This window comes from Leptodactylus fuscus, chromosome 1 (assembly GCF_031893055.1).
Source record: "Leptodactylus fuscus isolate aLepFus1 chromosome 1, aLepFus1.hap2, whole genome shotgun sequence".
In the NCBI taxonomy this organism is placed as follows: Eukaryota; Metazoa; Chordata; class Amphibia; order Anura; family Leptodactylidae; genus Leptodactylus; species Leptodactylus fuscus.
This window is the reverse complement of record NC_134265.1, coordinates 292887211-293031389: the sequence shown is the minus strand read 5'-3', so window position 1 is coordinate 293031389 and position 144179 is coordinate 292887211. Positions and strand designations below refer to the sequence as shown.

At 41.4% G+C, this 144179-nt stretch overlaps 1 protein-coding gene across 2 annotated transcripts; it reads right to left on the bottom strand.

The window, feature by feature from the left end:
• Window positions 1–45293: 45293 nt before the first annotated feature.
• LOC142183083 (tolloid-like protein 1) lies at window positions 45294–139958 on the bottom strand. Of its 2 annotated transcripts, XM_075258001.1 has the most exons (23): window positions 139542–139958; window positions 137619–138129; window positions 98532–98642; window positions 87906–87986; window positions 87612–87764; window positions 85334–85451; window positions 80990–81168; window positions 80714–80819; window positions 78528–78652; window positions 77412–77527; window positions 76235–76337; window positions 75092–75208; window positions 74175–74320; window positions 70765–70960; window positions 68123–68248; window positions 67471–67631; window positions 63641–63821; window positions 61077–61199; window positions 56080–56205; window positions 54108–54235; window positions 50963–51176; window positions 47878–48128; window positions 45294–45908 (listed from the first exon to the last, which is right to left on the bottom strand). In XM_075258001.1, exons 2-23 carry the CDS (start codon window positions 137770–137772, stop codon window positions 45777–45779), a joined length of 3147 nt encoding a protein of 1048 aa, XP_075114102.1. In that variant the 5' UTR covers window positions 137773–138129; window positions 139542–139958; the 3' UTR covers window positions 45294–45776. The 2 variants fall into 2 exon arrangements, with proteins under 2 accessions (XP_075114102.1, XP_075114095.1); XM_075257994.1 differs by lacking the exon at window positions 61077–61199 and having other exon boundaries at window positions 45295–45908.
• Window positions 139959–144179: the final 4221 nt, after the last annotated feature.

Here is a 144179-nt window from a genome sequence, read left to right as displayed (position 1 = left end):
CTTCATGGCATCTTGCATTCAACTAATACCAAAGCACTAATGCCAATGCTGTTTCCAATTTAACGGTGGAAGGCGTGACACATCACGACCGCAGATACTGTATCTTCATTTGCATGGGTGTCCAAATACTTACTGGTAGACAGTGTAGTCTATGAGGTCTGTAGGTTTCTTAGCTAACCGCTTTTTAATGCGTTTCCTTTTGGTGGGTCCCCAAGCGGACTCCCAGAATGGAATACTGAACGTAAATGTGAACCAGGCCTTAGTTGTTCAATCAAAGAGCATTTTTTTTTTCTCATTTTGTATTCTGGTCCTGAACCATGAAAGCTACATTGTGATTGGTTGCTTTTAGGCCTCTTTCAATAATTTTTCCCCATTATTGCAAAGCTTATGTAAAAATAACTGAGCTATAATACACAGCTGTACATCCATGGGAAGGCACACAACATCTAATGCTATTTCTGGGAGGCATAGAGCTGTCACCTAAAAAAAGGCATAAAGAGTCACAGATGAAATTCTGATTGGCTGATAACTTGTTCAACTACAGATTCATTGAATAATAGTGATTAGATGTTTCCCCACTTAAACCAATTTACCTATCTCCATCTCCACTAATGTATTTTTTACAAATGTTAAATGACTGTAAAACAAACTGCTGTGTTTCTATCTTTGCCCATCAGAATGGACATAGAGCTATGTGAATAGACCCATTGTTATACATGGGTGCTATAATAGATGGATTAAAAGGATTATTCACATCCTGTCCAGGGACTTAATGAACAGTTGTTTTTCAATGACACTGGTCTTTGCAAAATTGGCAAAGTCGTGTGAATAAGCCCTAAGGCTGGATTTCTCTTTGAACTAGCATTCAAAAGCAGAGAGGCTGAGTCTCAGTAGAAGGAAAGTAACAATTCTGTAAAGCTGACTTAAAATAATGGGTATGTATAGCCAAACATCTAATAGCCCAAAGATCTTTATTCAAATAGAGTTGTCTACTTTGTTTCAAAAATATCTCATCCATAGTGTAATAATGCATACTTCCTATAATCTCATATTTCATGAATTCACTTTGAAAGATACATACATAGATGAAGCATCAAGGTGCCTTAAAAATATCACCAATATAAAAAACAACCATACACAAAATCAATGAGCATGTGTGCAATGATAAACTGGCCAAAACAGGAGAGGTAGTGGGGGATTTGAGGAGGTAACTAAGTAGCTCAAGAATTTGTGAAGGGGTTTGCATTCTTGGATAATTTGTCTGTTTGTGTTGGCTACAAGCTATTCAGCTGGGATGGGCTGCAGCTCAATGGGGAAGGTGCAGCTTTGCTGGGGAGAAGATAGCTTCAAGGTTGGAGGCATGTTTATAGCAGGGACTTACCCCTCGTTCACATTTATGTTTGGTAATCCATTCGGGTAATCCGCATGGGGACCCCCGAACGGACTACCAAACGCATTTGCAAGCGCTGTGCAGTAAAAGCACACGGACCCCATAGACTATAATGGGGTTTGCCACACACTGCCCGCACGAGCCATGCGGACAGGAAAGAAGATTGTGAAGTACTTTCCTCTCCGCATGTTCGCTGCGGAGAGCTCGCAGCAAGCACACAGACCCAATTATAGTATATGGGGGTCCGTGTGCTTTTACTGCACAGCGCTTGCAAATGCGTTCGGTAGTCCATTCAGGGAGTCCCCTTGTGGACTCCCCAAACGGATTACTAAATGCAGATGTGAATGAGGGGTTAGGTTTAGGGACTATACGATATTGAAAGTACAGATGGTATAGATAGTGAGAGGGATAAGCAAGCACACTGGGAGAGGAGTGGAGGGATGAGTTAGAACACTTAATAAGAGAGTGCAAATTACCAGGAACCTCAACAACAAGATTGGGGAGAGCTTACAATCTATGAGATATCGTTCACATACCTTATCAATGAAAGTGAATGGTATGTTAGCGTATTGACAATTGGTTAATTATTCTTCCAGGAACATTTCATAGCTCATCACTAAGTGATGTCGTTATTTGTGAAAATAAAACCGTACTACGGTGCTGTTGAACTTTGATAAGAGGCAGCGGGAAAATCTTCTGATGCACTACATCTCTTTTTAATTAAGCCTTCAATCATTGTGAATTACTGTGTGTTCATGGTATTTAGTTATTGGCAGCTCAAATAGTCCTTGTATGAAATCTAGACTATAAACTATCCTCATCACCAAGGGAAACAGACGGAATGTATGACAGACCTGTTATGTTTTTAAAATGAAATTGTATCTTTGTTACAAAAAAAAAAAAATATTGACCCATAACTATTTAGAATAATGTAATAATGTATAAGGGCTAGTTGACAAGGGGCCAAAGGGGCGGATTTTGACAGCGGAATCCACGTCATAATCCGCCCCTTTACAATGGTGGTCTATGGAGACCACTAGCATTCTTTTTTTCCGCTATAGGCAACTGCAGAAAAAAAGAAGCGAGCTGCCCTTTCTTCAGGCGGATTCCGCGGCTTGCTGAGCCGCGGCTTCTGCCTGGCAGCCGCAACCTCCGGCGTCGGCCCATTCATTTAAGCCAACTCCAGGGTGGGGGAAGCCACGACCACGACATCATAACAGGTGGGTTTTGACCATATTTTGACTTTGCTCCCCGAGTCAAAATATGGTCAAAATCTGCCCCACCGCCCCCCATGTGAACGAGCCCTAAGTGATTTCATTTCTGGAAATAAAACTATTTAAGTAAAGGAAGCTCTAGTAATAAAGTTTATTACTGAAATTACTAAGCTACAAATCTAAAGAGCTAGGTGCTAAGACTGGGCTTGCATCTGGTAAATGAAGACCATTGTTTGTAATTTATGTCCCAATCAGTGGCTTAACTAGGAATGACAGGGCCCCAAGGCGAACATTTGACTTGTGCCCCTCCAAGCCCCCTGACCCCCACCCCACACAAACCGCATTCCTGCACAGTGCTATGCCTCATAGTGGCCCCTGCACACAGACTGTTGCCCTGTTGTGGACCACCCAAGAACACTTATTATACTCTGTGGTCTTTTCAGACCCCAGAGTATAACGATCGGAGACTCAGGGGAGGATACAAACATAAAAAACACTTACTTACTTACTTCTCCCTGGCTCCGGTGCACTCCCTGCAGATCTCTTCAATATTGCACCAGACGTCACCTGATCCAGGCCGGCGTCGCGGCCTGGTCCCATCTGTGACATCACCAAACTGGCCCAAAGCCTGCCGAAACCCAGGACAGGTAAATGACAGTGTTTTTTATGTTCCCGCACCTTCCATGGCCCAGCGATCATTATATTCTGGGGTCTGAAAACACCACAGAGTATAATGATAGCAGTGTTTGTGGGGTTTGGGGCCTACTCCCTTACCGATCTCCGCTCCTGTTCACAGCCGCCTTCGCAGAAGGGGAAGTGCAGGTGGCTGTGAGCAGGAACGAGGATCGGTAAGTAAACATGCTGGGATTACTGCAGCAGGTAACGGCCTGTTACAAAAAAACAAAAAAAAAAAAACAGGCGGGCCCCCTAATTTCCCAGGCCCTGTGACAGCCGCTACCGCTGCTACCCTGTTAGTTATGCCCCATACCAGTCTTAGTAAATGTGTCTAGTAAACTGGTCTTTGCTGAGTGGGACCTCCTTCCATGTTTTGTTATGGGTCCCTGTGGAAATGAAGCCTCTTTAGTCTGTTTCCTATTATTATATTATTATACAAGACCCCCTGTCTCTCCTGTGTTCAGTCGCTTTTGTGGACTCTTCAGTCTTCTTTCAGGTCAGATGTTGTGTGTACGCTTACAATGTTATTGCCCCCCATCAGGAAGACTGAACCCCATAAATATTGTAATGTAACCTTGGACAGGAGATGATATTATGGTATCACAATGACTAGAGTTATGAGTGATCTGCTTGCTCATTGTATATGGCACACCCTATTGTCCCCTGTCCTACAGAAGCTGTCGCCAAATATATATATATATATATATATATATATATATATATATATATATATATATAAGAGAGGATACACTTTATTACTGTATATGCAGATATTTTGAATATACTGGAATATTGAGTGACCGCCATTACTATCATCATGGTCATTATCTAAGGAGTAATTCAGACACAAGACAAAAACTACAAACACAATACAGATATGGTTAAAAAAAAAAATACTGAATAGGCAGCATTGTAATTAAATATTACTGGCCCTTTAAATTATAAAAGGTCATAGTGACTGAGAGGTCAGGCCTGGTGGAGACCACAGAATTCGCTGCAATCCACCCTTGTCCTGAGATGAAAGTCACTGACCCAATGACCCAGAGGAACTCAAAACAACCCCCCCAGAGGGTTATACCTCAGGGGGGAAAAAATTCCTTCCTGACCTCAGATATGGCGATCGGATATCTCCCTGGATCATATCTCACCTGCTGTATGCATGCATATATGTTTTATGTATATTTATAAAACATATATGCATGCTGTATGTATGTATATATGTATGTATGTATAAGCTCAGGAGAGCTAAACCTGTAATATAAGAGACAAACGCAAACTAAAAACTCCCTCAAAGCCCTCATTGGCCATTTTATATAAAAGAGTGAAAGAGCAGGTCATCCGACATAATCCAGTGAATTAAACCTGTAAAAAATAAAATAAAATAAAAAACTAAAGTAGGCCATACGTATGAGATAGCTGACGTCTGAACAACAGTGACTTAAATTGAGGCACAATGTCTTGTACACGTATTGTCAAATTAAACCACACCTCCTTTTCAACAAGCCTTGCCTACATGTTGTAGGAGGCGCACAGTTATAAAGTATTGTGCCTCATACAACGCAAAACATAGAAAATAAGGTCTAAGCATGTACGCCAGCTTTGTGGCACAAATGACGCCGGAATTCTGGTGAATATTTCTTAGTCTGCCCTACTGTGTGAACAAGGTCTCAGCACTGAGTGAAGATCTACATACCTGAACTGACCGTCCTCTTCAAGCTGTCAAGCTCATGTGACACAAGGCTCAAGTTGTGAACTGTGTGCCGCAACCCGGTGGAGGAGACCGGAGGATGGGAGTATAAGTGGCATAGGCTATGCCACCTGCAAGGCCGAGCACACTCCTCATACACCCCAATCCCACTCTAGGGCCGGACATAGTCAAAGGGGGTCCTGCAGCACAACTGAATGGTGGTGGTAGTAGTAGTATTTCCCCCGGGGCACTTCTAGTTTGGAGAGGGGACTTCTGAACTCCATCACACCGACTCAGAGAGGAGAAATGCCCTCAGGACTCCAGGTTGCAGTGAAAACAGGTAACAGTTTATTAACAATCCCCTAAACAGAGGGATAACAGCAGCTTGATGATAGGGGTTGTAGTTCACTGTCCAAACCTCAGCCTTGGTCACAGAATACTGCCCAGGGATACTGAGATGCTTGAAGGTAATCCTTCACTACTACTCCTCTTATACCACTCCTAGCCAAGGATGTTGGGGCTAATAGCAGAACAGGGAACTCTGACAGAGATCTGGGTACCTGAATACTAGGCCTGAATAGGTTCCTCCTGTCAGAGTCCTCCGTATTTCCTCCTGGCATGGCAGGCAAAAGTCTAGGCAAGCTTCTCCCTCAATGCAGGACTGTCACTGGATGAGCCTGTGGCAGAAAGAAATACTCTTTGGAGCTGTAATGGCCAACTGTTGGCCCAGAAACCAGCTAGGCTGTAGGAAAGCTCTGCACACTCCCAATGCTAACTCTCAACTGACTCTAGACCAGGGGTCCTCAAACTTATTAAACAGGGGGCCAGTTCACTGTCCCTCAGACCATTGGAGGGCCAAAATAGAGTTTAAAAAAACTGAACAAATTCCTCCCCATATAGTATTAAATGCTCCACAGCAGCCCCTCTCCACACAGTATTAAATGCTCCACAGTAGCTCCCTCCCCATACAGTATTAAATGCTCCACAGTAGCCCCCTCCCTACACGGTATTAAATGCTCATTATCACCTGCTTAGACTACTTCAACACCCTTCTCCATGGCCTCACTGAAAATACTCTTGCCCCCCTCCAGTCCACCTTAAACTGTGCTCACTTACTACAACTCTTCCCCCATTCTTTATCAGCTGCTCCCTTTTGAAAACCCCTTCACTGGTTACCAGTTGCTCAGCGAATAGAGTTCACAATGCTAACGCCGACATACAAAGCCATCCACAATCTGTCCCCTCCATACAGTGGCGGATCCAGGGTTTGCGGGGCCCTGGGCAATTGACTTTGGCGGGGCCCTACGCGCAGCGCGCCGCAGCAAAATAGGCCCCGCCCACTTTTATGTTGACTCCGCCCATTCTCATTCATTTTTCATGTGATTCCACACAGTATAATCCTCCTACAGTCACCCGTAAATTATATGTCCCCCCTCCATCTCTCCCCATTTTCATATACACCCTTCATCTACCCCTAGTTTCATGTCCCCCCCCTCTATCTCTGTCCCCAGTTTCATGCCATTCTCCCCCTTTATCTGCCCACAGTTTCATGTTCCCCCCCGTCTCTGCCCCAGTGTCATGCCGTTCTCCCCCCTTCATCTGCCCCAATGTCATGCCATTCTCACCCCCTTCATCTGCCCCAGTGTCATGCCATCCCCCCTTCATCTGCCCCAGTGTGATGCCATTCTCCCCCCTTCATCTGCCTCAGTGTCATGCTGTTCTCCCCCCTCCACCTGCCCCAGTGTCATGCCATTCTCCCCCTCCATCTGCCCCAGTGTCATGCCGTTCTCCCCCTCCATCTGCCCCAGTGTCATGCTGTCCCCATCTCCATCTGCCCCAGTGTCATGCCGTTCTCCCCCCTCCATCTGCCCCAGTGTCATGCCGTTCTCCCCCCCTCCATCTGCCCCAGTGTCATGCCGTTCTCCCCCCCTCCATCTGCCCCAGTGTCATGCCCTTCTCCCCCCTCCATCTGCCCCAGTTTCATGCCGTTCTCCCCCCCTCCATCTGCCCCAGTGTCATGCCGTTCTCCCCCCTCCATCTGCCCCAGTGTCATGCTGTCCCCCCCCTCCATCTGCCCCAGTGTCATGCCGTTCTCCCCCCTCCATCTGCCCCACTGTCATGCCGTTCTCCTCCCCTCCATCTGCCCCAGTGTCATGCCGTTCTCCCCCCCCTCCATCTGCTCCAGTGTCATGCCGTTCTCCCCCCCTCCATCTGCCCCAGTGTCATGCTGTTCTCCCCCCCTCCATCTGCCCCAGTGCCATGCCGTTCTCCCCCCCCCCCTCCCCTTCATTTGCCCCCCAGTTTCTTTGGGCCCCCTCCATCTTTGTCCCCAGTTTCATGCCGTTCTCTCCCCACCCCCTTCATCTTCCCCAGTGTCATGCCGTTCCCCCCCTCCCCTTCATTTGCCCCCCAGTTTCATGGGCCCCCTTCATTATGTTCCACCTTAATATTTAATACAAAACAAATACTTACACTCACCTTCTATCACTCACCTTCCATCGTTCCCCCGACGCTCCTCTCTCTCACTTCTGTCACATACGCGATGCAGGAGCTGTGAGATCAGCTCCTGCTTAGCTGCGGCCCGGCTTGCGTGTGTAAGCGTGATGTGATGACGTCATCGCGCCTACACACGCAAGCCGGGCCGGAGCTTTAAAGCAGGAGCTGAACTCACAGCTCCCGCTTTAATCGCGTATGTATTCAGCTCATCAGCGGACGGACGCCGATGAGCTGAAATCGTGACAGGCAAGTGCCGGGGGGCCCCCAGAGGCTCTGTGGGCCCCGGCACTTGCCCGACTGCCGAGCTGACCGGGACCATTTTATTAGGGCCGGGCCGCGGGGCCCCGCTAAGTGCAGGGCCCCGGGCGGTTGCCCGGCTCGCCCGGCCCTGGATCCGCCTCTGCCTCCATATGTCTCAATCTGTCCCCTCCATATATCTCTGACCTAATCTCCCACTACCTGCCCACATGTAACCTCAGATCCCCCAAAGATCTCCTACTCCACTCTGTTCTTATCTTTTTTTTTTTTTTTTTTTTTTTTTTTATAATATTTTTATTGAAAATTTTACATTAATACAAACGATTACATCAAGATAACAATTGCATGGGGTATGAACTTCTGAAAACAGCACAAGAAAAGCTAAATAATGAATTCTGAATGTGTGAGTATCACATATAGTAACGGGTGTCAATCTTAATATCCATAAAGTCAAGGGTTCAAATACAGCCTATATTAATTATCGAGCAAGGGGAGGGTACATCTTGAAAATCAGGTGTTCCAGGAGGAGGATAAATGGATGTTGGGAGTGGGGGAAGAAGGAAAAGAGGGAAATAGGATAAGGGGGGGGGGGGGAAAGGAAAGTGGAGGAGTAAGTAAGGAAGAGGCAGAAATGTTGGGGAGAGAGAAGTGTGGTCATGGGGCAAAATATAGAAGGGAAAAATAAAAAAAGACAAGTTCAGTCTTGGTATCAGATACAGTGGTACACTTATACACATGGAAATAGGATGCAAGGCGTATCCTAAGTAAGAGGGAAAATTATGGGGAGATTTTAGGAGAAATGTCTAAACCGCGAGCCGGCATTATAGGGAATCAACGTAGAAGAGGAATAATAATGCTAATTAAGTTTGAGGGCTCTCCAAGGTGACCAGGTTTTTAAAAACCTATCATGTTCTTATCTGTTCTTCACACAACCATCTCCAAGATTTCTCCTGTGCATCCCCCATACTCTGCAACTCCTTACCAATACACATAAAACTGACCCCCACTGTCACAAGCTTCAAGAAGACCCTGAAGATTCACCTATTCAGGAAGGTGCAACCTCCAATAACACTACCGTCACCACATCACCATCTGAACAGTCTCTCCCCTAACCTTCTGTCTCTATCCCTCTTCCCTCATAGATTGTAGATTGTGGCCCTCTATCCCACTATGTCAGTTGGTCACTGTTAATATTATATTTGTTTTGTCTACTTTGTGTACCGTATGTAAACCCTCAAATGTAAAGCACCATGGAATTAATGGTGCTATATAAATAAATAAAAATAATAATAATATTAAATGCTCCTCAGTGGTTTCCTCTACAGACTTTCTGCTTCAATTATATTTAAAGGGAAACCACTGTCATTTCCATAGGTACTACTAAAAGGCTTCGATTTCTAAGCTGGTTTTTGAAATTGCTTCGTTTCCGCTGCAAGTATTTTACTGCAATGTATGGAGTGTAAAACGCTGCATTTTTTGCCACGGTGTTGAAGCCACAGCCAATTTAAATGTGTCATGCTTTATGTATCACGATATATCATGGCAATTACATGTTATGCTGTGATATAGTTCTATATTGGTGCCGTCAATGTTGCTTATCTATAATGTGATCATGTACATGAAGATTTGTGGTTCAGAGCTCTGCTGCATTGTAGACACCACATGACTTCACCAACATTCCATGATGTCACAATTGGTATAGAATGTGTACAGTTCTCAACCTGAGCCATCTTGTGTCACTTGAGCTTAACAGTTTGAAGAGGACAGACGTGCAGGTAAGTAGCTCTTCACATTGTGTAATTGTTGGTGGAGGGGGTGAAGTTCAGGATTGTACCACCAATACTGCCAAAATCTCAGCCAGAACCCCTGTACAATGTGATTCTTGCTTGAGATTGTCAGAAAAGACAATTCTTAGAAATGTTCTTCAACCTAATTCTATGAACATGTGCACACCAGGGGAATGGGTTTTTACTAGAGATGAGCGATTAGTGAAATATTCGATATTCGTTTCAAGTAGCTCCTCAATATTCGACCGAATATTGAATACCATTATAGTCTATGGGGAAAAAAATGTTCGTTTCAGGGGAAACCACAATTCGACTAAGGAGAGTCACCAAGTCCACTATGACACCCCAGGAAATGATGCCAACACATCTTCAATTGCAACTGGGACAGCAGGGGAAGCATGCCTTGGGGCATCTAACAAGCCCAAGTCACAGTTTTACCCCACCATCACAGCCTATCAACTTCACACTTTCCACACTCAAAAAAAAAACCCACTATGACAGTGTAAAAATACCTGGAAACCTTCTTTCCTCCCCAATTGGATGGACAGAAACCCAAATTTAAAGCTAAAGAAACATTAACAAGCACCCCTTTAAATCACGTTGCCCATGACAACCACAGATGGAATAGGCAATGGGAAATCCAAAAGCCTCCACCCTAAACTGTCATTGTTCATGTGTGTGATGTGGTGAGACCTTCAAAAATTCACTTTTCTGGCCCTTAACGTGAGCTCTTCCAATTAAGTTAGAGGCCCTTAAGCTGAGCTACCAGCAGAGATTGAGGCCCTTCAGGTAACTTTAGCCTTTTACCTGCAGAGTTTTAGGCCCTTTAACTTAGTTCAGCCTTGCAATAGCAGAGATTTCTTGGTCCTTTGGGTGAGTTGAGCCTGTAAACAGCAGAGATTTAGTTTTTTGCCCTTAGAGTGAGTAGAGCCTTTAAACAGCAGTGTTTTTGGCCCTTGGAGTGAGTAGAATCTTGTATCGGCAGTGTCACCTGAGGTATGCAAAAGCACATTTGGACAAGCCAGCTTCATTTTGGAAGAAGGTCCTGTGGACTGATGAAACAAAGATTGAGTTGTTTGGTCATACAAAAAGGCGTTACGCATGGCGTCCAAAAAAAACAGCATTCCAAGAAAAACACATGCTACCCACTGTAAAATTTGGTGGAGGTTCCATCATGCTTTGGGGCTGTGTGGCCAATGCCAGCACCGGGAATCTTGTTACAGTTGAGGGTCACATGGATTCCACTCAGTATCAGCAGATTCTTGAGAATGTTCAAGAATCAGTGACGAAGTTGAAGTTACGCCGGGGATGGATATTTCAGCAAGACAATGATCCAAAACACTGCTCCAAATCGACTCAGGCATTCATGCAGAGGAACAATTACAATGTTCTGGAATGGCCATCCCAGTCCCCAGACCTGAATATCATTGAACATCTGTGGGATGATTTGAAGCGGGCTGTCCATGCTCGGCCACCATTAAACTTAACTGAACTTGAATTGTTTTGTTAAGAGGAATGGTCCAAAATATCTTCATCCAGGATCCAGGAACTGATTAAAAGCTACAGGAAGCGACTAGAGGCAAAAGGAGGATCTACTAAATATTAATTAGAGATGAGCGAACACTAAAATGTTCGAGGTTCGAAATTCGATTCGAACAGCCGCTCACTGTTCGAGTGTTCGAATGGGTTTCGAACCCCATTATAGTCTATGGGGAACATAAACTCGTTAAGGGGGAAACCCAAATTCGTGTCTGGAGGGTCACCAAGTCCACTATGACACCCCAGGAAATGATACCAACACCCTGGAATGACACTGGGACAGCAGGGGAAGCATGTCTGGGGGCATAAAAGTCACTTTATTTCATGGAAATCCCTGTCAGTTTGCGATTTTCGCAAGCTAACTTTTCCCCATAGAAATGCATTGGCCAGTGCTGATTGGCCAGAGTACGGAACTCGACCAATCAGCGCTGGCTCTGCTGGAGGAGGCGGAGTCTAAGATAGCTCCACACCAGTCTCCATTCAGGTCCGACCTTAGACTCCGCCTCCTCCGGCAGAGCCAGCGCTGATTGGCCGAAGGCTGGCCAATGCATTCCTATGCGAATGCAGACTTAGCAGTGCTGAGTCAGTTTTGCTCAACTACACATCTGATGCACACTCGGCACTGCTACATCAGATGTAGCAATCTGATGTAGCAGAGCCGAGGGTGCACTAGAACCCCTGTGCAAACTCAGTTCACGCTAATAGAATGCATTGGCCAGCGCTGATTGGCCAATGCATTCTATTAGCCCGATGAAGTAGAGCTGAATGTGTGTGCTAAGCACACACATTCAGCACTGCTTCATCAAGCCAATACAATGCATTAGCCAGTGCTGATTGGCCAGAGTACGGAATTCGGCCAATCAGCGCTGGCTCTGCTGGAGGAGGCGGAGTCTAAGATCGCTCCACACCAGTCTCCATTCAGGTCCGACCTTAGACTCCGCCTCCTCCGGCAGAGCCAGCGCTGATTGGCCGAAGGCTGGCCAATGCATTCCTATGCGAATGCAGACTTAGCAGTGCTGAGTCAGTTTTGCTCAACTACACATCTGATGCACACTCGGCACTGCTACATCAGATGTAGCAATCTGATGTAGCAGAGCCGAGGGTGCACTAGAACCCCTGTGCAAACTCAGTTCACGCTAATAGAATGCATTGGCCAGCGCTGATTGGCCAATGCATTCTATTAGCCCGATGAAGTAGAGCTGAATGTGTGTGCTAAGCACACACATTCAGCACTGCTTCATCAAGCCAATACAATGCATTAGCCAGTGCTGATTGGCCAGAGTACGGAATTCGGCCAATCAGCGCTGGCTCTGCTGGAGGAGGCGGAGTCTAAGGTCGGACCTGAATGGAGACTGGTGTGGAGCGATCTTAGACTCCGCCTCCTCCAGCAGAGCCAGCGCTGATTGGCCGAATTCCGTACTCTGGCCAATCAGCACTGGCTAATGCATTGTATTGGCTTGATGAAGCAGTGCTGAATGTGTGTGCTTAGCACACACATTCAGCTCTACTTCATCGGGCTAATAGAATGCATTGGCCAGCGCTGATTGGCCGAATTCCGTACTCTGGCCAATCAGCACTGGCTAATGCATTGTATTGGCTTGATGAAGCAGTGCTGAATGTGTGTGCTTAGCACACACATTCAGCTCTACTTCATCGGGCTAATAGAATGCATTGGCCAGCGCTGATTGGCCGAATTCCGTACTCTGGCCAATCAGCACTGGCTAATGCATTGTATTGGCTTGATGAAGCAGTGCTGAATGTGTGTGCTTAGCACACACATTCAGCTCTACTTCATCGGGCTAATAGAATGCATTGGCCAATCAGCGCTGGCCAATGCATTCTATTAGCGTGAACTGAGTTTGCACAGGGGTTCTAGTGCACCCTCGGCTCTGCTACATCAGATTGCTACATCTGATGTAGCAGTGCCGAGTGTGCATCAGATGTGTAGTTGAGCAAAACTGACTCAGCACTGCTAAGTCTCTGCATTCGCATAGGAATGCATTGGCCAGCCTTCGGCCAATCAGCGCTGGCTCTGCCGAAGGAGGCGGAGTCTAAGGTCGGACCTGAATGGAGACTGGTGTGGAGCGATCTTAGACTCCGCCTCCTCCAGCAGAGCCAGCGCTGATTGGTCGAGTTCCGTACTCTGGCCAATCAGCGCTGGCCAATGCATTCTATTAGCCCGATGAAGTAGAGCTGAATGTGTGTGCTTAGCACACACATTCAGCTCTACTTCATCAGGCTAATAGAATACATTGGCCAATCAGCGCTGGCCAATGCATTCTATTAGCTTGATGAAGCAGAGTGTGCACAAGGGTTCAAGCGCACCCTCGGCTCTGATGTAGCAGAGCTGAGGGTGCACAAGGGTTCAAGTGCACCCTCGGCTCTCCTACATCAGAGCCGAGGGTGCGCTTGAACCCTTGTGCAGCCTCGGCTCTGCTACATCAGAGCCGAGGGTGCGCTTGAACCCTTGTGCACACTCTGCTTCATCAAGCTAATAGAATGCATTGGCCAGCGCTGATTGGCCAGAGTACGGAATTCGGCCAATCAGCGCTGGCCAATGCATCCCTATGGGAAAAAGTTTATCTCACAAAAATCACAATTACACACCCGATAGAGCCCCAAAAAGTTATTTTTAATAACATTCCCCCCTAAATAAAGGTTATCCCTAGCTATCCCTGCCTGTACAGCTATCCCTGTCTCATAGTCACAAAGTTCACATTCTCATATGACCCGGATTTGAAATCCACTATTCGTCTAAAATGGAGGTCACCTGATTTCGGCAGCCAATGACTTTTTCCAATTTTTTTCAATGCCCCCGGTGTCGTAGTTCCTGTCCCACCTCCCCTGCGCTGTTATTGGTGCAAAAAAGGCGCCAGGGAAGGTGGGAGGGGAATCGAATTTTGGCGCACTTTACCACGTGGTGTTCGATTCGATTCGAACATGGCGAACACCCTGATATCCGATCGAACATGTGTTCGATAGAACACTGTTCGCTCATCTCTAATATTAATGTCACTTTTATGTTGAGGTGCCCATACTTTTGCACCGGTCAAATTTTGGTTTAATGCATATTGCACATTTTCTGTTAGTAAAATAAACCTCATTTCAATCCTGAACTATTACTGTGTCCATCAGTTATTAGACATATCAAACTGAAATGGCTGTTGTAAACACCAAAATATTTAGAACTATAAATGATTAAGATTAATAGGGGTGCCCAAACTTATTTGTCACGGGGTGACTAATGCTATACAGTCTCAGAACACTTCTCACTGACAAGTGTGTGATGTGATAATAGCAGTGGTAAAAGGAGATGTTTCTGTAATGAAAAATTCTATTGTAGTAATTCTTTTTGACCACAAGATGCCGCTGTGTTAGGTAAAGGAAAAACCAGGAAGTGACGAGTTCAGGAAGTGGACTGCTGTAGTGGGGGAGAAGAAGCTGGCTGTGAGCAGTGAGAGATCTGAGGGACAATCCATTGCCATCCGCTGCCCTGCAACGCTTGTTTCAGGCCAGGGCCAGCTCTGGAGAAGCCCGAACCTGTTGCTGGTTCCCATGTCAGGAGAGTTGGAGACGATTGCTGTGCAGACGCCGCGGAGCGGATGACAAGAAGGACCAGCCCTTGTGACACCGTGTTCCAGTTGCCTGGAGGCAAAGAAATTCCTGTTTCCTTCGGAAAGTCCATCTGACTGTTCGCCCCCTTGCTAACCCGGGTAAGCGGAGCTCCGATTCACCTTTCATAAGGGTGAATAGTGTATACACGCAGTAAATAGTTTTTTTTTTTTGGCGCCAAAAACCTAGCATAGACTGGTTCCGGCCATTTTGCTTTAAAGCGAGTTCTATCCAAACGGAGATACAGCACGTGTTGTCCTGCTATTCAAAAGAGACACTATATCCTGGATTATAGTACCAGAAGTATGTCATAAGAGGAGTTATTTGTTTCACTAAGACTTGTGCAGCTAAGCACCAACTTCTGATAAAACAAAACCGGTTGCTGAAGTCTTCCCTGCAGGGTTGGGGTAGTGTGTTGAAATGTGGATATTGGGGAGTGGGTAAGTTAAATAGTAAACTGTGATATTGTTAACCCCAGTGTGACACCGCAGGTGATCTTCCTCTGCATACTTACATTGTTTTGTTAGCTTGGTATTAATAGGTAAATTGCAGCTGCTATATATATGTAGCCGCTAGTTAAAGGCATAGTTCACTAGTTCTGACATATTAGGTCACGGTGCAGTGTCACTCAGGGGTCTCAGCCCTCGGCTGAGTGTCTTGTAATTATTGATTTCATCAGGCCTGTTAGCCTGGAGTTCACCCCAAAAGGGTATAGAGTAAAATTTATATTTCTTACTTCGTGTCTGGTGTGGTTGTGCCTGTCCGTGGAACCGCTGTATCCTAAAAGTTCCTGCAAGAGCCCCGGTAGCCAGTCGGCTGCCGTGTCTTTCCCTTCCTCCTCCCCCCTTACATTTTTGGCGTAGTCGGCAGGATACGGTGCCACCATGGACATGGACAACGCATCTGGGGACGCGCCCTTGGTGGACGCGGACCGTGTGCCTAATGGCGGGGTGGCTGTAGGTGCTGTCCTCCCGCCTGTTGCACCTACCCTTGCACCGACAGCCCCAGTCAGGTGTTTACCAGCAGGTGCCATCTTAAACCAACTGACTAAATTTGACGGACATAACATGTTGCTGACCGATTGGACTGAACGACTGAGGAGTGCGATTAAACTGTGTAATCTAGCCCCCGAACTCCAACCGGAGGTAGCGATAAATGCTCTGGAAGGGAATGCCCGACGGACAATCACATTACTGCCAGAGTCCCAGAGGAGTACGGTGACAGACATAGTAAACAGGTTGGAGAAGGTTTACGGGAACCGTGCCCCGTCAGTTGATTTACTTGCCCGGTTTGTTAATCGGAGACAGAGGGAGGGGGAGACCGTCCCTGAGTATGCTAATGAACTACAGGGGTTGTTAGCTGATGTCCGGAGGGCCGAATCCCACGCCCAGCGTGCCCCTGAGGAAGATGACGAGCTGTTGAGGGACTATTTTATTCGGGGATTATGTTTGAGTACGGTGAGGCGGGAACTACAGAACCGCGTGCTGGCGGACAAGACCCTGACCTTTGTCCAGATTCTGGAGGAGACCATCGCCAGGACTCAAATGGAGGAGCCAGAGGTGGGTCAGGTCGCCATGCAGAGAGCTGGAAGGGTGATGACCAATGCTGTAGGGGGTGAGACAGAGGCCCAGATGAGAGAAATGCAGCGTACTATAGATGCGCTAACTCAACAATTGAGCCAGGTGCAGAGTAGGGTACAGACTCCTGCTGCTGGGAACCCGTTACCAACTCCCTCAGACGGGCCCCCATGTCAATGCTCAGCAAGACCCCCCATGTGGCAAACAGAGGAACCACAGGGAAGGCCATCTCCATCACGGCCGTGGTATCGCTCTCCTCCTGACCCCCAACTGCGACAAAGGCCACCACCTCGGGAGTGGGACTATAGCAATGTTCAATGTTGGCAATGTCAAGAGTTCGGGCATATCTCAAGGAACTGCCCAGGACCGAGAAGGGCCAGGCCCAGCAACTCACCGCCGTTAAACGGGAGACCTCCGCGATAAGAGGGCGCACCGCGGGGGTATCAGGGGGCCCAAGTGCTCCAAAAAGCCCACATGATTTGATCGCAAAAAGCCCCGTGCTGGAAGTGAGTTTTGAGGGAAAGAAGGTCCCCTACCTAGTGGATACGGGTTCTGAAGTGACAACAATGCCCTTAGACTATTTTGAACGGCATCATGGCCACCTTATGCGACCAAACACCGGAATGGTTATCCGACTGAGAGCGGCAGATAATGGAACTATCCCTGTACATGGGGTAGTCTGGATGCGGCTTCGGGCCTGTGGCCAAGAATTAGGAGTCAAGGGAGTTATCCTTGTCAAGTCTACCTACTTGCCGGAGGTCCCGGTGATTCTAGGCATGAATGTGTTGCGAGACCTGAACCACGTGCTTTTCACCAAGAAAGGACCGGAGTACTGGAAGCGGACTACGGCACATAGGCCAACACAGCAAGTTTTCCGGCAAATTGTCCAGACTTGCCGAATCCAGAAGGGACTCCCTGAAAACCACCGGCTGGGGGCGGTGTATACCCCGAATGGTGCGCCCGTAAAAATACCTCCCCGGCAGGAACGGACATTGATGTTGCCTGTGGGGACCAATCTGAATGTGGACGGATTGGATGTCGAGCTGGAACCGGTAGAGCGGTGTGAAGAGATAACTGGTGTGATGTTTGGGCGAGTGGTGGCCACAGTCCGAAACGGGCGAGTGCCGGTGCGGTGCGTGAATCTACAGGATCATGAAGTGACCCTACCAAGGAGAGTCAAGGTCGCCAGAGTCTTCCTACACCAGGGTGAGACAGCCCGGAGAAGACCCTTTACTCTTAGGGAAGAGAGAGGGGACGTTTGGACCTTGGCGGTACAGATGGATCAACCTGAAAAACCCACGCCCGAGTGGAATGGGAGGAAGATCCTGGAAATGATGGGAATAAACCGTCCCTCTTTGAGTCCAGACCAAGTACGGCTAGTGGAAGAGACCCTATGGGAGTTCCAAGCTGCATTTTCTAGGCATGACGAAGACTTTGGCTGTACGTCTGCTATCGAGCACCGAATACCGACCGGGAACACGGCCCCAATCCGTGAAAGGTATCGACAGATCCCACCAAACATGTACCAAGAAGTGAAGGAGATGTTACATCAAATGTTGGATAATGGCGTGGTACAACCAAGTCAGAGTCCGTGGGCTGCCCCGGTGGTGCTGGTCCGAAAAAAAGACGGCACCTTACGCTTCTGTGTCGACTACCGGAAGCTGAACGCAAAGACAGTGAGAGACTCTTATCCCTTGCCGCGGATCGAGGAATCCTTATCCGCATTGGGAAAGGCGAAATACTTCTCATCCCTAGACCTGGCGAGCGGATACTGGCAAGTGCCAATGGCAGCAGAAGACAGACAGAAAACAGCGTTCATCTTGCCGATGGGCTTGTATGAGTTCAGAAGGATGCCCTTTGGATTGTCCAATGCCCCCGGCACGTTCCAAAGACTCATGGAGTATTGTCTTGGTGACCTAAACTTTGAGTCAGTGCTCATCTATCTGGACGATATTGTGGTCTTCGGATCGTCCTTCGAACAACATCTTCAGAGGCTGAGACAAGTCCTGAAGCGCCTGATGGAGCATGGGCTCAAGGTCAAGCCCAAGAAGTGCCAGCTGTTCCAGACACAGATTGAGTACCTGGGGCATATTGTCTCTGCTGAGGGGGTGCAACCGGCAAGCAGCAAGGTGGAAGCGGTACAACGCTGGCCTGTCCCAAGAACCCTCAGGGAACTTCGCGCATTCTTGGGCCTAGCTGGATATTACCGGCGCTTCATAAGAAATTTTTCAAAGAAGGCAGGACCGCTGAACGAATTGCTGAGGGGGACCTCCCGGGGGCCAAAGAACCAGCCCATTCCATGGGGAGAGAAACAACAACAGGCGTTCGAGGAGTTGAAGGAAGCCCTGACGAGTGCACCAATACTCGCCTATGCGCAGTTTGACAAGCCCTTCATGTTATACACAGATGGGAGTCTCCATGGCCTAGGTGCGGTGCTCGCCCAAGAACAAGATGGCCGTGAGAGGGTCATAGCCTATGGAAGCCGGTCCCTGAGGGAGACAGAGAGGAACTTTGACAACTATAGTTCATTCAAGCTGGAACTACTGGCCCTAGTGTGGGCCATGACGGAGAAATTCTCAGAATACTTGACAGGAGCGGAAGTGACTGTTATGACCGACAACAATCCCTTGGCGCACCTAGACAATGCAAAGTTGGGTGCTTTGGAGCAGCGATGGATGGCCAGGTTGTCCAGGTACAAGTACAAGATCAAGTACCGATCCGGTAGAGAAAATGCAAATGCGGATGCCCTGTCTCGAGTGACGCCGGATGACTCCGGGCGAGATAAGGATGGAGAGTTGGAAGACTCAGAGGTTCCCCACTTGGGTAGAATACCCTTGTTTGTGATACTGGCACGGACAAGTGGGGTGGTGACAGACCGACCAGTGTTGCTTGGGAAAACCCATGGAGATTGGGTATATGCTCAGAATGATGACGTGACCCTAAGAAAGATCAAGCAGTGGGTGATGGCAAAGGAGTGGCCTACCCCGATGGAGCGCAAACGCTTGCCACCTATGGGGGCAAGAGTAATGTAACAGTGGGATAGACTGAAGTGTGAGAATGGGTTACTGTACCGTAAAGTATATTTAGAGACTGAGTTGGAGGTGAGATGGCAACTAGTAATACCAAGTACCAGTGCCAGGGAAGTTGCCCGTGAGGCTCATGTGAGAGGGGCCCACTTTGGTCCTGATAAAACGTTCAAGTGGCTCCAGCGATTTGTCTATTGTCCTGGTCTTGAGCAGACAGTGCAGGACGTGTGCCAAGCCTGCAGGGCCTGTGAGCTCGCTAAACCCCCAGAACAAAGGGCCCCCACTCAGACGATTAGGACCACTGCGCCGTTGGAGGTGCTGATGATTGATTATGTCCTGATAGGACACTCCAACAGCGGACATCAGTACTGTTTGGTAATGACCGATCACTTTACCAAGTTTGCAGTAGCAGTAGCTACGAAAGATCAGACTGCCGAATCTGCCGCCAGGGCTGTGTGTAAGCACTTCATCCAAGTGTATGGGTGCCCCACTCGTATTCACTCAGATCAGGGGGCATGTTTTCAGGGGCGGCTCATGTCGGAGTTGTATCGGGTGTATGGTATCCACAGATCCCGGACGACTCCTTATCACCCAGAGGGGAATGGGGCCTGTGAGCGATTCAATCGCACCCTCCTTCAGATGTTGCGAACGTTGGAGAAAGATCAAAAAGCTCGGTGGCCAGAGAGCTTAGCTGAGTTGCTCTGGGCCTATAATAATCGGGTCCATAGTACCACCGGCTACACGCCATACCTGATGCTGTTTGGGCATCCCGGACGGGAGATTGAAGAATTGAACTTGACAAATCCTGAGAGAGAGGGCGCTCGCTCGCCCGATGACTGGGTAGAACTACACCGTCGAAAACTGCAGACCATACACCGATTGGTGATTGACAAAACCCGACTGTCCAGTCACCCAGACAAGACCCCGGTTCAACATGAACCCTTCCAACCTGGGGACAGGGTGTTAGTAAGGGCCAAGAGACCCTCGGGAAAGTTGGATGATCGGTGGGAGGCAATGCCATATCGAGTAAAACGAAGGGTCATCCCTGACGGACCAGTGTATGAGATAGAGCCTGAAAGGGGTGAAGGAGTTACCCGGACTCTTCACCGTAATATGCTCAGACCTTGTAATTCAGAGACTCCCACAACGGAGACTGAGGTGCATCGGTTGAATCCGACAGCCCCAACCTTCACACCTGCTGCACAGATTGATCCCGATGAGTGGTGGGATGTACCAGTTCCCATGTCTGAAACGGTTCCAGCCGTGGTGATCTTACCTCCACGGGAGGGGACGACACTAATGGCTGCTCCTGTACAGGAACCTGAGCCGACCTGTGGGAATGAAGTGACTGATGCCCCGACTTTACGCAGAACGCCAAGGTCTAATGCTGGGGTTCCCCCACAGCGATACGCCCAGGATGAGTTTGTCTGGGGAGGTCTGTCGAGGACGCCGACCTCTAGTGGGGTGGTGTGTCACGGGGTGACTAATGCTATACAGTCTCAGAACACTTCTCACTGACAAGTGTGTGATGTGATAATAGCAGTGGTAAAAGGAGATGTTTCTGTAATGAAAAATTCTATTGTAGTAATTCTTTTTGACCACAAGATGCCGCTGTGTTAGGTAAAGGAAAAACCAGGAAGTGACGAGTTCAGGAAGTGGACTGCTGTAGTGGGGGAGAAGAAGCTGGCTGTGAGCAGTGAGAGATCTGAGGGACAATCCATTGCCATCCGCTGCCCTGCAACGCTTGTTTCAGGCCAGGGCCAGCTCTGGAGAAGCCCGAACCTGTTGCTGGTTCCCATGTCAGGAGAGTTGGAGACGATTGCTGTGCAGACGCCGCGGAGCGGATGACAAGAAGGACCAGCCCTTGTGACACCGTGTTCCAGTTGCCTGGAGGCAAAGAAATTCCTGTTTCCTTCGGAAAGTCCATCTGACTGTTCGCCCCCTTGCTAACCCGGGTAAGCGGAGCTCCGATTCACCTTTCATAAGGGTGAATAGTGTATACACGCAGTAAATAGTTTTTTTTTTTTGGCGCCAAAAACCTAGCATAGACTGGTTCCGGCCATTTTGCTTTAAAGCGAGTTCTATCCAAACGGAGATACAGCACGTGTTGTCCTGCTATTCAAAAGAGACACTATATCCTGAATTATAGTACCAGAAGTATGTCATAAGAGGAGTTATTTGTTTCACTAAGACTTGTGCAGCTAAGCACCAACTTCTGATAAAACAAAACCGGTTGCTGAAGTCTTCCCTGCAGGGTTGGGGTAGTGTGTTGAAATGTGGATATTGGGGAGTGGGTAAGTTAAATAGTAAACTGTGATATTGTTAACCCCAGTGTGACACCGCAGGTGATCTTCCTCTGCATACTTACATTGTTTTGTTAGCTTGGTATTAATAGGTAAATTGCAGCTGCTATATATATGTAGCCGCTAGTTAAAGGCATAGTTCACTAGTTCTGACATATTAGGTCACGGTGCAGTGTCACTCAGGGGTCTCAGCCCTCGGCTGAGTGTCTTGTAATTATTGATTTCATCAGGCCTGTTAGCCTGGAGTTCACCCCAAAAGGGTATAGAGTAAAATTTATATTTCTTACTTCGTGTCTGGTGTGGTTGTGCCTGTCCGTGGAACCGCTGTATCCTAAAAGTTCCTGCAAGAGCCCCGGTAGCCAGTCGGCTGCCGTGTCTTTCCCTTCCTCCTCCCCCCTTACATATTCATAGGACTGTACATGATCTGTTTTCCCTTAGTCCCAACATCAGCACAATACAGGGTATTTTCTGCTCCTGTGTGCTTGTAGGACAGGCAGAATTTTAATCAGCCAAATTTCACATCTCGCACAATTCGGCGAGATGGCAAGTAATCCCCTAGGGAGGGTTTCTTCGCTGTACTGAGCTTAACACCACTTGCCCACAGGCAGTGGCTTCTGTAGCACGCATACATATTCTGTAATGCTTAACAAACATAGGCTCTGAGGACCAGGAAGCTGCAGCACAGATTTGGTCTAGGGGCAAAGCCCTCTTCTCGGCCCACAAGATTGTGACTTACCTCGTAGAATGTGCTTTCAGGAGGAGGCAGACCTTGGGATGAAAATAAGATCTTAATAGCCTCCTTAACCCTTCTAGATATAGTGGGTTTAGAAGCTTTAATGCCCTTTTGCCTTCCTATAAAGTTCATGGAGAGATTTTCTCATCTCCTAAAAGAGCGAGTACATTCTAAATAGATTCTCAGGCATCTAGATAGGTTCAGAGTGTGAAATCTGATTTCTTTGGGCGAAGAAGGAGACGGGTAGAACACAGGAAATGACACCAACTGGCCAATGTCGGAAATGGAAGGCAATTTGGGCCTATCCAGGAAGAAACCTGAGTTGGACTCTATCCTTGAAGAATGCGCTGTAAGGTTCTTCAGAGGAAAATGCCTGTAGATCTCCTTCCCTCTTGGCAGATGAAATATCCAGGACAAATGCTGTTTTAAAGTTTAGAAATTTCAATTCCGTGTCTTCTAGAGGCTCAAATGGTGGTTTGCAAAGTGCCGACAGGACCGTACTGAGGTCCCATTGGTAGACAGGAGCAGCAACTGCTGGTCTCAACCTCATGGAGCCTTTTATAAAAGCAGTTACCAAAAAGTGTTGAGATAAACGCCTCCCCATATTGGCAGACAAAGTGGCTACATGTACCTTCAGGATAGCAGCAGAGAGACCTTTGTCTAGCCCGTCCTGAAGAAAATCCAGGATCACCTCCACTGAGGGATTGGAGGAGTTCACATCATGTTCCCGACACCAGGAATTAAATATATTACCGATCCTGCGGTAATTTTTGTTGTCGATTCTGCACAGATACATGTAAGAGTCTTCAGGAAGGCTCTTGACAGTCCTCTATTCCTTAATACGGACTGGTCAACCTCCAGGCCGTCAGGTTGAATCTCCTCAGATCCTGGCAGCTCAGCTCTCCTTGGGTAACCATGTTCTTGGAGGGGGGAAGCCTCCAGTATATGACTTGATTTTTCCTCATGACCTGGGCAAACCAAGTCCTTTTTGGCCAGAACGGAATTATGGCAATATCCAAGACTTGGTCCTGTGCTATTTTCATCAATAACCTGGGTATGATGGGAATTGGAGGGAATATGTATATCAGCCTGAACCTCCATGGGATGGACAGGGCGTCCACTGCCAAGGGATTGTCCTCCTGATACAGTGAGCAGAACATTTCCATCTTTGCGTTGAGTCAGGTTGCCATAAGATCGACCTCTGGGAGACCCCATCTTTGGACGATCTGTTGAAACACGTTTGGATTGAGAGACCATTCTCCTGATACGGTAATACCCCGACTCAACTGATCCGCTACTATGTTCAGGGAGTCCTTGATGTGAACAGCGGATAAGTGGGTCAGATTCTTCTCTGCCCACATAAAAATTAGACTCACCTCTCTCAGAAGGGCTGGAGACCTGGTACCTCCTTGCTTGTTGATATATATCACTGTGGTCATGGTGTCCAAGTGGAATCTGACCACTTTCCCCTTGAGGAGTGGGGAGAAGTGACACAATGCAAGGTACACCGCCCAGAGCTGCTTCAGGTTGCAAGTTCCCTCCTCCGGTCTTTTCCAACGTCCTTGAATGGTTTTCTCCTCCAGATGGGCTCCCCATCCCCAATGGGATGCATCTGTAGTCAACAGGGTCCACCATGGTTGGACCGAGGACCTTCCGTCTTTCAGGTTTATCCACCATCTAAGGGAAAGACGGGTACTGGGAGAAAAGCAGATTCTCTTGTGTAGTCCTTATGGAGATCTGTTCCAGGCGCTCAACACTTCCATCTGGAGGAGACACAAATGCCATAAAGCCCAAAGGACCGCTCTGGCCGAGGATGGCATCAGGCCAAGGACTCTCATGGTGGTCCGGATGGTAACTCACTGGGTCCTGAAGCGGACGGCCATCTCTATCTTTAATTTCCTTAGGCTAGTGAGAGAGATCTGCATGTTTTGTGAATCCAAGATAAACCCCAGAAATTTCTTCTGGATAGATGGCACTATCTCTGATTTCTCCCAATTGATTAGCCATCCTAACCTTTGTAGAAAGGAAATGGCAACTTGAAGATGACATTGGAGTACCGGGATAGACTGAGCTTTTATGAGCCAGTCATTGAGATAGGGAACTATGAACAGACCTTGTAGTCTGAGGGCGGAGGCGACGGGTGCGACCACCTTGGTGAAGACGTAGGGGGCTGAAGAGATGCCAAAGGGGAGTGCAGCGAACTGAAAGTGCTCTCTGTGGCCAGACATCTGGGTAGAAATCCTGAGATATCTTCTGTGTGGATGATAGATGGGGACGTGGAGTTAAGCATCCTTTAGATCCAGTGTTATCATTACTTCGCCCTGCTGGAGTAAGGTCGTTATGGAGTCTACAGATTCCATCCAGAATGGCTTTTTTCTTCTAAAACGGTTGAGGAAACTTAAACTATTATCATCCTCCAGTCTCCCAAAGGTTTTGGAACCAGGAAGACTGGAGAGTAGACCCCTAGACCCAGCTCTGAAGAGGGAACCCTTTCTAGGGTCCCTTTTGAGATGTACTCCATGACAGATGTCTCCAAGATGTTCTGTTGGAACAAAACGGACGCGGAGAGGCTGGTCGAATTCTATGGCATAACCATGCTCTACTACCCACAAGATCCAGGGATCTTCTATCAGATGTTGCTACATGGTGATAAAGAGGGAGAGGCGACCTCCCACTGGGCCTTTGGCCACAGAGAGCGGTTCACCTTCAAAAGTTTGGCCTCTTCTTTGGTTCTTCTCTGGAGAGACCGTGCCCAGAGCCTCTGGAGCGATATCTGGCCCGGTCTAGTTGGGATGCGTCGATGGAAAACATATTCTTGAAGACCCTTGAAGCGATGAGAGCTTTCTCAAGAAATTTCCATTCTTGCTCCATGACCTTAGTCAGAGCAGCATCCGCTTGGAAGGCCCTTTGCCCCCAGTGGTGGATGCGGAGGATTTCCCTTCAACATCCTGGTCCCTCGACCGGATGGACTTCAGCAGCCTGGGTGTTTTATCACAGTGGAATATAGGTCTGCTGTAACTGGTGGACTGTTCATCATCAGATGGACAAGAGTCTTCCTCGACATGCAATCTTTCCATGGAGGGCAAAGATAAGGAGCGCCTATCAGTGTGCTGCCATTTCGAGAGCTGAGCAATGGAACTCCGGATATCCCTTATAGAATCCTCCTAAACAAAAAAGAGAGGATGATTACCAGAAGTGAGAAAAAGCTTTCCACTTTTATTCTGGATCCATACTCACCATAAACTCCTTTACCCAAACCACTACTTCTCTTGAGGAGGGTTCCTCTGGAGGAGGCCTCTATAGGACCGGCAACGTGACCAATCATAGCCTATGAAACATAGAATTTTAGTATCCCACACTGGGGGATAATACTATGTGAGTATATATATCTATATATACCCATACCATCCGGCAGTGGAGTATCACATTCCATGCAAGAAAAGTGTCTCCTTTTGGAGAAAGTCTTTCTCTTCCATGATCGCCCGGAGGAGTAGTGGAAGATGACATAGCAGGTCAGGCAATCCAGCAGTAACCGCAACAAACCTCACCTATGAGGCAAAAAACTGGGTAATACAAAGGAGTATAACTAAGCTTAAGTATATAAAAGGCCTTACAGGAGTCTAGCAGAGCTTGTTTGAAGACCATAATAACAACAAGGAACGTCAAAGGGCGTTTACTTAGCAATCACCTAGTAATCTAGTGAGCCCAACTAGCACTACCAGGAAGGCAAGAAGACCCCGCTGCAGACTTCCTTTAATGTCTTAGGTCAAAAGGGGTGGGGCTTATGATGAAAGCTTCAAGCAATGCCATTAGCAAAAAATTGCCTCCAACCCACAAACCCCACAAGTATGTACCCCTATGATGCTCAGCCCCCCCCCCCCAAAGTCCCCCGCTACCTGGAACGACCAGGTAAACCTCCGGGCGCAATTTCACAAAACTGGAAGTGCAGGCAGCACCGGAAGTGTGCGGCCAGCACTGCTGTCCCTTCAGGAACTTAGGCCTAGAAGCCGAGTTCCGGGGACGCCCGCAACCGCTGATGTCGACGTCGGTGCAGCCCCTGCCAGACTGAAGATAGCACAGAAATGGCCAGAAACAATGGTGGCCATGAAAAATCACGCTCAGGTAAGGGCACTAGACCCAGGCCAGGCCAATTAGGCCGAGCTAGTCCGCAAAAGGCCACAGGGCCTCACAAGGCAATCGCCACCGTACAGAGAGAAGGGGGGTGGAGGGGTTGGTGGGCGGGGGGATGAAAAAGAAAAAAATAAGGGAAAAATTCAGGACCAGGTAAAACCAAGTCCTGACCCTCAAGGAGGAAACAGAGTCCTCTCCACCTATCCAACACACAGGACAGATAAAAACATGCGGGGGGAAGGTCTCAGTGCCCTCTTATAGGGTCATAGCCATGCTTATGCAAATTTGGCTGATTAAAATTCCGCCTGTCCTACCAGCACACAGGGGCAGAAAACACCCCGTATTGTGTTGCTGTGGGATGACAGGAAATCCTATCCTACTGATATTATAAATATTAAAATTTGTGTGTTTGGATGTTTGTGTGTTTGCATGTTTCTGTGTTTGTTATTCAATCACGCAAAAATGGCTGAATGGATTTGAATGAAATTTGGCACATAGATAGACTATAACATCGATTAAAACATAGGCTACTTTTTATCCTGGTAAATGACATGGATTCATGACTGTTATGAATTTATGTTCACATACTATATTACACTGCTCTTGCAGCAGCCTTATCGCAGCCAGGTCTGTTATCTCAGTATGCAAACACACGCTAACCCTCAGGGATTCTGTACATGCATTTGCATATTATCTGATCAGCTTCAGGCAACATGTTGACACACTGGATGGGAAAACACCTTTAATCCAAATTGGCAGTTTGCTACTTTTAAATCTAATTTGTTGCAAAATTCTAAAACAACAGCTATGAACGTAGACAGAAATCAACAGAGTTCTCCTCAAGTGGAGCTGACGGGGATCATCAGGACCAACAACACGCTCATAATATGGCGTCCCAGTGAGCTGCTAAGATGCTAGAACAATCACGGGCATAGCGCAAGCAATAAATTTACCGACAGTCCAGCTTGACAGCTGCTGAAACACCGGAGCAGGTGGATCATCAATGCCAAAAACACGCTCATTATATGGCGTCCCAGTGAGCTTCTGAGATTCGGGAACAATCATAGGTACAGCGCAAGCAATGAGTTCAGCGGCAAACCAGCTTAACAGCTGCCGAAACGTTGGAGGAGGCAAACCACCGACGGCACCAATTTTCTGAATATAGGCGGATTATTGACGCCAACAATCCGCAGACGAAGTAGCTAGTAGAATTATATCACAGCATAACATGTAATTGCCTTGATATATCGTGATAGATACAGTATATCATGACACACAATTTGATTGGCAGCGGCTTCAACACCGTGGCAAAAAACGCAGTGTTTTATAGTCCATACATTGCAGAAACATAAGTGCAGCGGAAACGTTGCGCTTTCGAAAACAAGCTTGGAAATCGCAGCCTGTCAATAGTACCTATGGAAACCTCGGTGGTTTCCCTGTAGGTATAATTGAAGAAGAAAGTCTGTAGAGGAAACCACTGAGGACTTTCTGTGAAAAGCACTGCGGGAAAAACTATGATGCATTTCTGCAGCAGCCCACCACGTGGGGCCTTAGCCTTAAAGGGCCCTTTGGCATTAATACATATCACCAACTGCTCTATGTACTAAAGGAGACACAAGATTCCAGACTGGTCACCCCCTGTTCCAACATGACCAAAAGGTGCTGGTAACAGAGAACTATAGCATTTTGTAAACAGATTTATGTTACAGAAAGCTTTATGCTACACATTATCTGGAAAACTACCACAAAAAGAACCAAATATGAAGGGCTTATCCTAACTGGACTATCTCTATGTCAAAATACCCTGTTAGGCTATAAGGACACATCTTTGTGAATTTTGGAAGGGTAAAACCTATTCCTCAGGTGTGCACATGTTCATAGAATTTGGTTGAAGAACATTTCTAAGAATTGTTTTTTCTGACAATCTCAAACAAGAATCACATTGTACAGGGGTTCTGGCTGAGATTTTGGCAGAATTGGAGGTACAATGCTGAACTTCACCCCTCCACCAACATCTACACACGTCTGTCCTGTTCAAACTGTTAAGCTCAAGTAACACAAGATGGCTCAGGTTGAGAACTGTACACACTCTATACCAACTGTGACATCATAGAATGTTGGTGATGTCATGTGGTGTCTACAATGCAACAGAGCTCTGAACCATAAACCTTCATCTACATGATCAAATTATAGATATGAAAATGTGACCACACTAATATGGATGATTATGTAGATAACATGATCACATTATAGATAATGTGACCCTGCAACTGTGACCACACCAATATAGAACTATATCACAGTATAACATGTATTGCATGATAAATCATGATACATATAGCATGTTACATATTATGATTGGCTGTGGCTTCAACACCGTGGCACTCCATACATTGCAGAAAAATATGGACTCCACGCTGTGTAGTGAATAGGATCATTTTTAGAATCCGATTTTCGATCATTAAAAAATCCCATTGATATACATTAGGATCGGAATTGGGATCCGGATTGGGTTCGGATGGAAAATGATCGGAAATCGGATTTTAAAAACGATCCTGAAATCTCAAGATCGGCTCAAACCTATCTGTTACACTTGGTACTGTTATGAAAAAGCTTCATTAGACCCTCGTATCTATATACTAGACTTGTCCCCCAGCACTTATGTACTGATGCTTATACACTTATTGTGTTACACCAGGGGTGCCCAATACGTCGATCGCGATCTACCGGTCGATCGCGATGGATGTATGGGTCGATTGCGGGATGCAGTGAGGCATCCCCGCTGTCTGCTTCTGCACAGAAGGAAGTTCACAGTCTGGAATTCTTGACTGCTTCCCTTAACCACAAGGTGTAAGGCTTTGATCCTGTCCATCTGTTTCACTGGGACAACTACTTCACCCAGTGAGGTCTCTGGTGGTTATCATCCCCCCTCCCCCCCCCCTACTTTCATGTTGTCTCCCCCTTGTCCTTTGTGCTATCTGTGACATTTTTATTTTTTCTTTAACAATTGCCTTACATGTTTACTTGCTTTTTGTTGGCACTTGTTAGACTGTTGCACCCTATATTTTGCGTCACTTTTATGTTGTAATTTGTCCTTATTTGTGAAATTTTATAAAGATAACAGTTTTAAAAAATTTATTTTATAGAAGTATTATCTTATCAGTGATCAGGTTGTACACAGTGCTTCAATTGGAAAAATTACATTTTTAGGGGGAATTCTGGAATAATGTTTCCCCCCTCCTCCAGGAAAACCCCGCTCCCCCACTGCAACCCCACCCCCTGCAGACACACGCATTCCTGCACACACTATTATGCCCAATATTGGCAATATTGTCATAAATTATGCCCGATAGTGGCCCTTAAACATAGTATTATATGCCTCAAAATGCGCCTCGAACACAGTATTATATGCCCCAAATGGCCCTTGAACACAGTATTATATGCCTCCAAGTGCCCCTCGAACACAGTATTATATGCCCCAAATGGCCCTTGAACACAGTATTATATGCCTCCAAGTGCCCCTCGAACACAGTATTATATGCCCCAAATGGCCCTTGAACACAGTATTATATGCCCCAAATGGCCCTTGAACACAGTATTATATGCCTCCAAGTGCCCCTCGAACACAGTATTATATGCCCCAAATGGCCCTACAGTATTATATGCCCCAAATGGCCCTTGAACACAGTATTATATGCCCCAAGTGGCCCTTGAACACAGTATTATATGCCCCAAATGGCCCTTGAACACAGTATTATATGCCCCAATTGGCCCTTGAACACAGGATTATATGTCCCAAGTGGCCCTTGAACACAGTAATATATGCCCCAAGTGGCCCTTGAACACAGTATTATATGCCCCAAGTGGCCCTTGAACACAGTATTATATGCCTCCAAGTGCCCCTCAAACACAGTATTATATGCCGCAAATGGCCCTTGAACACAGTATTATATGCCTCCAAGTGCCCCTTGAACACAGTATTATATGCCCCAAGTGGCCCTTGAACACAGTATTATATGCCCCAAGTGGCCCTTGAACACAGTATTATATGCCCCAAGTGGCCCTTGAACACAGTATTATATGCCTCCAAGTGCCCCTCAAACACAGTATTATATGCCCCAAATGGCCCTTGAACACAGTATTATATGCCTCCAAGTGCCCCTCGAACACAATATTATATGCCCCAAGTGGCCCTTGAACACAGTATTATATGCCCCATTGTAGACGCAAATGAACAAATATTAGGATGATCCTGCCTCTTTTCTCCTCTCCATTTTTCACTACAAACTTTAAAAAGGCATCCACAAATTGATAGGCTTCCTATTGGTCATGGCCTGATCCATCATACCCAGGTTGTGGAAGTCCTCTTCGCCCCCAACCCTAGCACTCTAGATCCTGCACATTCAATACATAAAAGACATAGTGGCTGAAGTGAGACTGGATGATAGTGCTCACCAAAGAGTTTTTCATCTAACCCTCCCCACATGTGCATCTATACCCCCAACCATACACACTCTGGTATTTGTATTCCTTGTGTCCTCTCCCACTCCCCATGTTCCGTCTTCACCATCCCTCCTCCCCTCCCGCCTCACTCTAGTTATGAAAACTATTTTCATTGATTTTGATTCTACTGTGTGTTCTGAAAAATTTCAAATAAAACTTTTAATGAAAAGGAAAATAAAAGTCAGTAAATTTTACAGTGATATTAATATTTACATAGTAAGACTGTAGTATGTTATAGTATGTTCTTAGTCAGTAGAAGACTTTGGTGTAATCTGTATTGAATACTTTGAGTACCCTCTAGTGTTGAATTGTGGTTTTGCAGTCCAGTTTTTCCATTTTCAATGCAAGCTATGAATTCAGAATAACCTATAACACTTAGGTGTGACAAAGACCTAAAGGTCTGTGTTATGCCTACTAGAGATGAGCGAACAGTGAAATGTTCGAAGTTCGATTCGAGTAGCCGCTCAATACTCGACTGTTCGATCAAGTTTGCTAATCTATCGTTGTACTCCAGTCCACCCATTCCCCTAATCATTTTGGTTGCCCGTCTTTGCACTTTTTCAAGTTCACTTATGTCTTTTTTGTATATCAGGCCCAAAATTGCGCACAATATTCTAAGTGTGGCCGTACCAGTGATTTGTATGGAGGCGTAACTATGTCCTTGTCATGAGAATCTAGACCTGTTTTGATGCATCCCATAATTTTATTTGCCTTGGCAGCAGCTGCCTGACACTGGTCACTGAAGGTAAGCTTGCTGTCCACCAAAATCCCTAAGTCTTTTTCATTGGCAGTCTTACCCAGTAATTTACTATTAAGTACATAGTCATACATTTTATTACATCGACCAAAGTGCATAACCTTACATATATCTACCTTAAACTTCATTTGCCAAGTCTCCGCCCATGCTTCCAGCTTCCTTAGATCCCCTTGTAATATTCTACTGTCAAATCTGAAGTCACAATTGCTGATGCATTGCTACTGGATTTATGTTGAAATACTAATTTTCCTTTAAAACTAAAGACTATCAGCTTTGGAATAAAGAATGTATTATAAGATGGCGACGATTCTTATGTTTTGCTAAATTCTTTAGATTGTAACCAGGACTACAACTTGCTGTGCGTCACGCACCAGAACCAATCATATGAAGAATTTTCATGTTATATTATGCATTAAGCCTTTCTTTTCCTTTCCTGTATAACTATGTGTGACGTGAAATAAACTGGGTTCAGTGCTGCTAGCCGAGGATAAGAGAGCATAAGCTGAGAAGTTTTGAAGCAGTTCGAGTCTGATTCATTTCTTAAAGCGACGGTGCACACACATGCTCTCACTAATTTGGATCTGACTGATTGACCCGTGCTGTCGAATTCGACCCTGACACTACTATCCTCCTCATTATTAATTACCCTACAAAGTTTAGTATCATCTGCAAATATGGACACCCTGCTTTGTAAACCCTCTACCAGGTCATTAATAAAGATATTAAACAGGAGAAAACCCAAAACTGACCCTTGCTGCCTCCCCACTGGTGACTGTGACCCAGTCTGAATATATACCATTAACAAGTACCCTGTTTCCTATCAGTGAGCCAGTTGCTAACCCAAATGCATATGTTTTCCCCCAGTCCCAGCATTCTCATTTTGCATACCAACCATTTATGCGGAACAGTATCAAAAGCCTTTGAAAAGTCCAGTTACACCACGTCTACTGCATTACCCATGTCTGGATACACCACTAGAGATGAGCGAACACTAAAATGTTCGAGGTTCGAAATTCGATTCGAACAGCCGCTCACTGTTCGAGTGTTCGAATGGGTTTCGAACCCCATTATAGTCTATGGGGAACATATACTCGTTAAGGGGGAAACCCAAATCCGTGTCTGGAGGGTCACCAAGTCCACTATGACACCCCAGGAAATGATACCAACACCCTGGAATGACACTGGGACAGCAGGGGAAGCATGTCTGGGGGCATAAAAGTCACTTTATTTCATGGAGATCCCTGTCAGCTTGCGATTTTCGCAAGCTAACTTTTCCCCATAGGAATGCATTGGCCAGCGCTGATTGGCCAGAGTACGGAATTCGACCAATCAGCGCTAGCTCTGCTGGAGGAGGCGGAGTCTAAGATCGCTCCACACCAGTCTCCATTCAGGTCCGACCTTAGACTCCGCCTCCTCCGGCAGAGCCAGCGCTGATTGGCCGAAGGCTGGCCAAGGCAGAGCCATCTGATGTAGCAGAGCCGAGTGTGCATAAGGGTTCTAGTGCACCCTCGGCTCTGCTACATCTGATGTAGCAGAGCCGAGTGTGCACACTCGGCTCTGCTATATCAGATGGGCTGACCGGCACACGGTGTAGTTGAGCAGAACTGGCTCAGCACTGCTAAGTCTCTGCATTCCCATAGGAATGCATTGGCCAGCCTTCGGCCAATCTGCGCTGGCTCTGCCAGAGGAGGCGGAGTCTAAGGTTGGACCTGAATGGAGACTGGTGTGGAGCGATCTTAGACTCCGCCTCCTCCAGCAGAGCCAGCGCTGATTGGTCGAATTCCGTACTCTGGCCAATCAGCGCTGTCCAATGCATTCCAATGGGAAAAAGTTTATGTCGCAAAAATCACAATTACACACCCGATAGAGCCCCAAAAAGTTATTTTTAATAACATTCCTACCTAAATAAAGGTTATCCCTAGCTATCCCTGCCTGTACAGCTATCCCTTTCTCTAAGTCACAAAGTTCACAGTCTCATATGACCCGGATTTGAAATCCACTATTCGTCTAAAATGGAGGTCACCTGATTTCGGCAGCCAATGACTTTTTCCGATTTTTTTTCGATGCCTCCGGTGTCGTAGTTCCTGTCCCACCTCCCCTGCGCTGTTATTGGTGCAAAAAAAGCGCCAGGGAAGGTGGGAGGGGAATCAAAATTTTTTGGAGTTTGCCACGTGATGTTCGATTCGAATCAAACACATCGAACAGCCTGATATCCGATCGAACATGTGTTCGATAGAACACTGTTCGCTCATCTCTATACACCACGTCTACTGCATTACCCATGTCCAGGTACATCACGTCTACTGCATTACCCATGTCCAGTCTTGAACTGACCTCCTCATAGAAGCTGATCAGATTAGTCTGACAGGACCGATTCCTCATAGACCCATGCTGATTTGGTGTTATAAGATTATTTACATTGAGATACTCCAGGATAGCATGTCTTAGAAAGCCCTCAAATATCTTTCCCACCACAGAAGTTAAACTTACTGGCCTATAGTTTCCAGGTTCACTTTTACACCCCTTTTTGAAAATTGTCACCACATTTGCTATGCGCCAGTCCTGTGGAACAGACCCAGTCATTACTGAATCTTTAAATATTAGATACAAGGGTCTATCTATGACCGTGCTTAATTCCCTCAGAACTCGGGGGGTTTATTCCATCTGGACCGGGCGATTTCTCTATTTTAGTGTTTTGCAGGTGGCGCTGTACTTCTTCCTGGGTTAAGCAGGTGACATCTAATTGAGAGTTAACATTACCCCTAATCATGTTGCTGGCCAATGGATTTTCTTGTGTAAACACTGTAGAGAAGGCATTTAATACTTGTGCTTTTTCCTCATCCTCCTCCACCATTACACCCAGATTATTTTTTAGAGTGCCCACATTGTCAGTTTTTATTCTCTTATTATTTATGTAATTGAATAATAATTTTGAATTACTTTTACTTTCCTTGGCAATTTTTCTCTCAGCCTCAATCTTCGCCTCCTTTATTTGTCTTTTCCACAATTTATTTTTCTCTTTATAGTTTGTTAATGCTGTGTCGCTACTCTCTTGTTTTAGTACTTTAAATGCTTCCATACAGAGTACAACATTCGGCCAATCAACGCTGGTTCTGCCAGAGGCTAATCTGTGAGGAGGCAGAGTCTAATATCGGACCAGAATGGAGACTGCTGTGGACCGATCTTAGACTCCGCCTCCTCCGGAAGAACCAGCGTTGATTGGCCGAATACTGTACTCTGTATGGCATTCGGGCCAATCAACGCTGGTCAATGCATTCCTATGCCGAGATGTAGCAGTGCTGGCCATGCACTCAGCTCGACTACACCGGAGATGCAGCCGAGCTGAGCGCATGGCCAGCACTGCTACACCGGAGATGTGAACCCTGCTGCATCAGAGATGTAGCAGAGCTGAGTGTGCGCTGAACCCTGCTGCACTCTCAGCTCTGTTGCATCAGAGATGCGCTGAACCCTGCAGCACACTCAGCTCTGCTGCATCAGAGATGCGCTGAACCCTGCTGCACACTCAGCTCTGCGGCATCAGAGATGTAGCAGGACTGAGTGTGCGCTCAACTCTGATGCACACTCAACTGTGCTGCATCAGAAATGCACTGAACCCTGTTGCACACTCAGCTTTGCTGCATCTCAGCAGAGCTGAGTGTGCAGCAGGGTTCAGTGCACACTCAGCTCTGCTTCATCTCTAGTGTAGCAGTGCTGAGCGCACGGCCAGCACTGCTACATCTTGGCATCAGAGATGAAGCAGAGCTGAGTGTGCGCTGAACCCTGCTGCACACTCAGCTTTGCTGCATCTCAGCAGAGCTGAGTGTGCAGCAGGGTTCAGTGCACACTCAGCTCTGCTTCATCTCTAGTGTAGCAGTGCTGTGCGCACGGCCAGCACTGCTACATCTCGGCATAGGAATGCATTGACCAGCGTTGATTGGCCGAATGCCATACAGAGTACAACATTCGGCCAATCAATGCTGGCTCTGCTGGAGGAGGCAGAGTCTAAGATTGGTCCACAGCAGTCTCCATTCTGGTCCGATCTTAGACTCTGCCTCCTCACAGACAAGCCTCCGGCAGAACCAGCATTGATTGGCCGAATGCTGTACTCTCTATGGCATTTGGCCAATCAACGCTGGCCAATGCATTCCTATGGAAAAAAGTCAGCTCGCACATATCGCAAGCTGACAGGGATTCCGACCAGATAGAGCTCCAAAGAGCTGTGTGAGTGACATTCCCACCTAATCTATCATCTAGGACTGTCTCACAATCACATAGTTCACAGTCTCATATGAACCAGATATTAAATCCACTATTCGTATAAATTGGAGGTCACCTGATTTAGCCAGCCTTTTTCTGATTTTTTTCGATGCCTCCGTTATCGTAGTTCCTGTCCCAGGGAAAGTGGGAGGGGAATCGAATTTTTAGTGAGTTTCCCACCTGGTGTTTGACTCGAATCGAACAGCCTGATATCCGATCGAACATGTACTCAATCGAACGCTGTTCGCTCATCTCTAATGCCTACCATCAATTCCATATACAAATATCATGATTTGCTCTTATGGAAATGATTTAAGTTTTGGTGAAATGTCTAGAGGTATTAAAAAGGCCATCCATGAAGCAAGAATTAGGCTAAATAACCAATTGTAATGGGATCAGTCAACAATCTAATGTGTATGCGAACCTCCCAACTGCTTATTAATGGCATAAGCTGAAATCCAACTTGTCCACTCTTTGTTCATGAAGGAGATATGTTGCTGCCCGAGAAATTCATTGAAATAAAAAAACTTGATCAGCTGAGCATGCATGGTAATAAAAGGGTTAAGGAAAATAGCTGTTGGCCAAAAGATCTTTGATCAAACAGTTTGTGTAAGATTGGCATTAGCCATAAGTGTCAATGGTGCAATGGGCTAGTGGTTGGTGTCATCTTCAACTGGTTGATAATTTTTTAGATAACCTCCAATAGAGACATTGGTCAGAATGCCACCCCTCTGGGTTGTAGCCCTACTGTTGTCCCATTAGTATACCTCTGCTTGTTCTGGAAGGCTCTTGGAAGTGATGTCCTTTTAATAGGAGATGGGCAGTGGATCACTATATCACTAAGTCCTGTTAGTGTTGCTGGCCACCAGGAAATATAGTGACTAGAGCACAGGAGGTGTATAGCTTCAGTACAGGTCCATGCAGGGCTCAGAATTGAGGTCAGGGACAGTAAGCTTGCAATGATGAGCAGAAAGCGTAAAAACAGATGCAGTAAGACAAGCTAGAAGACAGAGGACGAAACATACTTTGGGGGCCACTGTCTCTACAGAGATGGCTGTGAGTGTCAGCACAAATATAATAGAGCATACTGAGGGTAGTCAGGTTTCTGGGAAAGGAAGGACTGCATAGACCTAAGCCAATTCCTATACAAGGTGATCAATTTATCTCTTCAAGTGAAGCATATGTGAGGCAGGTTGGACTAGAAAGTCTCTCAGAAATCCACAGTGACATAGCAGGACTGGCTGTTAGCCAATAGTAACTTTGACACAACCTCATAGGATCTTCCATATTGGAGGACACTCAGAATTTGTTATGCCACTGTTTAATAACTGCAATGGTTGGTGCAACTCAGAGAGTAGCCCTTCTTATACTAAAGGGGTAATCCTGCAAACATAACCATTTTTTAATTTTTAGATAATTATTAGAGATGAGCGAATACACTTGATCAAATACCTCTGCCACATAGCTCCCGGCGCCAGAGAAGGGGGGAGGGGCAGTAAAAATTTGATGCCCCGGAGGTGTTTTTGCACCAGGAACTATGTGGCAGAGGTATTCGATTGAATATACTCGCTCATTTCTAATAATTATACATTAAACATTTTTGCAAGTATATGTAATTAAATACTTTGCAGAATTTTAAAGATTTTCTCTAAATATCGTGTGTTCACAAGTTGTTGTCTTGATTGGTTTCCAGTGGATACAACCATGAATGTAGCACCTTTCTAAGGTCAGAGAATCAGCTAATCAGAATCAGATTTCCTTATTGTGGATGGGATATCTTTTCGTACATGTAGTGTCCCTGCCTGATAACCCAGCTACAATAAGAAAATCATAGCTGGGTTCCAGACTAGTCCAAGACCATAGAAATTTTCTGCATTTGTGGTTGTATCCATTGACAACCAATCAAGACAATAGATGTCACCACTAAGAAAGTTAGAAAAAATCTTTGAAACTCTGCAGAATTTTGAACTACTTATATTTGCAAAAATTTAAAATTTTTAATTATCTACAAATATACAAATATAGATATGATTATGTTCATGGGAATAGCCCTTTAAGGGACTAGGGCTTTACTTGTATACGTCTCCAGTAACATATCTGCCTAGAAACTATAATGTCTAAAACATTATTTAGATATGTATTAATAACTGTAGTAATGAAAGTACCGTATTTTTCGGACTATAAGACGCACATTTTTTCCTCCCAATATGGGAGGAAAATGTGTGTGCGTCTTATAGTCCGAATGCAGCGTGTGCAGCGTCTGTGTCCTGTCTATGAGGAGCAGCCCGGTGCCTGCCTGCTCTGCCCCTCCTTCCCTGTCTGTGTCGCGTGTTTGCAGGAGCGAGATATGAGAGGCAGGGAAGTAGGGGCGGGCCAGACAAGTGAAGGAAGCGTGGTTTCAAGCTTGCCGAGAAAACCACGCCTCCTTCTCCTGTCTGGCCCGCCCCTCCTTCACTGCCTCTCAGATCTGGCTCTTGCAATGAAGCCACACAGACAGGGAAGGAGGGGCGGGCCAAACGGGAGGAGGAGGCGTGGTTTTCTCGGCAAGCTCGAAACCACGCCTCCTTCACCCGTCTGGCCCGCCCCTACTTCCCTGCCTGTGTGGCTTCATTGCAAGAGCAAGATCTGAGAGGCAGTGAAGGAGGGACGAGCCAGACAGGTGAAAGAGGCGTGTTTTCAAGTTTGCTTAGAAAACCACACCTCCTTCACCCGTCTGGCCCGCCCCTTTTTCTCTTCTTGCATAGCTTCACTGCAGGGTGTCTCTTTCCATCCATGGATGAGAATAGATAGATTAGATAGATTAGATAGATTAGATAGATATGTTCAAATCACCCCCATATCCCTAGAATACATATAAAACAAAGACATTACTGTGAAACACATACACATTTGGTATCCCTGTGTCCGAAAGCCCCCGGTTCTATTTACATTGGTGAAATATTATATTATTAGGTTATTAAATATTTCACCAATTTTTTTTCCTTAAATTTTTTTTTTTCCCTATTTTCCTCCTCTAAAACCTTAGTGCGTCTTATGGTCCGGTGCGTCTTATGGTCCGAAAACATTAACATCAGATTTTTCTTTGGGCCCTCTAGATGAATGTCACCATGTAGCTCTACTGTTGAAAGCTGATATTAATCCAGAATATATTTGCATTTATTTTGGCAATGTTATACAAAATACCCAACTCCGACTCTACAGGTTAATTGCAGATTATCTGACCTTTTATCTGAAATATCAGTTTCCTTTGTCCGTCTGAACATGCTGTCATTTTAATGCTGTATTTATAATTTTCATTTGATGCCTCCATTATACATAGAAGCACTGGAGATGATGAGGACTGCTCTTAAGAGAACATTTGCTGACAAAAAATGTCTTGCTTGGGTTACAGGGAATGACACATGCTTATTTAGGAAAGCCCTTTATCTGTACAGGGTTCAAAGGCAAAAAGGTGTGCAGGTGGAGGATTAGAGGTTGAAAATGATGTATTCACTATGGCAGTGACAAAGATTAAAGAGAATCATGCAGAAGGATTGGTATTATTATGTGTATTGTTACATCCTACTAATCCTACTAATATTATAAATGTGAAAGTTTATGTGTTTGGATGTTTGTGTGTTTGGATGTTTGTTCCTCAATCACGCAAAAACGGCTGAACGGATTTGTACGAAATTTGCAACATACATAGATAGGAACTAAGATTAAAACAACGGCAGTGAAGGAATTTAGGTTCACACAACACTAAAGGACCTGTGATGACATCATCACAGGTCCTTGAGCCATTCTAGGATAGGATCATGCTAGGCAGTGGGCGGAGCTACACACTATTTTGTGGGCGGAGCTATATAATATGAAGCTGAACAGTGTGAAAGCTGAAGAAAATGGAGTCTCATGGAAGATCAGGAGATTACAGAACATGCAGGCTGTGTCTGGGCAAGAGGAGTATATCGGATGTAGAGTTTCAATGAGTAAGATGTGTTCTTCTGCCTCTGATGGGGGAGGGGGGGAGAACTGTGTCACATTTCAGCAACACCCATTCAGCCCTTTGTAACTCAGAAGCTGCTCAGACAGTCACATATCCAAACCCCTGTAATCACAATTGCCCGATGTAAGCAGAGTTTAGGCATTGTAGCACACCTCTATAGGCTCTCCATATGCAAACATGTACATACAGTTGGGTATCCCATGCATACAGTATGCAGCGATCTAGCAGAGCCGAGATGCGGGAGCAGGCTAATCAAACTTTGGCAAATTTCTGCAACATCCATTCAGCCGTTTCCACCACAGAAGCCGCTCAGAGACTGACATAAGAACACCCCTATAATTCAAATGGCCAGATATAGCAGAGCTTAAGCAGCGCTGTAGCACAGCTCAGTACGCTCTCAAGATGCAGAGATGTACATACAACTGAGTATGCTGCGCATATGCTGCGATGTAGCAGAGCCGAGACGCAGAAGCAGGCGGATCATTCACAACAGTAATTGGCTAAATATAAAACATAACATTTAATACTACTCTGCATTCTTAAGACTGAAACCCCACAATGCAAAAAAGGCAGCGACAAAAAGTCTGGCTAATCCCATCCACACATTGCAGAAAAAAATTAATAGCAGAAAATCTGCGTGTTCAAAAACTGCAGCATGTCAATTATACCTGCAGAAATGCTGGCCTTCTCCGTGTATGTATAATAGAAAGTCCACAGAGTAATGAAAATTTGCGAAAATGTTTTGCTGCATTTCGCTTATGTGGGGCCTTAGCCTAAGAGGTTAAAGACAAAGGGTGGTCATATCAAATGTTGATGTGATTTAGATTTCTCTTTTGTTCATTTATAAATTTGTTAATAGTCAAAACACAGTGTGCAGGGAGAGGAACTTCTAACAGTTTTTATGATGCTAGGAGTCCTGTACTGTAAGCACTATGGGATAGTATGTCGCTGGGTGGAAGGGACTTCATCATATACTATGCTAGGAATCCCTCAGGGTTGGTTCACATCTGCATTTGTATTCCGTCCGGGGCAGTCTGCATGCCCCCCCACCTCCGTAACAGAATACCAAACACAATTGCAGGCGCTGTGCAGTAAAAGCACACGGATCTCCATAGAATATAATGGGGTCTGTGTGCATGCTGCCAGATCTCTGCACAGAACATGCGGACAGGAAAGTACTTCACAATCTACTTTCCTGTCCGCATGATTTGTGCAGGCAGCGCACGACAAGCACATGGACCCCATTATAGTCTACGGGGTCCATATGCTTTCACTGCACACCGCTCACAGTTGCATTCTGTATTCCGTTTGGGGGGGTCCCCATGCAGATTCCCCAAACGGAATACTGAAAATGTAAACGACGGGTAACCCAGCAGGATGGGAAATCTGACCAACTCATGGACGGAATTTCACAGGTAAAACTTGTTTGTATGTTGCAATATATGTACCATGTTTCATATATTATGTTTTCCATTCTATTGTTTTGCTACCTTTTGTATTTTACTATTTGAAAAATTTCAATAAAAACAAAATAAATAAAAAAAAAAGTAATCTTTCAAGCTTAAAAAAAAACAAAAAAAAAAAAAACTTGTTTGTATGAATCTAAGCTAAAAAATAAGCAATTGGTAAGATTTATAATTCTTTGATTAATAATGACCTTGGTAAGTATAAGCTCACATAGCAAGCCACAGCCAAAAAGTATTTTTCTGCAGCGCTTTTGTTTTCTGACAGATATTCACATCACTTCACTTTGCAGGCACTTTAATATGCAGCGTTTTTTGCCATGGCCAAAATGCTGTGTATTAGCAACTTAGGTCCCCAGCTATAAAGAGGTGCCAATCATTCCAATCATTGGAGAATAACTAGAGAGAATCAGATATTGGAGAGTCATTAAGGAATCATTCTAATATTCCCCTCAATTGTTTGATTCAGGGCGGGTTCACATTTGCGCCCTGGTCTCCGCTTTCAGTTTCCGTCTTCTGCCCAAGAAATTGGACAGGAGACGGAAACTGGCAGTCATTTTAAAAGCCATTCATTTGAATGGGTTTGCAAAGTGTCCGCCCATGAGCGTTTTATGTTTTTTTAATGGGACACAAAGTTGGACATGCAGGACTTTGTGCTCAGTTGAAAAAAAAACAAAAAACGGTTTTGCCACGGAGAGCAGAAGACGCTCATGGGCAGACATGGTCTGCTGGGTTTCAGTCTCCTGTTGGCAGAAGATGAAAACTGAAAGTGGAGACCGAGGCGCAGATATGAACCCGCCCTCAGATGGTTTATTAAACTCCTTAGCCCATGAAGCTTATAGTATGGTTTGTGTTTAGATAGTAAATGTTCTAGATGCCTAAACCAGGAGGTGGATTTAATTAATTTAATATGGAGCTATCTTAGACTCCATAGGTATTGGCAGCCCACAGGCCACGAGAAAATGGCCGTTTACAATACTGTGCAAGCGGCCATTTTCTTGTGGCCTGTGGGCATGCGCAGTCTGCTCTGCCCAAGGCCCGAGGCCTAGAAGTTGGAAACCTGTGCCAGAAGAAGAGGATGAAGAGGACGCTGCAGATGAAGATGGAGGCGGTGCTGGAGAGAGTTCTCTCGCAGCATTGGGGGCGCCCCCAGTGCTGTTTGAGCACTGGGGCCCGCCCCCAGTGCTGCGAGAGAACTCATTTGCATACAGACAAGAACTGGGATTCCTACGGAACGGCGGTGCGGAGAAGACAACGAAAGGTAGGAGATTCTATGATAGGATCCCTTTAATACTGTATATTTGTGGTTATATTTCCATATTTCTTTGTGCCTCCTTATGAGAGTGCCATTTTTCATTTCTTATCAGCACTGAGCAGAGAGTTAATAGATCATCTGTACTTCATCCACTCATCTGCCAGGTGTCTACATTGGCGTGGTGACAGAACAAACATAGCTAAAAGAACGTAAAATAGCAGCATTAAAGTTTACTACATGGTTGGGCTGATCTTTATTAGTTCTTGCCTCTTTCAATGCTAAAGTTACGAGGAGTTGTCAAAAGTGAGCAGGATATCAGCAGACTACAAATATACTACTACTGGGTACAAGACTGCAGCAACATCTTAAAACTCCTCAATATGTCCAAAAAAAATCAGTTTCTCAAGCATGATGTAATATATGTATGGATCATAGTAATTGAAATATACATCACATACTGGTAACTCCTTAAGATACTGCATTTTAAAGGAATAAAACATGTTTTATTAGTGCCAGTGAATGTTGCAGTGAGTTAACAGATGTTTGATACCAACATATTTAGCAACCTACATCCAATAATATCAAAACCAGTTTTCTATTTAATAAAACATACAGGAACCTGAATATCTTAAATAAACCATACTTATCTGCATATGACAACTTTAAATAAAAAGTTGCTACTGTCAAAAGGAAAAAAAAAATAAAACAATTTGGCACATAAAGTAACAATTAACTGGTCGACCATACAAGATATTTCACACGCCTGGAACATGTACATTCATACAAAGTGACAATAGCAGATACATCATGGCTGTACAATGTCTAAAAGCACAAAAGCAATAGAACAGTTCAAAAATAACACACAGTACACCTACCGAGAAAGCAGCATGTTATATATACAGTATATGCTAGAGCTTGGTTGAAAATGTTCTTAAAGATCCTTTGTAACATACATTAATATGTTAACGTTGTCCCAAGACATATCAAATTACAGATGTATCTACAAGAAGATCGGTTTGATCATGTGCAAGAATTCTAAGGCAACAATAGTTGTTCCACAGGACACAGAGCTGAAATTGCAATGAGTTCTCCATATACTTTAGAAGTCTTTAGTAATAGGATGCAGACGGTCATGGACACATTCATGTTTCTCACTTCGGTTGGCTCAATTTTTTTCCTTTTATGAAAGTAATTTTCATGTATTTTCTTAACAGATATAGCACCATTGGATTTGAATATTTCATCCAATAACATTGTGTACAAGCGGAGTATATGGTCACATAAGACAGGCTAATTCTACTTCCACTACCAAAATTTCTGCATTGAATGGAGTCCGAATTATCATTTGTCCTTGATATTCATACTCAAAAGAAATAGCAGCCATTCAAAGGATGGATACTGAAAAGTGGAACTGGAGTCTGGATTTCAGGTTTTGCAATTCAGCTGATTATATTTCCTGTTTAATACTTTTTATGCTTTTACTCCTCTCAGAAGAGTCCGAGAAGTTGGACAGACTTGAAAACCACCAACAGATCCCTGATCGTATTTGTAGCAAAGTAACAGTGCATTACAACATATGGCATATTAGATCGGTAAATTGAAAACATCCTTTTCTGAACAGCAGTCACACTATGAATGTGGCGGAGAAAACACAATGTTACATTCGTATAAATGATGGTTACAACGAAAGGAACAAAAGTGGCTGTTTCTCGGATGTAAAATAGACGTCTGTGCGGAGACAAAGAGCCTTTAAGTTCACAAATCCTAAGCATCTTTGTGCAAGTGGATAAATGGAGGAATCCTGACCGGGTTTCCGAACGTTTCCTAAAGATCTTCTTATTTTGCATTCTGTATGCCATTTTGCTTGCATGATAAGCTGCCTGCCAAGCACAAAGGTCCAGTCTGAGGAATTCTCTGAACACACAAGTCTGTGGCCTGCAGGAACTTTTCCTCTTGTCTTATATTTCTTCTAAGACAATAGTCAGAAGATACAGCTGTCCTTGGGGTGACTTTCAATGAAGGTTGCAGACTGATCTTGCAGGGAGCATTGACAAATGTCAAGCTTAGTATGAAAGCACTTAAAGGGAATGTGTCACCAAAAAATAGCCCATTTTTTTCTTTTTAAAACCGTCTCTATGTTAAACATATGTAAGAATTTTTTTATTTTATTTTTACTTTTTGATGTTACTACCCATATTTAAAAAAAAAAACAAAAAAAAAATTAATATATCCTGCAATTATCAATCTGGCCACTAAGCCTAATAATAGACCCTTGCCGAATTCTGCAGGGATTTTCTTTGAAGTAGTCAAATAATTTAAAACACAGACAGTGTTACAGTAGAAGCTAACACCTCTAGAGATATCTCTAAGTCATCATTGCATCCACCACTAACAATAGTCTAGAATGTCTAGAAAACTCTTCCATAGACCTCAGCTATTACTTATGGTCATAACTAAGCATGTCTCTAAATGGCATTAAGAGAGCAGGCAAGATGGCAGCCCCCATAATCATGTACAGAAAATACAATAAAAAAAAAAAATCTATAAATCTGAAAATAAAATCAGATTAGAAAAAAAAGTGAAATAATTCACTATCTGGTTTTAATAAATAGATTAAAAAAGGGCGATACATTCCTTTTAAGGGGAAATTCACAAAAGGGGCTTAGAATGATTTCTACCAAATATAAATATTCAATGTCTTATTTACCTTTTTTTTTTATTTTGCGCTTGTGAATGTCAGAATACAGAATCTTGAAACTACTGTATGAAGTCAAGTCCCTCATGTATCATACATACGTTATTGAGAACGACAATATAAAAAAAACAATATATTGCACACAGTTCTAGAAGTGTTCATTTTTTGTGAATTCCCCTAAAAGCTTCCCTAGCAGCATGCAAAACCCTTCGTTCAATGTCTGCCATGGTAGTCAACTTGCAACCATTGTATCAACGTCTTTTGCTAGAATCGTCCACTACTAGCCAGTGCAGTTCCTTATGTCGATGCTTTCATTTCTAATTACGATATAAAACATTTGTACTAATAACGTTAGTAAAAAAAATACTTCCTTTTTAAAGTTCACGTGTGCGGTCTTTTATCCCCCATTTGTCAACTGTGGAGGTTTCATGTGTTATTTGGTATGTAGGATATCTTGATACTTTATGCTTTTGTATCGTATATGAAATCCCTTCTTGCTGATTGTATCATCAGTATGAAAGTGAATGAGTATTGCATCCCCGCTTGATATAATCTCTTCTGGAGGCTGAAATATATACAGAAGAGGTTACAGTTCTGGATCTTTATAAGACATGATAGCAATCATCCAAAAAAAAACCACAATGTTTATGTATTACTGATAAGCAAGAAATAGAGCATATCCTATTTATCCGTAATGGCGAACCTATGGCACAGGTGTCAGAAGTGGCACTCAGAGCCCTCTCTGTGGGCACTCAGCTGTGGAACAGATTATATTGTGTGGGGGCCACTGTGGAGCAAATTGTACTGTGGGGGGGGGAGGCTGTGGAGCAGATTATACTATGTGGTGACCATTGTGGAGCAGATTGGACTGTGTGGGAGCTATTGTGACGCAGATTGGACTGTGTGGGGGTCACTGTGGTACAGACTTGACTTCACTATTTATATCACACAGTATCTGTTTTATAGCAGACATGTGATATTATAACAGGTCATAATAACATTGCAAGGTCACTATAAAATAGATTCATAGCGATGTAAAAAGTGAACATTAATTGCTGAAAATTATACCAAATGCAGTACAAAGTTGTTTGTAAAGCGCCATTCACACGACCATATTTTGCAGGTCCGTAACTGTCCATAATAGTGGACCTGCACAGTATTAAGGTTACATTGCTGTGCTGACACTTTGTGATAACTTAGTGGGTTTTGGGTTGTAGTTTGGGCACTCTGTCTTTAAAAGGTCCTCCATCACTGCCATATATAATATAAAGACAGAGGGGGGAAAAAAAGTAGAAATGACTGCATATACTCGAGTATAAGCCAACCCAAATATAAGCTGAGGCCCCTAATTTTACCACAAAAACTTGGGAAATCTTATTGACTCGAGTATAAGCCTAGGGGGGAAATGCAGCAGCTACTGGAAAATTTCAAAAATTAAAATGGTCGGAGTTTTTGGGTGCAGTAGATGCTGGGTGCTGGGAAAGGGGAGGGGGTGTTTTGGTTGTCTGTCTGCCCCTTCCCTGAGCTTGAGGACTGGTTTTTTTTTCCCCACTTGGAATTCAGCCTGGCTGTATATAGGGTATCTGCAGTGCTCCTATTAACCCCTTCCCGACGGAACAGGAGCACTGCAGATCCCCTATATTCAGTAGACCGGGCACTGTCAGACACAGGGATACCTAATGTGTTTCACAGTAATTTTCTACTTTTATATGTATTCTAGGGAAAGGAGGGATTTAGAACTTTTATTTATTTTATTATATTTTTTAAAGCTTCTTTTTTTTCCCACTATTTTATGGGAGATTCTATACATTACTATTGCAGCTGGTCATAGACCTTCCCCCCATTTGCTTCGAGTATAAGCCAAGGGGGACTTTTTCAGCACAAAAACGGTGCTGAAAAACTCGGCTTATACTTGAGTATATACAGTACATTTTTCTCTCTGGAGACATGTGATAGGACCCTGATTTATACTAAAATCAGGGATTGTTTAAAAAAAACAAAAAAAAACATTTAATCTGGAGGTACTCTGGAAATTTTGATGGTCTATAAACTTTAATGGGGAAACTGATATAATTATTTTTACCAACATCTGGAAGTGAAATTTGGCATTTACGATTATGGAGAAAGGGTCACATTAGAATTACCAGAATGTCACCAGTTGTCATAACATGAGCTTCAACAAGCTGCCAATGGAATAAGTGGCATACAAAGGATTGAGAACAATGATCATCACCTTATGCTTTGTTCACACTACTGTTTGTGTTTCTGTCGTTCAGGACTATAAATGGGGTTCACCAATAATGAAACCTGTGGAGAAAAAAGTCCTCCTTGCTTATTTTAGGTGGATTCTCCTACAGAGACTCCAATGTAAATGTGAATCCAGTCTAAGTCAACAACTATTTAGTAGTGTTTTATGGGATTTCACACTATGCTCTGCTTAACCATCTTTATTATGTACCAGGAGCCCTCAACACCTAAAAGTGTGCCCTTATAAGGTGTGGTCTCTTTTATATAACTGTGATGAATAGACTCACCCCTGATCCACAGAAACGTCCTAGCCGCATTGCAGATGTATCATGGCCATCAAACAGTTCCATATAGTCATATCCACAGTCTGCTTCTTCTTCCACCTCGAAAGTGGGAAAGCTAAGTTCAACTCGAAGACCTCTTTCTGTCACTAACAACCACTCACAATCTGCTTGGACTGGGTAATTGTTGTCTCCAAACTGAGCATGTGAGAACAAGTCCCTTGGTTTTGGCTCTGGTTTCAGTCTTCCTCCGCACTCTGTAAGATAAGCCCATGTAAATGGCCAGAAATGAGTTATTTAGAAAATAGTAAAAAAAAAAAAAAAAAAAAAACCTCACAGATACATACATACATTAATGTAAAATCTTCAACCAATCTGAACAATTACATTTTTTGTATAGCTGACAAGTAATCATTTCAAAATTGTGAATATGAAATTCTATATAATCCAAAGATAAGTTTGCTTTATAATAAAAATGCAAATTAGTTTAAATCATAGAAGTGACCCTAAGCAAAGATGCAGAATAAGTTAATATATTGCCATATTTCTAATTTCATAAAGTGAGATATGAAACTAAAATCCAAAGCTATGTGTGTATGTTTTTACCACTAGGTGTCAGTATAACACAGCAAACTTTTTGTAAATGTATCAAACGCATTAATTTAAAAAATAAATAACTAAAAATGATGCCTTGTACCTTAATAACATATAACGTCTAGTTTTGGAGAAGTCACAGTACAGGGCTTATCCGTAAGTCACAAACATTGTTTTGGTTTTCCACGGACTGTTTTGGCATTGGCCTGCAAGCTCATATCAATGGTGATGCATAATCTCATGGAAATACAGTGTGATCCAAAAAGAATGGTGCAAAATTGTAGCCTCACTATCCATAACATGATAATACAATATTACACATTTATTATCATAAAAGAAACATTATCTGACTAAGTTTTATCTATACAATTGTTGCGATTTCCATTGGTGATTGAAAGCCTGAGATCAGAGCACATTCTGGCAGAGGTATCGGCATCCACATGGTAATGCACCATCCTGCCCCAGACTACATTGGCAGATCTTCCTTTATCTGTGGAATAAACCATTCCTTTAACATGTCCAGGTAGGAGTGGCTATTGCAACAAAGAAGGGGCCATTTACTTTGGTGGAGACCCTCATGTGCTCAATATAGGCATGTTTTCTCTGAGCCTCAAATTATAATGTTGGGGCTGTAGATCTTCCCACTGAGGAGAATGAGAACTTCCTCCCTGAACACCAACTGATCGGCAAATCCGTCCTCTTCCAATTGGCCGTATATGTTAATGTAAAAGTCACTGTGTTTCGGTTTGTCAACTGACTTCATCTACTTAAAAAGAAGATGAAGCCAGATGGCTTACAACCCAGACGCTTTCGTAAAATACGCCATATCATGGTTTGTGGCACCTGTATTTTCATACTAGTCAGCTTGGTTGACTTTCTAAGACTGTACTCGTACATGGCTTGAATCCTGTTCATTGTCTCTTCCAAAGTCTTTGAGGGACTTTTCCCATGACTTAAACACTGAGTGGGTCACACAATGCACAATGTAGTTCCTATGTGGAGCACATTTACCAAATTTATTCTGGACATTTTGCAGAGCTGTCACCACGGACCCTGTTCTTGTAAATTCTAACGCACAAAAATCTTTTTCTTGCTTCTATGTCACACATATAAGCACAATATTGCCAATGTATTGGCTCTTGAGAAATTCTGTGATTGCTTGTTATACAGTGATTGGTTGATGTGTGTAACTAAGCTAGTTCTGCATTGGTTTCCAGTCACTGGCCATTTACCACTGATGTTACTTTTACTACAGGCCACCGCAACACCCTGTTAGTGTACCCCTGTAGGTTAAAGTTTTGCACCCAGATGTCAGTCAGGAACAAGTATTTCTTAAAGGCGTTGTCCCATGAAAAGCATTCTATCTATACTGCTAGTTTGTGTGGATTTAAGACATTTCCTAAATACATTGCTTTATCAAAACTGCTTTGTTTGGCCGCTATCTTAATTTATTCACTTAATTGTTGACACTGCGTTTCTATGGCCAATGGGCTTATCTGCTCAGTTCCCAAGTGAGGTAGCTGCCTGCTCTCAGGGGGAGGGAGGGGCTGAGTGCTGGGAGCAGCTCTGAGCTGTGTGTGTCTGACAAGCAAAGGAGCTCCTCAGTTGGGGGAGGGGAGAGGGGAGAGCTCCAGGATTACTGTGCCGTCTATCTTCAGCTTTTCCACTTATCAGCTGGTTTAATTGAATTTGGCTGATAAGGGCTGAGATAGGGAGTCCAGTACCTCTGTATGTAATGCAAGCTGACTCAAATCCAGCTCTGCTACATCAGTTTCCACATCAGCTTCATACTGTGGTAATGCATTTACAACCAATCCCTCATTACTGACTGCAAACATAGCAGATAGCAGAGGAAGTGAAACCCCGCCCACCAATGTGCCAATAAATCCAGGAAGTGAAGAGAGCACAGAGCACACATTCCGTCACAGCTTACTCTTCTGGATTAGGCCCAAATGAATGGGCCTAGTCCGGAGCGTGGTGTCACGAGGAGGATGCCGCGGCTGAATCAGCCACGGAATCTGCCTGAGGAAAGGGCAGCTCGCTCCTTTTTTTCTGTGAGCAGGAACAAACGTTTCACGGAAAAAAGAACGTTAGCGGTCTACATAGACCTCTATTGTGAGGATTTTTACGCCGAATCCACCTCAAAATCCTCCCCCTCTTGCCCTGTGTGAACTAGCCCTTAGTGTTCCTCAGATGATCCTTGCATACTATGATTTATAACAAACACCATGCAATGAAAGGGGCAGAAAGACCGGGGTGCATCAGTCCATAATACTCAACTTGTATTGTTTTCATTTTTTTGCATACTCTGTAAATTCTAGACTATTTCAGTGAAATATTCCATCAAGTATTATGCAGGTGTATAAAGTAATCGTATTTTATACGTCATTGTAACTATTTCAAGGAAATCTACTTATTTCCCATTTGGCTGAGTTATTACTCATACCTTTGTGTGTCCTAAGCACAGACCTTGAGTAAAACATCATTTCCTACTGACCTGTGGAATGTGTTGCCTGAAAACCTTTCCTTTGTACGGATGCATCTGACACAAAACGGAGAAACATTTTATTTCCTGTGGCAAGTAAAGGCTCTGGAATCTTATTGCCACATAACCGGCCAAGGATAGAAGACTTCTCTGTTTCTCCATCAAAAACCTCCAGGTGGTCGTAGGCGCACTCCTGATGGTGCTCAATTTCAAATTCGGTAAATGTCTATTGCAAAAACAGATTTTACATGAAACATCAGGGCACAACCTATAAAAATCTATACAAAGTGTCTGTGCTAGATTGTCAATACAATATGGATGCTCTCCCCCCTTCAGGGGTATGAACAGACCATGCATGGCATGGAGACTAAATAGCTTGCTCATGGATCAGCTCATTGGCTAAGTTCACACATCTGCCCGGTCTCCATTCAGGGATTCCATTCCCAAATCCGCTTGAAAAATACTCTGCTCTCCGTATTTTTCGGGCGGAAACATGGCGGACCCCATTATGGTCTATGGTGTCCGTGGTTTTCCATGGGTAACTGCTTTTTAAGCAGATTGGGTTTCTGTTTATCGGGTCCCCAAGCATACCTGAAATACGGCAACCTGAACACTGGTGTAAACCTAGCATACGACAGTACATGGCAGCGCATATTATGTTTGCAAAGTAAGGGCGGGTTCACACCTGCGCCTGGGGTCTCCATTATGCAGGTTTCTGTTTCCTGCCTGAAACTTGACAGGAGAGGGGAAACCTGCAGTCATTTCATTTGAATAGGTTTGAAAAGTGTCCGGTCGTGAGTGCCAATGAGCGTTTTGTGCTCTCCGCGGCAAAACCGTTTTTTTTTTAACCGGACACAAAGTCGGACATGCAAGACTTTTAGTCCGGTTAAAAAAACAAAAAAAAACAAAAAACAGTTTAGCTGCGGAGAGCAGAAAACTCTCACCGGCGCTCATGGCCGGACATGGTCTGACGGGTTTCCGTCTTCTGTCGGCAGAAGACAGAAACCTGGAAATGGAAACCAGACGCTGGTGTGAACCCAGCATCAGCAGTATCATTACTATGGTTGTGGAGTCTTTTCAGGTTCCTTGTACACATGTAAAATATAAGTAAAGACAACTTATAAATTTTAGAAGATGTAACTTAAAATGGAGGAAATAATGTTAAAATTAAGATTTTGTTCTAAACTATAATTAAAATGACTGTACAGTGATAATCTCAGATTATATGTAAAGATAAAGAACAGAGATGAGCGAACACTATTCGAAACAGCCATTTCGAATAGCATGCTCCCATAGAAATGAATGAACGTAGCTGGCACGCGGGGGTTAAGCGACCGGCCGCCGGCAAAGTTGGCGTGCCAGCCGCTTCCATTCATTTCTATGGGAGCGTGCTATTCGGAACGGCTGTTCCAAATAGTGTTCGCTCATCTCTAATAAAGAACTATCTACAACTAATGTTTACCTGCCTCTATATTTCCTCAGATCTTGTTCAATGACTGCTTTTTACTTCGGCTACATTAGGTCAGAGCTATGATCTGTGACTACAAGATGGACAGACCTACCTAAATTACATTATGAGGTTATGTTTACATGGAGGAAGGTGAACAGGACTTTGGGGTAGACTTCCACCTCAAATTCCTTTTCACTTTCCAGCCCACCATCTTCCCGTGAAGTAGAGCTTTGACTTTCTGCTGCAGCTTTTTACCCTCAGATTAGCCACACATGAATGGGATTAGTCATCTTGGTGGCTTGTGCCACAGAATCAGCCACAGTGTCCACAGCAAGGACAAGCAGGACACTTATATTTTCAGCATCCTGCTTCGATCTCGGTGTGAAATTTCACAATGATTTTCAGGCAGAATCTGCCTCATCTGGGTAAAAGTTCCTTGACATGCTAAATCTTATAGAGTTCAACACTATCCTTACACTATCCAACAGGGATCCTAAATGTAAAAGACCTTTTTGCAAACTTGTCTTCTGAGGTTAATGTTAATATGCAAGACAGGCCTAGTTGTCCAAAATGTATGTTACTAACACAGAAGGCTGAGATTTTAGCCCAGATGTGAAGTAAAAGTTTATAAAACCTATATATGGATGGAATTTTTTAACTTCTATTTCATTACATAAATGTGCTATATAAAAACTTAGAGTTGGGATATGGTTGATAAATATTCTATAAGGCTTAAATGTTACATCTGTGGACATATGTACATTACTAGGATTGCATTGCTACTTAAAAAAAACAAAAAATGACTCAATGTCATTTCTCCCACATTTCCCATAGACATGCAAGCAATGGCTGATCGTTCATGTTTTCTTAAGGCGAGTAAGCCATTGCCAGACACCTCTGATGGTGACACTTTCCCTTTTTGTCACCATTTTTGATACTCTAATTCTATATAACCCCTTTAAAGGAATGTGGAAGACCTTAACTCATTTACATCTGCGTTCAGAAATGCCCATGTAACTTAGGTGAATAGAAATGTCTACTGGTGGCAGTCCTTTTCACCCTAATTTACTGGTAATCTTACTAAAGATTTTGCAGCTTAATGGACTTAAATTCCCCCAGGGCCATACAATCTTTTTTCTTAAGGTTAGGAGTTTGCCTTTTAACCCTTTAACACCCCAATGCATTTTCCACCCCCAGTTGTTGCCAAATCCCTCCATGTTATACAACCATCACCACTTTCTTGTCATGTCGATTTTTGATTATTATCAAATTCCCAGCATGACTGGAGAGTAAAGTGGCACTTGCAAGAGATGAAGAAGGGGCAGATGAGTGTCAAACCATTCCCTAATCTCCTACTAGCACAGCAACTTTCCTGTTGTGCCAGGATTGGGAAATTGTAGATCTGTGACTGACCTGGGACCTGAAGGGAAGGGGGGATAATAATGTAACAACTCCATAGTTATGTTCCAAAATCTCATAGAAGGCGTACCAAAAAAATTTGCATGACTACCTCCATTTTAGAGCCCATAGGTTTGAAATAAGATGTTATATAATACATGGGCAGTACAGTCGATGCAACCTATCTGTTACAATAGCATGGATGAATGGTATATGGAAAAATCGGAATTTACATATTGTCACATTGTTTCAGTATATTTAGATACAGAATAACTTATTTCTTATCACTAGACTTCTACAAGTACTTACTAGTTTCACCCTATGGCCTGGAGTGGCACTTATTTCCCAAGTACATTCCTTCCGACTTGGATACTTGTCTGGCCAGTTGGGGCTTGTTATTACTCCATTAGGGCTATGAATTCTGTGCTCACATTCCGCTGTGTAGGGAAATAAATGACTTGTTCATGTTCATAGAAATATACACTAGTCATAACTTTAAACAATCCATTGCTTTAATACCTACCACAGTAAAAAAATGTAAGCAATTTCTGCTTTTCTAGCATAAAACACACATTTGATGTATTATTAGCCATAATTCCAATTCTTGTTCATGTAGCATAATTCACAGATTCCTTTCCATAAAAGACCAATAGACTAAATTGATTTTCCTTTGGTTGTTCACTATTGTTCAACCCCTTGGCCTCCCCATGTAGGGCCTGTATGAATATAAAGCAGGGGTCCCTAACTCGGCCTGGCAGATGGGCTGCACATACGGTACTATAGTTACTACAGTAAGTTGGCTAGGATTTGTAGGCCTATTGAGGCCTTCAGAGTTGTAAATGATTAGAATCGGGCGAGGGTGGATTCACAACTGTGCCCATCTCCGCTTTCAGGTTTTCGTCTTCTGCCCAAGAAACTGGACAGGAGCCGGAAACTGGCAGTCACTTTTCAAACCCATTCATTTGAAAGGGTTTGCAAAGTGTCCGCCCGTGAGCGTCTTCTGGTCTCAGCAGCAAAAACGTTTTTTTTTCACCAGACACAAAGTCGGACATGCAGGACTTTGTGTTCAGTTAGAAAAAAACTGCAGAGAGCACAAAACGCTCACGGGCGCTTATGAGCGGACACTGTCTGCTGGGTTTCCGTATCCTGTCGGCAGAAGACGTAAACCTGAAAGCAGAGACCGGGGCACAGATGTGAACCCGCCTTGAGGGGTTCTTTCCACAGGAACAGGGAGTGGGCTGCATGTTTGAGACCCATGCTCTAAAATAAAGAATTCATTTTTAACCCTGTTACCATGGGAATTACAATTTTTGTCAATCCAGTGAATAGGTAATAAATTCTTCAGGCTGGAATACAATCCAAGTTTACACACAGAACATTGTAATCCTGGGCTTCAAATGTGGAAACAAAGAATTTTACCAAGAAGGGAACAAGAATAGCTGCTTTTAATTTTCATAAGGAATTTTCATTTCTTGTCACTGTCCTAATGCTATAGTTGTATAGTTGTAGCAATAAAAGTGATCACAATGAAAAAAGGTCTTGTTAGTCACTTCCAAAGATCCCATTAACTAAGACCATTTACATGCATTTTGTTACATTGGGACATTCGTGGTAACATACTCCTTACATGTTAAAGTCCCTACAATAATCCCAACTTTCATTACCCAACTATAATAGGATTGCTTGGAAACAATCTGTCAGTGACAGAACATAAAAGTAAATTTTTATTTCCATTTTCTAACAAACCAGTTCATTACAATTTTTCCAAAAATTTCAGGTATTCTTGAAACCCTAATTTTTAGGACTCTCCAACCACAATTCATGATCATATTCTGGGGTCTCTTTAGAATCCAGACTGTAATAATCGGAGGCCTAGGGAAGTTGTGGAAAGAAGTGTAAAACCTTACCTTTCCTCGCTCCTCCTGAGCTCGCTTGCTGTGTCTAGTATTCATTCCAGGTGTCTTCCAGTCTCCTCGGTGATGTCAGTGTCATAACATCAATGTGTCCCATGTGACCACTGAAGCATGTGATTGGGCACCTGATGTCACCCAGGAGGCTGCAAGATCCCGGGGAATGAACACTGGATGCAACAAGAGCTCCTAGGAAAGGTGTTTATTGTTTTTCCCAGGGTCTCTGATTATTATACTCTGGAATCTGAAGAGACCCCAGAGTGTAATAATAAGACACTGTTTCAGACTGAAAAAGCTCAGTCTTAAACAAACATGATCACCCATCTCTAATCAGAATATTTTATTTCTGCCAGTATATTAACAGATCTCACCTTCTTTGCAGTCATGTTTATTCTCATGAAGTACAAATCCATTGCGGCACTGACAGACATAGCTACCAATAGTATTGATGCATTCATGTTGGCAGCCTCCATTCTCTTTAGAGCATTCATCTTTGTCTGAAATAACACAAGTCTTACCGTAAGTTTCATCTCAGCAGTGTGTACAGTCAGCAACATCATCTTTACCAAGTACTTGTTAATTCAAGCAAAGCTTCCCATGCAATAGAGTTCAGCCTGTAACCTTGTATAGTTGCTACTCTCTGAATTTGGTATGAAATTTATAAAGAAAATTGTGATAACCAATAACCATCTATTCCATTTATATTAATATACCAATTGTAGGTCACCGAAAACAAAAAGCTCACAAGCAAAACATACAAGGGTACAAGTGGATCATTGGTTTAAACCAATCTATACCATCAAACATTATAATTTATCTGGGTAAATGAACGTGTTTACATATGAGACCAATCCATAGTGCTAGAGAGATGTATTAATATGTAACAAGGAAGTGGCCAGTACACGAGACGTAAATTAATAGGTATTAAATATTGATACTTCCACCATTAGAACTGAAGTAGAGATGAAAAGACGAAGAGTAACTGGCAGAAGGTCAACAGTTTTGCTGCATAAAAAAGGACTCTTAACAGTCGACATTCCAGAGAGAGGCATCCGCTAGCGCAGGAATGTGTCAGATATTATTATCAAACAGACCTGGTCAGAGCTTCAAATCAGAACTGGCAGGTTGCTCTTGACACACATAGAAAATCCTACAGCATCTAATGCTTTGCTATGGCATTGCATCAGAAAAATACAGAACAAATACAGTAATTAAAAGGGACAAAGTTAATCACGAGGCAAATCTCAACAATTTCCTCATCTAGTATGTCATCCTTCAAGGGCTTATTAGTCATCCCAGTTTCTGACGGGAATGGCCATTAAATCTGTTTAGTATGAAATGTTATTAAACTGGTCTTTTATCTACAGGTTATGGGAATAGTCATATTTTTGGTTCTCATACAAGAGACATCATTAAAGACCATGTCCACCTAAAATAGATCATCAAATATAAATCTGAGATGACTTCCTTTAGGTTCAGCCATCTCTTTGTCAAATTTTCTACTGTATGTAATGTAGTAATATCATGAGAAGAGTATTTATAGCTAGGCAGCAATGTCTTTCAGGTCGGGGTAAGCTGAGTCATGTTAACCTGCTGTTCCAGAAACTGAAATAACTAAGAAATGGCTATACAGAATATCTAACAATTTCATAAAGGAAACTCAAAGACTTATATGTCCATGTATTTGATTTTAGATGAAATGTGTATGTCCTCCGGTTATAGAGCTCAAACTGATAACATAAAAATTTACTACTTTCATTTTATGAATATTCGTTTCATATTGGATTAAAAAAAAAAATGAAACCAGCTGTTCCTAACATCACGTCAGCTCCTTATCTGAATCTTTATAAAACTGAACTATCTGTTTCTCCACCATCTACTAATCTCCTTAAACCCAACATTTCCATTTCATAGAGTTTCCTTGATTCTTTCTTGTCTTGACCACTATAACTCACTCCTAATTCATCTTCCCCTTACAAAACTCTGCCTTCTATGATATCTTATATGCAGTAGACAGGCTCCTAATACTGTTCAACCCCTACTTTAATACCTCTACCCTGTGCCAATCACTGAACTGATTGCCCATCCACGTTGGAATACAATTTAAATGGTCTCTCTCATTTCAGACAACTTAGTCACACTGAATAGAGTAGGCGATTCTGTAACAAAATGTAAATGTACTTTATTTAAAAATGTTGCTGTTTTCTGTCTGAAAAACCTCTCTAAGGTTGCTGTCACTTGGCATATGCCTTCTTGCAAATTTGCTGTTCTCTGTTACTAGGAAAGTTCTGGTTTTAGAAACCAGCAGGTTCAAGACAGGAAGACATTGAGTGGGGGAAGGAGGGGCAGGCCTCTCTTCGTAGCCTCTACAAGATCGCACACAGCTTTTCCTGCCTGTATACTGCGCAGTGAGGGTTCTACAGCTTCTAACAGGCAACAGTGACTGTAAAGAGAGTCATCATAATTCTATCTACTTCTGACTATCTGCTTGTGTTATTGATTAAGCAATGTTAGTCATAGACAGTAAGAAGCTTTCCTTACTGTGCTCAGATTTCTTTTTTTGTGTGTCAGGGATCTTTTTAGCTGTATCACAACCTGGATTCCCTAGATCTCCTATACTGTGGTCACTTGAGCTTTTCTCCACTATTTGTTTGCTATTTTAGTTACTCCTGGAAGAATTACACATAAAGAAAAAAGTAGTACACCTATAATAAAAGTATACCTCCTTCTTTTAAACTAAACTACAAGCTGTGCTGCAGCCATAACGGGGTTATTACTAGCAGAAAAAACAATAGGACACCACATATGACAGTTTATACAGTCATAGAACAGACTGTCCAACAAGTCCCTTCAGATTTTAACTATTAATGAAGACTCAGGTATCTTTTAAGCTTATTCCTCTCATTCACAAAATTCTCCACAGTGCTGTGCCTTCCTATATTTCCTCCCTAATGTCAGTCTACCACCTATCATTGCTTTCCTTTCTGTCTATGATCTAAGAGTTGAATCCTCCATAATCCTGACTTTCTATACCAGTCTAGCTGCACTAGTTGAATGCGCTACCCTTGACACTCAGTTTAATTCCCAATATCAATTGTGCTCTATAAAATTTATTTATAGACAAATATCACATTAACTAATCTAACCTGCTTAGTCTCCTTCCTCACTATACCTGAGAACGCAATCCTTTTTACATTAACCCTTACACTGCACATTATATATCCATATACACATGTACTTGCTGGTGAACTACATTTTTATAAAATATGATATTTTCTAAGCACTTTACTTTTGTGTAGCCCCTATGACCTCATATATTGTCAATTCTGGTAAGTGGGTCCTCAATCCTATTTTTTCAGTTGTTTAGACTGTTGTTCTGCAATGTTTCATTTTGTTAGTACATGTACTCTATGAATTATGTGAAAAGAAATAGATGTTCAGCCAGCACTTCATTGCTTACCCAATGCAAAGTTTCAGCTCTACAATGAGAGAGGATCGCTATAGAGCTGAAATACGGCATTGTGTAATACAGATAATCTTTACTTGGAGTGTTGCCTGGTCAGCTATTTCTTTGGATGTTAATCGGGACCCCTGGATCTGGTTTGTCACTGGGATTACACCATTTATATGTTGGTTCCTGGGCTGCTATTCTTTGTTGCTGTCTACTCTATGAATAATTTATTATTATATAGACATTAAACAAAGTTCAATTCCATTAAAGTGTATATCATTATTTTATTTTATTTTACTTATTTACAAGCTAAATTATTTCCCACAGTCCTCCACTGCTGCTTTTGCAGTGTATGTGTCATCTGTAAAAAGCTTTATCTAGTGACTTGCAGTTTGGGCAGACACTAGAAACCTAATAAATTTAATGTTAAAGAAACTCTCTCACAAAATGTAAAAGAGAGGTTTGCATTACAAGGTCTTACGTAAGGTGTTAAGTTTGGTGTCACGTTGACTCGATCCAGTAGGATCCAGCAGAAATCGGAGTTTAGCTCAGAGCTGTAAAGGCCTGTAAATCTGCCTGGATGATATAGCAAGTCCATTGGCACTAGTTTATTTTCCTTTATATGGTGACATTTTTGTGACCAGTTTAACCCCCATTCAACATTATCATTGGCAGTACGTCCTTTGTTTACACTGGGATGTACTGACAACAATGATTTTTATGTCTTCATACATGATGCGCTCAATGACATGTATTTTCTCTGTTGTCAGAAGTTTAATCACTGGACTTATTGTAAGTATTTCTTTGTTAGACATAGTGGGGATGTCCAAGGTGAAGCTATCAGATACTGCAATTGTGGACTAATCCAAGTTGTAACACTATTAGCACACTATCTACGCATTAAAATATGAACATATGTTTCTGTTATGTATTTCTAGTTTCCCTCAACTAGGTGATGGGACAATTGAGACAAGGAGACATTATCCCTACTATAAACTAAAGTTCTTTTACCAGACACTTTTGATAAATTTAGGTTAGGTTTAAATTGGCATTTGCAGCCCGTTCAGAGTTTCTGTTCCCCCAATCCGCTTGAAAAATGTACAAGCAGGACTTCTCTCTCCACATTTTTTGGGTGGAAACCTGGCGGACTCCATTATAGTCAATGGGGTCTGTGAGTTCCATGGGCAACCGATTTTTAAGCGGATTGGGTTTCCGTCATTCTGGTCCCCAAGTGGACCCCAAGAACGAAAACCCAAACGCAGGTGTAAACCTAGCATTTAATGCTTTTATAATCAGCTTGACATGAGGTCAGATGAAGACTTCCTGCTGCTACCAAGCGAGTGGCTTAGAACAGTGTGTTACCTTTTTGGAGTAAACACAGAAAGTTTCTCTTATGTAGTGGAAGGGAGTGAATAAAATCTTAATAAGAAAATTGAGAATACAGAAAGTTTTAAAAGAATACCCTTGCTTCCTCATTATTGTTCATGTTGGTAAGTTTAAGATATCCACAGAACTTGTGGATACAAAGAACGAAGCCAAGGTAACAAACTTTCAATGCCTGAAATAGCTACAATTGATGCCAGTGAATAACAAATTTTAAAAAAAACGATGACACAATCCTGTCGATACTTCTAGGCCAGGTTATGATGAGATCACACTTAATGCCATTTGTTGCAAAATTTATTATAAGTTTATGGTTAAGTATAGTTCTTTAATAGTTCTATTAAAATTTCCAGTTTGGTTAGTTAAAGTTTTTGAAACAAATGTTTTGTGGAGTCCAAAGCCCCCAAAACATTTGTTGTTTAGTGAGCAGAAAGCAGTTTCCCCAACCTTGAATGGATGCTTGTGCCCTTGGCCCCAAGAAAAAGCACACATCCATTCCCCAATATAGGTTAGCTTACATCAGGTTGGTCGTACCTCTGAGCCTGTCAGAGGCCACCAGGCTGTCATATATACGTACACGACCTGATGGTGCACCCTTAGTCATGTCCTTGCAAGATTCAAAAATAAAAATTTTCTCTTTGCAGGCAGCTTTCTTGTCTGTGAACAAAAATGTATCGGCATATTGGCAGAAATGAATGAGCGCTTACAAAATCAACTGCTCCCCTATCCACAAAATTACGGATCCCGCAATGTCAACTGGATACAGTCACCAACTACATTAAAGCAAAGCTCCACCTTGAAGCTACTTTCAACAATATGTTAGGATAAATTGAATTTCCAATATAATACCATTTGACTATAACTCGTTCCAGCCACAGTGTGCCCCAATAATGATGTGACTGCGCTCATTTTTTTACACTATACTAAAAAAACAATTATGTAATTCCCAACATATTTTAACAGTAGCTCCAATGTAGAGTACAGTATACGTCAAGATAAGAAATCTTATTGGAGAATTCATATACATAGAAATACCAAAGTAATACAAAAAGTTATACCACATTAAATAAAAACTAAATTAAAAAATTAATACATTAAAAGCCATTCTAATGTACGCACATTAAACAGCTAGAGTCATATTTATGGATCATGAATTTACATTATCGTATTTATCTACCCCATTTACAAAAGCAGAATAGAACAAACATAGTATAACATTTTAGTGCATACATTTGCATGTAACTTGTAAAATACTCTACACTGCAAAACATATTAAGAGGCGTTCACACTTGCGCCCGGTGTCCGGTGTGTGCAATCCTGCCAGCTTCCGTCTTCAGCCTAGGTGAAACTGGACAGGGGACAGAAACCTGGCGGTTAGTTTTAAAACCTATTCACTTGAATGGGCAAACTCAAGGTGACCGCCCGTGTCCGCCTGCGGCCTGTCCGCGGGGAAACCATTTTTATTTTTAGCCACACACAAACTCGTACATGCAGAACATTGCGGAATGCAGCGGAAATGCAGCTTTTTTTGGTTGCGGATTTTGTTGCAGTTTTTTGAGCCAAAGTTAATAATGGCTACAAAAGTAATGGGAAATATATTATAAATACATAGGAGGTTCTTATATGTCTACCCTTTGTTCAATCTACTCCTGACTTTGGCTCAAAAAACCACAACAAAATCTGCAATCAAAAAAATGTGGGGCCTCAGCCTAAATGTGGATTATTTACCAAGGGATAAAAATCTGATTGATTTCTTCTCTCAGGCAAAAACAGTGTTTAGGACAAATTAGAACTCCCTACACAGTCAGGCTAGACTAATGTCATCTTTTTTACCTTTATTGTATACTGTATGTTACCCTTTGAACCTGACTGGCCATTGTCAAAAATTGCTACGGCAATTTTTTTTAACTTCCTCTAATGCTGAATATTCAATATCTTTGGTCAAATTGTCCAGATATAAATTTACAGCATACTAATACATAGCACAAAAGGTATAAGTCATATGTATGGTGTGAATTATATCTTATTACGACACACACAGAACTCAAAATGCGAAAATTAACACAGTTACATAAAGACGTACTGACAAGACCGTTATATTGATGTGGCATAAAGCACTGGACTTATTTTAGACTTCACTTTCAATTACACATTGCCAAGTAGGAAACTCAAGAATTTTAATGGTACAAGTATTGGAAAGAAATATGTAATAACATAACTTTCCTTGCAGAAAGCTGATTCGTTATATGTGAGTGATGAGAGCCCAGTCCTACAACTAAGAGCCAAGGCTAGACACATTAAGACAAGAAAACAGTGTAAAAAGTAAGAGCTGTAATTCTGTAAGGTCTATTGGCTGTCTGATGTATGGCATAACATTTACATAACACTAGGCACTGCAAGTCTAATATATACCAATAGACCAATGGAGGTGTCGCCCATAGACCCCCATTAGATTCCAGTTTTCATTTTTTTTGCTTTTTTTTTTTTTGTAGAAATAGTGGGGATCATTTATCATTTGCTCAATTTTTGTGCTTTTTTATGCTTCATCATTTTATGCATCTAATATACTAAAAATACGCAACTGTGTTATAAATTTTGCACAAAATGTACTCCATGAAAATTGTGATTCCAAAGCTGTCATATAAGTCGGATGGTTTTATGTTACCCGTGTACTGGAGCGTAGTTTCTCCTTTCTAGTGCTATTTTTTTTTTTAATTTTTTTTTAAATAGGGGCATTTCATACAGTGTAAAATGTTACTCCAAATAAACCACACCCACTTTCCCTTACAAAAAAAAACAACGGTAAGTGATATTGTGTATAAGCCTTCAGAAGAGGGGCAAACGTATTAAAAATATTGTGCACACTGAATAAAACCTAAAATAAAAGGTCAGAATTAGAAGAAAATAGGTTCATAAATGCCCCCCCCCATGTACTGTATATTAACTACGTGTTACATATACATAGGACCCACTTACTGTAAATGCACATTAACTGTACAGCTAAGATTAAGTATAACGAAGTTTATAAAGATCCGGAATTTACCTAAAAAAAAAAAGGGTAAATACCACATATAGAATGAAGACCAGGGTGCCCTTACCTGAGAAGAAGTGTGCACGGAAGCCCTTTTTTGATACAGTATTATCAGACCTAAATTCTATCCTCATATTGTTGTATTGGGAGGTAATAACCTCAGGCACTTCAGTCCCACAGAACTTTCCATGTAACTTTGAATCAGAGGAAAGACCACTTCGGATCTCTACAAAGTCATACTTGCAAACCTGAAAATGAACACATAGCTTGTTAGAACAGTATACTAAATGATAAGTCTTACTATCTGATCATCAGGTCTACCTGTTCTGAAGAGCAAGTAACCCATACAATAGGCAAAATATGGGTAAGGCATCATATTAAGGCTATAAGTATTAAAGGAACCTATGATGGAGGCCTACTACACCAGAGGGGATCTCCTGAAGTATACCTCTGATGGAAAGCCATAATGTACCTGACTGTATGGGTACACAATGAAATAAGTTTTTTTTTTTTTGTTTTTTTTTTACTGTGTACCTTTTTGTACCATAGCATTGTCTACTACACTATTCAACGCTGCAAAAACTTCCATGCAAATGCCCGAGACCAAAAGAACACATTATTTGGCTTCCATTACGTGGATGGAACCTTGTTTGATGTATATGCAACAGGAGCATGCCCTGGGGTATATGCCAAATGTCCGTTCCAACAGTTATGTACACATAGCCTAAGAAAGTGATATTTAGCAAGTGTTTAGGTGAAGCAATAAGGCCGGGTGACAACATCTGTAGAAACAAAGGATTCTTTTAAATTCTCTGCCCATATTTATTCCCGATATACAAGTTGAGCCGCACTAGTTATTAGTTTTATCCTCATTGTGCAATGGTTGTGAGATACGAGAAGAAGCATTTGCTGATACAATTGCCCTTTCCCTATAGACTTAACTTTAAATTGGCAAAAGTTGCAGAAACAATGGGATTGGCCAGTCAGTGTTGGCTTGATGTTGGTTGAACACTGGACTGTCTATATGGGACAATGTTCAGGGACTAGGGTTGAGCCAATCTTGACTTTTCAGGATCGATTTTAAAATCCGATTTCCGATCATTTTTCATTCGAACACGATCTCCATCCCAATTCCGATCCCAATGTAAGTCAATGGGATTTTTTTATTAATCGGAGATCGGATTTTAAAAGCAATCCTACCCCCTGGTGTCCACTTACCTCCAGAGATGGCTGGTCCTCTGCCCCGTGCCTTCATTCTTTGCCTCGCTGCTGCTCCACGCTGCTCTTCTCTCTTCGCTGCCCCCTCCCTGCCAGGTTAGGAGAGTGTGGGCGGGTTAGGAGAGTGTGGGCGGGTACTGGGAGGGGAGACGTCACGTCTCCCCACCCTGTACCCGCCCACACTAAGCCACAAGCCCCGCCTACCTAGCGCTTTAAACACTAACCTGGGAGGCGGGACAGCGAGGCAAGAAGGAGGGCAATGGAGCAGCCATCTCTAGAGGTAAGTAGCTGCTAGAGATTTAGTTTAGCCTTCCATTCGAATGAATGAAGGCAGTCGGCGCGCAGGGGGTTAAGGCTGTGTGCTGGCTGCTTCCATTCATTCCTATGGAACTGCAGCAGAGCCTTCACACTGAATATACATCGTATACTCAGTGTGGAGGCTAAGCAATGCATTGTGGGAAAAATCACCGAATTCGATCCCACATAAAAAGATCGTGTTCGGAATTCTGATGGCGATCGTGAAATTTTCTCGATCGCCGATCGGAATCCGATCTTTTCCGAACACGATCGCTCAACCCCATCAGGTAGAGATGAGCGAGTACTGTTCGGATCAGCCGATCCGAACAGCACGCACCATAGAAATGAATGGATGCACCTGGTACTTCCGCTTTGACGCTGGCCGGCCGCTTAACCCCCCGCGTGCCGGCTACGTCCATTCATTTCTATGCGAGCGTGCTGTTCGGATCGGCTGATCCGAACAGTACTCGCTCATCTCTACTATCAGGGACCTTTTTGTGAAATGAGAACTGCCTGACTTCTCCGACAGATGTCATACTTCTCAAGTCTGTGTTGCCTATAGATATAAGTGCTACCGGAGGCGCCCTGCAGTAACTATTCATGCTCAAACAATACAAACATGTATGTTCATGTCGTGTGGGGGGGGGGGGCTGTCTGGACCTACAGTTCAGCTGATTATTTTGCATATATAACCAGCTTTAGCTTAGTCATACATATTTTTCTTACTACTAAGCCAAGCCTGAGGGCTATTTTACTATTTTTGGGGTTAATATTTTCAAAGCATTTTTAAATAGTGTACAATATGTCAATGTATGAATTATGCTGCCATTACATAATCTAATGGATTTGATAAAATGTTTGATGCCGGAATTTTCTAAGCTTCTTATGAAGAACCATGAATTGCTTTAGAAAATGCACCAATTGTTTTCAGCTATGTGTTTTTGCCTCCAGTCTCAGCCATGCTTAAGAAAGTTCATTTGAGGCTCTATGTGTGTTATTAATTCAGGGACCATAAATCACAGCTGTTTAACATACTGAAAAAGAGAGAAAAATCAAGGATATATCAGAAAATACATTCTTGGCTAAACTTTCTACCTTCCTGGGGTTTCCATTAAAATGATTTGTTACCATTTCTCTTAATTTAATACTAGAGAGTGAAAACAACTTCTGTCTAATAATAATTCGGGGTCGTATATTTAAAGCTCAAATGTGCTGATCCGGGAAAACAATTCACAGATATTAGTAGTTATCTCTGAGATTATAGTAAAGTATTATGGCACTATTATACAGCTTTAATTGTTTAACAAATTACTATCCAAAAGATATTTCTGCCAATAGCTAAAGTGACGACTCAAGTCTTTCTAGGTCACCGGGAAGTATTAAATGCATTAGTGGAGGGAAAACTAAACTAAATTACTCTCCTACCTGCTCTTCCTCTTCTGCCGACCAATTTTCTTCATTCACATAATATAAATAGCATCTAAACCCAATAAATGAAGACTGGCTTTCACACTGGAAACTTGACTGGTATTAAAGGGGTATGATAGAAGTAGTGATAGAATACTGGTATGATACTACATGTCATCACTTTATGGTTGGGGGGAGTCTGACCTCTACAACCTGAACTAATCCTAAGAAGAAATGGGCAGTAGCGCGGTCCTTCTGGGCCAGAGGTGGAGATTTTCTGCACCACAACTTCAATCAAGTTAATAGGCCAGTAGTAGATCCTCACTGCGATGTAATGTATTGTCTATGGCTGGATTAACAGGTCCTTATGATGACAGGGTATAAGAATGAATAGCATTCAATCATATTCTTTTAGCACCCACAAAGCGTAATATTTTGCTTGTTACCCATTATCCATACCATAAACCTGCTAATATACCTGCTATACACCTGCTAATATACACCTGCTAATATACCTGCTATACACCTGCTAATATACACCAAATATACCTGCTAATAAACATTTGATAATATACACCTAATATACACCTGTTAATATACCTTAAATCTATTGGACAGGTGATAAATGTCTCTCTTATCAGTGGGATAACCCTAGAGATCAACAGAATGGATGTCCTATTCACTGCACATGGGAGTGAAGAGGAGTTTGGATGGAGTGGTGGTCACACATTTGCCCCTCTGCTCAGTTAACAGGCTATGGTACTGATGAAAAATTTATTTCCATCAGCGCCATGGACATGGGATGGAGTGAGGGGCTTGGGAACCCTATTTTAGCGATTATGGTGTCCCAGGTGATCATACATTTATCATCTAAATGTTATAGAAAGTGACGCAATTCTTGGAAGCCAAAAGAAGGGTGAAACTTATTGGAAACTATGAAGCACGTAAAAGTCAATGGAAATAAGGAATACTTACTTCATTACCCTCTAGTTCAAAGTAGTCAAACTTCACCGATATCCTATACTGAGAAGGAGCAACCACCTGCCACACACAGTTCTTATTAGGAGGATATTCTTTGGGCCAAGCTGGGGTTGTGATGGTTCCATTGAGTTTAGTTAGCAGACCTCCACATGCAGCTGTAAGGACAAATATGTCAGAAATACATAATAACTCTGGTCATTCTACTTAGAATAGATCAAGTGCACAACGATGAAATGTCATTAAATTGTTGCCCTACAAAATATATAGTTATATAATAGCATAACACTGCATGTAACATGGTGGTAGATTAAGATGACATGTTGGGAGGTAAAGATCTGATAAAAAAAAAAAAAAAACATTGATGCTTTAGCTCTACAATAAATCATATCCTAGTTGCAGAAATATATAAATGAAGATGGAACTGAGGGTTACATGACTATCTATCTATCTATCTATCTATCTATCTATCTATCTGTCTGTCTGTCTGTCTGTCTATCTATCTATCTGTAGCATTGGGGAATACCAATGACAATGTACAGCCATGTATGATATGTCTTAAAGGTGGTTAAATATCATCTTATAAATAAATTCTTCGTACCCATTCTAAGGTGCAAAACCAAAAACTTCATTTCCCTACAAATGTTACCTTCACAGCTCTTCTTGTCTGGACCAAGCTCATAGCCAGGATCACAAGAACATTTATAACTTCCCAGGGTGTTCACACAGCGTTGTTCACAGCCCCCGTTGTCAGGTTTGGCACATTCGTCTTCCTCTGTTTTTAAGAGAATAACATTAAAGATCAATTCTAATCCCATAATAAAATTCTGCTACCCGTTCCCATACCCAGGTGAATAGGGTAAGAAAGCAGTAAGTGCTGGCAAAGAAGTAATGTGTGTCAGGCCAAATGTTTAACAGGCCTATAAATCATATACCGTATAACCAGCGCTCCATATTAAAGGGGGGAAGGTGCTTGTGGGACACGTATATAAAGAAAAATCCTCAGCACTCTCAAATATTACTGTAAAATAGGATTTTTATTTCTGACATGTTCAAGCTGAAAATATATTTAATATAGTGATTGGGCTGAACCAGAATGTTCCTTCATAGTCACTAATAATCCTAATGACTTTCATGGATGTAAATCATTGTTGAGACATTAATTTGAGATTGGACATGTGAGAAATAAAAACCCTTTCCAGCAGAAATATTGGCGAGTGCGGTTTACTAGGCTTAAGGGTAATGTATCACCAAATTTTTATTTACTTATTTATTTATTAAAACAAGAATGTGAAATATATGACATTTTCTAATCCCTTTTTGAAACACTGATTGTAGTTTTTTTTATTCTATTTCGCGTACATGATTATGGGGGCTGCCATCTTGACTTAGCTTCTCTGCTCTGTTACCAGCACTCTCATGGCCATAGGCAGCAATGGACTGCACCTGACTCATGGAGGTCTATGAGAGAGCTTTCTAGACACGCTTTGTGGAGGGAGATAAGCTGAGACATCATCTGCTGTCAGGGTGTTATCTATTCAGATGTTACTGTAATACTGTTAGTGATGTAAATCTGATGATTGCTGCAGAGAAAACCCCTAAATAACTAGGGATTGACAGTCTATTACTAGGCTTAGTAGTCAGAAATAAAATTGCATTTATTTTAAAATATAGATATTGACATAAAAATGAAAACAAAAAAAATCATGAGATTCTTAAAAAAATATGTTTAACATAACTTGGACTTTTTGTGACAATTTCCTTTTAAAGAGTATCAATCACCAAAAGAAAATACTGAGATCCATCACAACATGCACCATGGAACATATATTCCAATAAAATAAATTTCTGGCATTTTTTTATTTTTTATTTAAAGGTCATCCTCCAGCAGTTTTGACACTAGATGGGAGACCTATTTAAACATACTTATTTGTGAGGCTTTATTATCAGCATAGTTGAGACAGATAGGTTTTAAAGAGGACGTTTCAACACCTCCACCAGGAGCCACTCCAATGAGTGCAGTTGCAATTATATCTCTAGTTTCTACCATTCCTGAGCTACAAGTGCAGGTAGTTTTATTGCCTGATGTGCTTTTTAAACTCTGTAATGTCAGGTGGGGGGTGTCAGGCAGAGGGTGTGATTCTGAGCTCCAATCAGAGGCAGCCAGTGTCAGAGCCCCCGAATCACACCCCCTGCCTGACACCACCCACCTGACAGTACAGTAGAGTCTAAATAGCAGATCAGACACCAAAACTAATAGCATTTATTTCTGGGAATGGTGGGGGCTAGAGAAATAATTCTAACTGTGCCTGAATCAGTAAACTAGCCACTATTAATTGATATAGAGCTGGACTTGTTAGAGGTGCCGAAAAGTTTTCTTTATTTAGACATATGTTCCTTCTGCAAGTGTCTTCTAGGCGTTACCTAATGCTGAAGTGCTCAAAGCATCACTGAGAAAGAGACGCTTATCCATCCTGGAGATTTCTATAGCCGTCACTTGAGCAGAAGGGAGAGCTTGTAGAGCGCCAATACTAAACACATACACACAGGTATGTTTAAACTGGCCTGCCAGTCTCTTACCATTGCTGGCCATAGGTAGCAATGGTCTGCCAGTGTCTTTGCTGTCAGCAATTCTGCAGAGTTATAACTGCTGTAAGACTACGTGTAGCTCAAGATGATTTATGTTACATGAAACTATGCTAAACATCAGCATTATATTTTATTATTAATATTATTATTATTATTATCATTATTATCACTATTATTATTTTTATTTCTTTATTTGAACAAATATAAATAATAAATACTAAAAAGATAAATGAAAGCCAAGTCAGGGTCATATGAAGGTTATATTATCTACAGCAGATTGACTACATATTGTCATAAACCTTGGGTTATGTCCTTAAACAGATTATCAGAATCTCTAAATCCAAAGGTTCTCAGTAATGACGGTACAAAATTTAGGCCAACAGTAAAACTGCATAATGTATACACAGTGTGTGTGTGATGTGGTGTGTGTGTGTGCGTACATATATATATATTATCTTACATAGTGCATGTAATTTTTGTTAAGTGAAGGAAAATACTGTTTTATAAGCAAAGTCTGCAGGCCACTCTTGACATATTAGCACTAGTGTGTTAGGACTGTCTGTTTGCTCTCCTTGCTAAATGCACATGAGGTTCCCAGACATGGAAACGTTGGTGTGTCAATAACCTTAGTGTCTGCTGGATTTGGACTACGTGATATGCTATGCTATCCAGTAATAGATTTTCAATGAATTATCCTTTTACCCTTTAAAAAGTTAGCAGCAAACCCTGCTTTGTTTACAGTTGCGTCTGAAACAAATTTCATCCACAGGGTATTAGAGGTAGATCTGATGTCATCTGGCTTATCATAACCACAGAAATGTCCAATGAGAGGGCTGTTTTCATTGTTCCCATCTCTCACTTCCAGGTAATCGTAAGCACAGGTGTCATGGCGTTCAATCTGCAAAGTCAAAGTAGAAAATATGAGATTTCAGTAAAAGATGTTCTGCAGGCAGTAATATATATCAGCCAGAAGGAGATGCATTTCGATTTATTTCTAAACAACTGTTCACACACAGACACTTGTGTCCAACGTTTACTTCACAACCAATCACCTTTCATGTGCCCAACTGACATCAATTTTGTATGTATGGGCACATCTTGTATGTATGGGCACATATTGTATGTATGGGCACATCTTGTATGTATGGGCACATCTTGTGTGTATGGGCACATCTTGTGTGTATGGGCACATCTTGTATGTATGGGCACATCTTCTGTGTATGGGCACATCTTGTGTGTATGGGCACATCTTCTGTGTATGGGCACATCTTCTGTGTATGGGCACATCTTGTATGTATGGGCACCTTTAGGTTCAATATCCCATGCTGTTAATTTTCTAATTGTTTCACTGTTGCTATTGAACATTTGTAAGCCTTCCTATTATATTCACTCCTATAACATAGTTTTCACTAAAATTGCTGCATTGTGTTCCGTGTGTGTGTGTATGTGTGTGTGTGTGTGTGTGTGTGTGTGTGTATATGTGTGTGTGTATGTGTATGTGTGTGTGTCTCTGTATGACGTCTCTGAATGCTACATTATATTACAGAAATATACTTCTCTAGAAATGCTGCTTGTAGAAGAAAATACCTCCATAATGTAGAATCCAAAAAGTCAAGCCATGATGAACATCGTCTTACTTATCACTGATGGAGTATCCACATATGTCATAAATGTCTGGCAGATGTTGGTCCCACTCTAGGACCCACACCTATTATAATATCAATGGTCCCTCAACCCCCATCCAGCCCGGTGCCAGAGCTACTGTGAATGGGAATGTGGCTAACTGAATGCGCTCTCTATTCATTTCTCTGAAGAGCACAGCAGAGCACACTTACAATATAAGATGGAGCCAATAAAAGCAATATCCAAGACACCTGAGCGTCAATAGAAATGAATGGAGAGAGCTGCAAATGCGCAATCTTTCTGTTCACAGAGGATGCAGCAGTAGGTAGGGCATGGAGGAGAGAGGACAACTTTTCTGGAGATGGTTGCCTGGATCTATCATATCTAGCATATCCTTGTAAGATGAGAACAACTCTTTAAAGCCTGCAGGGTAATAATAAGCGTCGGTATGCCTGTGTCTTCATACAGAGGCTACAAAGGTGTTCATCATGGAATATAGCTGATCATTACAGCTCTCACATGAGCTGACCCAGCTCTCCTAGACACCTGATTAGCAGGTCTGACTAATTATGGAATGTGAAGTGAGCAATTATCATTACTATGTAGTTCACATATCACAAGCCCGGGCACTGCTTCACTGCTCTTATGGGAGTTATAATGGCTGCCGATGCTTGCACTTGAAAGTATGTGAAACACTGATGAAGGCAAAGGTCCTATGTGGTGGAAATGAAAGGGAAAATGAAAAAAAAAGTGGCAAAAACTCAATGAAAAATGCAATGGAAAAATATTACAAAGTTTCTCTGCGTTCTCAGTTGTGTTCCACTTTCTGAGGCCTTAGTCTAAGGGGGCTTTCTGGGACTAGATATGTGTGTGTCCAACAACCGGAACCAGAGTGGATAGGCTGGTTGAAGCAGCAGTGGCACTCAATCGTTTGCGCTTCTCAGGCCATGTGACACTGTGTCCTTGGATGCATGAACTAATCGCAGCTCAGTCCCATGCAAATGAATGGGCTGAGCTGCTAAACCAATCATAGCCACTGTATATTTGGATACCACTATGCTTAATAAGCAATGAAAAGGCTGCAGCACTCACACGGATGCTGCAGCCTCTTCAACTAGATAACCGGCAAAGGGCCCCTGCCAATCTTTAAATAATGACTAGAGATGAGCGAACACTGTTCGGATCAGCCGATCCGAACAGCATGCTGCCATAGAAATGAATGGAAGCACCTGTGATGCCGGCCGGCCGGCAAAGTCAGCGTCACAGGTGCTTCCATTCATTTCTATGGAAGCGTGTTGTTCGGATCGGCTGATCCGAACAGTGTTCGCTCATCTCTAATAATGACCTATCCTAGGCACCTTGCGAAACCCTTTAATTATGTACTTGTGCACAGTTTAACATGCGGTCAGTAATGAATATTATCCCATAATTAATCATTCTTTCACTTACTTATAATGTGAAGCCCCAGCACTGAGTGTGGCTATACTGCAGCTAGAGCAATGTGTGGCAGCACCCTAAGGGTAAGTTCACACGGAGTAACGTGCCACGTGATGTGGCACATATACGGCGTGTGAGACTTTGCGGGCCGTATACGCTCCCATTGATTTCAATGGGAGCCTGGATCGTATGCGCCGCGTTATTTTGCGATGCAAAATCACGGCCGCAAAATAACGCGGCGTATACGATCCAGGCACCCATTGAAATCAATGGGAGCGTATACGGCGCGCAAAGTCTCACACGCCGTATATGTGCCACATCACGCGGCACGTTACTCCGTGTGAACTTTCCCTAACGGTTTTCACTTTCAGTCTAAGGCCTTGTTTCGAGTCAAAGCCAAGAAGGACTACAAAAGGAACGGGAACTATATAGGAAGCTATTATACTGATATACTCTCTGTTCAATCCATTCCTGGCTTTGCCTCACAAAAAATGCAACAAAAAAAAGCTGTGTTCCCACAATGTGGCACCTTAGCCTCACTTGGCTTTCCAAGAAGCAGATACAACTTTTAAAGGTTTGACACCTCTAACAGAAGAGAACAATTTAAGGGTGATTGTGGGGCCCTACAACACCACAATTAATGGCCAACCAACCAAAGGGATTAAGACACTATTATATATGTTTGCAATTATTAAAAGATAAAAGCTTTGGAGAAAATTACAGGCTTTTTCTATCTGCCCAAAGCTAAAATTGGATTTATGATAGATTAATCAATAAAAATGTATTCTATAATTTATAATGCGGCAATTCAGTCTGCTAAAACAGATTAGGAACTTGTGAAAGAAACGTACTGTCAGGACCTTATACATTTTAATTAAAATACAACATTTGCCCATTGAAATCCATTTAATCCTCTTCGCAATGTATGCAGTAAAACAGGTCTTGCCCAGAGCTTGGCCTGTCAATGACAATTTGTTCACTCACGAATGGATTAGAGATGTCTAAAAGCAATATAATTTATCTTCACCACCGCTTAGGTCAGATAACATTACCTCAAATGCCTGGAAGGTTAATCCAACATTGTAATTTTCAGCCACTGTTATTTTCCATATGCATTCCTTTGATGGCCGGTAGTCGTCCGGATAATTGGGAGATTGGATCTGCCCGGAATCTTTATGGATCTCTCCACCACAAATTGCTGAAATATCAAGTCAGTTAAATATGTCACAGGAGACAAGGAAAGAGAACAAGAAAAATGAGGGAAGAATATTTTCATCATGTATAAAGGGATTGAAAAGACCTTTAATATTTAGAGAAGTCAAACACCATCTGTTATGCAAATCCAAGCCATTAACTTGTATAGGGGTTTAGAAATGAAGTCAATGGCCGTTCCTAAACAATTCCTAATAACTGCATGAGACAAAGCATAGAAGAATAAAGCGCATATGTACATTAGTGCTGACACATCCGCATTTTGCCTGCACCCATTCTTTAAAAGGGTTTATATACTGTATATTACTATTACGGATTTATAAATCACGCAAACATTACAATGATGCCCATAAAGGATGTTTTACTAGTCTCACTGTATACTTTGATGATAATATCCAATAATATTATGTACATGATCACCTATAAAAATGTTATCCTTCTGTACAGGTAGCCATACATATATGATAAAAGTAAGTTCATGGTTGAAACTCTGGTGGACGAATGATCATTTGGTGACTGATCACTTTCAGCCATTATTGTCCTCCAAACAAGCCATATATGCTCAATGAGACCAGATGAAATACAAGATTTCTGGGAACATTCTTTACACTCTTAAACACAGTCAAGGCTGACTGTAGGGGTCTTTCCTGAGATTACTAGAGGAATTTTAGAAAATCGTCTGTTCCATGATCACATATATGCCGTGAAAATTATTTGCATTTGTCTCACAGCATATATCCATGTGGATATTTCTTACCTTCATAAACTGCAGCAAATCCCTTCCCAACCCAGTTACTACTACTTCGGAACTCAATCCACATCCTGCTGTCTGTGGTTGTCAAAACCTCTGGAAGTTTATCACCACAAAACCTGCCTAGAAGCAGAAATATGTATAGAAACAATAATAGAGCAAATATTGAAAATAGGTTCTATAGGTTGCATAGAAATCACAGTATACATTCTACATTATTTATTTTAGATTATATAAATACATCACATATATATGCATGCATGTTACAGCACATAACATAAAACACCCAGATACAAAATAAACCTTGTAGTCAGACACATGTTCATATTCATTATACATACAATTATTATTTTTTTCTGAATCACAAGAAACATATTCACACTACATAATAAGTGTGAAGGTGAAAATATCCACAGCACAGTATCTCATATTGCCATATCACAGTACTATGTCTGCTAATAACAGTGTAACAAGCCACCTAGGGCCAACTAAGCAGATTGTGTGCATGGAAGGTCTTACAACAGACTGCCAACTCAGAAGTTATGGCTGGTCAAGATTTATCTGTATGGAAAAGGTTAAAATGTGGAATGCTGGGCAACAACATGCAAATTCTGACATAAGTATTTAAAATGGTGGATACCTTCAATAGGAAATTATTAATAACACAAATTATTTTTGTAATGCACTTTTCAATGGATTTAAGCCTATTGTGTCTCTGAAAAATTCCTGCCGATATTGGCAAAGCATTAGATTTTTTTGTTCTCTTAATCCTCATACTATAGAGTATTGCCTGAGTCATCAACACTACTATTAGCCCTATCACTACTACTACTACCACCACTACCACCACTACTACTACTACCGGTACTACCACCCATACTACTATTACTACTACTTCTACCCCTACCACTACTACCACCACTACCACTACCACCCGTACTACTATTACTACTACTTCTACCCCTACTACTACTACCACTCCTACTACTACCACCCCTACTACTATTACTACTTCTACCCCTACTACTACTACTACTACTACTACACTTACTACTACTACTACCACCCCTACTACTACTACTACTACTACCACTCCTACCACTCCTACTACTACTACACAACAGAGGCAGAAGAGTACAGATGAACTACCCAGCAATGATGATTTTCTCCAGTAGCCATCTCGGACTTCAATATAGTCATACCAACAGTGACTGCTCTTGTAGACATCCATTGTTGTGAAATTTAAAACAATCTGGAAAATAATTTTAAAAAACTAGCATAAAAATTAACATTATATATATTTTTTAATAATCCATTTACAATTTATTTGTTAATAAACCTTTTAGCTTGCTTTTCCACATCTCATTAACAGACAATTAAAAAAACATAAGTACGAAGCCCATTTTCATGCTCCAATAGTTTTCTGTTCATGGCTGTAGCCAAGATATTATTACTACAAGTCTCTATAGTGAATTTTTGGCCAATGTTTGTCAGATAAGTTAGCACAGAATTAGCCACATAAGCAAATTCTGCTGCTGCACTATAGCTTCAATTAATGTAATTTGTCACGCATCTCATTAACCTTGACAGAGCAATTTCTTGGCAAGTTATTTTAAGAATATATGAGATGGCTTGTCGGAGGTACAGTAAACAGCTATATCAGCAACTAAGAAATATTAGAATCATACTTGTGAAGAATGAGTCAACTGCCAACAGCAGAACTGAGCAAATCCTTAAAAAGAATCTCCTATTTGCTTATTCTTCAACATGTAAATAGCCCAAGCAATTCTCAAGCCATCTGAGAGCAGGATAAGATGGTAGGAGATAAGTTGAACCCTATATGTAGGTTTATAGGATTTCTGGGTAAAAAACTGAATATAGTCCAACAGGACTACTTGGCAAGGCAGTGAGAGTCCTACCAACCCCACTCACATAGGATGATCGATAGCCTTCAGTGTATACAGACTAATACTGGGAAAGGCGACAATCAGCGGGATTCTCGTCAACTCTCCTAGGAGTCCTGTTAGAATTTGCTATCATATATATATGTATATATATATATATATATATATATATATATATATATATATATCATATTCTGTTATGCAACATCCATGATCAATTGGAAAAAAATGAAGTATGACTTTAAAAACCTAAAACCTGTACAGGAGAAACTACCTGCAGATCTTCACAGGCTACAGGAGCAGTTTGCAAGGCCATTAACATAGATCTGCAGGGAACTTTGGGTAACAACTGGGATTTTAGGTTGCACCAGAACTGTTGATTTATTAAAACACAATGTAACAAAAAAAAAAACAACATCTACCTTCTCCCCTGGTGTCACAGAAATTCTCCATATGCAATGTGTATAAGAAGGATATCCATTTGGGAATCCAGGAGATGAAAAATTGCCTGTAGAGTCTTGCAATGTTTCTCCACATGCTGAAAGACATATCATACATAGTGATAGCTATCAAATCAGATGGAAACTAAACAGCAAACAATGTAAGCAATAGCATACAAAGTAACATCTATATAATAGAACATGATCTGCCAAACAGAAGAAAAGGAATGCTACTTGAACCATTGTAATATTCTCATGTGTACGTTCCCTTCCCATGATCTTAAGTCTTCCAATGAATTTCCCTTCTTTCATTATGTAAGGCTTGAACAGATGTCACCTGAATGTCCGTCTACTTGGCAATGCCTAACATGGCATATATTGCCATCCTATTATTACTTGTACTTTAGCCGCTTTTGGTTAAGTCATTTATGGTGTGTGAAGATTGCAGGATGGCAGAGAACACAATGGATACAACTATTGGTAGTTTTTCTTTGGTGAAACTGCTTAATTTTAGCTGATAAAAGACAGTAAACTCTCTGTTTAATTGAATGTTGAGATTAGCATATTCCCATATATGAAATAAGCATAAATAATAGACCTCTAAAATTGTATCAATAGCTGCAGATCTAATCAATGTCCAAAAACAATAAATCTGAAAATAGTCAAGTCACTGTGTCTTTGTACTGATAAGTGACTCCATCCAATATGAGACATGTTGCATCTCATCTAAGAACATGGATCACCTACTGTGTGCTTTGTGTAGAAGTTGTAACAGTTACCGTATTTACTTGGAACAGAATTGTATTTGTTTTGGAGAAACACCAAAATAACAGTAGTGGGTGGTGTAAATTTCACTGAAATACAGTTTTATGGATTTAGATAATAGGTCCTGCAAGTAGAATCCTGCTGCCTTTGTAGAATGAAGAAAGTCGATAAGTTAAATGCTAGCAAAGGTTACGCGCTTTAAAGGCATGCTGGTTTGGCTGACTGTGCTGGAATTGTTGAATGTAAATTAGTGACATGACTATTGACCTTTGAACTCTGGAAACATTAAAATTGGCTGCTGAATAATACATGTTTGCTATTAATTTTGTTTACCTGGACACCTATACAGCTTTCTTGCTTGTGCGATATCTCCCGCACTGAGTCTTGTGCGCTGTCCAATAGAAGGTCGTAAACCATTTTCATCTCGGGAGGGAAGAATTGTATCCAAAAACATACCCCTAAAATAAGATACACAAACGAAAAGGATCATCAGTTCTATTATACTTTGCCTTTCCCTGCTTAAACAATATTTGAGATTTAGGTGTTCAGGTTAAGAAAACACCAAATTATATAAAAATGTTTTATTGATTCGTGCAGATTTTGAGCATACAACATTTTTTTGCAATTTAGCAAAAGTAACCTGTACCTGCTTGAATCTACTTGCATTTTATATGCACATTGCATATAGTCATATAAACTAACAACTTGAGGTGCTACACTTAGTACTGCTGTCAAACACTTGTTTGGGCAACAGCTATTCCTCTTTTCCCCTGCCTTATCCCATAGACATGGCCACTTCAGCTGGTCCCATTGGAATTGGCACATATAGCTGACTTTGCTCTAATGTACATGGGGGCTTTTAATGCTGTACAAGTTTCATCTGAACTCCCACAATGCACTGCTCCTTGTTAAGAAGACTTCCACAATGTCCATAGAGGAAATGTAAGCGTACTTCACCACCTGACAGAGTAGAGCTTATCTACAAAGAGGGGGTCTTGAATTCTATGCATTACAACCAGTTCATTTCAATGGAAACCATGTAATGCTTTACTGTAACTGTGGAATAGACATATATACGTGGAATCTAATATTAATGAACTTGGTACAAGTAACAGACAATATAGTGAGATGCTCTATAGCACTCCATACTTAAACCTTTTAGGCAGGTCTGGAAGATATCCTGAAAGTACAAATGCTTTAACAATAAAAGTCTTAATAGTCTATTTCCATCAATTAAAAAAAAAAAGAGAAATCCAAAGCAAATCAATATTTGGTGTGACCTGTCTTTGCCTTAAAAACAACATCAATTCTTTGGGTCTGTTCACACAGAGTTTTTTTTCCACAGATTTTAACGCGGAATCTTCCTGAAAATCTGCTGCCAAAAATGGCTCCTATTGACCCTTCTTCCCGCAGATTCCCTGGCTGGCGCAAGGTGAGGCTCCCTCCTGATTAGGCCCATTCATTTGGGCCTAATCCAGAGTAGAATGCCACGACGGGATGCCGATGCACTCCTATCACGGCTAGCTGTGCGGAACATTCACACACAGAATGCAAATTCCGCCATGTGAGCATACTCTTTTAGGTACACTTGTAGACAGTTTTTGAAGGAATTTGACAGGTAGGTTGTTATAAACATCTTGGAAAACCACCAAAGATCTTATGTGGATTAGGCTAAAATCCCTCAGTTTCTTCATGTAATCCCAAACAGACAGGATGATGTTGAGATCAAGGCTTTATATCATCACATCCAGGACTCCTCCTCCAAAGGGCAGTCATACCAATTACTCTAATTTAATTTAGATTTATCATTTGTTCATTTGTTTAATTTTTTTAATTGACGAAAATAAACTATTATCACTTCTATTTTTGAAGGAATTCTTACTTTGTAGCCATCTTTCCACACCTGCCTAAACCTTTTGCACATTACTTTATGTTCAATTTCACCACAGTATGCTACTGATGTGTGTACGCCGAATAAACTTTGTGGACGTACAGTATATTACAGCACTTAGCAGACATTGACACATAGTATAATACAAAGCAGATGCCAGAACTCGCTGAGGACTTGTAGTTTGAACTAAAAATATACAAAGTGAATTTAGTATTTATGTGTGATAAACTTCATTATACAACACATTAAAGACTGACACTGTTATGGTATAGGGGGATTAGACCCTATACATTGCTTATGCCTCCATTCCTACCATGAATAGTACTGCCTAAAAGAACCATATAATGCAATTACCCTATGTTAAAGAGTCTGAAATGGACTCAAAAATTACTCACTAAAAACATGAGGGACATGAACTGATATTTGTGTATATATTGATATATCTAGCAAGATATAGAAGTCTGTCGCCTTATGCCAAGAACCCAGTCAGTCCAAGATCAATAGCACCACAGGCGGTTTAGACCTTGCTCGGACACATTGATAAATATAAAGCAAGTGGTTGTTTCTAAAAATATATAACTATAGAATATGGAATTAAAAGTCAAAAATTATAACCTGAGTTTCCAACCTTGAGAAGGTGTTCCTTGCATAATGCATGATGCTCTCAAAATCATATGGCTCTCCTTGTGAGTTCACCTCTCCGGGTTCCATTTTCAGAAAGTTGTATTCCTGGCCTAGGATATAAAATTGACATGTAACATGTATAACCTAATCCTGCCATTTAATAAGCAAGGTGCGTATCAACTATACATGCTTATATCTATATGTGAACTTTAGTTAAGCCACAGTTCAGAATATTAGTAACAGATTAATATAGCATTTGTAATGGACACCAAAAAATTACCTGGTTGAATATTTTCCCTGATAATAGTCACGTGATCATCTCGGTCTGGTCGAGTGTGCTCATGCCAAAAGCCTATCACGTGACCCAACTCATGAACCACAATTCCAAACTTATCACAGTTTTTTCCTATGGATATTGCTTGAGGACCATTTCCTCTTCGACCCACATACGAACAGCACCTGTGAAATATAGTCAAGAACAAAACCTTAACACCCAATGGTAGTCGCAACAGATTTTCGCTCAATTACCAAGTTCTTTCTCCATGATAGAAAAGGAGTTAAGTTTATTAATAGACCAAACACTTGAATCATTTATTACATGTCACATCTGTTACACTAACAGATTTCCATGGTATCATAGCAACACAATCCTGAGAACACTGCACTGTCTATTGATGTTTTACTAAAAATACAATTTTTCAGTGTGACAGCTAATTGTTTATCCCTTTTTTTCACTGCCCCGGTGACAATAAGGTTAATAGAAAATAGGTCATGATATACTGATCGGTAATAAAATTTAAACCATCTGCCTAATAGTGTGTAGGTCTCATCGACATATGGACTTCACAAAGTGGTGTTGTGGTGTTACTGGGCTGTATTTTGTAGGGTTGTACATGGTCTGCAAAATTGTCTAAGTAAGTTTACATGTGCAAAAGTTACGTCCTCATGTCCCAAGGTCATCGCCCTGCCTCCGCCAATTTGCCTTCTTTCCATAGTGAACCCTGGTTCCCTCTTTTTCCTATGTTGGCAGCACACATGCACCCAGCTATATACATTATTATAATAAAATGTGGTTTCTCAGTCCAGTCTACTTTCTACCTTCTGCTCCATCACCCACTGTACGTGTTTAACAGTGGGCAGAGTTAGCAGCAACAACCTGATGAATAGCCATCCAGTGCTTATTACTTGGATGTTCCATCTCATCCACACTGCCATACAATTTCCCATAGGACTGTGGCATAAGCAAACAGGGAACAAACAGGATACTTACAAAAGCTTGTCTTGGAGTAAAGAAAAGTTCTTATAAATATTCAGTTTGATTCCATTATGTTGTTGCTGACCCTCTTAGAGATTAACTTGGGCAGTTTGACACAGCCTCATACACAGGAATGGGTCATCGGTACCCATGACCCTGACAATCTACTAACCTTCGTTCCTTGTACATACTAAGGTTTGTGCTGTGTGACCATTCAGGGATTCCGTCCCCCATTCCGCTTGAAAAATGATATTCAAATTTGGTAGGGAGCCCTACTCCTAGAATTTTACTGATTTTATGACACCTTTCCAAAAGACCACCTATTGAAGAAGACCACCCTTTTATCTATACCTGATCAAATAGGACAGTTTTTCAGTTCCCTCATGTTCTGTGTATACTAGTCCTTTTTTCTAGAGTAAGAGAACCATCCTTTGAAAGGACAATTTTTCAATGCAATTTTATGTGTCATCTCAAAGAGGTTGTTTCAAAATCTATAGTACTGATTTACAACATAGCCCTATATTAAATACTACTGTACATACTAATTTTTACACCTGCAATCTCACTCGACTTCCCCCATACACTTTCAAACTTTGCTAGGATGAGCAGTGCATGTGTACTGAAGAGAACAAAGACACGGTCAGATTCTCATTCCAAAAAAACTGAAGAATTGGGCTGTTGAACTCCAACGGAGCAATCCTTATCTTGTCTGACATCTATCAGCAGAAAAGAGCCATTAGGCCCATGGTTGGCCAAACCTGTAGAAAATCGGTGGGTTTGGTCGATACACACTTAATGTGTATGGTCAGCTTTGATGGCAATATGTCAGATGGACCACAGCGGAAACTACAAACTGCTATTCCTAAACGCAAAACCCTATTGTGATGGGGGGTTTTGGCCATTGAATAATAATATAGCCACCTCTCCCAATTTAAAACCCTCATCTCAAGCAACCACATGGCCAAGTATTTACAAGAAGACGGGTTAGTACATGTTCAAATCAAGATCTTATCTCTTTTTGACTGGCTTGAGATTTACTGCTGAAGCTCCTACAGAGGTATTACAACGTGTAGAATAACACTACTGGAATTTACTGATAACAATCATATGGACTTCCACTTTTTATGGACGGGGTTGTATAAGTGCTTAGTGTTTATCATGCCATTCTCTAAAACAAAAATCTGAACATTACTTTCTACATGCTTAAGAATTCTTAATCTACATTCCTAACCTTTTCGCCTTTATTCAATATATCACATTAATATTATTATAAAATATGAGCTCTAACAGACCATGCTTAAGGTGGCTCTAATAGAGGAGAAACAAACAAGCTTCTTCCCTGGGAAATACCAAGTTCCTGGCTTGACTCAATCACACATACATGAGTTAGTGATTATATGTATTTATTCTATTTAGATAAACTACCCTCAATACATACAGTACACGCCACATCTGCTAGATGACGAAATACAGTCTTACGACTATAAAACAACATGACCTGGGAAGAAGTATTCAGAAACCTTAGCTATGGTGTGAACTCTTTACAACATGCAGTCTCCAACAATGACTCTGCAGAGTTTTCCTTACTTTTTAATAGTGTAAAGAGACATAGGTTTTGATCAGTGGGGGTCTGGATGCTGAGACCCCCAGCAGTCGCTAAAATGAGGCCGCAGTAGTGCTCAGATGACCATTATGCCCCTTTGACTCTTTACCTAAGATCATCTCTCTTCAGGTACACAGGGTTACCATAGTAGAGGCTCACAGAAGTTTGAGTCTATCTTCATCTAACCCTAGTTTGTCTAGAAGGGCTGAACACATCTCAAGGAGCACAGCACTAGACAGAGTATTTATACCCCTTTGTTTTAGCCATTGTTGAGGGTCTCAGGACCAAGATCCCCACTGAATAAACATCAGACATGTCCTGATATTATGTTGAAGGTTTTAAGAAAGGCGGTCAGGCTTTGTCACATTAACAATGATTGTGGTTCTTTCCTCGGGTGCATATTTGCTTATATGAATAGCACATTGTTAAAAGGATTTTTCTGGGCTAAAAATATTGATGACCTATTCTAAGGACAGGTTGTCAATGTCAAATCAATGCGGGTCTAGTATGTTGCACCCACCAGGAAGCAGACATCTCTGTTCATTGGGTAGTGGCCAGACCAGAATACTGTAGCTTAGCTTCCATTCAAGTGAATGGCAGTCTGTCAGCAGGAAAATTAATAGCAAACTAATAACAGAACCTTGTAGGGCAGCTTCTACACTTTGTAAAGTTGAATTTCTTGATGCTCCAATTTCATTAAAACCAGGATTTTTGTCTTATGCATACAAGCTGAAAAAGCTTTAGGGTCATTTCTTCTCTTGCTGGGGCTTAATGTTCTGCTCTAGATAACTGCTATCTAGCTTCACCCCCATTGCTTCAGTGGCATCTTCCACTGTCACAATTTGTTTGTAGTTATGGTTGGTTATCTAGAGCAGGGGTCCCCAACCACTGGTCCGCGGACCAGTACCGGGCTGCGGGGCATGTTGCACCGGTCCGCGTACCAGCGACGAGGAGTCAGCAGCTGCTGTGGAGCCACAACACTGACGCTTAGTTGTTGCTCAATGGGATAAGGTGAGCAAAGTGCGGGGTTGAGCCGGGACCCGCTGTATGTCCAGGATTCTAGTACTATGCAGGACATGCAGCGGGTCTTGGCTCCACCCCGCACTCGCCCACCAAACTTTGGGCAACTACATTACATGTCACTTGTCCCTGTGATGTGTAATGTAGCTGTAGTGAGGCTGTAGTGACGTTAATAGCAGCATTAGGAGTGATATCTGCCATCACTATCCATCTTCATAACAGTGTCTGTCATCAGTAGCCATCTTCATAACCTGCAGTGTCCGTCATCAGTAGCCATCTTTATAACCTGCAGTGTCCGTCATCAGTAATCTACACCCCCATGCTTAACCCCGCCCTCAACCACACCCCTTCCCTGCCCCCATCCACACCCCTTCCCGCCCCCACTGGGCCATAGAAAAATTGTCTTGCTAAAACTGGTCCCTGGTGGAAAAAAGGTTGGGGACCACTGATCTAGAGTGAAGAGTGGAGCCTTGGCTGAAGAGCAACACGCCTCTAAAGCCAGTTTTATTTCATTTGCATAAGACTAAAACACAGATTTTCATGAAAATGGAGCTGCAGTGCAGAACAAGAAAGGCATCTTTGGAAAGTGTAGAATTTGCTCTACAAGGTACTGTTCTTCATTTAATACCGAATTTCCTGACAGACTTCCTCTATAGCTTTCACTGATATGTTTGAGATAATGACAACAAATTAATCAGGATAAATGCAAAAAGACACAGATTATTTATAATGTCCTCATTCCTTACCCACAAGGCCTATATGTAAACACAATGTAGCTTTCCTCATCAGAGCGCTCTATGAAGGTTACACAAGTGTGCTTTTCCCAGTGTCTCATGGCCTGCTTGAACATGGCTCTCTGACTTCCTAGAGGAAATGCAAAAGGGAATAATAAACAGCAATTTTAAATTACATGTAGCTATTTTACATATGTCCTAATAGATGGTTGGGCATATTAGCAAGGCACAGTATACGTCACATTGTAGAAATACCAAATATAATATCATTGTTTTACATATTTGGAAGAATATTGTAGTTGGCACAGGAATAAATTTGCTACATTTAAGTAGTTGCAGGTTGTCTGATTATTTACTGAAGAGAACAGTGTGGGAAGAGAAGAAAGGAGTTTAGTTTATATAGGGCTGAGACATGTATGAAACTGGGTATATATATATATATATATATATATATATATATATATATATATATATATATATATATATATATATTATAATCAAACAGGACGCGCTGATCAATTGTTCCTGGACCATCAATATATTAACTAGACTGGCAGGAGATATTCTAAAAAACAATGTGGTTAAAAAAATCTGCAGAGTGTGGTCGATAATGCCGTACATATGTAATGTACACCAACTACAACTGAAAATAAAATCCTTGACCGATCACATTATTGGTACGATCATTTGGGTATAATTCAGGAACGCTGTATTGTTTGGGATTGTATTTGGAGATGTGGCCAGGGTAGTGAAGGTTGTGGCTTGCACAGACTTTGTGTAAAATTTTTCTTCTATAAATAAAGCTCCCAAATGGCATAATTGTATTACATCTGCATAAACGCAGTTACTACAGATATGTATACATGTGTATAAATATACACACGTTTCTTACATTATATTGACAATGTACTGTGAAGAGTTATGTCAGAGCACTCTGATCTCCAGTGTGGATTACTACGTAGTTTAATGTTCACCACGTACTTAGAGAGGCTGAATTCTGTTTGGGATTAATGATACCAGAATAGATTTCCTCTTAACCTTCATCTTGGCCACACACAGGCATGTGTTGTATTCTATGTCTACAATCAATGCATTACCCAAAGCAAACGCAAACAGGAATAAAGATTAAGGAGAAAAAAAAAGAAACGGATGTCCCAACCACTGCAGATACGTAAATCAGTTTATATAAAAGGACCTTAGCACGAGTTTAGTAATTTGCTTAAAAAGATGTCAAATAGGTGGATGATATTTAATAAGAAAAATGTGTATTAAAAAGGATCATTTAAGGATCGTTTAAGGATCATCTGGGGTCTAGATAAATGTGAAATAAAAAAAAGTAGACGAAAATTTGATTGTCACATTTTATTTCAGCATTTTTATACCATAAATTACTAAATTTTATTTAGTTTTCACTCTCCATTATACAGATTTTTTCTGCAGGTGACACATAGTTTTGTTTTGCCCAGAGCGGGGTTATAACCGGTTATGTGAGCGCAGTAGTGGTGTTCTTTTTTTATCTTATTTATATTTTTTTGTCTTAATAGACCTTTAGGGGACATAATAACATTACGTTTTTATTCCCCATTTCCCATGTAACTTGGGCTTATACATTATCTCCAGTTACATGAGGAATACAGCCTCCTAGTATACCATGCAGAGCTGATCTGGATCCCCAGCTGACGCAGAAGATCTTGCAGCTCCCGACCCTCAGAAGATCACATGACTGCTGGGCTGGAAGGAGGCTGTGTCACTGCTGTGTATATGTATACCATCCTTGTCCTCTCTCTGTAATGCGCAGCTAACAATAGCCAGGTCCCTGCTCTAACACCTGCACAGTCTTGTATACAAGGACATATAGGTACGTCCTTGCACAGTTAACTACTGACCACCCAGACATATCCGAGTAAGTCAGTGGGTGGTTAGTAAGTGGTTAAGCCTGTCTTTGGCCATGTTAATTAACATAGAGCTAAAAAATGGCCCATGGGCAAAGGATGAGCTTTTCTAGTTGACCAATAGATATAACTTTAGAACAATCTTTTCAGGTCACCAGCGGTGGTTTAAAGTAGTTTATAGAGGCAAATTCTGAGGACAGTTTCCCTTTAAAGCCAGGGCCCCACATTTCAAAAACAAAGCTGTGATCTTTTCTGCAACGCTTTTTGGCTGGGGCTCGCTACATGGGGCCTAAGCCTAAAAGTTCGCTATATCAGAAAAAATGCTGGGTAAATCTTTTTCCCACAATGCGAAGACTGTAATGGCAATCCTTTAGTATTAACAGAAGAATGCATCTTACCAGTGAAGTTGCCTCCAATAACATAGGGAATAACTCCCCCAGGCCATATCCTTTCTGTACGTGATGTAGCGGCTCTGGGAATTCTCCTCTTCTCGCTTTTCCCTGAGGGTTTGAGATCTGCTTTTTCACCAGTTGCATTTGTACGCTCATAACCTATGGAAGTGAATGGAAGGTCCATTATGTCCATTGTCATGTGTCAATTGCTTAGAACAATGAGTTTGTATGGCACTATTAATGTGGCTTTAAAATGACTATCATGCTGCTTTAAAAGGCTTATATAAATAGTTGGAATACCAGAGCCAAATCTTCTTATCCTGTCTATAAGCTGATAGAGTGCTCCTCTTTTTTTTGATAGATCATGCTCTTCAAGGCCACCTTGAAAACCAAAAAAAAAATACAATGTTAGTATTGTTCTATAAGGTTATTGATTATCAACAGTATTGCCAAACTACACAAGCTATACACTAGACTTATAAGGATAGCTCGCTTACATCAAGTAATTTAATTGGATTTCCAAAGGCTAAGAAAAGAACTTTAGCTTTTTTTCCCCCAAACAAGTCAAGACAATGACATCATGAAATTATCTGAAGTCTCTACTCCTTATGACCTTCACATCTTTTGTGCCATATTGATTGGCAGCCAGACGCTTTGCTTTCATCTAGATTGCATACTGCTGACTGTTTTTATCTTCTGGTAATGAATTTTTCCCAACAAGAAGCTATTATGTTATCTAAAAAAAGGACACCCAAAAATGCAGTGTATAAACATTTTTTTTCATCTTTATTGGGTTTGAAATGGATCTGAAAAACCACATCCTTTAATCACACTAGAACAGCAGAGCTATAAGGTTGAGGTGGTTTGTAATAGGATCTCAGAGGCGCTCCTGCCTGGTGTTAGAATCAATAGCACAGAGCTTCTCAGATACGGCCGAAAACGCTAATGAAGGAAAACACAGATACTGTTTACTCCACAAGCCTAATAAAAATGGGCTGTGCAAAATATCCAGATACTGCAATAATATTTTCCAGCCACCGCGGTCCAATTACTTTTCCAAGATTAATGGACTGGAACTCATAATACAATACGGTTCAAAGGTCTTCAAAATGAGATGTGACTGCTCAAAAATGAAATGGGGAAATACCAAGAATCAAAAGAGTTAACCTGGATCTATATGTAAGCCATTTTCAGCACCATCTAAAATTAGTTGTTTGTGATTTCCCATTGGGCGATTATAACCATTACAAAAGATGAGTCAATTCATTTGTACTGTACTGTAGACATGGAGAATGCAAAATGACTGTTCTCATTTTAGCAGTAAAATAAGGCCGGGTACAGGTTTTTTTGGTACGAAGTTTGACGTGGAGACTGCTTGAGATTCCGGTCCAGTGCACCGGAATCCAGTTACTGCATTCCACTCCTGATTAGGCCCAAATAAATGGGCCTAGTTGGGAGGGAGGTGTCGCGAGGCGGACCTCCATGGCTAAATCAGCCACAGGATCCACCTGAAGAAAGGGGATGTCGCTTCTTTTTTCTGCGAGCGGGAACAAACTGCTCACAGAATAAGGAGATGACCAGCTGCCATTTATTTCGATGGTAGGCGTTTTTTTTTTTACCAGGATTTTGACACGGATTCCACGTCAAAATCCTGACCAAAGAACCCCATCTGAACCAGGCCTAATAGTCTGTGATCATTGAGATTCTCTTATTCTCCATACCTATGCTACAGTACAAATACTCTGATCCAAAGAATCGATCACTGAACAAAACTAAACTTAAATGGACTATCACAAAGCGGATTTTAGGTGGGACTAAAAAAAGCAATATGGAACATCCCCGTTTTCGGTATTTCCCACTATGATATCTGCACTTCTCGTCTGTCGACATGTGTATATATGTATGTATACTTCTGTAGGTGTTCTGAATAGGGAGAGGTGTCTGGCAGCAGATTATCTCACTGAGAACAAAAGGTTAAAATCCAACACCCAATTCACATTAGCTGGTGAGACAGTTCTGCCAAAATCATCAGGTTTGGCTGACATAAATCTAATGTGTATTACCACCTTTAACCTCATTCTTTTGCCCTTTGGGGATTCCTGACATTTACCTGACATTTCTGATAACATAACCTATCTATACTGCTGGAATTATCAGACTAAAAGAATAGCATGTACTAAGAGAGATACCAGAAAACATGTCACAAATAACAGTCTAAGGAAACTTACATCTATTATAGAATAATGCTAATAGAAAGTCGAAGGAAGGAGAAAAATCTGAAGATAAAACAAGAGGAGCAGAAGTGACAGCTCCATGTCTGAGAATTGTGACAATGAGATTCTAGATCGGGACGTAAAAAGCTATAAGAAATGTTATCTACTTACAGATATGCAGAACTAGATAAATATTTATTTCATGGAAGCAATGGAGATGTAGATATGACTGTAGCTTGGACAGAGCTCAACTCTATCAAATTGGCTCTTAAGCACATTTCTGTATCTAACATTGACTCCATTATGAAAAAGCATATAAAGATAGCATTATTTTATAAATGAAGTCACACATTTTTCGCCCTCACAAGTATAATTCCTTAAACATATTTAGACCTTTTATGGGTGCCGTTTTCTCTGCAAATATTTAAGGCCAGTGACTGCTCCGCACAGTTTTTCAGCACTGAAATGCGAGACCTTTGAATTCATGTCTCGCCTGTCAATCAATCTAATAGAGATAATTCAATGGAATAACAGCGTACAACCCTGTTAATTTTGGGAAAATATGTGTGCAGTCTTCTGGGAATTTCTAATGACTACAAAATATTAATTTTCACAGGCATGTTTCTTGTCTGACGGAAAAAAAATCCACCGCATTCTTCGTAGTAAGAGCATGTAAGTCATCCGAGGTTACATTTGTAGTGCAGAAAGCAAAGAGATTATCATTGTACATCCCCCTTTCTCCTATTTGGGGATCTTCATATTTATGCCAGATTTGCTTTGAGCAATCCAAATACTGAACTACATGTTCTAAGGAAGGAAACTAAAAGGACATAAAAAATGAGATAGATGCACTGTGTGCTGAACACAGGATTTTCCCCATCTTAATAAAAAGAAGGAAAGAAAGACTGTCAGACATCACTGATGGTACTTGGAAGGAAACAAAAGACCAGAGAGCTAAATATTCAACCGCAAAAGGAGGTTCATGCGAATGTCTTCATAAAATATTGTGCCAGTTTCATTGACTTTAATATAGTTCAGTTTTATTGACTTTAATGGAGTTGACCTGGCATAAGTGCTGGAAAAGAAATGGACATGATTTTCTTGTCCTGCAAAACTGGCTAAGTCCCCACGGTGCAGAAACGCAGCACTATTTGTTGCAGGTTTTGCTGTCGTTTTTTGAGCCCAAATCAGGAGAAGCTTGAAAAGGAATTAAAAATATAAAGGAAGCTCTTAGACGATTCCCTTCTGTTACATCCACTGCTAACTTTGGCTCAAAAATCCACAGTAAAATGTGCAGCAAAAAACGCTGTGGGCTTTAGCCTTAAATTTACATAAGGCTTTCAAAGCCTCAAAAATATGATCCATGAATGAACCTTACTTCCCAGACTGCACGATATATGAGTCACATTTTCAGGACAATAAAAATCCCATGTGTCGCTGGCCTAAGGGTCTAGTCACACAGTTTTTTGGCGAGGAAAACATCAGCTTCAGGAATTAGGAAGGCCCCGTTCACATGGGGCAAGAGGGGGCAGATTTTGGCGGTAAATACACGTCATAATCTGCCCCCTCACAATAGCCGTCTATGTAGACCGCTAGCACTCTACAAGCGAGCTGCCCTTTCTTCAGGCGAATTCCGCGACTGATTCAGCCGCGGCGTCCACCTCGCAGCAGCACACTCCGGTCTAGGCCCATTCATTTGGGCCTCCGCCGGACCAGAGTGCCGCGGCAGTCTGAAGTCGCAGCAGGCGTATTTTGGCCCTATTCTGATGCGGCTTCCCGCATCAAAATCAGGACCAAAATATGCCGCCCTTGCCCCTTGTGAACTAGGCTGAAATGTTTTTTTTCCTCCAGCACAGTGTATGGACCTTGAAAAATCTGCTAGCGGTTTTTCCACATGGTTTTTGCCAATTCCATGTGGATTTTCTGCCTCCTATTGACTGCGTTGGTTTTTGCAGGCGATATCCTCCTGGAGGAAGCTTTTTTTTCTGCTAGTGGAAAAAATTCGCTAGCGGAAAAAAAAAAGCTAGCAGAACCCATAGAACTCTATGGGGAGGCGTTTTTTGCACGTGGATTCTGACATGGATTCAGCGCCAAAATCCTCGCAAAAAAATTCAGTATGAATGGACCCTAATAGTGCATGAAAGAAATGAAAAATCAGGTCCTCCACATTGTCCACATTGTTCTTGTGGAATATGGGCTGTCACTGGTGGTAGCCTGCATTCTGTTCTGGTCATAGAACATGGCAGAAGCTCGGGATTCTTAGCCACCTCTCTGTCAGCAGATATAAAATACATATGGGAAGTGCTGAAATGAAATCTCTAATGTATACACCGAGTACTCGTTCAGGCTTTCCTATGAGACTTTTACGTGCCATGGGTAAACCTATGCTGTAGTTCCAGAATAATATGTGATATTTACTTTTTCTTATAGCCTTTAAAAATTTAGAAGGCTTATACATTATTGACCTTCATGACAGCAATTATACCTGGAGATCAATGAGGAGTCTGCAGGTTTTCTTCCTAACTAGCGAAAGATATAATTAGTTCTGGCAGAAAAAAATGACAAAGTTGTAATTGTTACGTAAGTGTGTATTACCGTAGATAAAGCAGGTACCATTACACACTTAATAATGGGTCCATCTACTGAGATAAATACATATCATTAAGTGTTCCTTAATGCAGGTAAAGGTGTCAGTGCTGCCCGAGACAATACAAAAATGTACAAATACATATATCCAACATTATAAAGTGCATGCACAGTAAGTTTCAATCATTTATTTATGACTATGCGGCTCCATTAATACATATTTGTATACGCAATTTTTTTCAGAATTTTGTGACAAATAGCAATGAAACAAAGAGATTGCGTGGTTTGTCTTTCAGAAAAGTAAACAATAGAATAGTATCATGGCTGTGTAGAGGGCAAAATAAAGGAGAGGTGAAAGAAAATATGGAAAAAAGATAAAACGGGCAGCAAATACATGGGTACTTGCTGTTATATGGCGTAGTGGAGTAGGGGTACTCAGTCACAAGACTTACTCCTGTGCTCTGGTCCTGTAAGCTAATTAGCATATGAATAAAAACGGGCTCATTCAAAAACTACTGAGGCAATTTACATACAAAAGCTAGGTGTGGAATAGCATTTCTAAAGGCTATGCAAGTATGCGCTTAGTTAAAAATGACTTTTCCCAATTATACAGCCCCTTTAAGAAGCACTTTTCTTCACTTCTATTGTAATGCTGCCTCTATTTGAGGGTTTTGATATACGGTCATGAGCTACTACTGATCTTGGGATATACAACCATTTTTCATTTCTATAACTGCTCTTTTTTGGGAATCATAACATATTACATAGTTACAGGGTATAAGAAAAAACACATCATTGTAGCATTCTCTATCATCCACAGCCTAAAGGGCAAGAATACAGTAACTAACATTATGCGGTGGGCTCTCTGGGGCAATTTAAGTGGTCCCACTGCATATATTTTAAATAGCATTTGCCACCACCATCTTACCTTTATGTAGTAGATCTATGAGCTCAGTAGTTATATCTAAGGGCTCTATTAGACCCAGCAAACTTACAGGTGATTATCAGGAGTGACAACCGAGTTCCCAATAATCTGTCTATCTGGTAGCACCGCTGATAACTTGAAGAATCACTTGATTTCTCCAGGATGAAAACTCATCGATCGCCAGCAACAAACAAGACTGTGCTGTCTGCACACAATGAAACTATATGCCAAGGGAAGAATCGCTTTATCGCTAATTCCTCCTGCATATGCTCTATATCGGCAAGTATAATCAGTCTGGTGCAGAACATGCGCCAATGGGCTTGTTGCCATTGAGCAAGCGCACTTTCTTTTTTTTTCCCCACCTATCAGTATCTCGTTGGATGGTGAGAGGAAACCCACGCAAACATGAGGAAAACATACAAACTCCTATTGTATTTGGCAGGATTCACCCCAAGACTCCAGCGCTGCAAGGCTGCAATGCTAACCCCTGAGCCACCCTGCTGCTGTCCAGCACATTTTCATCAAAATCATAAAGGAAGTGTCAGGTCAAACATATCGCCCAAACCAATAATTGTACCATGTAGGAGTCTGTAATAGGAGTAGAAACATACTGAACCAATGAAGCAATGCAGAGATAATCATCTTTTTATGGATATGCAAAGAAGAATGAGGATGCAATGACTCTGTTACCTTAAATTGTATCATTTACTGTATATATCACACATGGACCACAGCTGCTTTCCTGCTCGCACCGCTAATGTGGGATATTGTAAGTCCATAAGCGAGAGACAGAAAAGAGTTTATTGAGTAGGTGATGACTGAAGGAAAGTAGTTATCAGAAGTCTGACAGGCTGCTACAAGGAAACTTACAAATGTAGCAAAAAAAAAAAATCTAACTGCATTAGGTTCATTATGTTTTTAGATTTTTTTAATGTATGCATTAAAATTAAGCTGAATCTTCTTTCTACCTTCTTATTTTTGATCTGTATAACAGAATATACAAAAGCTAATAAACGCCATTCTTTAGGGTGTATCACAATCCAGCAAATGGTTTATGGAGCCCGTAAACATAAAAACGCTGTTTATGACTCTTCTTAAACATGCATACCTCAAATACTACAAAAATCTTTTAACATCAAAATGCCTTCTCCACAATAAATTCAGAAACATTAGCTACCCTGTTCAGAAATGCAAAACAATCTCCATGTGAAATAGCAGGAAAAGAGGAATTTCCGAAAAAAATAAAAATATACAAATTGAAAATTCCTTTTTAATGTTTATGTAATGGTTAAAAAAAAAATTGGCATGTTCATCTGAAAAGGAAAATGCAAGAATATTGAGAAAGATTGAGAAACGAGAAGTATTACGCATATGCATATGTTCTTTGAAAACAGTAGCATAAAGTTTTGGCTTTCTTGTACAACATGTCAAGAATATACAGAGAATGCTGTGATTGAGCGAAAACATACAATGAAAAGGTATCTGGTGGAAGTGGACAACTCATCAACAAAAGGATTAGCGTTGGAGGTCAAGTATTGTTCTGATGAACAGGCGACGCACAGTCAAGTAAGCAGCAGCCAAATACAATGATAGTGCTCCAACTATAGCATCTGCATACATGGATACAGCACAGAGGAGCTGTAACTATACACAACCAGTTTGAGTGACATTACGGTCTAAGGTCAGGGCTCCACTTTTTTGAAAATGCCTCGTTTTACATTACCCATCAACACATTGCAAAAAAAAAAATCTGCTGCAAAAAAAGCTGCATTTTCAAAAACATTTCCATTTTTGTAAATCGTAGTATGGCGATTATAACTAAGGTATAAGTGTGAAAAACGCTGCAGTAAAACCCACAATGCGTTTCCTCCTTGGTCTTTTGTACATCTGTTTGGTTTTTTTTTGGGGGGGGGGGGTTCGGCTCGCTACATGGAACTTTAGCCTATGGGAAACAAAAAGGTAAGATTTAGGTCGTGGCCCCAAGGGACGTAAACACTGCAATTTGCCCTGATCGGAAAAATCGTGGCATTTTACAGTCAGGGCAAAGTGTATTTGATCCTAGTGAATCCCATCCCCACTTTGTAGTAAAAACTGTGTTGCAGACACGTCGTGATTTCCAAAACCAGCGCGGTTTTGGAAATCGCAGCTTGGCAATTATAAGTATGGAAACGCTGGCGGTTTCCTAATAGGTATAATTGTAACAGAAAATCTAAAGCAGAAAACTCTGCAAAATTTCTGTCTAAAGCGGTACGGGATGAACTAGGATGCACTGCCGCTGTGATTTTTCCGGCAGCACTTTTTTGCTGCGGATTGTCCCGTGGGGCCTTAAGTGGGTAAAAGAGTTCAGAAATGGATCACTGAGCATGAGAAAAACTGCTTCTGGTCTGGTTAGATAAATCCAGATTTCTGTTCCACTATGCTGTTGGGAGGGTCAGAATCTGGCAGATATATCATGTAATGGTGTTTGATGGAATGTTTTCTTGGCACACGCTGAATCTTGATACCTGTGTATGCCATAATAAATTGTTCTAGTTCTAAAAGGTTAAATGTGATCTAACACACTCCTCAATGGGTGTCACTAATAACGTAATGTAATGAATTATGTCCATGTCATATTAATTCAGCATGTATAAAAAAAACTTTTCAGTTGTAAATTGTATAGAAAATCTATTTAAATATCCCACTACATCACTGAGCATTGACTTGTCCATACACTATGGATTATGTCATACAAATGAAAGGATTTTTTTGTTTGACCAAGATTAGGATGAATTGGTGTTTAAACTCAATAAATTAGAAAAATTCAGAATTTGAAGCATACCATCTACGTATCAGTATCTGGATTATTTTGTTTTGTTTCTGCTTACAATTCCTATACTTCCCAGCCAGGGCATGGAGGAAGAAAAATGTGGGATGACGAACATAATTCACATTACTCAGTCTGTTAGCAGTACAAAATAGCTGGCATATTTGGGAATGTGTAGTATGCCTGGTAGGTGTTTACTTTACATACATGCGAAAATAATATTTCAGATGTGTTATTTTTGTTAACAAATTACAAATTCATAAGAAATCCTACAAATCATGTTAATATCTGTCCAATACTAGCAAGGCTATCTATTTGTTCTACTTTTAAATATGAATTATGGTCAATAAAACGGCAAAATCAGAAATGTTTAGTACTGAAAGGATATGGGTTAATTTTTAACATGGATTAAAATCAATTTGCAATTGGCATCTCAACTTTCCTATGCTTTTGTATGAAATTTCAATACCGCTGAGGGTCCATTCACACAAATGGCATTTGACACAGATTTTAGTTCAGATTCAGGCTAAGGGTTGATTTACATCTGTGTTGGTATTCCATCCGGGGGCGTCCACATGGGGACCCTCCCAGAACGGAATACCAAACGCAATTGCAAGCGGTGTGCAGTAAAAGCGCACAGATCCCCATAAACTATAATGGGGTTCGTGTGCTTGTCCCCAGATCTCCGCACAGAACATGCAGAGAGGAAAGTAGTTCATAATCTACCGTACTTTCCTGTCTACATGATTCGTGCGGGCAGAAAGCACACGGACTCCGCTATAGTCTATGGTGTATGTGTGCTTTTGCTGCACAGCGTTTGCAATTGCATTTCGTATTCCTTTCGGGGGGGAACAGACCTCAGCAGGCCACATAGCAGGCCGCAGCAAAAAGGAACTGCATCCTGCAGCAACGCATCATGGTTTTCCCGCATGGCTTTTCACAGAAAGTCAGATGATAAATCAGGATTCATCACCAAAGTTAGGCTTTATTTATATGGCTATGATGTGGGGCTGACAAGCATTACCGAATGGTAATATAATTCATCTATTAACGCTTGTTTACATCAGATTTTTATACAGGCCGATGTAATGAAGTATGTAAATTATGTAAAGAACAATCACTATTGTGAGCTCTCCACCCAATTGTCTTCTATATATTATCGGTGATACTTTATTTTAGAGGAACATTAATTCCATGGCTCTGTACATTTGAGGGTTTACACAAAACAAGTACAATAATAACAGTGACTGACTGGCGCTGTGGGGTAGAGGGCCCTGCCCGCAAGGGCTTACAGTCTATGAGGGAAGAGGGATAGAGACAGAAGGTGAGGGAAGAGACTTTCTAGATGGTGGTGTGGTGGCTGTAGGCCTGCCTGAAAAAAATAGTCTTCAAGGTCTTCTTGAAGCTTGTGATTCTGGGGAACAGTCTTATGTGTCGTGTTAGCGAGTCCCATAGTATGGGGGATGCACAGGAGAAGTCTTGGAGGCAGATGTGTGAAGAGCAGAGCAGAAGGCCTTGAGAAAATCAGAGGTTACGTGTGGGCAGGTAGCGGGAGATTAGTTCAGAGATTTATGGAGGGGACACGTTGTGGATGGCTTTGTATGTCAGTGTAACAGTTTAAACTCTATTCACTGAGCAAAAGTAAAAGGTTTTTCAGAGGGGAGAGGCTGATGAAAAACAGGAGGAGAGGTGGATTTAGGGTGGAAAATTTAGAAGGTACAATCATATGACAAACAATCATTTTCTCGACTGTCGGATTATCGGCAGATCTTTCAGGCTGGGTTCTAAAGTAGCAGCAAATTACCGGTCTAGTCATGTCATCACTGGTAGCCACTAGTGGGCGGTATTTCGTCTGCATGTGATTGCTGCTTTGTGGGAACGGACCATTAATCAGGTCAATTACTGAGAAGGATCAGTCCTCTGAAAGCTTCCGATAAAAGGGAAAAAAGACTAGAGAAGTCACTAGTCCTAGCACAATGGAGCAGAGTCAGTCTGGAAAATATTTTAACCAATACCTGAATAAATATTTATTAGGGACTATAATCATAATATGAATACTTGTTAAATATGGACAAAAAAAATTACTATTATTTTTAAGCTATGTGAGTTTCAATTTTATAGCAATTACCTTTCGTTTAGCAAATGACTGTATACTGACATACTGTAAGGCATATACTCCATACTCAGCACTTAACAAGGTCTGCCACTCTTCCATCAATGAACTTTCAAGGTGCCAGATAAATCAACTTGAAGCTAAACTCTCAATTTCCTAATGAACAACCCAAAATCCTACATACTGCTTCTCAGTATATAGGAACCATCAAACCATGGATAAAGCAATAAAGGAACAGGTCTGTTTTTGTAAATGATATGTCAAAATCCATAAGTTCTCTTACCTGTGGTGTGTCCCATATGTTCATTTGAATGCTGTGTGAGGTCAATGGTTCTGTCTATTTTAAAGATTTTTAAGTCTTCTTCATCTAAGGCAATGTCTCCCCAAAAGACTTCTACAGAAAAAAATAATGATATAAAAGTCAGAAATCACAGGACCACATTCCAGAAGCTATTCTTGAGCTTATAACTTTAGACTGATCACCATAAACTGCCACAGTCGTATCGTATGTACAGACACATCCATTTGTAAATATGTGACAGACATTCTTGGGATTCTTAGACAATGTTCACATGGTTGAAAAATTAATTAAGAGTTCACAAAGAACATCTTTGAAGATAAAAGAGTATAAAATTGCATTACACTTGTATGGCATACATGCGTTAACATATTTATTGTCTCCCATAGGAGTAGTAAATAAAAAAAATAACAATATTTCCATCAAATATATGATGTAAAAAACAATGGAGAACATTTAACAACAGATACAGATACATTGAAGCTCATGGACCCAATGCAAAATGTGCAACTGGACTCCAACCTACCAAATGCCATTTTAATACAACTGTCTTCTTATATGCTTGAGGGCCCTTGGGACCACTCAGGCTATAAGGCCTATGTGTGACCTCTATCCCTGCAGCTCCTAATAGGTGCCAAAGAAAGTGACGGAATTGGCTATAACAATCATATTCATTAGATTTTCAAAAGGACCTCTGAAAGAGGAAATAGTGAATTTTGATAACAATTTTCAAAAGCAAAAACAAATAGGCAAAGGTCCATATCTAAACACAATGAGGTAGTATGACAGTAACTGATATTAACATGTCTGTTCAAGACCAAACATATCTACATATCTATGGTTACACAACACAAACGAAAAGTGATTGACAACATCTAAAACAGACTTAAACTGAGGCCACTTTTTGCGGAAAAGCCACTTTTTAAAAAATAAATAAATTCTGAAGTAGATTTCTTATGTAACTCATACCACTTTTCTGGCCTTACTGGTGCCAGGTACACACTATCTCCAACTCTCTGTTGTTTGGGTCCATCGGGGGATCCGAATAACAGAGAGGTGTACTGCTAAAACTGAAACGGGTAGAGGAAAAATGTACTCCATACAAAACATTTTCTTCCGCTAATTTTTTGGGGACACTGCACCAGAGAATCTGGCACAGATGTGAACATAACCTTATAATAAATATGTCAGTTTGGGATCTCCCCCACACCAGCCTATCCTGTTTTCCACCCACTTTCTCCTAAAGGTGCAGAACTAGAAATGAGCCAACAGTAAAATGTTTGATATTCGATATTCGTTTCGAGTAGCCCCTCAATATTCGACTACTCGAATCGAATATTGAACCCTATTATACTCTATGGGGGGAAAATGCTCGTTTCAGGGGTAGGCAACATTCGATCAAATTATACTTACCAAGTCCATGAGTGAGGGTAGGGCTGGATCCTCCGAGAAGTCTTCTCCTTGCAGCGTCCCCGCGGCGTCTTCCGGCTCTGAATTCACTCTGCTAGGCATCAGGCCTGGGCAAAGCTGACTGCGCATGTCCGCACTACAAGCGGGCATGCACAGTCGGCTCTGCCCAGGCCCGATGCCTGGCAGAGTGAATTCAGAGCCGGAAGACGCTGCGGAGAAGCTGCACGGAGAAGACTTCTATAGGAAGGAGAAGAACCAGCGTTGATTGGCCGACTGTATAGCATTCGGCCAATCAATGCTGGTTCTGCATCGAACTTTTCCATTCGAATAGCGAGTGGTACTTGATCGAGTATGAGTATTTCGAATACCGTAGTATTCAATCGAATACCTACTCGATCGAATACTACCCGCTCATCTCTATGCAGAACAAGAAATGTAGCCATGCAGCAAAAATTCTTCAAATTGACACCCATCCGTACCAGATGGATTAATAAATTTCTTCTAGTATCATCAATAGTGCTGGAAGAAATTTACTTTACTTTATAAATATGTACATAAATATAACAAAGAATTTGGCCATTAATGTTTTTTTTTCTAGCTACTGTGAGAAGGTGACAGGCAGAGTGCTGGAATCACAGTATATCTCCCCCAGATTCCTGCCATATGTGTGGTCCAGGGTGGATCTTGAATAAGCCGCAGCCCCGGGTGTGGGTTGTAGGAACGTTACTGGGCCATAAAAGGCTGCAGAGCCTGCACTTCAGGGCAGATCCTGGAAGGAGAGGAAGTGGCTGGGTCTGTCCTGACACTGAGAGCCTGGTGTTATGGTACAGTGCCGTTTTGGTTGTTTAGTGTGGTTGGTAGTAAGCCACAAGTACAGTTAGTATTTTCTCTTTAGTTAGCGCTCAGACAAGCAGGTTTTATTTTGCCTTTTATGCCTGAAGTTAAGGCTGTAATTTATTTTGCTTATCCTGTGCATCATGTAAATGTTTAATTTATTTTGCAGGTTTTTTTTTTTTTTGGTTTTTTTTTGGGGGGGGGTGTTAATAAACCAGTTTTTGCTGCAAGATTTGTGTCCCTGTCTCTTACTGGTTGGGTCCGCACCACTGCTTCTACCGAGCTACCTTCTCCACACTACATTTGGAGTAAGTAGCAGGTAGATATAAATTGAACCTAAAGGTTATTTTTGCCTTTACTACTCTATGCCATGTCATTGAGACATGTTCAAAGGTCATTCCAATAAAGACCCTTCTCTCATTTCCATAAGAAAAGCTATCAAATCAATAGAAATTATGGACATGTATGAGTGAACTTGTGGAGATTCGTTACATCAATTCTACTGGAGGCTGAAAAAAACAAATAAAGTCGGTCATATGTACACAGCTTTATCGACTTATCTCACTCTATTAAAGCGGTTTTCTAGCTCATTTTTATTGTGGATCAATCCTTTAGGATAGGTCATCAATAAGAGGTATGTGGGGCCCCCACTGGTCAGCCGTTTCATGAGCCACGATTCATCTACAAACATGATGACCTCTACACTGTATACATTGCACACTGTCAATTTTATGGCTGTTGTGCTAAAGAATTACAGCTTCACCCCCATAGAAGTGACTAAGACAAGGCTTTAATTACATCGCATGGCCACTATGAAACAGACAATGCAATGTAAATACAGAAGAGGTCACAGTGCTTGCCAAGATGTTGCATAGGTCATCAATAAAAACAAGCTGGATAAGGTTTCCCTATGTAGATGACCATACCACTAATAATAATTGTGTCCTCTGTAATTTCTTTGTGTAATCTGAGGCAGCATTGCTAAAGCCAGATTAAAACCAAAGGGGCAAATGGCAAAGGAGCTCCTCAAGTTTCCTTCTCCACTGTAAGCAAGTGCTAAGCAATGAACAGGCTTCAAGACCTGGTTGGTTGATTTACACACAAAATGCCGAAGACATGGTACCTATTGGGCTCCATTATGTCAACATGAACAGTGGTGGTATCTGTTGTATGACTGATCTAGCACAGCATGGTAGCTTCTAGTATAAACAGAATTGTGATGCAATTGTGAATATAACCTTAAAATAAAACTTGCTTATATTATATCAATCTGGTCAATATTATTTTTCCACCTTCAGACATGAGATAGGGGGGAAATAATGTAGAAAATCACCATATAATGCTTTGTTCAGGTGCCTGTACAGACCCTGATCTAGGCAGCGACGCCATTATAGAACCCTTAAGGGCAAAACCTCATGCTAACATACAATTTTACTTTGTCTATAATTTACAAAAGTCTTTAATTATGTAAACAGTAGAAAAATTCTGATGGAAAAATCCCAGAGCGAGAGAGAAAACAAAGGTTAATAAATTCTTGTCCAAACCACTTGCACTAATTCCTGTTTTGGCTGCGTACTCAATCATGTATTTACTGGGAGGTAATAGACGCCCCATGCATTAACAGAGTACAATTGATTTTAAAGCCTTACTACAACACTCTTAAATTAAAATCACGATGATGATTTATTGCACCACAGCCTTAAGAATGCTCACCAACACTCAGTCAATAGTTCTGTCAATAATAGATTCCTTAAAATGCTATAGGCTGCATTTTCGCATTGTAATCAGTCTTATAATTACTGCTTTAAAACTTCTTGCTAAGTTGATTTTATCTACTTACTAACACCTATAAGTGACTGTACTTGAATTACAGTGTCAAAATTTTTAGTCAGCTTTGTAAAATTTTTGCCAAACCAAGGTCACATTGATATTCAAATAGAACAGATTCATTTCTTCCATATTAAAACTAGGCAGGAGTAAATAATAGCATTATACTTTATGGACAACTTAGACCACCACAGTCTAACCCTTATTCACATCTGCATTTGTATTTCGTTCGGGAGAGTCCATACTCACTTTAGGTTCGATGTAAAGGAAGGAGGACTAGCCATCAGACAAACCAGCATTTGGCAAACAGCTAATGAAGGGTCTGGAGCTTTAGCTTTAATATTCAATGCAAACTATGAAAGGATGCCAAATCCATGGCAAATTTAAGAATTGAACGAAAACATACTACCGTATATACCTGAGTATAAGCCGAATTTTTCAGCCCAGTTTTTGTGCTGAAAAAGCCCCCCTCGGCTTATACTGGAGTCAGCAAAAAAAAATAAAAAAAAAAAATATATATATATATATATATATATATATATATATATATATTTATTTATTTATTTTTAGGAGGGGGGTTCTATGACCAGCCACAATATTAATGTATAGAATCTCCCATAAAATAGCGCAAAAAAAAAAGAAAAAGAAAAGTTCAAAATCACCCCTTTCTCTAGAATACATATAAAAGTAGAAAATTACTGTAAAACACATACACATTAGGTATCCCTGTGTCTGAAAGTGCCCAGTCTACTGAATATAGGGTATCTGCAGTGCTCCTGTTCCGTCGGGAAGGGGTTAATAGGAGCACTGCAGATACCGTATATTCAGCCAGGCTGAATTCCAAGTGGGGGAAGAAAAAACAGTCCTCAAGCTCAGGGAAGGGGCAGACAGACAACAAAAACACCCCCTCCCCTTTCCCAGCACCTACTGCACCCAAAAACTCTGACCATTTAAATTTTTTTAATTTTCCAGTAGCTGCTGCATTACCCCCCCTCAGCTTATTCTCGAGTCAATAAGTTTTCCCAGTTTTTTGTGGTAAAATTAGGGGCCTCGGCTCATATTCGGGTCGGCTTATACTCGAGTATATACGGTATATTTATGTAGTTTCAGGGTAAGTTCACACAGAGTTTTTTGGTCAGGATTTTGAGGCCGTATTCGCCTCATAATCTTGACCAAAAAGACGGCTCCCATTGAAATGAATAGGAGCCGCTCAGGAGCTCCTGGAAAAAGAAGTGAGGTGCTAATTCTTCAGGCCATTTCGCCTCGCGATTCAGCCTGAAGACACTCCCTCCTCTGGTCTAGGCCCATTCATTGGGCCTAATCCGGAGCGGAGTGAACTTACAATTAAGGAAACAAAGTTTTAATGAAAACATTTCCACTGTCCTAGTATGATATCCTCCATAAACATATGTTCTAATACTTTTGAAAGTACATTGGATAATGTTAAATTAAAACCTGAACTGTAGAACGCCACCCATTATAAAAATAAGCCATTAGGGGTTTAAAAAGTCGACAAACCCAATTTTCCTGATGCTTTGTCCAATCACTTTGGTTCTGGCTCCAGCATGAGTTCCCTAAGAGTATCATAAACTGAATATGGCAAGATATGGTAATGCCTTAGATAGTGATTCATTAAGTTGTTTGCTTACATATATAAAAACCTCAACACCTGCTAAGAATCTCTTTTTTGGCAGTAGTCACTTTGTAGATATGACCACAGACAGAAGGGAGACATGCATCTCACACCCTTTGCTTTTCAATCTGTATCTTATTAGCTTCTCATACCAAAGTCTCCTTGGGGAGAGCAGATAGTTCCTTTCACTGGACTTACTAGCCTAAGATTCCAAATATTCATCTTTGAACATTATGCTGATCTAAGACTTTTTGAGTGTATATATCAGCATCTGTTTCAGGATCAGACGTTTGTCTGGATTGACTGGAGAATAATTGTAAACTTATACTCTCTATTCCTTTCTCTTCATTTTTTATTTAATTCTATAATGTTCCCAGCTGGAATAATGGACAAGAAGGGAGAAACAGAATCTGTAGATAATCATTATCCTCTGGATCAACACTGTAGGGATTGTAGGGTTATAAGTTGGACTTGAAGTACTGATGTCTTCATCCAACCTCATCTACTATGTAACTATGTAATAAGTGGCAAATCATTATTACGGTTTGCTTAGTGTGTAGACTTGTCACAATACGAATCATGGATCGGTATAGAGTTTTAATTTCTTTGAGCCCACCAGATGAGATGATTCTGTTGATCCACCTTCCAATGATCCATAAATGTTAAACTATAGTATCCTTCAAAATTTGGTGTTTGTACATTATTGCGTTAGAACCTAGGGCCACCGAAGGATCTGCTGGTTCTGTGGTGATCCAGTCCGACACGGTTTACTAATATGAGTGGGAGCTTTTTGGTTCCTCTGCTGAGAACAGTGGGTAGAAGGCTGCTTGCTGGCAATCCTACATCGCTTCAAATCAGATTTAAAGGGGTTATCCAGCTTCCAAAAATTATTTGCAAATGCAATCACAGCAGTGCTAAATACTCCCTGTTCCCTTATGAGGCCTTTGCTTGCCTTTATTTTACTTGCTGCTCTTTGTATCACTGTTATGAAACATCACAGCAGCATGTGACCTTGCATGTGGCAGAGATTTATTACCTGTGATTTCATTGTATGGAAGAGTGGAGAACGAAGGGGTACACAGAGAGCGAGCGCAGGCAGATGAATCATGGGAAATGTAGTTTGTCCACAGATTAAAGAGGACTTTTCACCATCTGGGGCACATGCGGTTTAATACACCGATAGAAAGCCGGCAATGCAGTGAATTCAGCGCACTATCGGCTTTCCTGTTCTGTGCCCCCAGTGAAGAGCTATTGGTGCCGGTACCATACCTCTTCACTGTCAAAAGGGGGTTTCTGACAGTCAGTCAGGAACGCCCTTCCTCACAGTGTCTATTGCACTGTACTGTGTGAGGGGACGTTCCTTACCGCCCCGCGATGACGCTGAGTGGTGAGGAACGCCCCCCCCCCCCCCAGTACTCATCTATGGACGAGTACTATCAGGAGGGGAGGGAGGCGTTCTTCATCACTCTCACAGTACAGTGCTATAGACACTACTATGGGGAAGGGCGTTCCTGACTGACTGTCAGAAACGCCCTTCTGACAATGAAGAGCTACGGTACCGGCACCAATAGCTCTTCAGCAGGGGCACAGAACATGAAAGCGGATAGTGCACTGAATTCAGCACACTGTCGTCTTTCTAGAGGTGTATTAAGCCATAGGTCCTCTTTAACAGAAAGGTCCTCTTTAACACCAAGTAAAATAAAGCCAAGTAAAGGCTGCCCAAAGGAACAGCGAGTATTTAGTAATGCTGTGAATGTATTTGCAGATAATATTTGGAAGCTGGGTAACCCCTTTAAGGATCAAAATGTGTATTGTGAAAGTGGGCAAACTCTTTTTTTTTATGTAGATTGTGAGCCCCACATAGAGCTCACAATGTACATTTTTTCCCTATCAGTATGTCTTTTTTGGAATATGGGATGGAAATCCATGCAAACACGGGGAGAACATACAAACTCCTTGCAGATGGTTTTTGCCCTTGGCGGGATTTGAACACCAGGACCCCAGCGCTGCAAGGCTGAAAGTGGGCAAACTCTTAAATATAATGAAATACATAAATTACTTCTGTTTACCAAAAAATATAAAATTTTGGCCAATATGTTCCATCTACTTTGGCAAAGCAACAAAACAATAATTTGTCTAATGCTAGAATAAGCTTGACAGAAGTAAAAAGACAGAAAGCTTTGCATATGTCATACCAAAGATGGAAATATCTATGGAAATTAAAATATAAAAAGAACATATATGCAAGCTGCTAAGCAGATGATAATAAGCTAAATATTCTTCTACACATTCAGCAAAACATGTTGAGGAGCTTTGTTACAATTTATAACATTTGACAGAAGCAACTTGTCAAAAAAGAATTACGTGGGCCTCTTAAGCTGTCAGAAGTATGAATGTTTTTTGGAGTCTGTTATTAATGCATTATAAGTAATGAACTGAACCAACTTACTGCTATATAGGAATAGAAACACAGCGAGCAAAATGATCATTTATGGACAAAATCCATGTTTGCCATACTTTACTATATAAATTGTGGAGTATAGGAAATTCATTACCACAATAGAGCTTATTGAGGGCATATGTATATGGAGACCTCCCAACTCCCAATCCCTTGTTCACCACTAGATATGCCACTTGTGCCCTGCTCCCTCTTTAAATGAATGCTTGGATGACCATGCATATTTATAGGGGGTGTTTTGTGGAGGAATGGCTTATTTGGCGGATAACTATTGAAGGAATATGCATCCAGGTATATGGATTTCACATGGTAAAGGTTTTCCTGCTTTGAAATGATGGGATCCAATCTCATTCTTAGTGTTAGCATTCTAAAGCTCTTATATGGAGCTATATCACTGCCATACTAAAGATATTAAACATCTTCAGAGAAAACTGCATGTGGTTATGGCGAGAGTCAAACCCACATAACTGGTGACCCTGATCAAGAACCACTCGCCAACTAAGGTTGGCTTAATCTGCTCTCTATATTATATGTGCCAGGATAGGCTCTATCCAATAAACCACACTGCATTTTCTTTGGTGTTCTAGACTTATAGTTTGTAATTTTTTCCAACTACTGCAGTGTGATGGCAATTTTCACACTTCAGTGTTAGTTCAGATTGGAAGTTACACTTATGTAACACTTACTCAAAAAAACTGCATTTCTATTACAGCACTGAAAGAAGACTTGTCTGCTAGAAGTTAACAAGTGTTTCATAGAAGACTTCTAATATACAGGTTAGATAGAATAGGTAGCTAATTCCTATAATTATATGCAACTTTCTTAGTCTTACTGAACAATCTCCTGAATGTGTTCTTGAGAAAGAAGAAGCATGGATGGTATCATCAGTATAAATCTTCAAGCCCTTTGGTACAATGTGGTGTATAATCCCTGTGTTTTCTTCTTAAATAGTACAAATGAACTTATTCTTCAACTTCCCAGTGACTGCAGAGAGCACAAGGGTTAAAGACCTCACTATCTCCAAGTTTTAAATGCTGCATTTTGTGCCAATTTTTTGTATGGAAGGACATGATCCATGAACACTTTTACTTCCTCACTTCAGGAGTTATCTTTTTCTCTCCTCTTGCCAATATCTATGTTTTTGTAGCCTTTGCTAGCTCAGATTGCTGTACTTCAGTTCAGTTGTTGTAGATTACATACAGACCCACAGGATTTATGTTTTAGGGTGTGTACTGATAGAACTAAGCACAGTGATGTATGAGTATTAAGTATTCTGGATCTGCTGTACCTGCTGGACATTGAAGAGTCAAAAATGTGTATCAAAATATTCTAAACAGATTACATAATAGAACCCTTATCCAAAATGAATTCAGAACCAAGTGCATATGAGTGGTAAAAAACATTATGTTAGCAGCTACTTAAAAAAAATAGTTCATGCATGGCAGACCAGATGGTCACACCAATGAGCGTCCCCACTTCATATCCTGAATAGGCTAGTCACTGTGCCCATTATAGGTTTTATGATCAGCCATCTTCTCAATAAAAAAACAATCATAGTTACAGACACTAGTAAGTAGCTCCCCCGGAAAACTCAAAGGTTTGAGCCCCAAAACACAAATGTAGAGTAATACCTCTGTAACGAAAATCACTAAATGGTTTATACGACTTTGAACTGTGGACTGCTTGTGAACATTTGTCACAACCAACCAAATTTATCCATCAATAATAAACAGGTAATCCCAAAACCAATATAACTAAACCACAACAAAGATTGAGGAACACAAAAAATAGATAAAAATATTTAATGAAAAATAATAATAAAACACATACAAAACATATAACACACAATGGAGGGCAACACAGAGGGGTCCGACTGTATAAAAACAGTCTGACAAAACCATACCCCTCTCACTAATGATGAACGGAGAAGACATCCCCAAAACCATATATGGCATATAATCCTTATTAATCCACTCCTCACCAATAGAGGTAAGTATATACACTGCACTAACAGGATACACACCTGTGAAATAATCAAGGTACAAGGTACTAACCCCCAAAAGATTTTAACAAGGTCCCTACATCTAAGGTATGATAAGCCTATAGTGAAGAGTATCCTAATTAGAAATATATAGGGAGTACAATAAGTATCATAGGTCCAATACCAATACATACCCATAGACATGTTAGCAGTGTAAATAAACCATAAGGGGTCAGCCCCGGAACATCAACATTGAGGGAACTAAAACACCCCGCCGCGCGTTTCGTCTTAGGGTGGCTTCATCAGGAGGGATGTTTTGGAGGATCGCAGATTACATGTGGGCAGGTAGCAGATTAGGTCAGAGATATATGAAGGGGATAGGTTGTGGATGGCTTTGTATGTCAGCATTAGTAACTTGAACTCTATTCGCTGGAAAACAGGTAACCCATGAAGGACTTGGCAGAGGGGAGCAGCTGATGAAGAACGGGCGGAAAGGAGTATTATGCGAGCAGCACATTTTACAGTAGACTGGAGGGGGGCAAGAGTATTCGCTGAGAGGCCATGGAGAAGGGTGCACAGTAGTCTAAGCAGGAGATTATAAGAATGAGGAATGAGCGGATTTGATGTATTTTCTTGAGTTACAAGCAGCAGGAGGTGATAAGGGTTTGGATGTGCAGCTTGAAGGATAGGTCAGAGTGCAAGGTTATCCCAAGGCAGCAAACCCATGAGACTGGGGTAAGTGTGGTTCCATTAACTTTGATAGATAGGTTAGCTAGTGGGGAGATAACACTATATGTGCACTGATATTTCACCCATTCAGAGACTTCTAAATGTATGACCTGTAGAGCATGTCAAGGTGTTAGAAAAATATGGGTATGTTTTTCAAAAAAATAGTCCACATCTGCCTTCCCACAATTTGTGTGTAGTATTGTAGCTGTATTCACTAAATCACTCTGGACTGCAATATCAGGCACCTTGTGGACAGGTAGGACACTATTCTCGACAATATTGTCCTACTCCTTTAAACTTACAAGATGTGCTTATTCTATATGTACCACTCTGTCCAAGCATTTAGTCATTATCAACCAATTTTAGATTGATATAACACTATTAATATACACAATTATAGTATAAAAAACCAACAAACCAGAACCCATAATACAACTAATCAAAAACACAATGTCCTCGGGAATAGTGTTCTAATAGTGTTCCACCACTGAGCACACAGTCAATATTTCTATAGTTCCTTGAAAGTTACGCTCCAGTTCTCCATACTGGAAAATGACCTAATGAAAGGAAAGCTTAATTAAGTCCTTTTTTTGTTTGAGTCTTTGTATTTCTGTTGTTGCATTTGCTTATCTTGCAGAAAAGTAAGACTCTTGGCAGACTGCTGCAATTCACAGTCAATACATTTAGAAACGAGAGAGATGGAAGGTGAACTGCTACATTTTGGCATTGCTTGAGCTTTTGAAATAACCTACTAGTAAGCAAAATCATATCAATTATGCTTGTTTCGAATAGATGCATATGGCATAGTAACATCAGCAATGGCCAAAGTCCTTCTGGTATATTCCCTGGAAATAGGAATACACACGCAAACTGGTTTGAGATAACATGGGCATACACTATACAGTATTCAGTAAATGTATATCTAAATAGCTCTAAAATGTTAAATATTGAGAACATAATAGAAAGTGAAATGTAACATCTTTAAATAGATTGCCAAGTGACATAAAAAGCCTCAGAATTTTATGGAAATATAAATGAACAACACTTAATACTAAAGTTTAATTGTGAAAAACACCCAACGTCAGTGCCTGTCCCGTATGTGAGTGCCTGTCCCGGACGTCAGTGCCTGTCCTGGATGTCAGTGCTTGTCCCGGATGTCAGTGCCTGTCCCAGACGTGCTACTAGCTATCACTTTTGAACCCACCCTGGCATTGAGCTTTCATCCTTCTCTGTGTTGGGCACATGCTTGAAGGTAATTGGATGCCTGGCTTAGTTTAATAGCTAAGCCAGACGGTGGCCTTCAAGGACGCCACCAATACAAAGGAAGTAGGAAGCTCCCTGCTCTGCAACCAAATACATATGCAGATTTGTAATTAATTTTACATATCATATAGCTTAACAAGCCACTTTGTGATATATTACACCATCAGCCAAATATCCAGATATGTAATAAATTTTCTAGAGGTCATATTAGATCATCAGGTCAGATCTGCAGGGAGGTGTAGAGGCCAGGGACGTGGTGGCCAGTGGTAGTGGTAGTGGTGGTCACCCTTATACCTCTACTTATTAACCTGATGAAGATCTGATACACACTGTAGGTAAATCGGGAGAAACCTGTTTAACTAGTTAAATGTTTTTGCGCTACCCTATAAATCCTGTATTCAAGGAGTCAGTAAATTCTACTTTTTCATCAAATATCGAAAACAAAAAGAATTCACGGCATAAAAAGCTTAATATTTATTCAACCGCTTGGTATCTTCTGAAATTGAAGTGCATCTAAAGACAACCTGTGGTTTTCCAGCTGTTCCTGGCAAGCTGAAGCTTCATCTGCTTTCAGGAACAGCTGCAGAAACTTAGGATGCCCAGTGAATGTGTAAGCTCGCTGCTTATCTAGAAAGTGACTATACTCGGCCAACTTACTTCAATTGACATTGCGTGTTATAAGGGTGGGCAGGGTTGTTTTCATGGGATCTGGAAACATGTGGCTTCAACTCATCACGGTCAAGGGTTTTACAGAAGCAGAGGTCACAATCCTTTGTTCTCAGTATTCTATTGGGTACAAATCTCATGTGAACGTCAGATAACAAGTATAAAATCCAGCCCTATTATTTTAACATGGTCTAGCACAAGATATCACAGGAACACTAGTACACCAGTATTGTCTACAAAGGCTATTTACTTGCTTTACTGGACAAATAGCACAGCACTGCAATGAATCAGCCATGGCCATTGTCTTCTAGCATTACTAATTACACATTAGAAAAATCCTTCATTAAGCTGAGATAAGGAAGCCTCTCCCATACAATGCAACATGTAAGATAAACCATTGACTAATGAAGAATTAACAGTAGTTAGCAAAAGGGATTTATCTATTCCGAGATCATCTGCTTCATATTACATGCAAGAGAAATCAATTCCTCGCTGCACTAATTGTACAGAGCTCTGAGAGTTACATAGGCTTGGATTCTAAATGTCAAGTGCCACTTGGTGTTTAATTGCAATGACAAGGCACTCGGCTATGATAACCATTATCAGCCATCAAATCTTATTCCATCACTTAACATTTTACTTTCTGGTGGTAGTATAGCATAACAAAACTAAGAGTTATATAACCTATATGAACAAGCAAGATAGTGGCCCACATGGTATATGTGTAATGGGGTTTTCCAGTGGTTGGCTCCAGTAGTATCCTTTTAGGATACGTCATCAATATTTGATAGATTGTGGTTCAACACCCATGACTCGTACAAATCATCAGCTTATAGTGGCAGTGGTGCTTGGGTGAGTGCTGTTTCCACTTCACAGACCTGTGACATCACATTAATACTTCACCTGAAATACTCGTATCTTGGTCCCATTCAAGGTAATATTTACATTACAATTTAAGGAATTTTCTAAAAAGTAAAATACTGGTTGCATATCCATTGAGCTTTGGAGGATTCATTGTCATGAACTTCAACCTTGATCAATCAAGAAAAAAAGTGTAGCAGCCCCGTCAATGTTTTTCTATGCACAGGGGTTTGTCCATATTTGCTGCTCTGCCGGTTAGTATTGGAGCTCAGCCCCTTATGTATGCTAATCAGTGAAGGAACCAGGGTCACAACCCCAGCAATCACACATCTATGTGATCCAAAAGTATACTGGTTTAATAATGTAAATAAAGTCAATAGATATTGTTTCATCTTTGCCTTTTCAGATCACATTATTCTGAAGCCAAAGTCTCACAGATTAAAGTTACAAATGTCTTCTCCACATGGCCAGTCAATACTTTTTAAAATCTTAAAATGATTAAGAATAAAAAAACTTAGACGCATAACAATAATAAATGAGGACCTTTTACTAAGGCTATGGACATAGATCAATACCGTCCATGCATCCTTGATATGATTTGAATCAGTGGCATAACTAGGAATGGTGGGACCCCGTGGCGAACTTTAGACATGCCCCACCTCCCCACATTCCTGCACACAATATTAGGCCCCATAGTGGCCCCTGCCCACGGTATGATGCCCCATATTGGCCCTTGCACACAGCATTATGCCCCACTGTGGTCACCCATGAACAATTATTATACACCAAGTATAATAATAGTGTTTGTGGGGCCCACGGCCTCACTTACTGATCCTGATTCCTGCTCTTATTCTCCTCAGAAGGGGAAGCGATGGCGGCCATGAGCATTAGCCAGGAGAGGTAAGTAAATAGGGCCAGTTACCTGCTGGAGTTAACTCATATTAAAAAAAAAAAAATGCAGTAGTAGCGGCTGTCGCCAGGCCCCCTAATGTCCTGGGCCCTGTACCACAGCTACCACGGTAGTTACGTCCCTGATTTGAATAGTTTTTGTCACATTGGCTTCCTCTGTGAATCCAAACAAACCGGAGACTAATACTGGTTATGTCAGGTTTCTTCAAGCTCCGTCTATTAACAGCCATAATAAGCCTGCAGACTACTCTATTCTTGCCTAACAAAGCAAAAGGATGGAGACCAACAATATGAACAGAGCTTAAAAATGGGTTTATACTATCAATAGCTAAATGATAGTTTGGCCAATAGTTATTCCTCCTAACCCCCTCATACATATGGTACAAATACACACTCGGTTCTTATCTGCCCTAAGAACAAAAGGATTGGACATGTAAAATTCAAAATGCCTAATCCTTAAACATCAGATAGCTATCAATCAACATTAATTTACTGTGTTTCGGAACCCTAATTTTGTACTATATTGGGATAAGTTAAATAAAATCTTGTTAAAAATCTAATGTGTAGAAAACAAATCTTCTTATAATAATGGACCATCGTCTTTTAAAGGTTGAGAAAAGAAATCCAAAAATAATAACAACTTGGTTCAAAAAAAAAACATTTCACAAATGGATTCAAATGAATGAAATCTTTCCACTAAGTAATGAGACACAACTGATTGTTGGCCGTGCTGTCTGGCAAAGGCAAATGTTGCTGTCCAGCAGTTAGCAATTAATAGATTTTCAGCTGCATTCATTTCCTTGGACGCTTTGCATGATATTATTGCTAGGTTAGGTCACATTTACACTTGTTGAACACCATTTTAATGGACTTTAAGAGGCTTTCCCAAGATCTCCCCCAACTATACATTGGAAATTAATGAGGAGCTATTGTCTCTCGGAATGCCATGGATGACTATGGGCTTCTTGTGAAAGCTGTGGAGCGAGCAAATTCTGTAGAAATGAATGCAGGTTTCTGGCCAACCATGATGTGATTAGTCGCTTCAAAGCTTATAGAAAGAGGTTAAGTCATTTTACACAAAAGTCAGTCCTCCGACAAGAGAAACTATTGTATGCGGCACAATACAATTTTACAATGTGAGCAGTCCACATTCAGATGATGGCTAGCAGGCATAAAATGGGCAGAGATGGAAAGTCTGTATGCATAGCTTAAAATACACACAGAAAATGTCCGCAATGTCTATAGTCATGCTATATTAAAGAGGTAAAATATTAGCATGTTAGTTAGATACATTGATATCCTACACCCTGAAACATTTATTGCTATATTATTAATATACTGGGTTTCCCATTCAAGCAGATGTTTTATGAGAAAAGACACTGTTCATATGGCCTATTTTGGCAAATGAATATAAGATAAGATAAAAAATAATCCTTTAATAGTCCCATCATGGGGAAATTCAGTGTGTCACAGCAGCATGGATAACACAATAATAATACAAGAAAGAACACATAGAAGTTCAGAATAGCAGATAGAATAGATACTAGGAGTCATAGCAACTGAAGAAAAAAAAGACTTCAGGATCATTTAGTACTCTGTGCGGAGTGATCTCCGCTTAGCCTGATGTTGATTATACAGCCTGGCTATGGTTGGGAGGAAGCACTCCTGAGGGTCATGATCAGATCTCCATTTTAAGCCAGAGTGAGAACCACTCTACAAGAGCATCTCCCATTATGACAGACTCTTGCCACTTTTATATTACACAAAAAATACTACTGAATACCTGGCTGGTCATGACTTCTACCTGAAAAATCAAGTTGTTATCTAGCATGCCAGGAGCCCAACCCCTTTGGAAACCACAATCCTATTGGTACCATTTTGTATGATCATTTTTACTAAGTGTTTAGAAGTCAGGACTTTTTATTACCAGCACTACACCGGCATCAGAAACAAGCAATCTGCTGTACAATAGATGGGATTTCCCAATACACAGGAGAGGATTTATAATTTAAGAGGTAATTTGACAGCTTCACCATGAGGATTTGTGCATATAGTGTTTCGGGGTGTACTATGGCGGTGTAGGCACCACTCGTGCCATTGTATGTTGTTTCCGTATGACATTGTATGACAGAGAATTTCCCTCTACAAGCAATGCTTCTAGGAGAAAATATCTCCTAAATACTGCATACAATGAAACATGACATAATTTTTTTTTCAGATTTATAGGGAAAACCATACACCTTACAGCACAGTATGCCAGAGTGCCAAATCACAACTATGTAGAACATGGCAATGCTATGGAGTCACAGAATATCTGTGTGCTTTAGACTTTGTCCTACCCAGCTGAAATATCTCATCATTATATAATTCCATACAAACGTATGCTCAGAACCTCCGTATATAATATTGCACTGAAAGTCAATAATAATATTAGGAAATAAGTCTGTGCTGCGGTTCTATTCTGAATTGCACTGCTTGCCTTACTATCTGTAAATTTACATTTTATAACTGGGATATGAATCGATTAGATCATTATTAGAGATGAGCGAACACTAAAATGTCCGAGGTTCGAAATCCGATTCGAACTGCTGCACACTGTACAACTGTTCGAACGGATTTGGAACCCCATTATAGTCTATGGGGGGAAATGCTCGTTTCAGGGGTACGCAAAATTCGATAAAATTATACTTACCAAGTCCACTAGTGACGGTCGGGCTGGATTCTCCTTGAAGTCTTCTCCCGGCGCAGCGTCCCCGCGTCTTCTTCCGGCTGGAATTAACTCGCATGTCCGCGCATGACCGCGTATGTGCAGTCGGCTCTGCTTAGGCCCCGATGCCTAGGCAGAGCCGACTGCACATACGCGGTCATGCGCGGTCGGCTCTGCCCGGCCCGACACCTGAACAGATCTGACTGCACATGCGAGGGCATGCCTGCGCATATGCAGTCGGCTCTGCCTAGGCCGGATGCCTAGGCAGAGTGAATTCCAGCCGGAAGACGCCGTGGGGATGCTGCAAGGAGAAGACTTCTAAAGGTAAGAGAAGAACCAGCGTTGATTGTCAGAATGTATCGCATTCGCTGGTTCTGCATCGAACCTTAAACTTCGAACAGCTAGTAGTGTTCGATCGAGTACGAGTATTTTGAATACCGTAGTATTCGATCGAACACCTACTCAATCGAACACTACTCGCTCATCTCTAATCATTATGAAATTCATCAAAAAAGTAACTTAATGATCTAATTCACAAAATACACATACTTAATACAATACAGTCACAAACCATAATATGTTTTATTCCCATTAATGTTACATCTTCTCTTTGTGTGGTTTCGCTGTAACTTAAATCTGAAGATTGGGTTTTATAAGATACACAATTACTTGTTATCCATAATTTCTATCTGTAACTTAAGAAAATCTCTTTGAAGGAAGCATGAATGAGCAAGAGTGTATGACATTTCCAGCTAAGAGGCAGGATGCAGCCTACCAGGAAGAGATAACCAAGTCAGTGGTGAATGCTTTCAAAAATGTAAGCAAGTTTGGCAATGGATAATACTGTACTGCTGTCGGGAAACTAGATAACAAAAGGTTGGCAATGTGCATTCTGCTCTTTAATAGTCAAGATGATATTAGATAAGTACAGAGCCAATAATTCACATCATGTCTTCCTTACAATAACATGCACAGGAATACCTGGCAGCGTTAGAATTTCATGCTATTTATCTTGGAGCCATTCTCACACTGAGCATTTGTACAGTAGATAAAAGCGCATGGCATTTGTCGTTATTAGAAAGAAGTGGAGCCTCCAAGTAGATTATTTCAGCTATATAACCAAGAATTGTTCATTCTGCTTGACCTTATGCTCCTCTGAACCCAAGTGAATAGGAATTAAAAGGAAATTCTATAGAAGACCAAGAATGCAAAAAAAATAAAAAAATATTTACTGTGTGTATACAAGCAATAAGATGATCATACAATATCTAATAGTGTAATAGTTTATTTTTGTCAATGCAAATGAACAACATTAAGTGACTGAATAAAAGAGAAATGTAAATAAATCAATATTGAGTGTGACCGTCCTTATGGAGGAGGAATGCTGGAAATTATGATATGGCCCTCACAGCTCTGATCTCAACATCATTGAGTCTGTCTGGGATTACATGAAGAGACACAAGGATTTCAGCAAGTCTACAACCACAAAATACAGTACATGTGCTTACTTCTCACAGATGTCTGGAACAACCTTCCTGCTAAGTTCCTTTAAAAAAATGTGTACAAGTGTCCCTAGCAGAATTAAAGCAAAGTGAAGGGAGGTCACACAAAATATTGATTTGACTTACATTTTCTTTGCTCATTCACTTTTTGTTAAATGACAAGAATAAACTATTTTTGAATGAATTCTTACTTTGAAGTATTTTCCCCACAATTGCCTGCACTTGCATAGTACTTTAAATAAATATAAATAAAAAACACACACACACACACATATATATATACAGTGGCTGAACGAATTTGAATGAAATTTGGCACACAGATTGTAACATCGATAGGCTACTTTTTATCCCGGTAAATGACATGGTTTCATGACTGTTATGAATTTATGTTCACATACTATATTACACTGCTCTTGCAGCAGCCTTATCTCAGCCAGGTCTGTTATCTGTCTATGAAACACATGCTAACCCTCAGGGATTCTGTGCATGAATTTGCATATTATCTGATCAGCTCCAGGCAACATGTTGACACACTGGATGGGAAAACATCATCTTTAATCCAAATTGGCAGCTATGAACGTAGACAGAAGTCAACAGAGTTCTCCTCAAGCGGAGCTGACAGGGATCATCGGCACCAACAACACGCTCATTATATGGCGTCCCAGTGAGCTGCTGAGATGCCGGAACATTCACAGGCACAGTGCGCAGAATGAGTTCAGCGGAAAACCAGCTTAACAGCTGCCGAAACGCTGGAGCAGGCGGATTATCAACACCAACAACACGCTCATTATATGGCCAGATTGTGGGGATAACGTCTATCCTTAGGGAGAGACCACCTTCTCAGGTGTGTGGAGACTTATACAGGCATAGTTGCTCCACTGCAACTGGTCTCTCAGCCTCTCACTTAAAAAAAATCAATTCTCTCTAGGCTGCGCTGATGAAGTCCAAAGAGACAGAAATGGTGCAGTCCGTAGCTGAGAAATTGATTTGGTTATAACCTCGCATCATGCAGTAAAGACTTCTGGGAAGTCGGGCATGTTGTTCAGGGTGCTTGCTATAGAGGGCAGCATAACAGAGGCACTGTCTCCCTATTTACATCTTGGGAGACAGATTTGCATATTCTTCCCATGTTCCCTTGCAGTGGAGCAACTATGACTGTATAAGTCTCCACACACCTGAGAAGGTGGTCTCTCCCTAAGGATAGACGTTATCCCCACAATCTGGTCTCTCAGCCTCTCACTTAAACCAAATCAATTCTCTCTAGGCTGCGCTGATGAAGTCCAAAGAGACAGAAACGGTGCCGTCCGTAGCTGAGAAATTGATTTGGTTATAACCTCGCATCATGCAGTAAAGACTTCTGGGAAGTCGGGCATGTTGTTTAGGGTGCTTGCTATAGAGGGCAGCATAACAGAGGCACTGTCTCTCTATTTACATCTTGGGAGACAGATTTGCATATTCTTCCCATGTTCTCATTGTTTATACAGCCTTAACATATCCACATACCAATAGGACAAGTGACATCACTTACTCACCGCTCTTACTTCAGCTAATTGCACTTTGGTGATAAAGCCTGGTCTGCTATCTCTCTATGTAAACATACAGATAACACTGAGCTCTGTACGAGCATCTACATATTATCTGATCTGCAGAAGTGTTGTAAGACTTCTCTGGATGTTTAGTAGGAGGGAGGGGGAGGTGCAGACACTGCAGGCAGACTGGTGAAAGACTGAGATAGGAAAACCCCTTTAAAAGGAATGTATTGTCAATGTATTTATTAATTAGAATCATATTTAACAAAATGTATCACTTTTTATACTCTGTTTTTACTTTACTTTACTTTTTTCACTTCTATTTTCTGTGCATGATTGTGGAGGTGGACACAGCCTAAGCCTTTCCTTTGCTTTCTTATTTATGACATTTAGTGTTATGCTTTACAGCTTAGTCATGGCCATAGGCAGCAATAGTCGAAGCCAGAATCCGCAGCAAGATTGAGCAGGACGCTTTTTTGTTCTGCATCCTGCTGCAAACTCTGCCTCCCATTGAAAATATTGGGAAGCGAATTCCGGGAGGAAACTGCTCTGGATTCAGGGGCAAAATCCCCCCAAATCCGCAGCAAACTTCCTCTGTGTGAACATAGGCTTAGACATAGATGGGAGAATTTTCTAGGCATGGAGGGTAGTAGATGATTTAATCTATTGTCAGTAGTGCATGCAGTGATAGGTGTCAGGTGGTGTTGTTTATACAAGTGACATCTTTTATTGTAATTCTGTATGTGATGTAAATGACGTGACCTCTGAAGCATTGGCAAATATCAGTCTATTGTTAGGCTTCGTGTTAGAGTAAAAATTTCATGATATAATACTTCTAAAAAAATGGATTGGGACATTGAAAATTAAAAAAATATACAGAAAAAATTTCATAAAAATATATTCAATATAAAAACTTGGTTTAAAAATAACCAATTTTCTGTTGAAACATTCTTTTTAAGAAAGTGATTAAAAAATTGCCAACTGTATGTAGAATACACCTTAAAAAGAAAAAAAAAATCCTTGTCGACATCATAAAATAATACAACCTTATTCACAACAGTGAAGGAAAACAGACAACTTAATTGATTTGAAGAGACGACTCTTAATTGAATATCTGAAGGCTTCATGCTTCTGTGTATAATAAAAATAAGCAGGAAATACAAACTGGAATTCCAGCACACTGCAAATTATAATATAAAATGGCCCCACTATGTCACTGGTCTTGAGACTCATTGCAAACACAGGTCACAGACATGCAAAGTGTGGTCACAGCTCATCCTCACTTCCTAGAAAAATCAGAGTTACCTTGTCAAATGGTTGTGTCTCTACAAGCCAAGACAAAAAAGTCTCTCTAGAGCTGGACCCATCTAGTAAAAGCAACTTAAAATATTGTGCAAACAACTACAAAGGTTTCCAATTGGATTTTTTAATATGTGTAGTATCCCTATGCTATGCTGAGGATGGCCCAATAAGCCAAAACAGCGCTGTCCATTGCTGGGAATCTGTTTTTTTTTGGAATAGAAATACTAACTTGGCAATTAAATCCGCATCATGATTAAATAGACTTTTTAACTGAGTCATGCATGATGTTAAAGATGCTGCCCTCTAGAGGGCGGCATACAGAGGCACTGTTCTCCTAATTACATCCAGGAGAATAGATTTGCATATTTTTTACTCAGAATCCCTAGCGGAGCAAGAATGACTTGTAAGCCTCCGTACTGCCTATGTAGGCAAACACTCTCCCTGATGTGTACAATTATCCCCTGACCCCGTTATTTACTCATGGCAATGTTCTTAGGTAAAATTGTGAATGAGCCCTCTCCCTTGAATGAAAAGCAACCACATACATGAATAGTCTAAGGATGTTTTACAAATGGCATGACACAGGACTCTTAGTATTGCTCGCCTTTTTCTTCTCTGGACAATCATTCTTTCAGATGTCCCAAACAGTTTCAAAGGGCTTCATCAGAGATAATCATTTTGCCTCTTTCTTTTGTACTTCCTGCAGTCTGTCTTTGATGGTTTTCTTGGGAAGAGGTGGTATCCAATGATTGACCAGAGAAGAAAAGATGAGCTACGAGTCCTATATCATGTCAACAGTATAACATCCTGAAACCATTTAAGCGTGGAGTTTCTTTCCAATCATGGGCTCACTCGCAATTTGGCCTAAGAACACTAACATGAATGCAGAATAATATCTAAACATTGCCCATGTCTGACTTCCCCCAACCATCCAGGAGTAATTAGTTAATGAACAATGTTTCATGATGGCACACCATGTCACAAATTAAAAGTGAAAACTAAATGGCTCACCATAGAAGCATCTGACTAAAAAAAATCTAAAAACTCTGAATCGGCAAACTTTGTGAAAATTAAAATTAGTTTCAATCTCGAGACTTTTGGCTATTACTTTGTATGTTGCAGTTGGCTGTGGGACATGAACAATCTTTCCATTAAATAATGTTGCTAGTGAAAGATTGTTTATCCTTCATATGTTGTCATTGGACATGTCCAACCAATTTGAACGACTGCAATGGCCAGTATGGGCTAATATGTGTATGTGGGATCAAATGTCTATGGCAGTCTTCAGCAACACTATAGGTTGTCCTTATGAAAATATGTTTGTTCCACAAGATACTCCCATACCATGTGTGTGGTGTGCCTATATAACAAGCGTGAAAGAAAGTGGGTTCTTTGTTAGGGAAGTGAAAGGGTATACATCTATCTATACATAACCTGTCCAGCCTACAGTGATTCAAATGGTATAGTCGCCAGTATTCAGGATACCCCAAACTACCTGAAGCACCTACAGTAAAGGTATTATTTCCTCCCAAAGGAACTGTGCTTGTTCCAAACACATAGGTGAGAAGAGAATTTACTATAGATGGAGAAGAACTGCTGAAAGACATCAAAGCCCAGGACAGCGGCAGATTTGCATACAAGGCACAATGTCTCCAGACCAGCATTCACAGGTTAAGCATTAGAGACAAGAGCTGAAATACCTAATCCTCTTACATCTATATAAATCCTTTATTAGGAACAATGAGGTTACCACATAGCTAATTTCCTTAAAGACAACACATTGGAAAAACCCCTGTCGCTAATGAAAAACAAATTTCATTAGTGTCTTAGCCAAGTAAACTTATATCATTTTAAGAGTTGCTAACAGGATGAATGCTTTCTTCTAAAGTCATTGGAACAACAAACTGTTTTTTTACTTTACTGTGTACTTATTATATGGTGTGTGTTTAGTAGGCATGAAGCTAGTTCAGTTTGGTGAAATATATATATTATATATAACCAACAGCGTAGCTCTTCTCATTGAAAACAATACTATGCTTGCAATGGTCATGATCGCGCTTGAACCAATTATTATCTTTCTATTATTGGGTGATGCTAAGAAACTGCAACTCAGAGGAGTGGACGCTTCACCTGTCATCATTCCAGCCTCTTAAGCAGTGCTTCCAAAGCTGGCTTCACACAATGCATCTTATCGTACGTAGGGTACAGACATTTATTAAAACATACATTGGAACAATAACCAGTGCACAAGATAAGGTTGACCATACAGATCACTTATTTGTCCTCTAAAATGTATCCTCATCATTAGAAGTCAACAGAGTTCTCCTCAAGTAGAGCTGAGGAGGATCATCGACGCCAACAATACACTCATTATATGGCGTCCCAGGGAGCTGGTGAGATGCCAGAACATTCACAGTCACGGTGTGAGGAACAAGCTCAGCAGCAGCACAGCTTCAGTGCTGCCAAAATGCCAGAGCAAGCGAACTATCGATGGTAGCAATTTGCTGGATAAGCAGATCACCGACGCCAACAACATTCAGACGAAGTCGCAGGCAGACGCTACTAAAACTATATATAGTTGAAACTAATTACCGTGTATGAGCAGTTTCAGGACCGAAACCGCTCATTGAGAAAAAGCTGCATTTTTTTGTTCCATATTTTCCTGTGTTTTCTTTCTTTTAGCCAAAGTCAAGAGAAATATGAAGGAAAGTCAAGAGAAATATAATGGAAGCACTTATACTTTTTCCTTTTGTTAAATCCACTCTTGGCTTTGGCTCCAAAAATGCAGCAAAATCTACCACAACAACAAAGCAGCTTCTCTACAACGTCGGGTAAGTACTCTTTACCTGAAAGGCTACAGGTAATACCAGCAACCCAATAGTTTTATATTGTTCTGCCTGTTTAGGATTCCAACATTACTATCATGTTATCATTGACTAGCGCTAGGTTCACACCTGTGCTTGGATTTCCCTTCTTTGGGTCCAAATGGGGACTCAAAAAACGGAAACCCAGTCCACTTAGAAAGCAGTTGCCCGGTTGCTTGCAAGTCTTTTCTCTCTGCATTTTTCAAGCGGAAAGGGGGACAGAATCCCCAAACGGAAACCGAGCACGGCAAAGCAACTAGAGCCCATTTAAGTTTGGGGTTGCTTTCCTTCCAAGGGCTCACTCACAGCCTTAGTGATAAATTATCTTTTCCAATTCATCCATTTCACCAAGCAAACGATATCTCTGTACTCTATGACTTCCTACTCAGTGTTTACTATCAAGTAATTTTTATAGACTGATATGACTGATCATAAACACCTTTGTTTCAAAAATCTAGACATCAAACAACTATTCTCTACCCTAAGAGTTAAATCTTTATAACTTCCCAGGATATGCTAAGAATAGCCCTATAGCTTAATCATGTCAACATCACTTTAGTATATTTCCTGAATATAACTTCCCTTAGAAATCAGATAACACCAAATAAAATCAAATATTGGAAGAATCGGATGGCGGTTACTGAAAGTCTTCATAAACTTACCAGCTTTATGTCAATGTTTTATAAGTATCAGTAAAATGTGTCTTTTAATGCCGTGTATAAACTTTGGATAAAAATGTCTAAAACTTTCAGTTTGGCCTTTGGTCAAACATAGTTTGGATTTTAGGAAGGAAAATCTACCGGGGCTGTAATTTTCTTACAGAATGTACAGGAAAGAGTTTAAAAGCCTTGAAATATACAATGAATAAATGGGTTGGCAATAGGACAGTCAAGGCTGTTCTTTGCTGACTTAGGTTTTGGCTTGTCTGTAAAGATGAATCAAAGTGTGTATGAGTTAACAATAGCTGCTTAGCTGACAGAAACCTTTCACTCACAGTTTTAACTAAATTAACGTATTAAAATAAACTTTAATTTTTGGGGAAATTTTTTTCAAAAATGTAGAACAGAGAGCAGCCATCTATTGTATAGGATAACCTATTGTAGATTTAGAAAAGGTTCACATTTGCGTTCGGGCCATTTCCCCAGTCTGTAAGAAATATGCGGAGAGAAAAGTCCTTTTCTCTCCGCAATTTTCATGCGTAAACCACACGGATCCCATTGTTGTCTATGGGCTCAGCGGGATTCCTTAGGTAACTGCTTTTTTATGTGGATAGGTTTCCATTCAGAGGGGCTCCAAGTGGACTCCCCAAACCGAAATCCGAACACAGATTTGAACCTGGCCTTACGAGCACTGCAATCATGCCAATGTGACTAGGGAAAGCTGCTACAGTATTATATGGTACCTATTTATCAGAGAGGGTACTTCTTTTTCCAGCAGCTCTTTGCTCACATCTATAGTGAATACAGCCATCTATGATTTTGCAAGCTTGCTGCAGCAGATACATAACTAAGTTACTGATCCATCTCCATTTTACAATCCTCAATTAATTCAATGATGCTCAATACAATTAGAGAGCAAAGCATTACAAGAATTTACTTAAATAAATGGCAACCAAATTTATTACAACTTCAGCAAAATGTTGCTGACTCACAGTATAAGGGCATATTCATACTTCCATACACATGCATTATCTGACACGGGTAGACACGGAGGCACAATACACATAAGCTAGCTAGCAGGTCCCACCCATCAAGTGTATACTAGTACAGATCTTATTATAATCAGGGTATAAGCTCCTCCCTCCAACCCTATATTACATTGGGCAGGGAGAGGTGCCAAGGCAACCATGTGACAGCTGGTAAGTATATTGCCGGTCTTATTCTAATTTATTGAACTCATACACAATAGTTGCTGAACACTAAAGGGGGGATTATGCCTGGAAATATACTATAACGTTGTAGCCTTCAAGTATTCAATGGCTGAAACAAAGCCTTCAATACATTCTAATAGGCATTGCAGAAGTCATATTTTAACAAGTTCAGATCTCCTTGGAATCAGGATGTTTCAGCAAAGTTCCAAAAATGGATATTTTACAAAAGCTCCAATGAGGGCATGCTATCATCCTCTGGACAGCACAGTATTCATATAAAATACTTAGATTATATTAGGAGAAAAGCCTCTCCATAATAGGGGACAACACATTGCAGAAAATGTTTTTTTGTTTTTTTTTTTGGTAAAACAAAGTAGACAACCATTTTCATGAGTAGTTGGCCAGAGATAGAAAGAGAACCAAATGCTCCTGAAGCCTTTCATAAGTCAACAGGTGAGAGCCAGTACCAATATATTTGCTATGGTCATCTTTAACTATGCTATTAGTGGGTCAAAAATACTCAAAGTGCTTCACATGCACATTATTTAAGAGCTGTTTGACCCTGGATTCCATCAGTTTATGCAATATCATAGAACATAATAGATATTTGGAAACATTTGACACCCTAAGCACACACACAACCACACCTAAAAAGGTTAATACCACATCCATGGTCTCCATCAATGGTCTCCTAAAGATACATGTCATAGCCAAAAGGGGTTGTCGGCTGGGGTAAAGCTTTAGACCAGACAAATCTTCACATTCTATCTTTAGCACACAACATGTAATAATGTGCAAATTCTAAAATTACAGTTTGATTTTTCATGCCATGAAGCGTGATAATCCAAAGCCTGAAGGTAAAAATCACAGCTCTGCCGCACACCTCCGCATAACACAATTAGATCTTGGATCACATCATCTGTTCTTCCCGGTCACTTTATAAATAAGTTTGTTAGTCAAGCACAGTGTTTTCATAACACATGTATATAGCAATAAAATGTAGATGTATTGAGAGATTATATAAAATTCCTATTTTTACTATGCATACAACAAATGTAAGTTACTTTATGAAAACCTCTACTTTCTAAATACAACATAAAATGACTTACAATGGGTTAAAATTGTACTAAATGTTCCATAACTCAAAGTATAAAATGACATAGACCCCAGTAGTGAAAAAACAAAAGTAGTAACTTTGGGAATCACCCATGCCTAATAGACCAATGCAATGGATAGCAACTGACTTGGCAAAATTTTACACCTCCGTCTACAGAAGCTATCGTTGGCTGAGTCTAGCAGCACTCACTATATACAGTTAGGGTGGGCATGTTCGGGTCAAATGGTCAGTGGGGAATATTTCCTAAATAGATGGATTTGAAACCCAACCAAAACATGGAAATCCCTAAGATACTATAACCACTATATACACAGCAATTTAGCAAAATAATAGGTCTCTGAGAGCAATAAAATGACTTCCCCATGAAATTTAAGATTCCAGGTTTGTGGTTAACAGTTTAAGGCGTGTTTCTAGTGTCCAAGTTGAAAATGAAAATATTTGGCAGATACCAATATACGTTACTGTGAGAAAAGCTCCAGGTCCTGTCTGGTAAGCAGAGGTTTACAGGCTAACAATGATTAGTATCAGACACCAACAGTAGTATTAGAGCAAGCTTCAGGGTTAAGATACATCAAGATACACTACCGTTCAAAAGTTTAGGATAACTTAGAAATTTCCTTATTTTTTTAAAGAAAAGCACAGGTTTTTTTTCAATGAAGATAACATTAAATGAATCAGAAATACACTCTATACATTGTTACTGTGGTAAATGACTATTGTAGCTGCAAGCGTCTGGTTTTTAATGCAATATCTACATAGGTCTAAAGAGGCCCATTCCCAGCAACCATCACTCCAGTGTTCTAATGGTACATTGCATTTGCTAATTGTGTAAGAAGGCTAATGGATGTTTAGAAACCCTTGAAAACCCTTGTGCAAGTATGTTAGCACAGCTGAAAACAGTTTTTCTAGTAAGAGAATCTATAAAACAGACCTTCCGTTGAGCTAGTTGAGAATCTGGAGCATTACATTTGTTGGTTCGATTAAACTCTCAAAATGGTCAGAAAAAGAAAACTTTCATAGGAATCTTGACAGTCTATTCTTGTTCTTAGAAATGACAGCTATTCAATTAGAGAAATTGCCAAGAAACTGAAGATTTCCTACAATGGTGTGTAATACTCCCTTCAGAGGACAGCACAAACAGGCTCTAACCAGAGTAGAAATAGAAGTGGAAGGCCCCACTACACAACTGAGCAACAAGACAAGTACATTAGAGTCTCTAGTTTGAGAAATCGACTCCTCACAGGTCCTCAACTGGCAACTTGATTAAACAGTACCCACAAAACGCCAGTGTCAACGTCTACAGTGAAGAGGTGACTCCGGGATGTTGGCCTTCAGGGCAGAGTGGCTAAGAAAAAGCCATATCTGAGACTGGCTAATAAAAGGAAAAGATTAATATGGGCAAAAGAACACGAAAAGAAAAAAGTTTTATGGACAGACAAATCAAAGTTTCTGATGTTTGGATCACACAGAAGAACATTTGTGAGATGCAGAACAACTGAAAAGATGCTGGAAGAGCCTGACACCATCTGTCAAGCATGCTGGCGGTAATATGATGGTCTGGGGTTGCTTTGGTGCTGGTAAAGTGGGAGATTTGTACAAGATAAAAGGTATTTTGAATAAGGAAGGCTATCACTCCATTTTGCAATGCCATGCCATACTCTGTGGACAGCGCTTCATTGGAGCCAATTCCATCCATGTTGTAACAGGACAATGACCCAAAGCATATGCAGGAACTATTTAGAGAAGAAGCAGGCAACTGGTATCCTATCTGTAATGGCGTGGCCAGCGCAGTCACCAGATCTCAACCCCACTGAGCTGTTGTGGGAGTAGCTTGACCATATGGTACACAAAAAGTGCCCATCAAACCAATCCAACTTGTGGAAGGGGCTTCTGGAAGCACAGGGTGGAACTTCTCCAGATTACCTCAGCAAATTAACAGCTAGAATGCCAAAGGTCTGCAAGGCTGTAATTACTGCAAAAGGAGCATACTGTGACAAAAGAAAAGTTTGAAGGAGAAAATTATTATTTCAAATAAAAATCATTTCTAACCTTGCCAATGTCTTGACTATATTTTCTATTCATTGTGCAACTCATTTGATAAATAAAAGTGTGAGTTTTCATGGAAAACACAAAATTGTGCAGGTGACCTCAAACTTTTGAACGGAGGGGCCACACAGTGGCTCAGTGGTTAACACTGCAGCCTTGCAGCCAGTGGCGTAACTAGGAATGGCGAGGCCCCGTGGCGAACTTTTGACATGGCCCCCCCACCTAACCGACACAGACGCCGAAGACCTCGACCGACCCCCTCCTCCGCACTCTATTATGTGGTATTACTTAGTGGTCCCTGCACACAGGATTATGTCCAATAGTGGCCCCTGCACACAGTATTATCCCCCATAGTGGTCCCTGCACAAAGTATTATGTCCCACTGTGGACACCCATAAACAATTATTATACTCTGGGGTCTTTTCAGACCCCAGAGTATAATAATCGGAGAATAAAAACATTAAAAAAAAAACAGTTGCTTACCTGTCTCCCGGCTCCTATGCTGTCGGCCGCCGCTCTCGTCCTTCTTTAATGACGTCGGACGTCACATGACCTGGGAAGCAGGCCGGGTTCATGTGATGTCAGAGACGTCAGACAAGTATGAAGGAGGCCTGGCAGGATCGTGGAGAAGTAAGTAACAGTATTTTTTACGTTCCCTTACCTCTCCCGGTCCGCCGATCATTATACTCGGGGCTCTGCAAAGACCCAGAGTATAATGATAGTATTTGTGGGGCCCGCGGTGTCACTTGCCGATCCCGGCCCAGCCAGGATCAGTAAATAGGGCCCAGCCAGCAAGTAAATAGGGCCCGTAACAGCCTATTAAAAAAATAAAAAAACGCAGCAGTAGCGACTGTCAATGGGTCCCCTAATGGCCCGGGCCCTGTGGCAGCCGCCTCCGCTGCCTCTATGGTAGTTAGGTCCCTGCTTGCAGCGCTGGAGTCCTGGTGTTCAAATCCCGCCAAGGGCAAAAAAAGCATCTGCAAGGAGTTTGTATGTTCTCTCTGTGTTTGCATGGATTTCCATCCCATATTCTAAAGACATACTGATAGGGCTCACAATGTACATTTTTCCCTATGTGGGGCTCACAATCTACATTTAAAAAAAAACCAAAAACTTTTGAACGGTAATGTATCTAATTTGGATTGTTTTTTGTTAGAAGTATATAACTCCTTCTGTCCTGACCATTAAATGTCTAATTGGTTCATGGATCTAAAGCTGGATATACATTTAAAGAGCCAAATACATGTTAGATTTACCACTCTCTCTAATGACCCTCCTTTCCACCATATACATGCACGGTCAGCTCAGCTAAGTGTGCATGTGTTCTAAATGGATGGAGGGGACAACGCGGCTGACAGACACCTCTAATGGCAAATTACCTCCCCAAAAACAAAAAGAATTGGCCATGCTGAGGACCAACTGCCTACCCTTCAATATCTTGACATCTGCCATTGTGTTCATACACTCACCGGCCACTTTATTAGGTACACCATGCTAGTAACGGGTTGGACCCCCTTTTGCCTTCAGAACTGCCTCAATTCTTCGTGGCATAGATTCAACAAGGTGCTGGAAGCATTCCTCAGAGATTTTGGTCCATATTGACATGATGGCATCACACAGTTGCCGCAGATTTGTCGGCTGCACATCCATGATGCGAATCTCCCATTCCACCACATCCCAAAGATGCTCTATTGGATTGAGATCTGGTGACTGTGGAGGCCATTGGAGTACAGTGAACTCATTGTCATGTTCAAGAAACCAGTCTGAGATGATTCCAGCTTTATGACATGGCGCATTATCCTGCTGAAAGTAGCCATCAGATGTTGGGTACCATTGTGGTCATAAAGGGATGGACATGGTCAGCAACAATACTCAGGTAGGCTTTGGCGTTGCAACGATGCTCAATTGGTACCAAGGGGCCCAAAGAGTGCCAAGAAAATATTCCCCACACCATGACACCACCACCACCAGCCTGAACCGTTGATACAAGGCAGGATGGATCCATGCTTTCATGTTGTTGACGCCAAATTCTGACCCTACCATCCGAATGTCGCAGCAGAAATCGAGACTCATCAGACCAGGCAACGTTTTTCCAATCTTCAATTGTCCAATTTCGATGAGCTTGTGCAAATTGTAGCCTCAGTTTCCTGTTCTTAGCTGAAAGGAGTGGCACCCGGTGTGGTCTTCTGCTGCTGTAGCCCATCTGCCTCAAAGTTGGACGTACTGTGCGTTCAGAGATGCTCTTTTGGCTACCTTGGTTGTAACGGGTGGCTATTTGAGTCACTGTTGCCTTTCTATCAGCTTGAACCAGTCTGGCCATTCTCCTCTGACCTCTGGCATCAACAACGCATTTCCGCCCACAGAACTGCCGCTCACTGGATGTTTTTTCTTTTTCGGACCATTCTCTGTAAACCCTAGAGATGGTTGTGCGTGAAAATCCCAGTAGATCAGCAGTTTCTGAAATACTCAGACCAGCCCTTCTGGCACCAACAACCATGCCACGTTCAAAGGCACTCAAATCACCTTTCTTCCCCATACTGATGCTCGGTTTGAACTGCAGGAGATTGTCTTGACCATGTCTACATGCCTAAATGCACTGAGTTGCCGCCATGTGATTGGCTGATTAGAAATTAAGTGTTAACGAGCAGTTGGACAGGTGTACCTAATAAAGTGGCCGGTGAGTGTATATGTGGGCATTATCTTACAGTGTTGGGTTTATTTTTTTTTTCCCTTTGGTTTATTGTGATATCAGCATTGTCAGCAGTTTTATGGCAGAGTAAAAGTTATGTTTTAATTTATATTTTGCATGGTATAGCGCTGTTTTTGAGTTAAAAAGATTTACTAAGAAAAAATAATAAATAGAAGTTATTGACTGCTAAGCTTGATAAAATGTGTCCAACACCCCTGATAACAACATGGTTTTCTACACACTGATGGCCTATCGCTACGTCATACTATCAATGCAGAATTGAAGAAGCAGAAATGCTAGACACAACTGCTTGCATCTACCGACAACATTGAAAGTGGTGGTGCTCACTGGAGCACCGGGGCTTTTTTGCTTTGGTGGAGAGCCTTACATTAAATAATAGTTATACAGTGTAACCTTAGAAAAGCAGTCAGGAAATACACCAGACCACTAAGGCTGAGCCTAGTTGATATATCTGGTGTATCTTTAGGCAGTCTGGTATACGGTTACTTTTTGAGACATAAATTTACAATACCTCATATAGACAATAAACAAACAAATATTATATTCTAACAAAAAACTGAAAGGTTCATAGAATAAAGTTGAATTACTTACCTAAGGCTCAGTTCACATCTGCATTCGGGGATTCTCTTCCCCTCTCCGCATGAAAAATGCGATGGGAAAAGCTCTGTAAGTAGCACTTTTCTCTCTGTATTTTAAATGCGGAAACCATATGGACCCCATTGTAGTATATGGGAGCCGCAGGTTCCCTAAGATAACTGCTTTTTAATGCAGATTAGGTTTCCATTCGGAGGGTCCCCAAGCAGACATCCTGAACAGGAACCCGAACACAGATGTGAATCAAGCCTAAAGTCACCTTACTACAGTCTTAAAGAGCTTGGCCACATTCAGACCAAACAAACGTTATTGTTTGTATAATAAAAAGTAGTACAATTTTCCAATATACTTTCTGTATCAATTCCTCACAGTTTTCTAGATCTCTTTTCACTGTTATTCATTCTGCTTATCTCTAGTGGATAAAATTCTGACTATGGTCATGTGATGTACAGTCCACGGTCATTTCAGGTGATGTACAGTCCATGGTCATGTGATGAGTACACAGGTGCACAGCTCGTTATAGTCACAGCAAAATAATCAGCCATCTGCCTAGTAAGGGTCAGTTCACACGTGAACTGCCCGCGCGGGTTTTGACACGGAGAGAGACGCGGTGAGCCGTGTCTCTCTCTTGTCAAAACCCGCCTGCCGCGACCATCGCGGTCGCGGCTTTCCCCTCCGCTGTCGGCTCAAATGAATGAGCCGACAAAGGAGTGAGCTGCCGGTGGCGGAAGCCGCGCGGCTGAGCCCGCGCGGCTTCCGCCTGAAGAAAGGGCATGTCCTTTCTTTTCTCCGCTAGCGGCAGCCCGCCGCTAGCGGGGAAAAAAAGCCTGGTGGTCTACATAGACCACCATTGTAAAGGGGCAGATTTTGAAGCGAAATCCGCTGTCAAAATCCGCCCCTTTGTTCACGTGTGAACTAGCCCTAAAGAGCTGTGCACCTTTGTGTTCGTCACATGACCATGGACTGTATATCATGTGACTATGGACCCGAATATCACATGACCATGGACTGTACATCACATGACCATGGTCAGAATTTTTAATCACTAGAAGTAAGCAGAATGAATAACAGCAAGTAGAGATCTAGAAAACCACGAGAAATTGAGACAGTAAATATATTGGAAAATTGTACAAATTTTATTACACAAACAATAACATTTGTTATATCTCAACATTGGACTGAACATGGCCAACCCCTTTAAGATCTTATGCAATAATGTTATACAAGCAAATTTTCTGCTAAATACATTACAGAGAGAAACCATTTTATGGGCAATATGTTATGATTACCAGAATCCTCTAGCGTACCATCTCTCAGCTAATCCTGCTCATCGAAACGCAGATTTGATCATTTCTATTGTGCCTCAAAAGAATATTACACATTTCATTGCATAACATGGAAAAGAAAAATGAAGTGTTACATAATTTGTTTCTTCAGCTGTGCTCTGTAACTATTTCAATGATGTTCTGACACCGACGTCTCCCTGCGTATTGTACAGCAAGTTCTAAAAACATCACCAACTACTCCACCCAATAAAAAACAAGACACACTATGATTCTCACTGACAGACTTACTACATGACACAGCCTAAGAAACACCTGCTACAATAAACATATACGGGTCAAACCTAACATTTCACACTTGGGCTTATGACAGCTAAATCAATCTAATAATGCCATTCTATTGCTGATAGACTTAAGATGCCCATACACATTTAATGTGTATTGGCTGAACAGGCCAAGTTTGATGGGCTCATTTGATCATTTAATGTGTATAGCGATCATGCAATGCTCAGCTAAGCAAAGCATGCATGAGAATTGGGAAATCAGGTGAGATATTTGGTATTCAGCTAACCGTTATGTGTAGTGTTTCGCCAGCAGTAGATTGGATATACATCCTAAGAGCAGCTGCACATCCAGGAAGAAAGAGAGGCAATACAAGTGTAAGAATATAGCATTACATACCCATGGTGCATCCAGACACTGTACCTACAACCAGCAGAAGGCCCACCTACAACCAGCAGAAGGCCCACCTACAACCAGCAGAAGAGTGGGCCTTCTGCTGGTTGTAGGTACAGTGCCTGGATGCACCATGGGCATGTAATGCTATATACTTACACTTGTATTACAGTACCTCTCTCTTCCTGGATGTGCAGCTGCTCTTAGGATGTGAGACTGGGTCACTCTTTCTGGCTAGCATGCTACCATTGCTATTATGGGATAACATTATTTACACACATATAGATTATTGATCTAATTGTTTGTATACTTTTATAATACTTTTTTGATGTACATCTACTTATTGACATTAGAGATGAGCGAGTGTATTCAATCAAATACCTCCCCATGCATAGTTTTTGGTGTAAAAAAAAAAAAACGCCAGGGAAGGTGGGAGGGGCATTGAATGTTTACCGCGTGGTATTCGACCGAGTACACCAATAACTATGCAAAGGGAGGTATTCAATCGAATAATACCCGCTCATCTCTAATTGACATTGATGTGTGTATGTTTCCATCCCTATACCCCTGGTCTTGCACCTTCCTCCTTGGCCCTTACTCATTCTCATGTGTTGTGTCCCCCTTTGTCTGTTGTTTTTTATTATGTTTCAATAAAGTATGGTATTTTATAAATTTTCATTCTTCTGTGCTTCGCCTAGATAGATAGACATAGATAGATAGATAGATAGATAGATAGATAGATAGATAGATTTTATGTATTCTCTCTATCAGAAGTCTTATTATTGTCTGCTCGATAGAACACACTCATGTCTTCCCTACAGGAACATGACAGTTTAGCATCTGTGGAGCATTTGGCTTATCATCATTATGCTGTCACATTTTTTTAACTAGTTTCCAGAAAATGCAGATATATAAAAATATTACCGCCAGCATGCCTCTCTGTGTGGGCAGAGGGTTATATTCATATTAAAGAGTACTTTATACCCCCAGTACAGAAAAGAAAGTTTTATTACAGATATTATACAGTATCTATGTATACCTTCAGTTTTCAGAATATGCTTCAAGTGAGTTTGTTTCAGGATGCTGAAGTATGTCATATCTATTTTGTAGAAGAATATAACAAGAAACTGATACTGCAGATTGGAGACATTTTACTGTCATCTTACTGCGCTACAAACACTGTTTGAGATAAATGTACTACTGCCCCCAGTATAATATGTGACACAGAACCTATGTTGGTTTGATATGAGACTTGATGTCTAGCATCCAATACCTTTCTGCCTCTGCTGTAGTGGGGATGACAACCAGAAAGCAGAATATACTGTATCACAGATAAATCGTGTCCCAATAGGATTTTATATTTACTTTAAGTTTACTTATAAATAATCTATAAGAACATGAAGCAGATCCGTCAGCTTCCTATGCTGCTCTATGCAAGAACACTATATGTAGATCTATATAAGAAAAAATACTGTGCTTCTAGGAGAGCTGAAGGAATAAGCTAGACAGGCCTGGTATATACAGAGCACTACAGATTAGTGATTGATAGACCGTATATGTGCAGTAAGGACCTGTACTATAGCATGCTGTCATTACATAGGGCAGTATATTAATTATTCCCTATTCACAGAAAAGAGGATAAAATGGAGATCGGTGGGCGTCCAAGAACTAGGGCCCCCAGCAACGCCAAGTACGTTAGTTATTTGCTTTTGGTACTGTCCTGAACACCAAGGATAGATGAAGTATAACTATCTCTGGTAGTCCCTTCAAAAGAATGAAGCAGGGGCACGCTTGTCCATTGTCTGCTCCATTCAGAACCAGGAGCCAAGAACTCCCACTGTCATGGAGTCCCAGTGGATGAAGTCACTGAACCTACTGTTGTAAATTCCGAAGATGGGAAAACTCCTTTAAGTTGCAGGTTAGCTTTATGATGGTAGGATTGTATGTAAAATGGGATCAGTAGAGCTTACAATACACAGCAGACACATGTAGGATATATATGATGACTCTACATAATTTTAGACAGGTATGAAGCCATAGTATGTCACCTATAGGACGATTTTGTACTCCATTCTACTTTTATGCCTCCAAATTCAAATGCTCCATTACATGCTATATACCTGAGATTGTCTCCCCTAAAAATTACTGAAGATGGGAAATGGTAATCTCCTGATGTCTTATCTTTCTAGACAAGGCAGTCTACTGAAGAAAGTACCAATCACATGTACAAGCACTTTATTCAGAAGCCATTCATACTGGATATGTCCATCACTAATATTAAATTATTTACTAATACAAAGGAATTGGAGATTTTTAGGTCAATGAAGTCCGACAGTAAAGATCTCGGTGACTGCCTGCATAAGAGGTGCTGTAGAGGTTTTAGATACAGTTGCTAAAACTATGGATGATGGGAAAGTGTAAGCATCCGTTGTGCCGAATCACATTCATCCTATTGAATTACTAAGATCCTCTATAAATACATATAACGGGACCGGTTCCTGGACCTTCAAGTGATCCAAGACTATACGTCTCATTTTCACAACTGCATAAGTAATACGATTTCAGGCGAATCACATTCCAGTTTTCCAACACAATGAATAAAAATCATCTCACTGGCTTATAATGTGTAGTAAAGCTTGTGAAGAATTTCCCCATAAGGAGCATGTAGTAATGTGTACAGGAACAATACGGCACGTGTGCCACAGTCAGGACCCCAGGCTGTTAGTATAGTAGAGACAGCAAGGAAACTGCAGACCTTCACAAATGCGTGAGGGGGTAATAAAGCCGGAGAGGAAGGAGACAGCACCTCCTCCTCCTGTTTAAGAGTTACACCCAACTCTCTCCTTCCTCCACCCTCTCAGCCCTGACACGTGAAGCCTTGGATAGGATATGACATGTTAATAAACAAAGGGGAATTCTCTCAGTCATGGTAATAGTCTCTCAGGTAGTAAGCACACTGTGCATACGGATGTAGCAGTGCTGGATTTGTTTTAACTCATTGCGCTATTATTTGCACATTATGATAACCATCTGAGTTAAAACAATGCTGTAAAGTTATTTGCAGCCTGGTGAAATACTAATGATAATATTATACAATATACAGTGTTGTGGCACAGGGTCAAAGGTCTCATCTTACTATGTACAAATACAGTAGATGGAATCCCTTACTGCGACTTCATAAAGAATGTAACATTTGATATTATGATACTGACTGTAATAATATATGTTATGTAATATTGTAAATATACCTAATAGACTGACAACTTGTGTGCCAGGGGGTAACGCTGCCTTAGCTGTTGTACTCTGGTCCGGAAGGACGCTCAGGATAATGCTGGCTGTGCTGACAGTCATTTTTTTATGGATTCTACTTACATTGTGATCCATTGGAAGTATCTCCGCATGTGCATCTATCAAATTCAGGGACTGTACTAACAGTGAAAGGGCAGCCCCCCAAATATTACTTGTTAATATGGATTCACAAACAAGAGTTTGCAACATTTTTTGCTGCGCTTTTCGCTACGATTCTTTTGCAGCCAGATGTTTCTTTAAAGTCCACAGTGGATTGTTAAACACACTAAATACAAAGCATTGTTTCATGCCATATATTAATAATTTTACGGTTTTGGGCCATATATTAATGCTGCATGATCTGGGTATCTTGTTTTTTTTCTTTTTCCCTTAAACTTCGGCATAGGACTTCAGAACACCAGAGATATGTGTGAAATGTCCCCAAAAATCTGACACAAAATTGTATGTGTGTGACTATAACATCTTGATTCATCATCTTCTGAAAAACTGGGACTTATATCTGCTCCCTGGAACGCTGGGTGACAACCAATATGATAGCTATCACAGCTCCCTCTGAGTGGTCACTAAGCTTTCCTAGCCTCCTGCACACCAGATTTGTCCAGGTATGCAGCGATACATCCCCAACCTCTAAAAACCTTAACAAGTAGGAAGACTTGCTATGCAGAAGTCTAGAAAAGCTGGATGACAACCACTTGGGAGAGGTGTGATGATAACCATTTTGGCCGTGATCCAATTATCCCAAACACATAAGACTAAAGGACTGTAAAGTAGAAATTTTTTAAACAATTTGACAGAAGAGGACAACTTAAATATTTCTATTTTGTAGTGCAATTTTCCACATAGATATTCTTCATATAAGTGACAAATTCACCACCCACCCCTGCCCGGGTGCCCAGTGCCAGCCACACGTGAGCTCTTTAATACAATAAGCAGCATTAGATGCTGCATTGTGCACTGAGATTACAGCCCTGAATGAGAAATATGGGAACTCACCAGCTTTACAAGGATCCTTGTAGTCAATGACCTCAGGTTTCTCCTCTTCGGTGTCATAATAGGGATAATCGTAGTCAAGGCCATAACACAAAGAGAACTTTTCACAGAAAGTCCAACCAGTGAGGAAGAAGAGGATCCAGGGGAGCATGTTCATTGCACAGTGCAGGCTGCAGAGCTGTGACACCAGTACACAGTAGTGAGAGGGTTATTATGGGGATGGCTCCCGCACTTACAATGGTCTTCCCTTTCTCATCAGATCTGAACAAAGATCACATGCACACAGCCAGAAAAAAAAGTTTGCTCCAGTAGGATCAGCCACTGTCTGAAGATCTTGATGGATGCTTGTAAGTCCTGATAAGACTCCCATAAGACACAATAGGATGGCCCTATAGCTGCTGCCTGTAGACCAGGCTGTGAGGCTGCTGCTGCTTCTTCATCCACTTAGTCTTTCTCCCACTACACAGGCCGGCTGCCAGGAAGACCTGATCTGTACAACAGTACATCTGACAAGCTGAGGATTGGAACAGGCAACAAGCAAAACAATCATTATATGGGAGTCTCATGAAATTGCACAGAGAACATAATCATTGAACACCAAATACACAAAAGTGAGAGCTGTGTGCACCCCATGTACTGACTGGATTGATTCTGACTGTGGGCAATGCATATCCTATATACAGACACCACACAATACTGACCCTAAGCAGTGCACATTACAGTAGATTAACCCTGAGCACTATATACCCCATATACTGATCCTGAGCACTGTAGATCCCATACACTAACCCTGCACACTGTACACCCCATATATTCTCCCTGAGCACTGTATACTCCATACACTAACCCTGCACACTGTACATCCCATATACTCACCCTGAGCACTGTATACTCAATATACTCACCCTGAGCACTATACATCCCATATTCAAACCCTGCACACTGTACATCCCATATACTCACCTTGAGCACTATACACTCACCCTAAGCACTGTATACTCCATATACTGATCCAGAGCACTGTACATCCCATCTTCTAACCATGAGCACTGTATACCCCATACACTCATCCTTTGTACTGTACATTTCATATACTCACCCTGAGCACTGTATACTCTGTACACTAACCCTGCACACTGTATACCTCATATACTCACCTTGAGCAGTATATAACCCAGGCACTCACCTGCGCACTGTACACCTCATACCTTGTGCACTGTACATCCCATACACTCACCCTGTGCACTGTATACCCTATACACTCACCCTGTGCACTGCATACCCCACACACTCAGTCTGTGCACTGTACACCCCATACACTAACCCTATGCACTATACCCCCATACACTCAGCCTGTGCACTGTACACCCCATACACTATCCCTGTGCACTGTACCCCCATACACTCAGCCTGTGCACTGTACACCCCATACACTAACCCTATGCACTATACCCCCATACACTCACTCTGTGCACTGTATACCCTATACACTCACCCTGTGCACTGCATACCCCACACACTCACCCTGTGCACTGTATACCCTATACACTCACCCTGTGCACTGCATACCCCATACACTCAGTCTGTGCACTGTACATCCCATACACTAACCCTATGCACTATACCCCCATACACTCAGCCTGTGCACTGTACACCCCATACACTAACCCTATGCACTATACCCCCATACACTCACTCTGTGCACTGTATACCCTCATACACTCAGCCTGTGCACTGTACTTCCCCACTGCAGATCACTGTATCCCTTATATACCACTTGTATTCACTTCTCAGCACCTTTCTATGAACTTACAGAAGATAAGCAGTGGTCAGCAGCATCCTGATCCATACAAGCGGGGGCCGGGGTCTGCTCCCCTCATACAACACACTGCTCTCATTGAGGACTATGGAAAGAAATGTACACACCTAGACGTGGGCTTCTCCAGGGAGGGGAGGGGGCTCCACACACAGTGACGAGCTGCGGCAGGATCAGCTGGACTCCAAGTGTGAGCAGCGCTCAGTGTGAACTCCCAGCCTTCAGACCTCATCCAGGGGGCATAAAAGATCCATTCATTGACCTGTAAAGTGTAAGCCAAGTGCTAGCTACAGGCAGCGGGGTCCAGTCAGGAAGAGATGGGATAAGGCTAGGGCTGGATCCTTCAGGTCAGTGCAGATCCCTGATACAATCCCTCCAAGTGCCTGTACTACAGGACCTAGCATGCACAGCTCCTGCCCTAGCGCTGGGTGCACGACCACTGGGGGCGCACTATAGTAGCAGCAGCAGGGCAGCACAGTACTTGTAATAATCCTGCTGTAGTAATTACATCTGAAAGTCGTAGCAAAGTAAGGTGAGATTTACAGGGCTCAGCCTCATGCCCCTCCTCTTCTCCTGCCCAGTCTGATGGGAGGGGAGGGGGCTCACAGACATCTCTCTAATCCTGTTAGGGTGTCACATTTGACACCAATGTTTTCAATAGCCACATCTCTGCCAGTTCCCATTCAGATCCCAAGCCAATTCTCCTTACCTGAGGGCATGTTAATATAGATAGCCCTAATGACTGCACTTTATTGTTACTATATCTGCTCTTTAGAACAGGGCACATGTATCAGAATAGTCTCCTTTATATTATACATCGGGGGCACATATAACAGAAGAGTCTCCTTTATATTACACATCAGGGCACATGTATCAGAAGAGTCTCCCTTATATTATTACATCAGGGGAACATGTATCAGAAGAGTCTCCTTTATATTACACATCAGGGGCACATATATCAGAAGAGTCTCCTTTATATTATACATCGGGGGCATATGTATTAGAATAGTCTCCTTTATATTACACATCAGGGGCACATGTATCAGGAGAGTATCCCTTATATTATATATCAGGGGAACATGTATCAGAAGAGTCTCCCTTATATTATACATCAGGGCACATGTATCAGGAGAGTCTCCCTTATTTTATACATCAGGGGCACATGTGTCAGAAGAATCTCCCTGATATTAAACATCAGGGCACATGTATCAGAAGAGCCTCCCTTATATTATACATCAGGGCACATGTATCAGGAGAGTCTCCCTTATATTATACATCAGGGCACATGTATCAGGAGAGTCTCCCTCATTTTATACATCAGGGGCACATATATCAGGAGAGTCTCCCTTATATTATACACCAGGGCACATGTATCAGGAGAGTCTCCCTTATATTATACATCAGGGGCACATGTGTCAGAAGAATCTCCCTGATATTAAACATCAGGGCACATGTATCAGAAGAGCCTCCCTTATATTATACATCAGGGCACATGTATCAGGAGAGTCTCCCTTATATTATACATCAGAGCACATGTATCAGGAGAGTCTCCCTTATTTTATACATCGGGGCACATGTATCAGGAGAGTCTCCTTTATATTATACATCAGGGCACATGTATCAGGAGAGTCTCCCTTATACTACACAGCAGGGAACATGTATCAGAAGAGCCTCCCTGATATTAAACATCAGGGCATATGTATCAGAAGAGTCTTCCTTATATTACACATCGGGGCACATGTATCAGATAAGTGTCCTTTATATTATACATCAGGGGCACATGTATCAGAAGAGTCTCCTTTATATTATATATCAGGGGCACATGTATCAGAAGAGTCTCCCTTATATTATACATCAGGGCACATGTATCAGAAGAGTCTCCTTTATATTATACATCAGGGGCACATGTATCAGAAGAGTCTCCCTTATATTATACATCAGGGGCACATGTATCAGAAGAGTCTTCCTTATACTACACAGCAGGGCACATGTATCAGAAGAGACTCCCTGATGCAGGGCACATCAGGGCACATGTATCAGATAAGTGTCCTTTATATTATACATTAGGGGCATATATAACAGAAGAGGCTCCTCTATATTACACATCAGGGGCACATGTATCAGCACTGTCACTTTACATTATTGAGCTGTATGTTGACCATGGTGCACACTATGAAATGGTCTCTGCTCAGGTTTACAAATCATGTATCCCAGTATTGTATAGTGGGACAGCTCCATAGCATTACATTCTTAAAGTTTATGACATTATGGAGCTCTCCAATATGATACTGAAATACATCAGTCACACTTTTTTCAGCCTTTTACTTTTCTTTAGAAAAACACCATGAAGTTGAAGTATGTTTTGTTACATGTGAACAAAGTGTTAATTTCTGGGATTTTTCATATCCTACAGAGAAGCGTATTGTGAACATATCAGAAGGAATGCCATATTCAATGAATACTGATTGATTATATCTTTTTGATTTGTTTTATTTAATGTGTTACAAAAAAAATTGTCAAACAATAACACCTGGTCAGATTACTGACAAAAACACAGCACACTACTGCAAAGTTACATCATAAGTGGACATCAACATATCAAACACAGGAGTCATTTACATACAGGTTTTAACTTTCCTACAAAGAAAAATCAACAACTGTCATGACAAAGACATTGGTGCTATAACCTCATAGATTAAGGCCTGGTTCTCATCTGTGTTTGGGTTTACCTTCGAGGAGTCCACTATAATATAACTTTAGTAAATATTACCAAAGTATAAATACAAACAAGAAGAGTTAAAATAACAGGTCTACCTACAGGTGGCGCTGCAGAAGAACCCATTGCAACAGCCCCGAAACCTATCTAACTAGCCTTCTAAAAAAAGAGAGAATTGTATGAATGTGATACAAAGATTTGCTGGAACAATGATATCATATTATTATGTTGTCACACTATACAAAAATCAGTTTTGTCTTCATAAATACACACACACACACACATATATATATCTCTCCAGTGGCGTAACTAGGAACCCGCCGTTGATGAACTTTTGACATGGGCGCAAACCCCCCCCCCCCCACGACCAACGCCCGCTGAAGACCCCGACCGACATCCCACACACACACATTCCTGCGCTCTCTATTATGCCCCATAGTGGCCTCTGCACACAGTATTATTCCCCATAGTGGCCCCAGTACACAGTATTGTACCCCATAGTGGCCTCTGCACCCAGTATTATGAACCATAGTGGCCCCTGCACACAGTATTATGAACCATAGTGGCCCCTGCACACAGTATTATGAACCAAAGTGGCCCCTGCACACAGTATTATGCCCCATAGTGGCACCTGCACACAATATTATGCCCTACTGTGGACACCCATGAACAGTTATTATACTCTGGGGTCTTTTCAGATACAAACATAAAAAACAGTGTTACTTACCTATCTACGGCTCCGCTGCACTCCTTGGTTGTGTCGGCCTTCTTCAATGACTTCCAGGATGTCACATGACCCGGGACGTCATGTGACGTCAGGGAGCGTCCAGAACTAGGCCCGAACCGGCACGGATCGTGGAAAGGTAAGTAACATGGTTTTTCATGTTCCCTTACCTCCCTTGGACCTCTGATTGTTATACTTGGGGGTTTGAAAAGACCCCGAGTATAATAATGATGTTTATGGGGCCCATGGCGTCACTTACCGATCCCAGCCACTTCCAGGATCGGTAAGTAAATAGCAATTAAGGACCGTCCTTCAATCAATTGTTATTCCTTGACGTCACTTGGCGTATGACCTGCAGCTACCTAGACCTACCAACCTATTCGATGTTTATGCCATCAGGGTTGTTGTATCCTATACAACCCTGCCAGGTGAGCGGCCTAATATTCTGCTTACCTTGAGTCACTGTTCTAAATTACTACACATTGGTCGGCTCGGTGCCTTTTTTCTTTTTTTCTGCCGGTAAGTAAATAGGGCCTGTAACGGCCTATTAAGAAAGAAAAAATTATTTTAAAAAAGATTAAGAAAGAAAAAAAACGCAGGGGTAGTGGCTGTCTCCAGGCCCCTAATGTCCCGGGCCCTGTGGAAGCCGCTAACCCTGCTACCCTGGTAGTTACGCCACTGTATCTCTCTATATTATAAAAATGAATTCTTGTCTGTCTGTTCTCTATGTGCAACCAAATGACTGGACCGATCTTCACCAAATTTGGTACAGAGATACTTCAGGTATCCAGGAAGGTTTAAGATGAGACTCCAACTCGCTCGGGCATACCGTTGCTGAGATACAGCATTCCCAACACAATGCCCCCCCCCCTCCCCCCTTATCCAATACAAACCTGCAAATCTTTCACTCATATTCCAACTGCAATATACACGGTCACTCCACATGCACAATCCAGCACTAATATCCAAACTGAGATACATGCATCAGAGGATTAGATACACAGATCAGCAAACAGTATCACACGCCAGAGGATTAGATACACACGTCTGCACACAGTCCCACATACCAGAGGATTAAATACGCACTTCTGCACACAGTTCCACACACTGAAGGATTAGATATGTGCACACGTCTTCACACAGTTCCACATGCCGAAGGATTAGATACACGCGTCTGCCCACAGTACCACACAGTACCAATCCGGGGGATTGGATACATGCGTCCAAGCCACCTGGTGGTGGCTTGATAGCACCAATGCTGGAACTACACAGTTGACAGAGCTAGACAGGTGGCTCATTCCAATGTGT

Coding starts and splice junctions, on each gene's coding strand:
- LOC142183083 (XM_075258001.1), bottom strand. CDS start 137,772: ATGAACATGCTCCCCTGGATCCTCTTCTTCCTCACTGGTTGGACTTTC. Junction 70,961..74,174: donor TAACCTTCCAGGCATTTGAG/GTAATGTTATCT, acceptor TTGACTTTGCAG/ATTGAACGCCATGACACCTG. Junction 45,909..47,877: donor GACGTTTCTGTGGATCAGGG/GTGAGTCTATTC, acceptor TATATATTTCAG/CCTCCAGAAGAGATTATATC.